General features: G+C 49.5%; 3 protein-coding genes, 1 long non-coding RNA gene and 1 other non-coding gene across 16 annotated transcripts in view; 3 read left to right on the plus strand and 2 right to left on the minus strand.

Annotated features, from left to right (window-relative positions):
• CBS (cystathionine beta-synthase) overlaps nucleotides 1-5,079 on the plus strand; it is a 22,376-nt gene extending 17,297 nt beyond the window's left edge. The window contains exons 14-16 of one of the 3 annotated variants that reach the window (XM_019803002.2): nucleotides 2,258-2,342; nucleotides 2,795-2,836; nucleotides 3,890-4,060. In XM_019803002.2, the coding sequence (XP_019658561.1) occupies nucleotides 2,258-2,342; nucleotides 2,795-2,836; nucleotides 3,890-4,032 (270 nt within the window). In that variant the 3' untranslated portion in view covers nucleotides 4,033-4,060. Of the gene's footprint in view, nucleotides 1-2,257; nucleotides 2,343-2,794; nucleotides 2,837-3,889; nucleotides 4,061-4,289 lie in introns of those variants that run through there. The other 2 variants (XM_011228960.3, XM_002922448.4) reach the window with 2 other exon arrangements.
• An 11,300-nt stretch (nucleotides 5,080-16,379) lies between these two features.
• Nucleotides 16,380-73,018, minus strand: PKNOX1 (PBX/knotted 1 homeobox 1). 9 transcript variants are annotated; one of them, XM_019803004.2, is made up of 11 exons: nucleotides 70,043-73,018; nucleotides 44,132-44,239; nucleotides 40,850-40,977; nucleotides 38,496-38,667; nucleotides 36,580-36,750; nucleotides 32,937-33,033; nucleotides 31,555-31,652; nucleotides 28,777-28,905; nucleotides 25,279-25,355; nucleotides 22,109-22,281; nucleotides 16,380-19,621 (listed from the first exon to the last, which is right to left on the minus strand). In XM_019803004.2, the coding sequence occupies exons 2-11, from the start codon at nucleotides 44,180-44,182 to the stop codon at nucleotides 19,410-19,412; spliced, it is 1,308 nt and encodes a 435-aa protein (XP_019658563.1). In that variant the 5' UTR covers nucleotides 44,183-44,239; nucleotides 70,043-73,018; the 3' UTR covers nucleotides 16,380-19,409. The 9 variants fall into 9 exon arrangements, with proteins under 9 accessions (XP_019658563.1, XP_034510956.1, XP_034510937.1 ...); XM_034655065.1 differs by having other exon boundaries at nucleotides 32,937-33,036; nucleotides 70,899-73,017; XM_034655046.1 differs by having other exon boundaries at nucleotides 32,937-33,036; nucleotides 70,043-73,017.
• Nucleotides 73,019-79,716: 6,698 nt separating this feature from the next.
• Nucleotides 79,717-79,789, plus strand: TRNAK-UUU. The gene has a single exon. It is a non-coding gene; the product is annotated as a tRNA-Lys (tRNA).
• Nucleotides 79,790-92,948: 13,159 nt separating this feature from the next.
• On the minus strand, nucleotides 92,949-104,902 carry NDUFV3 (NADH:ubiquinone oxidoreductase subunit V3). Of its 2 annotated transcripts, XM_011228968.3 has the most exons (4): nucleotides 104,746-104,902; nucleotides 103,222-103,342; nucleotides 95,413-96,540; nucleotides 92,949-93,180 (listed from the first exon to the last, which is right to left on the minus strand). In XM_011228968.3, exons 1-4 carry the CDS (start codon nucleotides 104,791-104,793, stop codon nucleotides 93,017-93,019), a joined length of 1,461 nt encoding a protein of 486 aa, XP_011227270.1. In that variant the 5' UTR covers nucleotides 104,794-104,902; the 3' UTR covers nucleotides 92,949-93,016. The 2 variants fall into 2 exon arrangements, with proteins under 2 accessions (XP_011227270.1, XP_002922486.1); XM_002922440.4 differs by lacking the exon at nucleotides 95,413-96,540.
• Nucleotides 104,903-104,988: 86 nt separating this feature from the next.
• The window catches only part of LOC117801132, a 1,585-nt gene continuing 1,249 nt past the window's right edge, over nucleotides 104,989-105,324 (plus strand). Inside the window, exon 1 of the long non-coding RNA XR_004623610.1 lies at nucleotides 104,989-105,297. This is a non-coding gene — a long non-coding RNA (uncharacterized LOC117801132). The remainder of the gene's footprint in view (nucleotides 105,298-105,324) is intronic.

A 105,324-nucleotide genomic window follows, 5' to 3' on the forward strand; every position in this document is an offset into this window, starting at 1 on the left:
GGCCCTTCCTGCTGCCCCACTGGGGCCTGGGCACCGGCAGTGAGCCACGGCGGCCTTACCACCTGGCTCCTCCTGACCCCTGTGGTCTTTTTGGCCACATCCAGCGTCTGACCCACCGAGCGCATTCGGGGGCAGCTGGTTTCCGTAGACCAGCGCCGCTGTGTGCGGTTCAGCGGTGTGGACCGACCCTTTCTGCCCAGCCCCGTGAGCATGTGTCTTCTCACGGGGAGATCGCCCCCGTTACCAGACTCCACTAGGAAGGGCGCCTGGTGATTTGGAAATCACCCTGGGGTTTGTCCAGCTCGCGTCTGAGGAGGAGACCCCTTGCTGCGCCCCTCCCAGGGGACTGACGGCCATGGAGGCCATGGGGACAGGACTCTCCGGGTCCATAAAAGACCTGTCACAGAAAGACAAATGCTGCATGATTCCACATATACGGGATATTTAAAACAGTTAAAATCATGAAGTCAAAGAATGAAGTAATGGTTGTAATGGTTGCCAGGGGCTAAGGGGACAGTAAACAGATGACCCGAGTGCTGTGGCTAACACCAAGTGACCCTTGGGCTGGGCCGCTGGCGTCCCGTCTGGGACACCCCTTCTGAGAACCTTGCAGCGTGACCAGGTGGTAGGAGGGTCCCACCGTTGGCGTCTCTGGCAGCGCAGGGGAGGGCTCCCTCCACTCTCCAGATTGTCACCTCACAGTGTCACCTCACTCTCCCTCTGGGCCATTTAAAACCGGAAAGATCTTTCAAAGGGAATTGTGGCCTCAGATGAGTTCGGCTTGTGGAGAGGTCACCTTCCATCTGCGCGAACATCATCTCCCGGGGAGGGGGAGGTGTCTGTCCGTGGAGTGCTGGGAACGAGGCCCCCGACAGCCAGGGAGGCCCAATCCATGGAACAGCCTCCTCAGACTGATTTCTAGAGGAACGCAGAGACGAAGACTGAGACCATTTAGGCCTTTCATTGATAGCAAACATCTTTCCTCTGGACCTGTGGTCACTGGACTTCGGGGTCCTAGGCGGTTGGGCTGAGGAACCCCATTTCAGGTCTTTCCTGAGGTGTGAGCTGGGTGTTGGCCATGGGGGGAGGGGAAGAGGGTCCGGGCAGCCCTTCCTGAGCGGGTGGGCCCACCTAGACCAGGGCACTGGGTCGACTGGTGGTGAACTGTGGAGTGAGTGGGGTGAGGGCCTGGAGACGGGGGCCACCATGGGCCGGCCTTGTTCCCTCCCAGTGAGGACCAGGGTCTCCATGTCACGGCTAGTCTTCCAATCCCCCCATCCTGATTTTCCTTCCTGGATCTTCTGTCCGTTCTATATTCCCTAAATTCTCTTTCCCATCTTGTCAGAAACATGCTTCCCATGAAGTTGCGTGTAGGCAAGTCACTCGGATTTACCTTTGAAGGGTGGACCCAAATGTCTTTTTTCTTTCTTCAAGTTCTCATCGTCTGTCTTGAGCAGACGGTGCAGCGTGAGTTCCCACATCCCCCCTTCTCCGCGTGGTGTCCTGTAAGTCTTGCACTGGTGTCAGTTTGCTGTGACGGATGACCGGTATGCCACTGTTAGTGAGTTGAGGGCTAGTTGAGGTGGGGGTTCCGCCTTTGTCTTCTGTGGCTCTACGGGTTGTGACAAGTGCGTCCATTCCAGCATCCCACAGAATAATACTGTGTGTAAACCCCCCCACTCCACCTATTTGTCCCTAATTTTTTTTTTAAGATTTTATTTATTCAACAGAGATAGAGACAGGCAGCGAGAGAGGGAACACAAGCAGGGGGAGTGGGAGAGGAAGAAGCAGGCTCATAGCGGAGGAGCCTGATGTGGGGCTCGATCCCAGAACGCCGGGATCACGCCCTGAGCCGAAGGCAGACGCTTAACCGCTGTGCCACCCAGCGCCCCTTGTCCCTGATTTTTTTTATTAGTTTTGCCTTTTCCAGAATGTCCAGACCAAGTTGGGATCAGACCGTGGGAAGCTCTTTTAACAGGCTCTTTCACGTAGCAATACAGAATGTCCTCTCTCTTCAGGGACTGATGGCTCATCATAGTGTCGTCTTACGTACATCGTGTTGCCCTCTGCATCCTGTGTTCCATTTCTGATTCAGCAACAGGCTGCGGGGATCCTTCTGGAGCGGTGCCCAGCCTTTCCTAGGCTTTGCTCCCTTCACTGGAGGGCCCGGCAGGCAGCGGCCGCGAGAGCAGGCTCGGGCCAGGTTGATGCCTGGCTACACTGCCCCCGTGGGTGCTGACCACCGCTTCTCTTCCAGATCCACCTGACAGACCCACTGGGCAAGCTCTCGCACATCCTGGAGATGGACCATTTCGCCCTGGTGGTCCACGAGCAGATCCAGTGTGAGTAGGGCCTGCTGCCGGCCAGGGCAGGCTGGGGCTGGGGCTGGGGAACGGGAGCCCTGGAGGGCGCTGGCTGCCAAGGCCCAGCCCCAGGTTCCGTGCGCCTTCCTGCTGCGAGCTGTGTGGGGCAGGGAGGCCCTTGTCCCTCGAAGGGCATCTGGGGAGTCGGTGGTGCTGACCTTCAGCCCCCACCAGCCTTGGACTGTGGATCCGAGGGACCCCTCTGTGTGCCCTACCTGGGTGCCCACCACCGGGGAGGCCACGGGGCTGTCAAACTGCCACGTACGCAGCCACTTTCAGGCCGGGGATGCCGGTCCAGTTCCGGTGAGGGTGAGGGCTGGGGAAGTGAGAATCGGGAGGGGCCTGGAGTCTGCCCACCCTCCTGACAGAGGGCTGGTCTCGGGGCCTGGGCTGCCCCGAGTCTAACCCCTCTACCGTCCTTGGCTCCACAGCGCGGGACCTGGCCTTGTCGGGCATGGTGGGGGGGCCTGCAGGTATGTACGCCCTGCCCCCCCGGGGATGGCTCTGCGGTCAGAATCGCAGCCTCCGAGGGCACGGGAGGGGGTCCAGGGTCCTGGACCCCCAAGCTTGAGTGGGAGGGTGCTTCCTCCTAGTCTCACATTTACTCGTATTTGTGCATCTACGAGAAAACAAGCATAGGAGTTCCAAGTTCAGGGTCCACAGGTGAAGTTTTCTTAGTCACACGTGATAGTACTTCCTGGTGGCAGAGCCAAATGGTCCTAACGGACCGTGTGGCCCTTACAGAGAGCTGGCACGCCTCGGCTCTGGCTGAGTGTCTCTCGCAGGATCTGCGGGGCAGGGTACAGAGACCACTGCAAGCCGCCCTCTCCTGCAGGGGTGTGCACAGAGGCAGCCCTGGACAGGCTTCTCCTAAGCTGTCCCTTTGCCTGCACGTCGTGCAGTGCGCGTGGCTCATCTCTTCTGGGTCCCCCTTCTTTTTTCCTGAGGTGCTCCGAGGAGGCCGGCTGGGTGCCTGGCCCCCCTGTGCCTTCCCCACCCCCGTCCCCTCCGTGATCTCTGCCCTCAAAGGCAGGAGGGACACCGGCCGTGGGAGTGGTGCTGGGGCAGGAGATGGGACCTGGGCCTTTCCCACCCGCTCCTTGGCTCTGCTGGCCCTCCGTGCATCAGCCCTCCGTGCGTCAGTGAAACCACAGCGTGTGTGGACGTAGGGAAGGAGACTCAGTCTCAGGAATTGGCTCGCGTGACTAGGTCGGCAGGTCCCAAAAGCCACAGGGTGAGCGGGCAGGCTCAAGCCCCAAGAAGAGCCGGTGTTTCAGACTGAGGCCAAGGACAGGAACAATGTTCTCTTACTCAGGGAGCGTCAGCCTTTTTGTTCTCTTCAGGCCTTTGGCTGATGACGCGCGGCTCGCCAGGCCAGGGAGGGCCGTCTGCTTTCCTCAGTGTACCCGGCCAAATACCTGGTCTCACCCAGACAGCCAGAATGTTTGACCAGATATCTGAGCACCCCGTGGCTTAGTGAAGCGGACACGTAAAATTAACCATCCCCAAACCCTCCCTGCCCACAGGCGGCACCGCACGGCCGCCACGAGAGAGGCACGGGCGTGAAGTCCGGCCAGCGCTGGGAGCTGGTGTCGCTGCCGGGTGTGGGCAGTGTCGGAACTTCACGCCGAAACTCGAGCGCTGGGCACCGAGGGGGACCCACAGATGAGGTAGTGAGACTGGGGCACGTGGCCCAGCAGGCCTGGCGTGGAGAAGCCAGGACCCGCCTCCCTGCCGCCCGCCCGGACGGCTCGCGTCAGGAGACGGCCTTCGTTGTGGGTCGGCTTGGGTGCTGCTGGTACTCTCGGCGGCTGCGGGCGGGGCCCGGGGAGCTCAGCCGCCAGCAGGGCCTGGGTGTGGGCAGCGCTGCCTCTGATCTGAGTCCGCGCGGAGGTACCTTGAACCCGCTGCCTTGTTCCTCCGCAGACGACAGCAACGGGAAGTCCAGTAAGAGGCAGACGGTGTTCGGGGTCGTCACTGCCATCGACTTGCTGAACTTCGTGGCTGCTCGCGAGCGGGAGCAGAAGACAAAGTCAGCACCTGCTGCGGCCACCGTACAGCTCTGACGGCCCCCACGCTACCTGCTGGCGTCCGTCCTCTCTTGCTTTTGTCAACACTGAGCACACAGACGTGATTTTCAGCTGCCTGACGCCGGGCTCTGCTCTGACATGAGAGGCAGCAAGGACAGGTGTAGGATGCTTAGCCCGGGGCCGGCAGGTGCTCATTTCCCCTTTATTAACACCTGGCTACCTAAATGAGTCTATTTATGGTTTACTAGAGATGTGTTTTTCTTTAACTTTCTTCTAAAATGTTTCAGCACGCAAATCTTATTAAATAGAACTCAGGTGGAGGAACCCACGCAATGACAGGAGCAGGGGTAAAAGCAGCAGCAGTTACCTTTTCTGGGGAAGAGTCCAGAGCGGGGAGCAGCAGAGCGGCGGCGGGGGAAGTGTGGGTCCATGTGATGCCCTCGCCCGGCAGCCACGTCTGCTTGGGCCTGGGTCGGTCAGAGCGACTGGGGTGTTCGGGGCTTTTTGATGGAGGTGAAATTCCCATAACCTTAAATCAACAGTTTAAAACTGTGATGTTCTCAGTATCCTGTAGCCAGGTCCCAGTGCACGTCGTCCCCTCCCCTTCCTCCTGGCAGCCGCCAGTCTGCTCTGTGTCTCCGGGGGACGATCTGTTTGGGAGCCATTGTATAAACGGAATCTTACAGTCTGGCCTTCTGAGTCTGGCTTATTTCACTCGGCATGATGCTTCCGGAGTTCATCCACACTGTAGCAAGGGTCGGTACTTCAAGACTCCTTTATGGCTGAATAACGTCCCGTTCTGCAGATGGACGTTGTGTTTATCCTCTCCATCCGCGACGGACGGACATGAGGAACTGTGCTACCATGAACCTTTATTTATGTACAGGTATTTGTCTGAAGATCTGTTTTGAATTCTTTTGGTTCTTTTTTTCTTTTTTTTTTTAAAGATTTTATTTATTTATTTGACAGCCAGCGAGAGAGGGAACACAAGCAGGGGGAGTGGGAGAGGAAGAAGCAGGTCCCAGCAGAGGAGCCCGATGTGGAGCTCGATCCCAGGACCCCAGGATCACGCCCTGAGCCGAAGGCAGATGCTTAACAACCGAGCCACCCAGGCGCCCCGAGAATTCTTTTGGTTCTATACCCGGGGCTGAAATGCTAGGTCATGTGGTACTTCCACATGTGATTTTTTTTTTTTTTTTTTTTGAGGAACCACCAAACTGCTCCACAGTGGCCGCACCGGCTGACACCCCCACCACCACGCACACAGATTCCAGTTTCTCCCCGTCCTTGTCCACATTTATTCTCTAGTTTTGGGGGTTTCCGTGTGTTTGCTTTATAACCATGATGGTGTGAGGTGGTGTCACTGTGGTTTGGATTTGCGTTTCCCTTATGACTAGTGATGCTGAGCATCTTTTCATGTGCTTTCTGGTCATCTGTGTATCTTCTTTGCAGAAATGCCTACCCAAGTTCTTTGCCCATTCTTAAACTGGGTTGTCTTTTGTCCAGTTGTAGGAGTTCTTCATATATTCTAGATACCAGACCCTTATCAGTTATGTGATTTGCAAATATTTCCTCCCCTTTGGGGTAACTTTTCCCTTTCTTGATAATGATTTTAGTGCACATTTTAAACTTTGATGAGGTTCAATTTATTTTTTTCTTTTGTTATACATTTGGTATTATATATACAAACCCATTACCAAATCCAAGGTCATGAAATTTTACACCTGCTTTCTTCTAAGACTTCTATAGTTTTAGCTGTTATATTTGGTTCATTAACCCATTTTGAGTTAATTTTGATACATGGTGTGAGGTAGGGATCCAGCCTAATTTTTTTGCATGTGGATGTCTATTTGTTAAAGGGAGCTTGTCCCCCATCGAATGGTCTTGGCACGCTTGGTGGAAATCAACTGTCCATAGATGGAAGTATTTATTTCTGGACTCTGAATTCTCATTGGTCAACAGATCTGTTCTTAGGCCAGTACCACGCTGTTTTGATGATTATAGCTTTGTAGTAAGTGTTGAAATCAGGAACTGTGAGCCCTCCAGCTTTTTTTAGTAGTAGCCCTCCATTTTTGGTAGTATTTTGGAAATCATGATGTATCTTGATGTATTTTTCTTCATGTTTCTTGTGCTCAGAATTCTTTGAGCTTCTTGAATTTCAATATTTGACTAGAAAACTTCCAGAAAAAAAATAAAAAGCTGGGAAACAAATCACCAGTGAAATAATTCAGGAACCTCCCTAGACCAAAAGACATGATTTTACAGGTTGAGAAGGTCCAGCCAGTACCCTGCACAATGAATGGGGAAAGACTCACACAGGGAACATCATTGTGAAATGTTAGATCACTACAGACAGGATCCAAAAGCAGCTTCCAGAGGTGGGTGGGGAAACCCAGTTCACCTAGAAAGTCTTGGGAATGAGAAAAGTGTCTGACTTGATCTCTAGCTTGTGGAAGCTAGGAGACAAGGGAGCAGAGCCTAACAACATCTGGAATTGGAAGGAATCTAGGCCAGGCCTGCCCTCAACAGCAAGGTGGGGATACAACGTTTCCACCCAGGCAGATCAGCCTCCTGGGCCCATAAAGCACTGGAGAGCTGCTCGGCCCAACAGGATCCTCAAGGGCACCCAGAGTGCTGGGGAAGGCAAGTGTCCTGCCGGAGGCCTGGTCAGCCACGGACTATAGCAGGACAAAGGGGTCCAGGGCATGCTCTGAGGGGGAGGGAACATCAGAGGCCTACAAACATCGGAGTCCCAAGCCTGCTAGAAAGTAGGGGTTGCTTTGTACCTAGGAAACATCCCAAAATGGCAATCTGAATAAAGGCTAGACTGTTGACCCTTGAACAGTGCAGGGGTTAGGGTGCTAACCCCTCTCCCCCTGCAGTAAAAAAATCTATAACTTTGTTCCTCAGAAACTTAACTGCTGGGGCGCCTGGGTGGCTCAGTCGGTGAAGCATCTGCCTTTGGCTCAGGTTGGGTCCTGGGATCGAACCCTGCATCGGGCTCCCTGCTCAGTGGGGAGTCTGCTTCCCTCTCTCCCTCAGCCTCCTTCCTCTTACACTCTCTCAAATAAAATCTTTAAAAAGAAACTAAACTGCTAATAGCCTAGCACTGACCCGAAGCCTTGCTGATAACAGTTAACACATACTTCGTATGTTACATTTGTACGGTATTCTTACAGTAAGCTAGAGAAAAGGTTATAAGAAAACATCAGGAAGAGAAAGTACACGTACAGACTAGACTATGGAGAAAAAGCCACAGCTGAGTGGATCCACGCCGTCCAAACCTGTTCGAGGGTCTGCTCTGTGAGGAATGCAGTCACCGTGCCTAACACAGCTAAGCTGGGAGGAACCCTTCATTAGAACCCTGCAGACAGTGCTGATCTAAGCCAACATCAGTAAACCATAGGGAGTGTCTGCACTGGCGGGAAGGGGCACGTGGGCAGGAGGGTCCCTGCCGACCTGCAGAAGGACGTTACTAGGTGACAGTAGGGTGAGCGGGTGTTTGGAACCACGCGTGCAAGGGGCGCGGCCTGCAGCTGGGGGGCCTGAAGCCGCTGTCTCTCGAGTGCACGGGGTGGGCCTGGGACCTGCCCGTGTTCATCGTAAGCCGCCTAGAACTCTGCCCTGGATCTGTGTATAGCAGTCATTAAAAAAACTTTTTACACGAAGCCAGTAAAAGCTAGTTTCTGGACAAAAAAAAGTATCTTGGGCACACATCCGAAACTCAGTAGTCCCTGTATTAGGCTTTTGTGAACCAGCGACCGGATGGAGAAGACAGTCCTGTCTGATGGCCCCCATCTGATGCTGTCATTACAAGGTTCCCGATGGGTCAGCCGGTTACCTTCCCACAACAATGCTCGTACTGAACCGTCTTGAACACTTTCATAGCCTGCTCCCCGGGTACCACGGAGTAGACCATAGGACAGTGATGTTCCATGTGGAGCTCAGAGCCTCCCCTCCCCTGGGCACCCCAGGCTGGGCCTGACCTCGGGGGTCTGCACCACAAGGCTGGTGGGCCCTCAACCTCGTCAGGAGCCAGCAGCCCCCTGTGGCCTGCTCCTCATTGCTCTGAGCCAGCCCAGCCCCTGCGAGGGCCAGAGACCTGGTGGGCAGTGCCTGTGGCTACGTGGGATTTGTCTTGGGGGAACTTCTGAGCTTCCCGGCTGGGCGGGGTTGCATGGGGCTCGGGAGCGGCCTCCAGCATGTCACTGGCTGTCCCCCACCATCCCCCTCAGACACTGCTTCTCCAGAGCAGCAGGCCTTCCACGGCAAGCCGCCTGTGGCTGGCACACTTCCCTCCCATGTCCGTGTGCTCTGCGCAGAGCAGCCCCGTGCCACCAGATGCAGCCTTCATGAACAGCAGTTCCTTGGTCATTAGCACCTTGACTCTAAGAGGGAGGCTCCTACCTGGTGTCCCGGGCCTGGGCTATGGCAGGAAGCCCCTTGCTTGCTCTGGACGCGGCCGGCAGTGGCTAGCACGGGGGGCTGCTCTGTCCACGGGCCTGAACTCCGGGGCGTGGCCACACCTGGCTGCCAGGGAAGCTGGGTATAGGGTCTTTAGTCAGTTGGCCATAGGCTTAGCTTAAAATGGCAATGGTGGGGGTGCCAGTCCTAAGGAAAAAGAAAAATCAAAGCTGGTTGGGGACACACCCTGCCCTTTCCTGAGGGTGCCCTTTTTAAGGGAACCCCACAAGTGACAGAGCTGGCTCAGGACACTAGTGTCCCAGAGGGCCAGCCGATGGAGCTCCTTGGGTCTGTGTTACCATCCCACATGGCTGGCGGACCTCCTCCTCCCGCCAAGTTGGGCTGAGGACCGTGGTCACTCCTGGCCATGCTCAGAAGGTGAGCATTCTTCTGGGTTGTCCTGGTGGGAGACAAAGCCCACCTTCCAAGCTGCAGACCGGGAAGCACCGATCACTCTCCCAACATCCTTTGCAACTAGGATCCGGGCACCAGACAAGCTTGGCGGATCAGACGTGCCACCCCACGCCACCAGGAAGCAGGACGTGGAGCCCCCTGCAGGATCTGGGGCATGAAGGACAGGCCCAAGGCATGAAGGACAGTGCTGCCACTTGCACGGGTGGGGGCCGCAGCAGGCTTCTGCCCCATTCCTGGTGGGACCAGCGGTGGCTCGGCAGCTGGCCTGAGCCCAGTCCTCCGGTGTCAGGACCACTCGAGTCCGGCCTTCCTGGCAGTTTCCTTTTTGCCAAAGGAGCCACAGACTGTGTCTCTTGCAGCAAGAAGCGCTAAGCGGGGCCGTGTCCTCCATGGCCACCGAGGACGGCTGTATCCTCAGTCCCTCCTCCATCCTCCGTCACAGCGGAGTGCACACTGGGTTCCAGAGGGAACGCGCTCTTCCTGGAGCCCAAACTGCAGGACGAGGAACCAGCTGTCCTCCATGAGGGTCTGACAAGTGCTGGAAAGACTCCTGCCCCCAAAGAGCTCTTCCTGGGCTTTGTCACCTTGGCTTAAGGTACTGTCAGTCACTCTTCACCCCTCAGGAGGCTGGCTGGCCAACCTGCCTCCTGTACCCAAAGACAAGCAAGATTCTTCTTTATCGGCCAGATTAGTGAGGGTCAGGAGCAGAAATCCCCACAGTGGGGAGTGCCGGCGGGTAGGTATCCCCCCCCACTCGACCCGGGCACGGGCCTCTGCTGGCTCCTGAGGGGAAATCCGCACAGCCTCTGGGGAGTGCAGCCTGACGGCACAGAGACGTGAACGGCCCATTCTTGCATCGCGCAGACATGGACTCAGCGTCCCTATACATCAGACACTGGTCCAGGCCCTGAATGACAAATGCCTCGACCGCAGGCCCTCCCTTCTGGTGGAGGAGCCCAACAAGAAATAAACAAGTGTGGTCTGTACACCTGGCAGCCTTGCAGAGGAAGGACAGCCTGACACACGCGACAAGGACGGACCTTAAGGACATCACGTGCCATGAAATAAACCAGCCACAGAAGGACAAACACCGTCAGATTCCACTTGCAGAGGCATCTCAAAGGGCCAGACCCACGAACACACGAAACGTAGAATGGGGAGGGGTCAGGAGAGGGGCTGAAGGAAGGGTGTGGGGACTGTGTTTGATGAGGACAGAACTTCAGTTTGAGAAGGCGGAAAGTTCTGGAGACGGACGGTGGGGATGGGCCGCACAACAGTGCGAAGGTACTTAATGCCACAGAACTGCACGCTTAAAACGTAGTTAAGACGGTGTACTTTATATTCTGTGTATTTTACTACAATGAAAAAAAAAGGAAAAACAGGGAGAGAGTTGGAGACCGGGGAGGCAAAGTGGCCACATTCCCCAAGCCTGGGAGGGCTGGTGCCCCCCGAAAGGTGACATCTGAGGCTGGAGAGTTGTGTGGGGCTGCCTGGCAGACGGCAGTAAGAGTCCTCCAGGCTGACAGCACGGCCAGCGCCCAGGCCCCGGGGCAGGAGTGTGCCTGTGACGTCATGGCAGGCCCGAGGGACCGGAAGGAGCAGGGGAGCACACTCAGAGCTGGCGCGGGGCTGCCCCTCTGCGAGGCCCCTGCAATCCTGGCGTGGCGCTCGCCCGCTAAAGGAGCACCCCTGCCTGGCTCCAGACTGCCCAGCCGGAGCAGCGTCCTCCCCAGAGGCTGGCCCTGGTCATTCGGGCCAGCTCGTCAGCTTGGAAGCCATGCGGGGCAATTCCCACCTGTGGACACGTGTGGCGTGAGTCCACAGCTTCCCAAGGGCTTGGCGACCCTCTCGGGATGCTGCTCTTACAGCAGAGGCCACAAAGTCCTGAGAACGGAGGAGTTTCCCAGGCCAGCAGGAGACGTCAGAGTGGCACTGCCCACTTCTCTTAATCCCTTCCTAGAGCAACCAGGAGCGGAGCAGAGAGCGCGGGAGGCGGGGCCTGTGGCCTGGGCAGGGGTGAGGCCCACAGACTGGCAGCCGGGCTGCAGCGGAGGCGGTGCGCGGGCCCGGGGCAGGCTCTGTGCAGGGGTGGCTCTGTCCAGCCTGGTTCCCACGGCGGGGCCCTGAACGCCGGCCTGCAAACGAAAGGCTAGCTCTGGCTGCTCAGTGGGCAGGGGAACCGCGTGCGCTCTGCCAGGGGAACGCTCGCCAGCGGCCTGATGAAGAGCAGCCCCGGCGCAGCCCCGGCGGGGTGCAGTGGGCAGGGCGTCTGCAGGCCGACTGCCCGGAAGCTCTGTAACATACAATGACACATTCATGCCGACTGCTTGTAACGTACGGACTCACATCAAAAGCTGCATTTGTTTTGAGCAGGTATTTGCTTCACTAAAAGTTTACAAAATCAAAGAAAGGCGAGGACCAATGAAACCCGTGTGTGGGCCCTGAGAAACTGTCAAAGGCCACGGAGGAAACAGGAGGGGACCAGGGGACACAGCAGATGGGAGGGGACGGGAGAGCACAGAGGAAGCGCTGCGGCCCGGGTCAGGGCCTCTCCGGCAGGTGCCAGGACGGCCGGACAGGCGGTACTGAAACCTCACCCAGGGTCCAGAGATGGGATTCACTCGATGAAAAAGTCCTAGAAGAGCAGGCGGGGCTGGAAATGCTGCTGTGACCGCAAGAGCCCGCCACGCCCAGAACACAAACATTCCCACACAGAGAATCAGGACCGCAGCGGCTTGAGAATGCTCAATGGGAAGCGAAGACCATGAAACCACCTCTCAAATTCTAAGTAAAAGAGCTTTCCAAGTCCCAGTTCTCCTTCCTGATTCCCATTTTTAACTTTTGGACCTCCACTGCAGAGAGCTCATGATGACCGCCCGGCCCTCCGCGAGCACCCTCCTTCCCTCCCAGGCCCCCACCCCGGGACGCGTGCTTTGGGCCAGATACGAGTCAGGTGCTTCGTGCGTATTTCTTCTTACCTAACAGAAGGGGGGCAGACATGGTGCTGCCTCTCCTCTCTTTCAACCTGTCTTGAAATCTTGTTCATCATTTCGCAGCTCTGCTTCCCCTTCCGATGGAGAAGCCACGAGAGCAGTACCCGACGATAAGGACAGTGGAGGACCGACACACCCTAGCTCTTCTCCAGCTCGGAGCTGCAGTGGCCAGGCCGCCAGATGACTGACCTCCAAAGCAGGACAAACCCTTCCAGGCAGGAGGAGACGCAGACCGGCTCCCCTTCAGTAGAGCACAGGAAGGGGAAAGAAGACAGCCGGCCGTCGGGGGGACAGCGTGCACTCGCACGGGGGCCGGTGAGGAGGCGAGGGGAGCAAGCTAGGGGGCTGGAGAGACCCCCTCAGGGATATGCAGGCATGGCCCCTGCCCACCACCCTGCCTGATGTGGGAAACAAAGGCAGGAGAAAAATTATTAAATTTCCTTACTACCTACAGCCCATTGACAAGTCCTCAAAACAGGCAGAGGGACCTTCCTCTAGGGACCCAACTGCTTCGATGTTAATACTTCGCTAAGGGCAAAAGGCAGTCTTAGCCCAACACCCCTCCCCTGCCCCCCCAGGATCCTGTAAGCCTACTTTAACGGACAAAAGTTCCTTTAGAAATTTCCTTTATCTCTAAACCCTCCAAGTGTATGGCCCACCAATGTACATCTGAAGGGTCTCACGACTCAGGTTCTATTAGATGGTAATAAATGACCTTTTCCCAACAACAGCTAGCCCCCTCAAGGTCCTGGAAACCTTGCTTCCAAAATTCCTTAGAGACTTGTGCTCTCCCTAACCCCTTCCTGACTTGCAAATATACAATGGGCCACTCCTCATGACCCGGGTGCAGCTCTTTCTGCCCACGGGTCCTGACCCCATGCTTTAATAAAACAACCTTTCTGCACCAAAGACATCTCAAGAATTCTTTCTTGGCCGTCGGCTTCAAACCCTAACGTCTTTCCAACATCACGACCATTTCCTCACATGAAGTAAGAGCCTTAATCCACGAGGGGAGGAACCACCTCACGCTGCCCCATAAAGACCACTACTTCTGGGGAGGCCCAGAGAATCATTTGGACCCAGGATGCAGCCCTGATCCCAGGCCCACCTCCTCTCACTCTGTAAGGCAGAGTTTGCTGGCAGAGGCATGAGCAGGCAGGACTGCTGAGAAGACTGACCCTGGAGCCACAGGACCTGCCCGCCACTGAGGCCAAATCAGGAGAGCCCCTGCCTCCACCTCCCAGCCTCACTGGGTCTTCTGCTGGGGGCGGGGCAGGAGCAGGGAGACCACCTCGGGGGCTCAGGAGTACGGGGCCGGCCGAATGCTGAAGGCAGGGCAGAAACACAGAACAACGGTCTGGCTGGAGGAATCCGACTGTGAAAAAGCAACAGCGAAACCTAAACCCAGCACGTCGGTTCAAAAGCCTCCCTCCCCCATGCTAGCGGCCTGTCGGAGGGGGTGTCCCCATCCTGGGCGCAAGGACTATCTATCTTGGTCTCTGCTGTTCTAGCAGAAAAATCCGGCACTCCATCACGAGTTACGAGGCACAAAGTTAAAAGCACCCCACCTTGTCAAAAGGGGCAAAGCAGTCCTCAGAACCAGACCCAAGAACACCGGCTTGCCGCAGTCACCTAGTTAGGGGCACCCGCCTCCAGCAGGTGCATCCCGCCACATGGGCTCCCGCGGTGCGGCCAGGGTCATCTCTGCAGAGGTCCACGCAGGGAGTGGCCACGCTTCCCTGGCCGGGATGGCAGGGCCAGAGCACGGCCCGCTTCCGTCTCTGGGAGTACCTGGAGCAACGTGAGGAGGACCCCGCGGCGGGGGTCCCAGCGGTGCTCTCGCCCCAGGACACAGGCTCCCGATCCCACGCAAGCTCAGAACCACCTTCCCCACTTCGGCCCGAGAGAGAAAGCGGTTTTAACGCACGGTGTGGGGATTATGGTGCGGCAAAGCTCATCTCCACGGGCTTGCTGGCCGTTCCGATTCGCCCGTCAGTGACTGCCCGTCCATATCCTCTGCCATTTGTCTCTGGATTTCCAGTCTTTTTTCTTTTTGATCCGCAGGACTCTTCCCTTAACCCTAACTCGTAACTCCTCATTGGAGGTGGACGTTACGACAGAAAAACACTCCTCTCAGCTTCTCGCCGTCCACAGTCCACAGCGTCCTGCACTGAGCGGACACTCCTCTCAGCTTCTTGCCGTCCACAGTCCACAGCGTCCTGCATTGAGGGGAAAAGCTTCCTTTGGCTCTGGCCAAATCCACTCGTGTTTTATCCTGTCATTTATGTGTTCGGGGTCTTAAAAGGTCTTCCACAAGGTAACAAAGAAAACCCCCCAGGGCATCATCTACTGATCCACCGTCACCAACCCATGACCCCGGGCGTCTGCCTCACCCCACTTCTCTGACTCTGCTAGAAACCACCGATGACCTCCGGGGTCCCAACCCAACGTCCTCCACACACGCCACTTCCTCTCCTAGAAACACGCCTTTCTCAGCTTCTCTGGCTCAACTCCACCGTTTTGCTCTAACCGAACTCTGGGCTTCAGATCTCCAGTCTACACTAACACGCAGTGTAGACGCTTATGGGCTTCACTCTTTCTGACAGGACTGCTGTGTTAATACTAATGAAAACAGGGTTAACAGAAAGCAACGTATTTTAAAATATACGTGGTTTTTTTCCACAAGACATTTTCTAAAAAAAATGCCTAAGCAACTGAAGCCATCAACATCCTTAAAAATGTTCCTTTTCAAACACTGCCATAAAAAAATTTCTCCTCTATATTAAAGCCATCACTGGCTTTTGCAGGCTGAAGTCTTGGGTTCATTTAAATAATGACATAAGAAATGGAAACATCTGTGCAAGATAATGCCTTCTAAATACTATTTGTATGTCAAATACTAAATTATTCAATTAAGCCACACAAAGTAGCCCTTTACAGACTGACCGTGGGAGAGCTGGGAGAGCCGCTGCTGGGAGGAGGCTGGACCTGGGCCCGGGCCCGGGTGCTGGGACAGTGGGCTGCTGGCAAGCTAGCCGCAGGCCCGCTTCTGAGACCAGCCTTCATCTCGTCGTCACGTGGGCTTAGAAGCTACAGCCCTGCAGCTTTGCAAATCTTAGTTTAAAAACCGTACAGAGATCTTAGGTCTTAGTGAAGACATGAGTCTCTTACTGTAAAAGGGCAAAACTCATTTGTGCTGCAAATTCCGTCTCACAGTGCTTCTAAGAGCGGCACAGGGGCCAAACGTAACATGCGTTACTTCTGACCTCTGCATGACGTAACAAAATGCAAAACATTAATCCAATAGGTCTCTTATTTTCAGGATTTGCTAGATCACTATTTTTCTCTCTAGATAGATGGGTAGAATTTGATGAGTTATAAATATTATTTTTGAGCTAGAATAAACCTTATAAACCAATTTCTTCCTTTTACGAACAAAGCACTTGAAGCCTAAAGGGGTCCAAGACTGGGCCGAGGTCTCACCTGGTTAGAACTGACCTGCAGGAGCTGGAGGGACGACAGGGGCTCCGTTTCCCATCCAGTCAAACAGAACGTTTCCTGAAACGCTGTCCTTCGAGCAGGCTATCCTCACTGCCCACAAGATTCACAATTTCACACGCACTTCTTAAAAACACTCGCGTCTGCTTACTTTGGCCTCTAAGCATAAACAGTTTGGGGGGAGTTAAAACACACTAGACTACAAAGAAAAAACTCTCTGAAACTATTTTCATGTAGCTCTTCAACGCGTCCAGGAGGACCTTGGGCGTCACTTTACAGCACGCACCGTGGAAGGCAGCACCTCGCTGATGAATCCTTTTCTCATTACTATCCAAATAATCAGGTTTATGATAAACCACAATAAAAAACAAACAAGAACTTTCCAATTTTTTTCCCGGAATACCAATGACTAACTGAAGTAAGTGATTTAAGGAAAGATTCCTGTAAATGCAAATGGACCTGAGCGTCCCAGTGCAGTACAACCCTAATTCCTAGAGTGCAGGGCTCACTACGAACACCACGTCACCAGCAAAACCTGTCAACAATTCGAGTGTTTTACTTAAAATGGAAAAGCAGCTTGCGGTGACATCAGCTTTAGAAAATAAAACATCCATAAAGCATGTTTCTATTTTTAATTTTTTTGCTTTGATAAATCAATCGCTTCACAAAAATCCCTTTTAAAGACAACAATCCAAGAAAACATATTGTTACAGTATTCACATTTTAAAGATTGTCAGTTCATAGACCAAACATAACTAAAACGAAGGCAGATTGCGGAGTTATTTCTGTCACTAACTGCCAGACACGGGCCTTTCCCCGCCGTCCGGGGACGTTCGAGTCTGCCTGACGCTCACTCCCCCAGGGAAGGACCAGACCGTCCGACGCCGGGCCCTGTGCGGTGTGGGTGCTGGCAGCGCGGCTCCCGCAGCCTGGCAGCGCCCACCTCACTCCGCACGCAGGGTAAATCCTACACCCCCCGTCTAGCTGCGCTCGGGACGCCGCACAGTGGCCATCGGTGCCGCTGGCCCGGGAAGCGGTGCAGCCCGTCGGCTACCTGCTCCACCAGCGGCACGGGAGGGACCTCATGCTTCACCTGGTCTCAGAACGGTCCGGAGCATCCTCCTTGTGGAAAGTCACGAGCAGCGGCGTACAAGCAGCTGTGCTTCCGGGGGCGTCTGAGGGGCCCAGGCCTCCGGACGCGCCTCTCTGAATGGCTCACCCTAGTGCTGAGAACCTAAGAACACCGGCCCCAGCCGGAGCGAGCACATGCTGTCACTGGGCACGGAAGGCCGAGTCTCAGGCCGGAGGGGGTGGGACCCTGCGCGCCCCCCTCTCTTCATGGATGCGGTCTGTGTAGCCCTCGACTAACAGGCTGCCGCTCGCTCGGTGAGCACGATCCCTGCGGTCCCTGCGATCCCTGGGCGGGGAGGGAAACAGTGACCAGCCCGGGTGCCCCCACTGGGAGAATGTCTGCACTCACCCAAGGAGCAGGGCGGCTGGGAGGGACTGGGGACCTGGGGATGGAGGAAGCCGGCTGGCTGGCCTCCCCAGGTCCTAGCTTCAAGAAGTCCAACAATGTCAGACTTTAGGTCAAGTTAAAATGATCTTTTAAACTTGGGTAGACTTACTAAAAATATTACAAATCGTTTATAAATAAGGAATGTAACTGCTGCTTAAAAATGTGATTCTCTCGCCAAGAGTTGATAGTCAAGTCTTTCTTCTAAAGCTCCTGAAATATTTTAAGAAAAATTTCCATGTATTTCTAACTGCCTTCTAAGTTATCTAGGAGATACTCTTCTGTGATTAACTTTAATCAATAAATTCTGGGGGGGATCAGTTGCAGAACTGAATGTGCCCCCGCACAAGATGTCCCTCGGCGTCCCCTTGGTCTGTGGCACCTACCAGTGCCGACCCCAAGAACGGACAACTTTCCCCAACGTGAAACTGTCCTTTAGAAACACAAACTGTGGCCGTCCCGTGTAGAGAGCTTACGAGACAAGGTGGCTTGTCTTCGCTCTGAGAAAGAGCCCCACTTGCACGTACGGGATAACACACAGAACCCAGTCTACTGTTTTGGTTTGCCTTGTCACCAGGAAGTGGAAGTCCACAGTTAGTCCAAATCTCGTGTGATCAAGTCAGAGGGGGAGGGCTCTGGAAATTCCAAAGCAACAACGGACGAGGAGAAAACACGGACACCAGGACCAAAGGCGGGAGAGTCTGCCGTCACGCCGTCACCCCAGTCACCCCAGTCACCCCAGTCCGGGTCACCGTGCCACTTCGGGGAGATGTTAATTACATAACAGAGCTGAGCGTGGGTTACGGGCCCTCACTCTGACCCAGTGGGGTAGAGGACACTTTATATTAGTTTACAATGAACATTCTATGCCTAACATGTGGCTGACGGAAACATCCTAAAACAACACACAGCTTGGGGCGCCTGGGTGGCTTAATGGTTAAGCATCTGCCTTCGGCTCAGGGCGTGATCCTGGAGTTCTGGGATTGAGCCCCACGTCAGGCTCCTCCGCTATGAGCCTGCTTCTTCCTCTCCCACTCCCCCTGCTTGTGTTCGCTCTCTTGCTGGCTGTCTCTCTCACTCTGTCAAATGAATAAATAAAATCTTTAAAATAAACAACAACACCACCACACAGCTAACTGGCAGAGTAACCATTTAACTGGAGTCAGATTTAAATCAGACAGAAATACGGGTGGTAAGAGTGTTAACCGAGGACTGGCCACCACTTCACCTGACTTACCTAGTCCTATTTAGTAACACCTTTAGCTCTATGCTCAGATCGAGTATACGATGCAATCTGAGCCTTTACATATAAACTGAAATTTGCAGGTATCAAAATTTCATTCAACAGTTGTTTCTTTCATAGCAGTAGATATAAATCACCACCCTGGGATGGCAGAGAACCATGGAATGCAGCTAACTTTGGGCAGGTTCACTAAATTTGGTCAGTTCAGAACATTCCAAATTGAAATAGTAAGCAAGTATTGTTTCTTCTCTAGAAATTTTATCCTCAATATAGTCGTAATCCAATTCATAACGAATTTATAAAAATAGCTTTTTTATCCAATAATTCCAGCAAGGTAAAAATAGGAGTTTCTTTTTATCTATAGCAAATGAAACAGGCTCACGGAATGTGCGAGAACCTAAGCGTATTCAGACCGCTGCAGGCCCAGCACGGAGTCACGCCCACTCTCTCGTTGTGCGGCGTCCGCCTCGCACTGGCGACTTATGATGCGGAACCTTCTTTCAAACCCATGGGCCACACAAACAAATCAGCCCACCGAGACCTGCTCCAACCACGGAACTAAATGAAAACTGCATAATTTTTTAGAAAATGGCAGCACTATTCCTTAATCTAATTAGGGGCTCACAGGGGTGTTTTCATTCATCACATTTTTAGCGTTAAACCTTTAAAGAATTTCCTTAAAAACCCACACACACACGCACACGCGCACTTGCAAGAAGTCGCCGCACCAGCAAAGACGCTCTGGAAGCGTACTATGAAATACAAAAGTGCACTCTTCTCTATCTACATAGAAAACACATTAGAAATAAAACTGTGTAAAATGTTTGCTGTGCAAACTATAAAAAGTCAGGCCAGCCCCCCCCCACGGTTCTGGGCCGAGACGGCCCCCTACTGCAGGGAGTCGCTGTTCTCCAGGACGAGGCCACTGATGTGGGTGGGGGCGAGCGTGGCCCCACTGTCCCCCGTGCTGTCCACAGACTCGTCCTCGCTCTGTTCTGCCATCATGACCTGTTGCACTGCCAGGGTGGCGCCATCCGAGGACAGAGACTGGAGGCTGTCCACGTTCATGCTCACGGGCGTGGTGATCGTCACAACAGCTCCTGTGGCAGAAGGTTAAAATCAGCACCCACGCGGGAGGACGCTTTGTTACTCAGCGGGGCACTGTTTGCTATGTGACCTCATGCTAAGACCCCCATGTATGTTTCTGGGATGTTCCACAGGGAGTAGGAAATGGCCTCTAGAATCAGCCTCAGCCCTCCCTTAGCGAATGCACTCTAAAAGCTCCTGGTCCACAGAAGGCCTCAGGGGTCGGGACTACAGAGAACACAGATGCACAGGGCAGAAAGCAGGTGCCGCAAGGAGAACAAAAGAGACCAGGAACCTCAGAGCACGCTGGTCCCCGTGCGCCTGCCAGCCTAACAGCCGAGGGACGGGAGCTCCACGAGCGCGAGGGGCTCTGCGGCTACCACACACACGCGGGGCCTGCTGCGTGGGTAAAGGCTGCACAAGTAGTGACGGGTGACGGCAGCAGACCGTGTCACAAGGCAGAATTTGGGAAACACTTCTCAAGAAATTCATTCCTTCACTCTGGTCGACGCACAGAGTATCATTTCACGTATGCAGCAGGAGCACAGACGGGAAACTGGTCATGAGAAGGGTTTCTTTCTTTCTTTTTTTTTTTTAAAGATTTTATTTATTTATTTGACAGAGAAAGAGGGACAGCCAGCGAGAGAGGGAACACAAGCAGGGGGAGTGGGAGAGGAAGAAGCAGGCTCCCAGCGGAGGACGGAGACTGATGCGGGGCTCGATCCCAGGACTCTGGGATCACGCCCTGAGCCGAAGGCAGAGGCTTAACGGCTGAGCCCCCCAGGCGCCCCATGAGGACAGTTTCTGGAGAAGATTAGGAGCCACGATGGAGGAAAAAATCACTTTTCACTGGATAGCTTTGTTTGAACTTCTTCCCCAATATACAGGTATTGTCTTTTCCAAGGAGGGAGGGAGGGGAAAAGGGAGAAAGAACTAATACCTTCGTAACTATTCTTGGATTAAAAGAGAAAATAAAAACTGAAAACATAAATTACTTAAATATAAATAGAAGACCACTGCCTATCAAAACCCCAGTGATGAAGCCCCAGCTTTAAATGCACATGCCACAACTCAGGAAACAAACTCAAACATGGTTTGCAGCCCACCATAGGGCCCCGTCCCAGCCCTCCGGCCAGCACAGCTGCGGAAAGCCCCCCGTGTACATTCGGGGGAGGACAGATCCGCACACACGTGCGGGAAACAAGCTCTGGGAGAGAACCACCTGAGAAGATTCGAGGACACTGTCCAGGCCTCTGAGAGCTGGCTGCATGGGGGTTGGGGGATCGGGGGCAATCTAAAGTCTTGCCTTGGTTTGAGCAGTCAGCCTAGGACTGAGCGCCCCTGGGGCACCAAACAAGGACCAATCACAAAAGCAAGGCACGAGAGGGTCAGACCGTCCCAAGTATCATCACTGCTAGAACAGAGCTCAGGAAGACCTGCCACAGCGCGAGGACACCAGTCCCCACCAAGGTCAAGTTCACGGTGCCTGGCGTCCAGCCCAAGATGACCAGGCACGCGCACAGGCAGGGAGACAGCCACAGGAAGGAGGAAACTCAGTCAGCGGATGCCAGCGCGGTACCAACAGATGTTAGAACAGCAGAGAAGGACATCAAAACAGCTCCTGTGACTGTGTTCTAGGACGGGGAGCCACGAAGGGTAGAAAGGCCTCTCCCAGAACTTCTGGGATGAGCACGACACCATCCACCCTGGAACGCACCCTCGGTAGGACCAGCGGCAGGTTAGCCACAGAAGAGCGTAGTGAAGCCCAAAGACAGACACAGAAACCATCAAAATGGCGGAAACAAGAAACAGGGTCCAAAACCCGGGAAAGCGCACCAGTAACAACAGGTGGGCCACTGGGGTCCCTGAGGGGTGGGGGAGGGGCGACAGAACATATACTTGAAGGAATAAGGGCCCCAAAGTTTCCTAACTTAGTAACAGTATACTGCTGAGGAAAAATAAGTACAAGAAAGTAGGACTGAGCTAATAACACCATTTATACACATTTAAGATTATATACACCCAAACGATCCAAACTTTGGAGAACTCCCGCCAACATAAAGGTGCTCAGTAAACACAGGAGATCAGGTGGCCTGTGCTGAGGGGAGAGAGGGACAGGTCAGAAGGGACTAGCAACAGCAGACCCAGGGCCGCAGGGGCTCATCGCAGTTCAAAAAAAAAAAAAAAAAGGCAAAATGCCAAGTGGTGAGGATGGGACAGCTCCTTCCTGCACACTTAAGTCCGAGGGAAAAGAAACACAGAAAGGGGAGAAAGGGGACAGCGCACACTGTGGACACTGGACCTCTGAGCCGCAGGCACTGTGTGCGACTGTCCCTGGGCTCTGCAGAAGATGCATTCCTCACGTGTCACACGCAAAACACCGCAGCCATGCACACACCCCAGAGCTCACGTCCACGCCAGGCGAGGCTGTCCCCTGCCCCCCAAACCTCGCCCCTGCGCACCTCCCCCACCCCCACCCCCCAGCACCTGTTGCAGCCCACCTTCCGACATGGCCAGCTCGCTGGGTGGTGGCTGTGCAGCTCCAGAGGCAATGGAGTCAGGCCAAAACCTCTGGACCGGTCTGTTCTGAGCAGTTTTCTTCTTAGTTTTTGGAGTTTCTGAACAGCTAGAATCCAACATGGGCTGCAGAATCCGTCTTCTGGCATTGATGAACCTGGGCATCAAGGGCGACACAGGGAAGCGGTCACCAGGCCGGCCCTCCTAGAGCCCTCCCGCTGAGCACGGCCCGGCCTGGGACCGCCCTGGGCACCTCTCCCCCTCACCCAGGGAGCAGTGACCCTGCACAACCCCGTGATCTCGTCCCTCCCAGACCTCGCGGTGTGGACGGTGCCTGATGCCACTCATGGTCACCTCCGTGCACGTGGCTCTGGGGCTGGGCTGTGGACCTCAACACTGCCCCAGGTGATGGGCTAGTTACAGAAGGGCCCCTGTCCTAAATCCCCCAGCTGTGCTGGTGCCACGACAGCGCCCCCGGGCAGCCCAGACAGGGACGGGCAGCCACGGTGGGGACCTGACCCTGCATGAGCAGAGCTGCGGGAGCATGCAGTCGTGGGAACGTGTTTCACTGGCTTTAAATCTGTGCACGGATAGCCACCTTCTTCGGCCAGCACCTTCCCGGCGCCCAGCCAGCGCCCTCGGACCTGGGAGGGCAGCGGAGCTCCGGCTCGCAACGTTGGCCCGCCAGAAGCCCCGGCTGCTCGGACCGCACACTCGGATGCGACACAGCGGCACCCGCCACGCTTCCTCCTCTGGGAGTACGGGCGAGGAGGGGTTCACCTCTCGCCGGAGCGGAGCCTGCTCACCCCCGGATGAGGGCGAGGAGCTGTGTTCGGGTGTAAGAGAAACACAAGCTCCGCGGGAGACTCGGGCTCTGGGCCGGTCCCGGCGGCGTGCCCCCACGCCCCGCGCTCCACACCCCCAGACGCAGAGCAGAACGGGGATGCTCTTGCTCCCAGGCCACTTAACACGAAACATCCTGACAGTCAGCCAGTTAGAGTGGGCCGCTCGTCGTCCCCACCGAGAGCGAGCCTGACGTTGGGCAGAGACGACTTAAATGAAGTTTAAAAAGTAAGATAAAATCCAAGCACATTCGGAAGCATCTACAATGGCAAGAGGGTGCGTTCTACGATGGAAACGAGGGGCCTGAAGCCACAGAGCTCCAGGCAGTGATCTGGCCCCTGAGCACAAGCAGGGCGGGCACTGGAAGTCACAGGGGAGCCCCGGCGGCCCCCCGCTCGGTGCCCACCCGGCCACTGCCTGGGGAGGGAAGCCCGCGGCTGCTTCTCAGCACCTGCCTCTTTAGCCGCCTCGTTCAAAGCTGGTGGGTGGCAGGGGCGCAAGCTAAAGGGGAGTCCGAGCTCAGGCCAGCACGAGTTTTGTAAATGTAAAAGGAAAGAAAGTCACAAAAAGTGAAAGTAGTTACAAATATGAAAAGATTTTAGAAATTTTATGCTAGTTATCCCAGTAAACTGTTACTAATGTAAAAATTAAAAGTTGATGTCAAACCTTCCAGATAGGACACTTCTGTTAATATAACAGAGCAGCAAGTTAGGGAGCTCGAGGAGTCGAGAGATGAAGAAAAGTAAGAAGGCTGACCAGCAACAAAAGCATCAGATTGTCCAAAGAAGTGACTCCAACATCCACCCCCAGTCAATCCATTGACCGTCCTTAGGACTAAACCCAGACAGGAGGCATCACCCAAGACACGGGAAGAAACGGGCGTACCAGGCCATGGCAAATGTCAGAGCAACAACGTAGGGGAAACCTTTGTTTTTGCTAATGCTATTTAGAAGATCTGATAGGAAATAATTCAAGGAGCATGGCCTATATTACTGACACCCAAACCTAAAACAAGGGCCCAAACTCAAGATAACAGAAATACTGAGTGCAACCCGCAGCATACCGCACATACAACCACACGTGTTGGGAGATTCTGTCATTTATACCGGAACTTACCTGACCCTCAAGTTTAAATTTTAACAGTTTTTTTTTTTAAGATTTTATTTATTCATGTGAGAGAGAGTAAGTGGTGAGTGAGAGAACACAGGCAGGGCAGGGGGTAGTGGACTCCCCGCTGACAGGGAGCCCGATGCGGGGCTCCATCCCAGGACCCCGGGATCATGACCTGAGCCAAAGGCAGACGCTTCACCGACTGAGCCCCCCAGGTGCTCCTAAATTTTAACCGTTAACAAGGTGGAATTTGTGCTTGTTTTTCTTTCATGGATGCCCATTTTATAAGCCGAAAGTGCTCCCCACGTCTGAGTAAGTACGCACAAAGGAGACAGAGGACTGACACGCAAAGTATAAGTACACCCCTAGACCTTAACGCCCTTCATCACGTGAACAGCTCTGATCTCAGGGGAACGAATGCACGTGGTCAGGGTCCAAGCGTCCACAGCAGTATGTGACACCAAAATTGGAACAGGATGTTTCACTCAACAAGTCAACACTGCCCCCAGGCATTTCCCTCTTAGGACCCCGAGTCCTGCTGCGGGGGCAGGACCACCACACGGACGGCTGGGGGGCTACTTCCCCCACTCAGACCTGAACAAGTGACACAAGGTTTCCAAAGGTGGGGGAGCCGCGGGGGGTCACCAGAGGTCAAGACTCCTCAGCGCCACCATGCACCACCCAGAGAAGCTCATCGACAAAAACGTCACGTTTCTGAGTGAATGTAGGGGCTCAGGGTAGTAGTAACACAACGGAGAAACACAATTGTTTTTGTGAGAGAGTGGGTGTGCAGGTGCAGGCGCTGTGGGGGGAGGGGCAGAGGGAGAGAGAAGATGCCAAGCCGACTCCACGCCCACTGAGGAGCCGGACACAGGGCTTGAGCTCATGGCCCCAAGGATCATGAGCTGCGCCAGAATCTGGAGTTGGGCGCTTAACGGACTGAGCCACCAGGCGCCCTGGGTAAACATTTCTAACCGGACAAGCAGGACGCAGACAAAAAGTCCAGAGTGAGGACTGAAAGTTTAAGTTGGAAGCGCGTGCTGATTTACTCCCAAATATTCTGCCACCAACTCCTGTGCTCTGATAACAGTGTCGCTAGTGAGAAGGACTCCGATATTTTCAACCAAATCCCACCACTCCTTAGCATACTTTCGAGGCTCTCATGCTGACGGGCACAACCTCAGGGGCAGGCGCGTCTTACCAGTTGTTGACTTGGAGTAGTGTCAAATTCGTCTGAGCAGCAATCTGTTTTTTCTCATCTTCTGTCGGGTAGGGATGCTAAAAATAAAAAGGAGGGTTGCCATGAACTTCAGTTTTTAAAAAGGAACTCAAGCTTATCTGGGACGAAGAAAAACATACAAATAATCATTAGGAAAAAATTGGTTAAGCAGCAATAGTGCTTTCTGCCAAAACCTCTTTAGTCTTACAATTTTTTTTTTAAGATTTTATTTATTTATTTGACAGAGAAAGAGACAACCAGCAAGAGAGGGAACACAAGCAGAGGGAGTGGGAGAGGAAGAAGCAGGCTCATAGTGGAGGAGCCTGATGTGGGGCTTGATCCCAGAACGCTGGGATCACACCCTGAGCCGAAAGCAGACACTTAACCGCTGTACCACCCAGGCGCCCCTACAATTTTTTTTAGACACGTCCCGAGCAGAAGGCAGACTGTCTGCGCCACTCAGGAGCGCAGCAGTAAGCCAGCAGTTAAAGTGCAGGCACGGGCACGCCGAGACAGGGTGCGAGGCCCACAGATGGCGCAAGCGGTGCCAGGCTGGCCGACAGCCGCTGCCCGCTCGGAGCTGCGCTCTGCGGGGCCTCTGCTATAACCTGCACTGCCACACACTGCAGACACGTGGTCGAGTTCTGACCCAGCAAGGCACAGCATGGGGGTCACGCTGCACGTCCGACAGTAAATCACTGGTCCTCACGATCACTTCGGAGATGGACGGCCGTCCGCTTCACCCTCCAGATGAGGCAGCCGAGGCCCTGAGTACACACACTCCCCAGCCTCCAGCTGGGTAACAAGGGGGATGCAGGGAAGGGGCTGGACATGCTGCCCCTAGCCTGACACATCAGGCGACATGCTTGTCAGCGGTGCTGTGAGAGCAAAGGGACACGGGGATGCACAGATGGCTTTTCAGGACCCGCCCTGTGCCAGGTCAGCATGCGCGGTCCGTGAAGAGCCGGGCCCAGGGCTGGGGTGGGAGTGCCTGCTACATTCCTCTTTCTTCCATGATGAAAACCACTTTAAAAAACAGAATTAAATTGGAAGTACATATCAAAATTGACAGAAGTACCAAAGGAAAACACTTCTATCAACAGTAATAAGCAATTTCTCCATGGCTGATTCCTGTCCACAGGTAGAAACCAGTAAAGCACCGGCTCTAAAACCGACGTGTGCCGAAGTCCCTTATTTTGGACTGCCCGGGACCCCAGAGAACACCGGGCGCCGGAGGTACTGCAAGTAACACCGGGCATGTGGGACAGTCGCTGCGGTGACCCCGGTGACCCCGGCGTCACGCCACACCGTCTCCCCACCGGTCTGTTCCCTCGGACAGACAGCAATCGCGGTGATGCCACCGCGTATGGCCTGTGATAGAGATTATAGAAATGCGAATACCGTCCCCGCCGTTTAAAAGCTCGTACAACAAAAGGGGGCAAGAAACCCAGGTGCACTAACCAGAAGAAAACCCCATCGTGTGGTCGTGACTGTTGTCCTCCCATGTTAGGAAGGCTGCAGGAGAAGACTGTGTTTCAAAGAAGCAAGGGCCAAAGGAGACAGAAAATGCCTCACAGGAAGAAAAAAAAAAGGAACATTTTACTTCAACCTAGGAGCAGAGCAGGGTTTATTGTTTTAGAAACTATGAAGACATTAGAGGACACTGCCCATCCGACACTTGTCCGTGCTCCTGCAGTGGGGACATGCACGTGGTGGCGCCGTCCCCAGGGACAGCGATGGGTGAGCCGTGCTGTCTCACTCGCCACCCCCTGCCTGGGTCTGCCGAGCACCCTGGCCCCCGTGTACGACGGGAACTAGCCATGTAACATCCTAGCAAATGGACGACCTGAAACCACATACCAAGTCTTCCCACCAGTAGAATGAACGTGGCTGAACCACTGTATTCATAACACCTTCCCTTCCAGGACAGCTTTCCAGATGCGGCCCCACGGCTCAGAGACAGCACTGCTCTTCCCTGACCCGTGTCGCTGTGTCCTGCACGCAGGGATGGCTCGGCAGAGCAGGAGAGAAGAGAAGCTGGGGGGGTCCCAGTGCTCCAGGAGGGCTGGACTGGGCTCCCTGAGGGCCTTCCCCCAGGAAAGGAGGAGGGGTCCTGTCCCCTCCCCAGAACTGCTCAGCGACATCACGTGCTGGTTCCAAGCCTGGAGTCAGCGGCTACCTTGGACTGCTTTCTCTGGGGGAAGGAGCCTGGCGCCAGTTAGAGAAAAGGGGGTGCTGGTCGGCAGTGAACAAGGGCTAAAGCCCAGAAGATGGGATGACGAAGACTGGCACCAGCTCCGGGCTCACAGTCAGGGTGAGGATGGAGACCGGTGCCAGGAGCACACATAGGCCTCGGGCCCAGGCAGCAGGCTTCCCCAAGGGTGGATGCAAAGAAAGGGCTCAAGGACGCCCCGCTGACAGCCATGGGGCACTGGAATGCAGGTGAGCAAGGCGGGCCGCGAAGGGAGCAGTCAGCAACCACAGACACGAGTGGGTGCCAGGGGCGTGGCGGCAAAGGGGCAGAGCCGGCTGGCAAGGCACAGCCGTCAGGAACAGCCAGTGGCCAGGGCTGCGGAGGGAGGAAAGCACCAGCTGCAAAGCTGGTTCCCGAGGCTGCTGGGTGGCTCCCCACTGGACCTCCTGACCTTCCGTCCCTCTGGATACAGAATGATCTCTGCGTCTGTGCCCGCACGTCCCTACACGCTCCTCCGTCCACCTGGACACGGCTGTATGCAGCCGGCACTGGCCACTTTCCTGTCTCTGTCTCGTCTCACACTCCTCTGCAAGCCAACCTGGTCATTCCTGACCCTGGCCACTAGACTGGGCTGTCCCCTGAAAGCTGCTCTGGGTCACATGCTTCCCCCAAGTTCATCAGCAGGAGGACTGAGGGTCTCTACTGGGTAATAAGCAAGTCTTGCCCAGGAAATGGACGAGCAAGTGTGTGCTTCCTGAGACGGGACATCTTCCCAGGGAAGGTGTGGCCCTGAGCCAGGTGAGCGATCAGGTGTGCAGGCACAATGTGCGGGGGCCGGCACTGTCTGCGGGGCCAAATGCCATCTCACGTTCAGCAAGCTCATGTGCTGACCCCTCTGTCCACAGCTCAATCTGCGACCTTACCACATCTTCCTCACAAATGCGGTATCTCAAACGTCACTGTTTCCCCAGGTTTGGCCCTCTTCTCACTGCCCACTTCTCGAACCTCACCTCACCCGGTCACGCTTCATGGCACGTAGATAATTAGCATGAGCGGGAAGTACTCCCCTGTCAGCAGCGGGGCCCTGGTGAAGGCCCCGAGGCAGAGACCTCCAGACTGTGGTCACCCTCCTCTGTCCCACGTTCCACCCTAACATTGACACACCCAACAAAACATCGACACTCAACACCAGGCCTACCCGTACAGACAGTACATTTTTTCCAGAAAGGAAGGCAGCAAGCAAGCGTCTCGGGCGCAGTTGACTGTGGGATCACTTGCGTTCTTACCCCTATGTGCTGAAAGAGCCAAGATCTCATCACATTGGTAGCGTGCTTCGGCAGAACGCCCCTTTTATTCTTAGAAGAGCCATCATCTTGATGCAAGATGCTTAGGTCTTGGTTTAACTGTAACTGAAGCTTTTAAACAATTGAAAAAACACCGTTAGCAAGCACAGAAAATTATGACATATGCAAATAGCTTACGACTTTGGGTGGAGAAAATACCCAAAGGACTTACGGATAAATGACATACTGACAGCAGAGGTGTGTGGCTTGGGCCCCACGGGCTCACCTGTGCGGGGGGCTCTGTCTGCATTCTCGCTATGGACACCGCTGTCATGCGGTCAGCGGCCCCTCGTCCGGCAGGTGAGAGAGGAGCCCAGGGGGCCTTGGGGCCACTGCCCTGCAGACCTGGGAGTCCCACGGCCCTCTCGCCCACCACTCGTTTTCATCTCACACCCTCAAGTCATAGACATGACAACACCCACTCTCTGAGCCTAGAAATTACAAGCGATGAGCAAGAATGGGCAGGAAGGCAGAAGGCCGCTAATGAGAGGCGGCCACATGGGCTGAACAGAGGGGAAAGATTCAGACGCACACACAGTGCAGACACAGGGCTCACAGAGCGAAGGAGCCGAGGTGACCGCCTCTGCCCAGATGGCTCAGGGGCCACCACAGACACGGCCTCCCTCACCCTGAGGACAGCACGGACACGTTCGGCCCACTCCCTTTCTACAGGAAAGGACGCGCATGGCACTTCGTATGTGAACGTCTTTCACGCAAGTGTAAGAAAGATTTGACGTCTACGAGGCCGGACCTCAGCCCCGCAGCCCAGCACGCCCAAGTGGACGGTGTCATCAGCGCTCACCACACGGGCCAGGAGGAAAACCAGCACGGCTCCCAGCGCCTTGGCGCAGACCCCCGGGGACTTCTGTGCTGTGCTGCATGCGTGAACTCAGAACTCATGTAGGAATTTGACTTTATAAGGGAAAGAACATCACCTCATGTATTCACAGACACAGTTTTAAGGATTTGGAACTTGATTTTGGAAAGGTCACTGTATTATCTGTATTTTGGCTTTATGTCATTTCGGATATATTCTTTGAAAGCCTCCACAACAACATTGAAACAGACAGAATTTATGACTTACAGGAAACATGAAGACACCAGCTGTATTTAAAATTTCTTAAAAGTCAAGATTATTATTAAGGGCATAGTGTTTTTTGAAATGTATTTCTTTGTTAAAGGACTGAAAGCAGGTGGTATAAGCACCCCCTCTCTGCTCGTGCGTGTGCACAGGAAAAGGAAGAGGAAATGAACTTTTAACACTAGCTGCAAAGCAGCAGGGCCGAACTCCTCTGCCTGATTTGTCCCAATTAACAGATGATGTTCTTCATGCAATTTCACATATGCTCACTGTTACTTTTTTTGTGCAGGGTTAAAACAAATGTGGGCTCAAAAATAGGTGAAGTGACAGCTGGCTGTGTGACTCGACCTCACAGATGCTACCAAGGGGCCTGAGTGCCAGCGGGGCTGTGTGAGGAAAACAAGCCAAGGACCTTTGCCTGGAGTGGCCCCAGGCCCCGCTGAGCTCCGGCCAGCCAGGCACCGGACAAGTGGGGGATTTAAAAGCCTGGGGAACTGGCTGGAAGTCTGTTTAAGAAGCAATGAGACCACCCACCCCAGACCCTCCCCACCATCCTCTGCAGATGACAATGCTGGTGGAGTCCGGCTCCTCCTCTACCCACTGCTGGGCCTGGTGAAGCCCCTTGTGCCCCGATGATGGGGCCCCCCGCCCCAGCTCCACTCTGTCCACGCAGCGAGAGGCAGTAAGCGCTGGATCGGCCGTGCCAGCCCGCGCCCCCCCAAGCTCTCTCGCCTCCGCTGTCTGCTGGAGGGAGACACACCATCTCCTGGGCTGGGCCTCCGAGCCGTCAGTGAGGTTGTGGGAAACCCATGCGGGCTAAAGGCCAAGAACCGATGTGAAGAATCTGTAGCCCTAACTGCGAGCTGGTAACAGAAACGACCTTCTGACATAAACCTCGCTGAATGTGGGAAACAAGGCTGTGCGCGCATCTGTGACTTACAGCGTCCGGCAGGCCACCAGGTCCACACAGGCACAGAGACAGCTGTGCGACCGCGGCACGGCACAGAACAGCACGTCCACCGGCTGCTTCTGCCGCCAAGCTGCCTCCTGCGCTCTTGGGGCTGGGGTTCCCCGGGAGGCGAGAGGCCGAGGGCAGAAGGAGCACACCAGCCTCGGGGCAGGGCCTCCACTAGGCACCTGGGAGCGGAGAAGGGGCAGCCCTTGCTCAGCTTTCCCATCAGGCTGTGGGAGGATGCTAAGGAAGGGCCTGGCCACCCGAGGACCCGCCTGAAGGAGCGCTCTGGCCCAGCGGGCGCACAGTGGAAGGGCCTCGCCATGGTCTGCGAGACCTGCCCGCAGGGTCTGCTGTGAACCTCCATGGGGGCAGGAAGAGCGCGTCCACACTGCCTCAAGTCTCCTGATCCAGAGACAATTACACAATCCAATGCCCAATCGGATGACAGTGGTTGCTAGGGGAAGGGGTCATGGATGATTTTTCTCCTGCTTCCTCAGACTCTCTCAACTTTGCAACTTTTTTACAAGGGAGATGAAGAGTAAACAAGAGACAAAACCCTGACACCGAAATTAACTGGAGGTAGCTCCAGGAAAGCCAGCTTGAGACAAACGATCTTCAGGCAGAGGGAACAGATCAAGCCTGCGTGACTCGCCCCCGAACCCTCCCACAGGAATGGCACACGCACCTGGGAGTTCTGGATCCTGATGGTGCCGGGCGACAACGCTTGTGTCACTACCTGGCCTTGGGGAGTGACCACTGTGACAGGCTGGTACACCGCGCCACCTCAAGAAGGAAGGAACCAGAACACCCTTCAGTCTCCACAATTTAAAACCATATTCTCGATAGACTCAACATACTTATGAAAGTAATAAAAGCTCTAGTCTGACGTGGTTTTTAAATCATTTCAAATGATCAATACTTCACTGGTTGACTTGTCACCATAAATTATTAAAACAACTTCCCTGGACAAGCAGTGTTCCAGCATCTACAGTGAGGCCTGGCTCTGTGCAGGGGAGGGGCACTGTGGGGGGCCATGGTACTGTAAGGGGTGTGCAGGCCACTCTGCAGGAGGTATGGCATTGTGCAGGGAGAAGGGGGTGCTTGTGGCAGAGCGGGGCAGTGTTGGGGGGCAGGGCAGTGTGCGAGGAGGGGGAGCAGGGCAGTGTGTGGCGGGCAGGGCAGGGCAGTGTGTGTGGGGGGCAGGGCAGTGTGTGGTGGGCAGGGCAGTGTATGGGGGGAGGGCAGTGTGTGGGGGGAGGGCAGTATGTGGCAGGCAGGGCAGAGCAGTGTGCGGGGAGCACAGCAGCATGCTGGGGGGCGGGCACGGTGGGGAGGGCACAGTGCAGGGCGGGTGGCAAGGTGTCCCACCACACAGGGCACAAGGGCTTACTTGGATTCTGCAATTCCCTCTTTTATCTGCCTCTGTTTCCTACTTTCCCCACATTCAGCAGTATTAAAGGATATGGCGACTGGTGTGAAATAATTTTTATCATAGTATATTTTGATCAAACATGCTTTCATCTTCCTGTGGAGGTTTCCCCTGACAACATCACATGAGGCTTTTCCATGTAAATTTCTCCCCTCCTCACGCGCCCCATTCCATTTTCATGACGATTTTATATTTGCGATGCTTGAGATGCACCAGGGAACCATAGAATCGGTACCCCTTCTGTGATGGTTTTTACTGTATAAGTAATACTAAGAATGAATTTTCATGTTTGTCAAATATTAATGATACAACCTAAGCTTTTCCAGGTGCTGCCAAGAGTATAATTAACAACTACGATATCTGCAAATCACAATTGTTTTTTACTATATATCGTCAACTCCTATAAAAACCTTTCTTCCCCAAATTTTTTGGTAGAGAAACACGATTGGCATAAAATATTTGTTACTGGGAATTAAAACTAAAAACAGGCATTCAATTCTAAGTGCTCTAGATTTCGCCACTCCTATTTCAGGAACTGGCATTAATTAGAAATTATATTAACGCATTTCTCTGTTCTAATATGAAGGACTTTCCCACAAAAGCTCAAGGAAAGCGCATCCTTTTTTCGGCCGGCATACCTGCCACTGTTGCCATGGTTACGTTCCCCTGCTGCAGCGCAGATGCTGGAACCACGATTCCTTGGGGGCTGAGAGTGCCTGAGATGGCACTCTGAATCTGCTGTAAGTCAGAAATACGCAGTGAGGGGTTATAGGAAAACAGAAAACCCATGCTTAAAACTTTAGAACAAGTGGCATAACGGTATCATTAATGAAGGAAAGGTGCTTGAGACAAAGAGATGTACTGAGATGGCAGCCTCCTGTAAGCAGCTCACGAATCTGCAAACCAAGAGACCTGAGACTGACCCAGTATCAGACAGGACCATCGGTACTGAGATACTGGTTTCAGTCCGGCTTCCAAAAGATTATCTTTCCTCTTGTCATCATATTAGTCATCATAAAAGAGGCGGGCCCCCTGGTGTCCATGCTTGTGGAGTGCTAGGTCTGGGCCTGGCCTGCAGCAGGCTCCACAGAAATGACGGCAAACACCCCATCAAGATTCCACCATCTGAAGTTGGGCCCAGACGGGCTCATCTATCCATCCACCATGATGGCTGGATTGGTGGCTGGCCAGGGAAGGAGGCTCTGCAGCTGGCATCCAGGCACCCAGGTATGGGGGCAGCTAAACAGCACCCATGGATATCGTCCATAGATGATTACTCTGCAGGCTGCCACAGCAATTTGAACGTATGTACAAAGCTCTGGGAGGGACATATAAAGTCTGCCACATTAACTCACTTAGAATAAAAATTAACTCATCCAAATCAGTAGCCCAAGCTCCCACCATCAAGACCCTACAAAAGAGGAACAAAAGGAAACCAAAGCAAAGAAGGGGGGGAACAATAAAGATCAAAGCGGAAATCAATGAAACTGAAAACAGAAAAACAGAGATAAATGAAGAAACAGCTGGTTCTTTGCAAAGATCAGTACATTGACAAACCTCTACAAGACTTAGGGAAGACAAAGAGAGATGACAAATTACCAATATCAGGAACGAGACTGAGAGCACTGCGGACCCTACGCATGTCAGCAGGCGGCCCACTCGGCACGTGTGCATCTGACGTCTGAGACAGAAGCTAGTGTGAAACGGGTCATCTGAACAGCCTTCAATATGAAGGACACCGAATTCATAATTTGAAAACTCAAAAAAGAAATCTCCAGGTCCAGCTAGTCTCACTGGAGATTTCTATCAAACACGTAAAGAATTAACACCAATTCTCCATAATCACTTCCAGAAAATAGGAATGGATGGTATACCCTTCATTTCATTTTATAAAGCTGTACTATCCTGGTACCAAACCTAGACAAAGACTGTAACAAAAAAGAAACTACAGACCAATAACCCTCGATACAGACACACAAAACACTTAACAACATATTGGCAAACAGAATTCAGGAACCTATATAAAAAGAATTATGTGCCATGACCAACTGGAGTTTATTCCAGGAATGCAAGGCTTGTTCAGTATTCGAAAAATCAAGTGATGTAATCTACTACCCTGTGAACAGAAGAAAGAAGAAAAATCACACGATCATATCAATTCATGCAGAGAAAGCATCTGACAAAATTCAACATAATAGAAACTCTCAGAAAAGCAGAAATAGAGAGGAACTTCCCCAACTTGATGAAAAGCATCTAGAAAAAAACCTGCCACTAAAATTATAATTAACAGCAAAAGGCAGAATGCTTTCCCCTAAGATTGGGAACAAGGCAGGATGTCCACTCTCACCAATCATGTTCAAGGTAGTACCAGATGTTCTAGCCAATGCAATAAGGTAAGACAAGGAAATAAAAAGCACACAGATCAAGAAGGAAGGAATAGAACTGCTCCTATGTGCAGCAGACATAACTGGATAGGCAGAACACCCTAAGGAATCTGTGAAAAGGACCCCCTAGAACCAAGAAATGAGTTCAGAAAGGCTGCAGGATGCAAGATAAACATACAAAATCAACTGTGCTTCTAAATACTAGCAGGGACACTGAAGTTAAAAATATAACACCACTTATAATTGCTAAAAAATTAATAAAAAGAAACACCTAGGTGTAATTCTAAAAACACATGTGTAGGACTTACATGACAAAACTACAAAACACCAATGAAAGAAATGACAGAACAGTAAGTAAATGGAGAGACATACCAAGACAAATGGAGACACGGTCTGTGGACTGGAAGAGCTAACAGAGTGAAGACATCAATTCTCCCCAGAATGATACACAGGCTTAATGCAATTCCCATCAAAATCTCAGTAACATTTTTTTGTTGATACAGACAAGGTTATTCCAAAACTTATATGGAAAGGAACTGGAATAACTAAAATAACTTTGAAAAAGAAGAATTAAGTGGGAGGAAAGAGTCTACCCAAATTTGAGACTAATTAAATAGCTATAGTAACAAGATTAGCTGGCGTAAATACACTGATCAGTGGAACAGAAGAGAGAACACAGACACAGACCATCATAGACACACTCGGCTGATTGCTGACAACGTCGTAAAAGCAATTCTAGGGAGGAATTTGAACGGGTGGTGCTGGAGCACTGGACGTCCAGAGGCAAAACAAAGAACCTCAACCTAAACCCTCACACTTTATAAAAAAGTTAACTCAAAATGGGTCAGGGATTTACATGTGAAATATAAAAACTTTCAGAAAAAAAATTAGAGAAACTCCTTGGGACCTAGGGCTGGGCAGAGTTCTTAGACTTAACACCAAAAGCACAACTCATGAAAGAAAAGTTGATAAATGGGACTTGATCAAAATTTAAAATGTTTACTATAAAAAAGACCCTGTTAAGAGGATGAAAAGATAAGCTACAGACTTGGGAGAAAATATTTACAAACCACATAGCCCATGAAAGACTAGTATCTAGAATACTCTCAAAGGCCAACAGTTTAAAAAAATCCAATCAGAAAATGGGCAAAAGATGCGAGCCAACATTCTACCAAAGAGGATGTACAGACGGCAAATGAGCTCATGAAAAGATGGTCAACACCGTTAACCGTCAAGGCAGTGCCAACTATGGCCACAGCGGCATGTCACCACATACCGTCAGAATGGCTCCAGTACAAGTGCTTCAACACGGATGAACCTTGAGGACATTATGCTCCTTCAACTAAGCCAAACACAAGACAGACACGGTATTGGACCCCTCACATGAGGTACCTAGACTGATCAAATTCCTAGAAAGTGGAATGATGGGAGCCAGAGATTGGGGAGGGAAGCACGGGGAGTTAGTATCTCATGGGGATAGCGTTTCAGTCTGAGAAGATGGAACGTTCCAGAGATGGATGGTGATGATTGTTGCACGACAGTGTGAATATGCTTCACGCCACCAAACTGTACACTTAAAAATGATTAGGACGGCACATTTTATGATATGTGTATTTTACCACAATTTTAAGAAATAATAAAAACTATATTTTAAAGAAAAAGGAAAGCAAGGAATGGTACTCCATCCTCCAGAAAGCTGGGATCCAGGGTCCGGTACACAGATCGAGGCCTCACCCCACTCACGGCATGAAGCCCAGAGGAACTATCCTTCTAGCTCAAGGATGGCCGTAAGACAGCCCAGGCACTCTGACAGGGCCATTGGTCTCAGGAATCAGTACCCGTCTCCCCTGCAGATGTGACCGTCACCGAGAAGCAGAGCAGGACCCAACACAGATACCTGGGACTGGACGGGGGAATACGGGCTTCCAGGTTCTCCGCTCAGAAGAGTCTCACTGTTCATTTTTGTTTTTAGACAAGCAATGTATCGACTGCAGAAATCTTTGCACAGTTCATTAACCTTTTCCAGCTCAAGGAGATGAATACGCAAAACCTGGATTGCTTTTACCATCTAGAAGCAGAGAAAATGAAGATCTTCAGACAAGAAAATAGCAGCATCATGGGAAATTGTAATCGTCAGCACATAATTACTCAGTTATTAGCCTGAACGCTGCAGAGCCGTGACCATCTGCACTGCCAGTGACGGAAGGGTGATGACATCAGAAACCGCGCAAACGACAAGTCATTGCAGCGCCGCGGACCTCTGGCATTTCAGCTGCATCTGGTGTGTGGGGACACAGACTGTCCCAGCGCTGCCCTCAGTGAGTCACAGCGCCAGGAGACAGCCCAGCCTCAACCCGGCCCCACCGCCAACCCGCTGCACAAAGCAAGGTACTTACCCCCCTTCTGCTCCTTTCTTTTCTCTAAATGGGGAGGAATCCATACCCACCTCATAGGGGGCTCTTCATTTTGATAAAACTCAGCTTACCAACTCTGCCCTTTATGGATTGTGCTTTTGGTGTCAAGCCTAACAACTCTTTCCCTAGCACTGGATTAGCCCTTTTAGGATTTTTCTAAAAGTTTTACAGTGACTTTATTCAGTCACTAAGTTTCAGAGTAACCTGCCCCACAGCAGTAGACAATGGTCTGTACTAATAAGGACCACTTGCCTGTGAACCCACAACCCCAAAGCTCGGCTCCTTCCCGTGACCGTGGTGGCAGTAATTCACACGTACTTGCGGAACGAACCAGCAGGCACAAAGGGAGTGGCCACACACCACGCTCTGCCAGGCCCTATGCTCGCACACCAGTCAGGACAGCCTGGGTCCCCTCTGGCTGTACCCACGGCCACACATTGGTGGCTGTGTGACAGAGATTCAAGAGGCGGAGAGAGCTTCTGATTCTCACCCCAAAAGGGTGGGCACTGTTGGTCCTGGTTCAAAGATGAGGAGGCTGACTCCAGGTCAGACGGTGCCCTAGTAAAATCCGTTAGGCACTAAGGGTTGAATGTATAATGAGAAACTAAAAACCAACAAAGATCTGGGACGTTTACTCAGGAAAAAAGTTTTCTAAAGACATTTTTCTGCTGATAAGGGCCCTAAGGTTTTGGGTGGGAGGTTAGCATGCTCTAAAGGAAGCCCAGGGAAGGAGTGTGCCCCCTGACACGGACTAACAGCGCTCCACCCGCACGGAGGGGTGCAGCAGTGCCATTAACTCTGACAAAGTCTGCATTTCTTTTAGCAAGCACAGAGAACGCTGGACCTTGGGGCGCCGGACCTGGGAGAAGGGTACCCCCACCAGGCGGAAAGGCCATGGGAAGCAGTGAGGAGTATGGGAGCCCTCTGATAAGCCTGCCCTGCTCTGTGTGCATGGGCCACCTCAAGTCTGCATACGGCCTTGTCACCCATCCCAACTTATCTGCCGGCCTCCAGACAGAGCATAAGGGCGTAGGTCCGTGATCAGGGAAAAGCCCAGAACTGGAGTGGGGCACAAGGCATGCTGCCTGTGAAGCACGGCACATACGCACACCGATCCCAAGGAACTTCCCAAATACTTAGGAGAGAACTGAGTCCCCAATCCCCTTGTGATGCAGGCGCAGAGGAGCTCCTCTGATCCCTACAGTAAAGGTCACTACAGAAAGCTGGAAGACATGGGGACATTCAGGTCACACACACAGGAAGTTATTTCATAAACTATAGGACTCTCCCCTTTAGCAGAACCACATTCTGAAGTTCTAATTAGAAATTTAAATTTTATTGAACAGATATTAAATTTGGAAAAAATAAAAAATAAGAATAAAACATTTATTTTACTTACCAAATTGTCAGTTTCTGGATCTTCACAAAAGAAGGGTTTTCCTTCCTTCTCTTGCTTCCTTACAAAATTTTCAATATCTACATCAAAACTGGCCGAAGTTGTGCCTTCTGAGCCCTGTGTAGATTGTTCACATTTTTCAAACAACAAAGCTAATAATGGAAATAGTGGATGCCTGGGGGAAAAATTTTTAAAATGTATGTCCTACATTTGCACAAGAATATTTTTGTACATATGTATGCATTTGTTTATATAACAGCTTTGAGATACAGTTCACACACTACAGCTGACCAACTTAAACTGTACAATGCAATGGTGTCTACTCTGTTCACAGTTCAAGCTTACAGCATTTTCATTGTCCCCCAAGGAAACCCTGCAGCCATCAGCAGTCACTGCCCATCCTCCCCCAAACCCCAGCCCCAGGCTACTACCACTCACTTCCTGCCAGAGTTCCAGACATCTAAATGGAATTATACGATACGTGCCCTTTGGCATCTAGCTCCTTTCACTTAGCATGGTGTTTTCCAGGCTCGTCAATGTTGTAACATGTATCACTACTTCGTCCCTTTTTGTGGCTGAATAATATTCCGTGGCATGGACAGACCAGTTTTAGAGTTTTAAAATTTACGTTTAGATCTATACTCCATTTTGAGTAAACTTTTTTTTTAAAGATTTTATTTATTTATTTGAGAGAGAGAGCACAAGCGGGAGGGAGAAGCAGGCTCCCTGCTGAGCAGGGAGCTTAATGTGGGACTCGATCCCAGGACCCTGGGATCATGACCTGAGCTGATGGCAGACACTTAACCAACTGAGCCACTCAGGCGCCCCTTGAGTGAACCTCGGTATAAAATGTGAGATTAGGTCAAGGATCTTCTTTCAGCATACGAACGTCTAATTCTTCCAACACCATCAGTTGGACGGTCTACCTCTACTCCACTGAATTGTTTGCACCTTTGTCAAAGATCAAACAAATCATGTTTTGTACATCTCCTTCCAGACCCTCCATCAGTGATTCTGATCCTACCCCTTGACCGCCGTCACCACACCCTCATTACTGCAACACCACAGTATGTCTCAAAATCCAACTCTATTCTTTCTCAACACTGTTTCAGCTGGTCTAGTTATTTTGCCTACCATACAAAATTTAGAATTAACATGTCTGTATGTACAAAAATATCCTGCTAAGGCTTTATTGGAATTATGCTAAATCTACAGGTCAATTTTAGGAGAAAGGACATCTTTACTAAGCCGAGTCTTCCAATCCATGAACATGGTATGTGTCACCATTTATTTAGGTTTTCTTTGATTGCTCAGCATTTTATAGTTTCTCAGCATAAAGTTTCTGCGTTTTGTTAGATTTATACCTAAATTTTTTGGAGCTCTTGCAAGTGGTATTGTCTTTTTTAATTTTCAGCTTCCAATTGTATATTACTCATATAGAAATGGGACTGGTTTCTGTGTGTTGCCCTTGTAATCTGTAACCTTATTAAACCCACTTACCCAGTTCCGGAAGTTTTCTGGCAGAGTCTTTGGGGTTTTGTATATAGACAATCATGCCATTTGTGTGCAAAGCTAGATTTATTTCTTCCTTTCTAATCTGGTTCGCCTTTCTTTTTCTTGCCTTACTGCACTGGCTAGGATTTCCATTACAGTGCTGAACAAGAGAAGTCAGAGTGGACATCTCTGCCTTATGCCCAGTCTTAGAGGAAAACAGCCTTTGGCCACGAAATACAATGAGAACCATAGATTTTTTTATGTTGCCCTTCATCAGGTGAGGAGTTTCCCTCCATTACCACTTTGCTGACAGCTTTTAACCATAATTAGCTGTGGATTTTTGTCAAATGCTTTTCTGTGTCACTTGGTATGATCATGTTGTGGGTCTCACTGGTTGATCTCTTGACTAACGAATCAGTTTGAGTTCTCGGGATAAACTCCACTTGGTCAGTGTATGTTATTCTTTTTATACGTTGCTGGATTTAATATTTTATGGATGATTTTTATGTTTAAGTTCATGGGGCACACTGGTGTGTACTTTTCTTTTTTATACTTTGTCTGGCTTTAGTATCAGAGTGATGTGTTGAGAAGCATTCCCACTTTCTTTATTGGATTCTCCAGTCAAACGACCTGGGCCTGAAGATTTCTTTTTGCAAGCTTGATTAAAATGTACATTTATATTCCAAAACTTTTTTTTTACGGTATTAGGAATAACATCTTAATTTGACAAACTTCTCACCCCCATGGTCATCACATCAAACCTTACTACACTGCCTAGCTAATAGCCTTAGCATTCCATTTAACAAGGTTCTCTATTCCTGCTATTCCTGTTAAAACCCACATGCATCACAAGTCATCGCTACCTATAAATGGCCTGCTTGTCTGCATCCATTGGCGTCTGGGACCCCACGGGTGGGGGGCTCACTCCTTCCACATCAGGTTCAGAGCAGTTGGGATCTTGCTCCGTTTTTAACTCTGTTACTACTTGCATCTGTGAAAGGAGGAGGAGAATTCGGGTTACTAAACACAAAATAAACTGCTACTAAGTACTCTATCTCAAACAGAAACAGAAATGCAACAGGAATGGTAAATTGCTAGACAATTGGATGACTGGCAGTACTTCATAAAAAATACTACCAACAAAACTCCTTTGAATTTAACACATTTTGAAAATGGCTAAAACAAAGGTCAAATTTCCAAATCATCTTGAAAACTATGAGGACCGGTATCTGTGAAATGCTCATGATTTTCAAAAACATACTACTGGGGAGGGGGGTGGGGGAATGCGATAGACTGGTGATGGGTAGTAAGGAGGGCACGTATTGCATGGTGCACTGGGTGTTATACGCAACTAATGAAGCATCGAACTTTACCTCGGAATCCGGGGATGTACTGTATGGTGACTAACATAATATAATAAAAAAAAAAATCATTAAAAAAAAAAAAACATACTACTGCACAGGGCGGAAGGGAAGCGGCCCATCATCGTACCACTGTGTCTTCCCGCTCTCGACCCTCTCACTAGTAACGCTACAGTAAGAGAAGTACACATGGATAGCTCAAACTCTAATCTTGTCAAAAAGACAACTCAGACCCTATATTCTAAATTCTCCCCAATCTACTCTTTTTTTTTTTTTTTTTTTTTTTAAAGATTTTATTTATTTATTTGACAGAGATAGAGACAGCCAGCGAGAGAGGGAACACAAGCAGGGGAAGTGGGAGAGGAAGAAGCAGGCTCACAGTGGAGGAGCCTGATGTGGGGCTCGATCCCATAACGCCGGGATCACGCCCTGAGCCGAAGGCAGACGCTTAACCGCTGTGCCACCCAGGCGCCCCTCCCCAATCTACTCTTAAATTTCAGGAATACATAAGCTATACAAATTGTGAGAAAAAAGTCACTGTGTTCAGAAGGCAAAGACCGGCTGTGTTTAAGGAAAATAGTATTAAACATAAGCCTTAAAGATATTATCAGTTAAATTATTTTAAACCAGCTATTTGGTTTGTAACCTAAGTGAAAAGTATTTAAATCCTTCAACATAAAGAATTCAGCTTACAGAAAGAAATCCCAAATTGCTGTAGGAACCTTGTAATTATCCATGAGCAGATCACCAGCTCCCTCAGCTTCTTCGGGACCAGGACCCCCCTGCCCCACCTCTCGCTGCCAGGACTCCATCCCTCAAGGAAGCAGCCCAGGGGGGCCCTTGGGGAAGGGGAGAACCTGTGTCCTGCCACGAACCCCACCCTGACAGCCAGGGGTGGTCGCAGGCCACGGGGGCCATGCTGCAGTGGAGGCCTCTCAATGGTCCTGATGGGCAGGGACCCCTCTGTGCCGCTGAGTTTAGCTGGGGCTGTGGGCCCAGGAGATGGCTTCTCTCTCTCTCTTAAAAAAACAAAACACTAAAGCAACTGACTAAAGCCTAATCAAACATAGCCTTTCTGGAGGGAAATCTGACAATATTATAAAAAAGCCTCAAAATATTTATTTCAGGTTTGGGTTTTTTTTTTTTTTTTAAATGATTGTGGAAAAAAGAGAAACTTAAATGTCCAACCTTAGAGGAACGGCCAAGTCAACTCGACATATCTATTCTGTAGGATAGTAAGTGTTCAAAATAACATTCACCAAGAGTTTTCCACGTCAAGGCAAAGTGCTTAGCTGTTAAAAGTGAGGCTCCTTCCCTCCCTGTGCCTGGCACTGCGTGGGACATGGGCACAGAGCTGCCGAGGAGGAGGAGACTCCTGACACGATCAGCCAGCAGAGCATCAGTACGACAGAGGAGAACAAGCACCAGTGGAGGGAGGAAGGACAGGAGGCAGGTGGCAAGCCCGGAGGGAGCAGGAAGCAGGCCAGGGAGTGTTCACAGGAAGCAATGGAAGCAGAGGCCTGCAGGCCCGGAGGCCCTGGCCAAGCTGCTGCTTGAGGCAAGAGCCAAGGGAAGAGCCAGGGCCACAGGGCAGGGATGCCCAGAAGCAGGGTGCAGAGGTGAGGACAAGGGCAATGCAAGGTCCTCAAGGCAGGGCTCAGCAGGCAGAGAGGGGGACAACACTAGCTTTGCATTTTAGAAAGGAAATCACTTGGAAATATCAAAGGACTTCAGGTGCAGAGAGCACCCCATGCCTCAATCCCCGGAAGAAGCTAAGACATGCAAACATTTCTAAAGAGCCAACAACAACAACAACAAGAACAAGCCAACAAAAACAAAGTCTGAGCAACAGGAACAAAACCAGGAATGCACAGAACTGACCGCCAAGGAAAGACACAACAGAAGAGGGCGGGAGCCTCAGGTCCCAGCCGCCACCTGGAACCTCACTGATGAAGGACTGCGACCTCATTTGAGTCCACCTGGCCTTGTAGTGATCCAGCTCACTAAACCCTTTAAGTAGAGAGAAAAAGAGCCTCTAGGCTTCCTTCTTTCACCTCCTGACTACAGGAAGCAGGAAGCAAAGACTGGAAGGTCTTGAATGAAATGAGCTCCAGGGCTCCAGAGTCAGAGGGGGACTAGCCCCCTTCTGAAGACACAGAGCATCCCAAGACCTCAGGTGTCCCAAGAGAGGCTGCCCAGGCCTTCGGCTGAGCTTCCCCACTCCCCGCCCTCCCCAGTTCCTTCACGGCACAGAACCCGAAACACCCAGACCTTCACTGCAGCTGCAAGGAAAACGAAGTCCAAGGACAGTGGGAGCGCAGGCAAGAGGCTGTCCAGGCACAGCCATGCAACAGGAGCGGGCAGCACAGCAATGATGCCACCCAGACCATCGGGACAGGCCCCTCCACCGCTCACGCCTGGGGACGGGAAACGCCATGGCTCCCGCTCAGGCCAGCAACCAGTCATCCAGCTTTCACCAACACCCAGCTTTTCTTTAAAAGCCACAATACTCATTTACCATGGACATTAAAAAGGTAAATTCCCAAATAAACTATGACTTAGGAGAGTCACAATTACTGGCAACTTGGTATCACTGGAAGAAACGGTTTGAATAATTCTGTAGCTAACCTTTCCGAGCACCAGCACATAAACAAGGCATCCTATACTTAAAATTGAACCCGCAGCCTCATGGAAACGAAATTATAAATATACAAAGCGGAGGCCGCGCTCTAGGACCCGATGCAGGGACTGTATTTGGAATGCGGAATAAAGCTCAGCGCTCACTTGTTGCCCATCTTGATAGCTGTCTATGCTTAATGTCTGTGTAGCCATCATGGTTAACGAGTTTTATAATAGAACATCACATCATCTTGAGTCAAAAGCAAATGGTGTCTGGGGAAACAAAAGCAGAAAAGCATCAGTTAATAATTGCAGACCATTTTTGGCCCCCCTTATTCCACAGCATCCATATACTTTTTTAACAATGTGTACTTTCACACGGAGAGGAAAGAACCACCCTAATATGTTAGAAGCCAACCCCTTCTGCTTGACCCCGCTCACTCAGTGGTCCCGAATTTAACGTGCTCAGGGCCGGGACTTGTTCTCACAGTTTTTACCCATCTGGACGCATTCCCTCTAGTAACTGTCTACACGTGCAGGACACCGTCCTGGGCCCGGGGCTGCGACAGTGAGTGGGCAAGGTTCTGCTCTCCAGGGGAGCCAGGCCACACAGGGGGGAGCATCAGGCAGCCCGTGCACAGACTGAGGGCAGGCTGTGGGGACAGAGCATGATCGAGTGGCTCCCCCAGCTGTGCAATGAGGCCGCCCTTCTGGGAAGGGGCCCTGACACAGAGACCCTGGCAACTATGAGGCCAGTCAGGGAGACTGGATCAAAGACAGGAATGACAAGGGCACTCTCCTAACATCTGCATGTAGGAGAAGATGGAAATAATGCTCATTTACTTGATGACAAGGCAAAGCTTCAAAGTAATATTAATTTGAGTGGGGGCTATGCCGAGCCCCCCAATGAACACCTGCAACGTGGCACAGGAAGCAGTCATGTCCTGGTGTGACAGTCCAGGCTGTACTGAGAAGGTCACAAGGTCAAGGGCAGTTATTCCACTTGTTTGTCATGGGCTTGACCGCTGAAGGTCACCAGGGAAGTGATGCTTTGGGAGACCGTGCTCAATGGGAGAAATCCAGTCCAAGACTGGCGAGCCAGGGAAGGAGTGAGAAGCCTGTCCCGAGTGCCCAGACCACTACCAGCAGCGGTGGCTGCAAAAGCCAGCCCAGCTCCTAAGGGCTTCAGCATCTTAACCCACTGGGCGCTCACACCCTCCCTGGGGCAGGTTCTCCTGGGGGCCACTCTGCCCTGAGGGGCCTGAGTAACAGGGCCAGGACCACAGAGCTGGCCAGAGGCAGAGCTGGCGAGGCTGTCCCGAGAGTCAAGAGCCTCCCACCTGCCCAGGAGGCCAGCATGAGGTGGGAGCTAACGCGACCTCATGAAAAGCCAAGGGGCAAAGGAGGTTACCCTCCTTCCTTCAGCAAATGCTCATGACTCAGGTGCCATCCTGTGCCCCGGGGGAGGATGGGCTCTGGCGCAGACAGCTACAAACCAGTCACCGCGCACACAGGGTGTCGGGGAGGTGGCAGGCACAAGCCGGTCACCTTGCACACGCGTAAGCGTCAGGAGGTGATGAGATGAGGACAAGCAGGCAGGGACAAAGAAGACCGAGGGAGGGCACTGAAAGTGCCTGCAGGAGACACTTGGGGGCAGAAGGACCAGGAGCCACAGCTGGTGTGGCAGACGGACAGCTGGTGTGGCTGGGCCGAGTGGGGAGGGGGAGGAGAAGGTAAGGAAGGAGCAGGCACAGGACCAGGTCCCACAGACTCTCACGGGCCATGGCCCCCTCCTGTCTTGGGGGGACAGGGAACCACGGGAGGGTCTGAGCAGAACCATGGGAGGGACGTGACAGGGGCACAAGGAGGTCAGGTGTGCGGCCACAGACAGGCAGGGGGCCGTGCGGGGTCCCCACCTGAGCAACTGGCAGAGCAGAGCTGCGTGTCCCGACACGGAACAGATGGGACAGAAGTAGGTTCTGTGGCCTGGGAGGAGAAAGCAAGAGTGGGGACATTTCAGGTTTGAGATGCTTCTCATACAAATTCCAAACAAATGAGACTGTGCCAGAAATGCAAACTCGGTGACCGTCGGGGCATGGCTGTGCAAGGAGGGGGCTGTCAGCGTCCTCCAAGAGATGGCCAAATCCCGGCCCCTCGTCCTCGCAAACCGGACCTTCTCTAGAAAGAGGGTCTTCACTCAGGTAATCACGTGAAGGGTCTTAAGACGAGATTATCCTGGATTGAGGGGAGGCCATAAATCCAGTGAGTGGGTTTAAGAGTGAAGAGAGAAAGATCTGAGGCATACAGAGGGAAACGCCATGTGCAGAGAGAAGCCAAGACTGGGGTGATGTTGTCACAAGCCAGGAGCGCCTGGGGCCACCAGGAGCTGAGGCAGGAAGGACCTTCCCCTAGAGCCTCCAGATTCCAGGCTGATTTCAGGTTCTGGCCACCACAGTTCCAAGAAAACTCGTTTCTGTTGTTTTCATCCATCCAGTCTGTGGGACTTTGCTCTGGCGGCCCCAGGACACTGAGACGGTATGTAGAGCCTCCAGCCTGGGGGAGGTCCCCCCAGCGAGAGGAGGTGGGCTGTGTAAGAGTCAGGAGGTTGGGAAATCTGGGAGGCCCAGTGCAGAACGGGGAGCGGCAGCCGCAGGACAAGAAGAGAACCACGTGGTGCTGCTGAAGCCAGCGGAGGAAGGGGATGGAGGAGGGGTGTTAGCCACGTCACCACAGCTGACCGTGGCCATGGGGACCCACAGGGGTGTGTCCCTGTGCTGGGGAGCAGAGGGCCCGACTGGAGTGGTCAGGACAGAAAGGCAGGACGTGGCCAGCCCAGGGATGGGAAGTAAACTCATGTGGAGTCATTACTCGAGTTGCCCTGTCCGCCCAGGGCACCCCCAATCCTGAGACAGTGGCCAACCTGTCAGTGAGCATCTCCCAATGGTCTTGACCTTGACCAAAAGCTGGCCCTCCTCCTAGCATCTTTTTTCCCCTCTCTCCCAGTGCAGGGACTCCAACCAGCACTCCCCCCAACCTCGATCACAGCAGGGGCTCATGTGAACCTCTGGTCTTACCCTCCTCCCCTCCACTGACCACCTTTCAGAAATGCAAATCTGGTGAAAACCCCTCTGCAGGTCAGGTCTGTGGATGGCAGCACCCTGGCCAGCCCTCTCCTACTGGGAGCTGTGCCAACAGTCAGAGGGCACCACGCTATTTCCTCCCCCCACCCGGCACTCCCCCAGCCTGGCAGTGCTGCTGGAACACTCTGGCCTTCTCTGGGCCTGGCCAGCTCATGAATACGCCTCATCATCCACATGGCCTTCCCCAGGGTCCTCCCAGTGGCTCCCCCGCACCTGGCATGTGGCTCTCCCTCGGGGCCTCACGTCCAGCCAGTGCTCAGGGCTGCGGTACCTCGTGGTTTCTCTCCACACTACACATTCTTTAAGGGCCAAGGACCCTGTCCTGCTGTGGCTCCGACGACCAGCTCCATCTCTGATCATGACGTACAGAGTTCCCCATCGACTGTGTGGTCTGGACGCCCGGCTCACCCCAGCTCTGCCTGTCCCGGCGCCCACATCAACTGGCTGCGCTTTCGGCCTTTCCTAAGCTCTACCACTGTCACTTTCGTGGCTGCTGGCATGAAAACTCCCGAGGCCAGGCTATGTCTGCGTCAACCCCGGCCTGCGGGGAGCAGGGCAGCCACCGGCTCACACGCTAGTGACGGCTGAACTAGAAGAGCAGAGGCTTTGTGGGAGGGTCCAAGGCCCCAGTCCCCGTATCCTCCGTCAGTCCAGGGGAAAGCCACCCTCTCTCAGTGAACGTCTGCACAACGGGCAGAGTGCAAAGTAACTCCCAGATTACACAGCTTCACTTTCCCGGCCATGGAGACCTCGGGAACGTGCATCTGTGCTGGGGGCTGCCTCCACGTGTTTTATTTAACCCCACACAAATGCAGCAGGGAGGTGCGAGCAACGCCTTCCAGAGCAGGCTAGCCAGACCCCGAGACTTGCCCAGAAAGTGATGGGGCCAACACAGGACCTGGCTCTGCATGACCGGGGGCTCATTTTCTCAGAGCTGCACAGTGGAAATGGAGGTTTCCCACCATCAGCCACCTGAAAGTCTGAGACTATTCAAAGCGGAAAAGAAAATATTGTATAAAAGAATAGCTAAACTGGGGCGCCTGGGTGGCTCAATCGTTAAGTGTCTGCCTTCGGCTCAGGGCATGATCCCAGGGTCCTAGGATCAAGCCCCACATCGGGTTCCCTGCTCATTGGGAAGCCTGCTTCTCCCTCTCCCACTCCCCCTGCTTGTGTTCCCTCTGTTGCTGGCTGTCTCTCTCTGTGTCAAATAAATAAATAAATAAAATCTTAAAAAAAAAATAGCTAAACTAAAAAAAGACACATCCCTCCCCCGGCCACGCTGGCAGTGCGAGCCAAGCCACGAGCTGCCTCTGTTAACTCCACTGATGTCCATCTTCCAGAATATGGCCAATGCCGAATCTGACTCTACGGTGGACAGTTCTAGATCAACGTCATGCCAGTCCAGAAATACCCATGTCAGAAGAACTCTGCATCTACTCATTTATTGATATCAGAACTTACACTGGCTTTCATGCAGGCAAGCTAACTCCAAACGGCAGCAACTGAAGAGAATGAGCAGGGCCCGGCATGAGCCCTGTCTGGAGGGTCCTCTCCTGGGTAAACTCTGCCACGTGCATAGGTGGCCATGTGGCCCTTGCTGCAGTGCCCACAGGGACTTGGGCATGGGAAGTGGCACCGATCCAGAGGCCCCGAGTCTCCTGCACTAACTCACTCTTCTAGAATAGATGTGATGTTCAACTACAAAGCAAAGCCCATAGGAGACGAGGCAGCACCGCGCCCACCCGTATCACTCCCCACACGCATCAGTAGCGCCCTGCGTTCAACTCTGAAACCATTCTTCGTCAACATGACAGGAAGAGGCTTCACTTCATTTAGGCACAAAGTCACAAATGCACCTGATGGGCCAGACACTCTTGGCAAGAACACCTACCAAGAGCTTCCTGCAACAATCCAGTGACTCAGATTTAAAAAGTATACATCCTTGGGTTTTTTGTTTGTTTAGTTAAAGGACAGAAATGCAGATTTTTAAGATTGGGAAAGATGTTTGAGTTTGAGAAGACACATAAATACATAGTGAATAAACACAGGGCTGTCAGCGCAGAGAAGGGAGCAACACATACAACAGGGAAGGGCTTGAATGAGCCCTGCTCTCCTGGAGCGGACATGGAGCTGCTGGTATGAACTCATGTGTTGAACACACACAGACATATGGAAATAGAGGCACACCTCACCTACACACACATACACGTGGGAAGCACGTGCACACACTTCCCAGCCCTGGCCACTGAGAGGGTTGAGAAGCAGGGACACCCAGCAGCAAGCAGCACTCGGTAACCAGATCTTGGTCAATAAATATCATTCCCCAATACAAAGAATCAGGGCTCCTTGGAGAAGTGGCTGATTTGATTCCAGGGCTGGAGCAGGAAAAGTACAAGATGAACCTGGAACCTGTGCTCAAAAACTGATGGGGGATATGTCAAAAGGACAGAAACCAGCTTGCAGAGACTCTCACGGGCCAGAAGTGGGACAATCGATCAACGAAGTAGGATCGTGATCGGGAGTAAAACAAGAATCCATTGAGTCCAGTGAGACGTCCAGGAACAAACCTAACCAAAGAGGCGAAAGACCTACACTCTGAAAACTATACGACACTCATGAAAGAAACTGAAGAGGACACAAAGACATGGAAAGGCATTCCATGCTCATGGATTGGAAGAACAAATATTGTTAAAATGTCTATGCTGCCTGAGGCGGCCTGGGGGACTCAGCCGGTGAAGCGTCTGCCTTGGGTTCAGGTCATGCTCCCGGGGTCCTGGGATCCAGCCCTGTTTCAGGCTCCCTGCTCGGCGGGGAGTCTGCTTCTCCCTCTGTCTCTGCCTGCTGCTCCCCCTGCTTGTGTGCTCTCCATGTCAAATAAATAAAATCTTAAAAAAAAAAAAAAAGTCCATACTACCCAAAGACATCTACACATTTAATGCAATCCCTATCAAATACCAACAGCATTTTTCACAGAACTAGAACAAACCAGCCTAAAATTTGTATGGAACCACAAAAGACCCCAAATTGCCAAAGTAATCTTGAAAAAGAAAACAAAGCTGGAGGCATCACAATTCCGGATTTCAAGCTCTGTTACAAAGTTATAATCATCAAGACAGTATGGCACCGGCACAAAAACAGATACATAGATCAATGGAGCAGAACAGAAAACCCAGAAATGAACACTCAACTCTATCTATGGTCAATTAATCTTCAAACAAGAAGGAAAAAACATCCCATGGAAAAAAGACAGCCTCTTCAACAAATGGCACTGGGAAAGCTGGATAGCTATATCCAAAAGAATGAAACTGGACCACTTTCCTACATCATACACAAAAATAAATTCAAAATGGGTTAAAGACCTAAATGTGAGACCTGAAACCATAAAAACCCTAGAAAAGAGCACAGGCAGTAATTTCTGTGACATCTGCCATAACAACATGTTTCTAGATATGTCTCCTGAGGCAAGGAAAACAAAAGCAAAAATAAACTATTGGGACTTCATCAAAATAAAAAGCTTCTTCACAGCAAAAGAAACAATCAACAAAACCAAAAGGCAACCTACGGAATAGGAGAAGATATTTGCAAATGGCATAGCTGAAAAAGGGTTATTATCTAAAACATTTAAAAAACTTATAAAACTCAACACCCAAAAACCAAACAATCCTATTAAAAAATGGGAAGACATGAATAGATGTTTCTCCAAAGACATCCAGATGCCAAAAGACACACTCATCATGAGGGAAATGCAGATCCAAACCATAAGGAGAGACCCCCTCACACCAGTCAGAATAGCTAAAATCAACAACACAGGAACAACAGGTGTCAGTGAGGATGCGGAGAAAAAGGAAGCCTTGTGCACTGCTGGTGGGAATGCAAACCGGTGCAGCCACTCTGGAAAACAGTAGGGAGGGTCCTCAAAAAGTTAAAAATAGAACTATCCCTACGATCCAGCAAATGCACCACTGGGTATTTACCCTAGAAATACAAAAACCCTAAATCAAGAGGAGTTAAGAGGGAGGACACATAGGGGACCCTAATTTCAACTGGTCCCTGGAATTCTGCTAGATAGTTACCAAATCATTCTGAACATCTGAAAAATCAACCGGATATCTGAGAAAAGAATTGCTGCAATTCTACAAATAGAAAAGCGACCACTTCTTGCAAGGCAGGAGGTGCAGAGACATGAATCCGAGGTGATATATCGGAAGACAAACTACAGGGGGAGGGGGCCTCTGTAAGCCAGCTATCGGAAAGTGTAATAAGCAGCAGAACGCAAAATCAGAACTTTTAGAAGTCTGCCTGAAAGGCACTCATGGGGCCAAGTGGAGTGGAATCCCAGGTAGGACAGCATGGTCTCAGGGTCCCCAGGGTCACAAAAAGAACGGGGGTGCCCAAGGGTGGCAGAGTTCCCAGGCATCAAAGCAGGAAGTCAACCACAATCAGCAAGCCCAGGCACCAGCTTCCTGCTCGGTGTTCCCATACACCGAGTACCGCTGCAGGGTTGGGTGACAGCATTCCGAGCAGGGACCCAGCAGGCAGCAGAACAGCGGTGAGACCTCCCCCCTCTGCCCCAGGAGGAGTGGCATGGGTGTGCGCCACAGGAGTCTGCAAAGTTTGGAGACCAAACGGGGTTGCGTGCCTGACATGAAAGCTCTTGGTCACAGGCTGGTTAAATACAGGCAGTCAGGAATGACTGACTGCTTTCCTGTGGGGGCTCCTGTAATGTGTGTGGGGGGGGTGCGAATTTCAGCTCTAGAGCTGGAGATTGGGGCACCGCCATTCTCATCCCCCACATGGTTCTGGAGCCACTTACACTGAGCCAGACCTCCTGTGAGCAGGTTGTACAACTCTGCCGGGGCAAAGGCACCTGAGAATCAGCACAACAGGCCCCTCTCCCAGAAGATCAGCAGGAACTTCAGGCTAAGACCGAGTTTACCGATCACACAGAACTGCAAAACTCCAGCTCCTGGGGAAATAGTGTATGGCATCCGTGGTTTTCTCTTACGACTCTTTAGTCTTCCAGTTTTATAATTTATTTCCTAATATTTTTTTATACTATCAATTCTTTTTTAAGTCTTTTTAATTTTCATTTTTACATTTACATTTCATATTTATTTTTCATTTCTGGCTTCCTTTCATTGTATTCAATTTTATTTTTGTATATATGTAAGTTTTTCTTTCCTATTTTGGGATCTCGTTTATTGTGATCAACTTCTTGTTTGATTCCTTTTTTTTTTTATGGGTTTCTGTTCTCTTCTGATTTGTTTAGCACATATTTTCCTGGTGTCATAGTTGCTATTTCTGCATTTTCTCTCTCTCTTTCACCTATTCTTTTCTGGACACAATGACAAGATGGAAGAACTCACCCCAAAAGAGAGAACAAGAGGCAGTACTCGCTGCCAAGGATTTAGTCAATATGGATATTGGTAAAATGTTGGAGCTAGAATTCAGAGTAACGATTATAAAGATACTAGCTGGGCTTGAAAAAAGCATGAAGACACAGAGAATCCCTTACTGAAGAATAAAAGAACTAAAATCTAATCAGTTCGAAATAAAAAAGGCTATTACTGAGATGCAACCAAAAATGGAGGCTCTGCTGGTCAGTGATACAGCAGACCAAATGATGGGGAGTAAGGGAGCTGAGAAAGAGAGAGAGAGACAACTACTGGATCATGAAGAAAGGATTCGAAAGATCAGCGATTCCATAAAGTGAAACAACAGAATAACTGGGGTCCCAGATGAAGAGAAAAGAGAGAGTAGGGCAGAAGGATTATTTGAACAAATTATAGCTGAGAACTTCCCTAATCTGGGGAAGGAAACAGGCATTCAAGTCCAGGAGGTACAAAGAAACACTCCCCTCAAAAATCTGTAAAAATAGGTCAACACCTCTACATATAATAGTGAAGCTTGCAAATTCAAGAGATAAAGAGAAAATCCCGAAAGCAGCTCAGGACAAGAGGTCCTTAACCTACATGGCTAGAAACATAAGGCTGACAGCATATCAGTCCACAGAGACCTGGCAGGACAGAAAGGACTGGCATGATATGTTCAGGGTGCTAAATGAGAAAAATATGCAGCCAAGAATACTTTACCCAGCTAGGATGACATTCAGAATAGAAGGAGAGATAGAGAGCTTCCAGGACACACAGAAACTAAAACAACTTGTGATCACTAAACTAGCTCTGCAAGAAATATTAAAGGGGATCCTCTGAGCAAAGAGAGCCCAAAAGTAACAAAGACCAGAAAGGAACAGAGACAACATACAGAAACAGAGACTTCACAGGTAACACTATGGCACTAAATTCATATCTTTCAATAATTACTCTGAATGTAAATGGGCTAAATGCCCCAATCAAAGGACACAGAATATCAGTTTGGATAAAAAAACCAAGACCCATAGATTCACTGTCTGCAAAGATGCCTCCGGATTGAAAGTGAGGGGTTGGGTGGTCCATATATACAATGGAATATTACTTATCTATCAGAAAGAACGAGTTCTCAACATTTGCTGCAACATGGACGTCACTGGAGGAGATAATGCTAAGTGAAATAAGTCAAGCAGAGAAAGACAATTATCATATGATTTCTCTCATCTATGGAACATAAGAACTAGGAAGATCGGTAGGGGAAGAAAGGGATAAAGAAAGGGGGGTAATCAGAAGAGGGAATGAAACATGAGAGACTGCAAAAACGTCGTTTTTTTTTTTTTCTCTCCTAGAGAACACCTCTTTGACCTAGGCCACAGCAACTTCTTCTTCTTATTTTTAATTTAAATTCAATTAATTAACATATAATGTATTATTTGTTTCCAGGATACAGGTCTGTGATTTGTCAGTCTTATATAATACCCAGTGCTCATTACAACACAAATCCCCCACAATGTCAATCACCCGGTTACCCCACCCCCAGCCCCTCCCCTCCAGCAACTTCTTGTTAGACAGGTCTCCAAAGGCAAGGGAAACAAAAGCAAAAATGAACTACTGGGATTTCATCCAGATAAAAAGCTTTTGCGCAGCAAAGGAAACATTCAACAAAATCAAAAGACAATTTACAGATTGGGAGAAGATATGTGCAAATGACATATTAGATAAAAGGCTAGTATCCAAAATCTATAAAGAACTAATCAAACTCAACACCCAAAAAACAAATAATCCAGTCAAGAATTGGGCAGAAGACATGAACCGACATTTCTCCAAAAAAGACATACAAATGGCCATCAGACACGTGAAAAAATGCGCCACATCACTCAGCATTAGGGAAATCTAAATCAAAACCACAATGAGATACCACCTTACACCAGTCAGAATGGCTAAAATTAACAAGTCAGGAAACAGATGTTGGGGAGGATGTGGAGAAAGGGGAGCCCTCCTGCACTGCTGGTGGGAATGCAAACTGGTGCAGCCACTCTGGAAAACAGTATGGAGCTTCCTCAAAAAGTTAAAAAAAAGCTACCCTGTGACCCAGCAATTACACTATCAGGTATTTACCCCAAAGGTACAAATGGAATGATCCGAAGGGGTACGTGCACCCCAATGTTCATAGCAGCAATGTCCGCAACAGCCAAACTGTGGAAAAGGCCCAGCTGTCCATCGACAGATGAATGGATAAAGAAGACGTAGTCCAGGTATGTACAATGGAATATTACTCAGCCGTCAAAAATGATGCAGCTAAAGTGGAGGGCATTATGCTAAGTGAAATAAGTCAGTCAGAGAAAGACAATTATCACATAATTTCACTAATATGTGGAATTTAAGAAACAAAACAGAGGAACATAGAGGAAGGGAGGGGAAAATAAAACAAGAAATCAGAGCGGGAAAGAAACCATAAGAGACTCTTAATCATAGGAAACAAACTGAGGGTTGCTGGAGGGGAGGGGTGGGGAGAAGGGGTAACTGGGGGATGGGCATTAAGCAGGGTACGTGATGTAATGAGCACTGGGTGTTATATTTTTTTTAAAAAACCCACAAATTCAAAGGGATACATGCACCCCTACATTTATAGCAGTGTTATCTACAGTAGCCACGATATGGGAGCAGCCCGAGTGTCCACTGACTGATGAAAGGATAAAGATGATGTGGGGTGTGTGTGTGTGTGTGTGTGTGTGTGTGTGTAATAGACTATTACTTAGCCATTTTAAAAAAGAATGAAATCTTGCCATTTGCAACAACATGGATGGAGATAGAGGGTATTACGCTAAGTGAAGTAAGTCAATCAGAAAAAGACAAATACTGTACGATTTCACTCATGTGGAATTTAAGAAACAAACAAAGAGAAAAAGAGAGGCAAGCCAAGAAAGAGACCCTTAACTATAGAGAACAAACCAATGGTCACTAGAGGGGAGGTGGGTAAAGGGGATGGGGAGCCAGGGGATGGGGATTAAGGAATGCAGTTATTGTGATGAGCACTGGGTGATTAAAATTAAAAAAAAAAAAAAGAACCGGTGAGTCCGTACTGATACACATACATACATGAATAAATAACTGGGGGAAAGGGAAAGGTCTAAATTATAGTAGAGTTCCAACCAATGTGTAGAGGCAGGTGCAATTAGATCTTCACTGGCAATGGGCACAGGCATCGCTGCTTCAGGCAAGAATCATCGCAGAGGCCCAGACCAGGCCTGACCAATAGGAAATGCACAGGGTCTCTGAGTACCCGCCACAAGACACTATTACTTGTAAGGAAAAAACAGTAGCTTTACAACAAAGAGACCTGGCAGAAAACATCCTAACCAAATGGTGAAAATTCACATAATCGATAATGAGACAAACCAATATCACAGCCCTCCAGAAAAGGGCAGATAAAACTTTCGAGAAATCCTGCCCAATCCTGAGGCTATACTCACAAACCAAGACTGAGGGGCAATCTACAAAGTAACTGACCAGCAAGCTTTCGAAGTGTCAACACAAGAGAAGCTGATGGACCTCTCCAGAACGGGAAATGACAGGTAAATATGTGTGAACTGGGTCCTGGGCCCCAAAAATGTTATTTCCTTTTTGCTTTAAAGCTCATTAAGTGAGACAACTGGCAAAATTTACATAAAGTCAGAGTGGAATACGGGGCACCTGGGTGGGGCGCCTGGGTGGCTCAGTCCTTAAGCGTCTGCCTTCAGCTCAGGGCGTGATCCCAGGGTTCTGGGATCGAGCCCGCATCAGGCCCCTCCGCTGGGAGCCTGCTTCTTCCTCTCCCACTCCCCCTGCTGGTGTTCCCTCTCGCTGGCTGTCTCTGTCAAATAGATAAATAAAATCTTAAAAAAAAAAAAAAAAAAGGGGAATAGAGGGTTTTATCAGTTACTTTCCTGATTTTGGTAACTGTGCTATAGTTAAGGCCTTGCTAAGTATCCTTGCTTCAAAACGGATACTGAAGTATTTAGTCTAAGAGGGGCCTCATGTCTGCAACTAAGTGTCTCAAGTCCACGTGCACACTTACGTGTATATGCATACGCACGCATGCGCACACACACAGTGAGACAGAGAGAGAGGGCATAAATTTGGTAAAATGTTAACACTGGGGAAGGTATATGGGAAGTCTTTGTACATTTTTGCAACTTTTCTGTAAGACTGAAATTCAAAGCAAGAAGTTTTTTGAAGTTTAACACGTGGAGGGTTATAAAAAAGATGAGAGTCTGTTCTGGGTTCAAAGAGAGTAAAGAAGGAATGACCAGGAGAGCACATTACAAGAGCTGCGGGGCAGCGTGGAGGTCTGGGGCTGCCACATGCAGCTGGCGGGAGCGGACGGGACAGACGGAGGATGCTGCCCACAGGGCAGGCCTGCTTACTTGGAAGAACACCTCTGTTGTGAGGAGCAAGGGCTGTGATGTTTCGGGGTACGGTCACAACATCTAGGACTTACTTTAAATGGTCAACAGGCACACACACACACAGCTAAACAAAATGGGGCCAGTCAACACCTGCTGAATGTAGGCGGTCGGGGATTTCCAATCTACTCAACCTTTTTGTCTCAAAATGTTCACAATAAATATTGCAGAAAAGTCAGAATTTTGTTTCAAAAATACATGGATTTGCAGTCCTTTTCTCTATCAAAATTGGTTAAAACCATAATGTCCGATACAACCATTCTAAATGGAAAATTTGACATTTGTGCCCAAAGCTTTGCAAACACGGGCTCCCTCTACAATAGAACACCATGCAAGGAATGTTTTAGAACAGCGGGCGGGCAGGGGCTAACTGCTCCGCTAACACAGGCTGTTGAGCAAAAACCGGCAGAGTAGGAAGGTGACCAACAGTCCTACAGGACAGGATGCCAAAGCGGCAGAGGGAGGTGCCAGCAGGTGGCGCCGTTGGCTCAAGAGGCTGAAGGGCCGCGGAGCCGCAGGGGAAGCGCCAGAGCCTGCAGGGGCCATCTGCAAACCTGCTGCCCCTAACTTGCAGAGCCCCTCTCCGAATTCCACTCCCCAACAGCAGCCTCCACCGCCTCCATGTGGGGACTTTGACTGCTACGTGCAAGCAGGCAGGCAAACAGCTCCCAGCAGCATTCACAGGGTTCACTCTGCCCGACTGCTTGGGCCCAGGAGGAGGCCTCCGTCAACCGGGTCAGGGGCAAGCCTTCCAGGCTGCCGCTGACCCAGGCCTGAGCCACAGTCTGAGCATCTAAGGGAAAACAAAAAAATTTTTTTTTTTTAATTTTATCCACTGATTTGAGAGAGAGAGAGAGAGAGCACAAGCAGAGGGAGCGGCAGGCAGAGGGCGAAGCAGGCTCCCCACCAAGCAGGGATCATGACCCGAACCAAAAGCAGACACTTCACCGACTGAGCCCCCAGGCGCCCCGCGGCTAAGAGAATTCTATCATTAACCGGGAATCAAACTGAAAGCATCCAACCCAAGGATGAGGGGTCAGCGGCTCATCTTTACCAAAAGCATCCAACCCAAGGATGAGGGGTCAGCGGGCTCATCTTTACCAAAAACTGTTTTGTTAGGCATTCTGTAAAAACCAAGGCTAACTTGAGATTTAAAAACAATCAATTAATCCCTATTTCTTCCCTCCATTACACAGAAAAATAAGTTTCGATTATGTTCAAACTCAAATGACAGTGCCTTAACTTCTCAAAATCACACGGAGCTCTAAAATCCAACTCGAAGAATTGTCAACCCAATTTACTTAAAATACCGTGGTGTTGAAGGGAAGGGTTGGACATAGTTTTTGTCTGTTTTATTTCTACAAATTTCATACAATAAAAAAACGACACATTATTTATAGAAGTTGGCACTTGGGTTCCCTTTCAAGACTTCTAGCCAGGCTGGGGCACCTGGATGGCTCAGTCGTTAAGCGTCTGCCTTCAGCTCAGGTCATGTTCCCATGTGGTCAAGCCCCACATCGGGCTCCTCTGCTGGGAGCCTGCTTCTTCCTCTCCCACTCCCTCTGCTTGTGTTCCCTCTCTCGCAGTGTCTCTCTCTGTCAAATAAATAAATAAAATCTTTTTTAAAAAAGGGGGGATGCCTGGGTGGCACAGCGGTTAAGCGTCTGCCTTCAGCTCAGGGCGTGATCCCGGCGTTCTGGGATCGAGCCCCACATCAGGCTCCTCTGCTGGGAGCCTGCTTCTTCCTCTCCCACTCCCCCTGCTTGTGTCCTCTCTTGCTGGCTGTCTCTATCTCTGTCAAATAAATAAATAAAATCTTAAAAAAAAAAAAAAAAAGAGTTCTAGCCAGGCTAATACAGATGAAGAAAACACAATTTTCTGATCTTCATGTACAGAAATAGTAAAACTCACCAGTAATTAAAGAAATACACATTTTAAAATAGTAATCTTTTCATCTAGCAATTACTAAATTTAAACAAAAGCCCCGCACTCTGCTGGCAGAGATGAGGTGAAACCTGGAGCACTAAAGGAGTCCTGGGCCTCAGGAACTGCTTAACTGGTCTGAAGAGCAAGTGACCACATATACAGTTCACCAGAAAAACTGTCACACTCTTCTCAAAATCAACCTAAGAACATAGTGTTACTGTTGTGACCTCAAAGGTGGATAAAAGTGCGAAATGTGGCCCAAATCCAATAGGCAGGCATTTTAACGTTTTTATGCATTCCTGTCCAGGCAGATGGGAAGAAATACAGTTTTTCATAAAAGAACAGTTATAGATGGACTAGTTGAATCCCAGTGAGTGGCGACGTCTTTCATGTGTGCTCAGAGCAGGTGGAGGAATCAGGGAAGGCCCCTGGGGCTGGGAAGCGGTGCATGTGGGGCGGAGGGCAGGCTGCAGCCCTAGCAGGGCAGGGCCTGCCCGTCTCTCATCATCCCAGCCACAACCCCTCAGCCAATGGGGGTCCCCCACAAGGGAACTCGTGCTTGTCTGAGCGCACTTTTTAATTTATTTTTAAAGATTTTATTTATTTATTTGACACAGAGAGAGAGAGCACAAGCAGGGAGAGCCGCAGGCAGAGGGAGAAGCAAGCTTCCTGCAGAGCAGGAGCCCGATGTGGGACTCAATCCCCGGACCCTGGGATCGTGACCTGAGCCGAAGGCAGACGCTTCAGTGACTGAGCCACCCAGGCGTCCCTGTTTGAGAGGATTTAATTATCGCCGTAGGGATGGCATTAAGCCCTGTGGAAGATTTATAGATTTTCAGATTTTTCTGTTAGACTTCAGAATAAACTATGTGTTTGGCCCTTAAGGCATTTGTACAGTATTTAAGACAATTCGGCAAATCAATCTTACACTTTAGCCTTGACTCTAATTTAAAACGTAACCGGGGCACCTGTATGGCTCAGTTGGTTCAGCGTCTGACTCTTGGTTTTGGCTCAGGTCATGATCTCAGGGTCCTGGGATCGAACCCCACACTGGGCTCCCTGCTCAGCGGGGAGTCTGCTTGAAGATTCTCTCCCTTTACTGCCCCCCATCTCTCCCTCTCAAATAAATAAATCTTTAAAACATAAATAAAATGTATAATTAAGCTTCTGATTTTAGACATGATTTTTTTTTTATTTTAGTGAAAATGTGTAAGAGAGAAATTTACAGAGACTGTAAACATTCTTCATCTATGCAAGTTTACTGATTGCTAGGCACTCTTTTAGGTACTGGGACTACAGCAGCGAGCAAAACCAAGTTCCTGACTCTGCAAAGCACACTTCCTGATAGGCTTGGAAAGAACTTGAGATTCATTACGTATGTAGTTTTAAATTATTAGATCTAATCGGAAAGGTTTTACTTGTTTGGTCAGATATTCCAGGTATTTAAAATGACAATTAAATCTAGAACACATAAGAATTAACCTAGGGGGGCACCTGGTGGCTGTCGGTTCAGCCTCCGACTCTTGGCTTCAGCGTAGGTCAGGATCTCAGGGTCGTGAGGTGGAGCCCCAAGTGGGACTCCATGCTCAGTGGGGAGTCTGCTTGAGATTCTCTCTCTCTCCCTCTGTCCCTCTCCCTGACTTGTGCTCTCTCTCCCTCTCTCTAAAATAAACAAATCTTTTTTTTTTAAGTATTAAAACTATGGTTTAGAATGTATAACGGAATTTAAGTTGTAAATGGGACTAATCATTAAAAATGATAGAGTCTGGGGTGCCTGGGTGGCTCAGTCAGTTAATGTCTGCCTTTGGCTTAGGTCATGATCCAGGGGTCTGGGATTGAGCCCCACGCTGGGCTCCCTGCTTGGCAGGGTGTGTGTTTCTCCCCCTCCCTCTGCTGTTCCTCCTGCTTGTTCTCTCTGTCAAATAAATAAATATCTTTTAAAAAAATAAAAATTGGGGGTGCCTCGGTGGCTTGGTCGTTAAGCATCTGCCTTTGGCTCAGGTCATGATCTCAGGGTCCTGGGATCGAGCCTCACATCAGGTTCCCTGCTCAGTGGGAAGCCTGCTTCTCCCTCTCCCACTCCCTCTGCTTGTGTTCCCTCTCTCTCTCCCTGTCAAATAAATAAATAAGTTTTTAAGATAAATAAATAAAAATTTTTTAAAAATGATATAGTCTGATCATCTTGAGTTGATCAAAGTTTACCTGAAAGTGAAGGTTAAAATTTACCAAGTTATACAGAGAATAATAAAATTTTAAAGTCCACATAAAAGCGTAAGAAAAGAACAGGCCCGTAACTTCGTAGCCTAAAAAAATGTTGACTTTAAATAATCTCAAATAATCTTTCCTGTGCTCAAAAGCCTCACTTCAAAGGGCATTAAAAACTCACAGCAAGAAAAGGTAGATGCTAACAACGTTTTCAGCCACCTTAATAGCAAATGGAAACAGAACGTGTATGTCACACACGGGAAGGGCAAAATCAAATACAGTCAGCCGTCATCAGTCATTAACAGGGTGGTTACAGCCAAGCGCGGCCTGGAAGGGCTCCCAGCAACTGCCCAGCGGGGAGGGAGGGCACACATCTGCTGTGCGTTCACTTAGCCCACAAGTATGTACTGTAGGTCCTCTCTGTGTTCTGAACGCTGGGGATGGGACAGCAAGCAACACAAGGTCCCTGCTGTCAAGACACAGCTTTATAACAAAAGGTACTTATGGATTAATCTAGGGAGAAGAGACAGCTCTCTCGTACCAGGTCACCCCATCTAAGAGCATGGGGCCCCCTCCCACAACCCCTAGGAAGTTCGATGGGCTCTGTGGCGGTCTAATGTGTACTCTTGGTTACATTTATTCCTAAATATCTAATGGTTTTCTCGCTACTGTCCAAAGTTCTCATTGCTCTCATACTTTCTGAAGACTGCTGCATAGAAATTCCCCCAGGTTGTGGAGACTAACTTCGTATCCGCCGACTTTGTTGGGCTGCCTCTTCTTCTGGCAGTTCATGGAGAGACTACACGTTGTTCTTGGCACATGTCATTATCTGTAAATCATGGGGCTGCAATCCCAATCAAGATACCTGTCGCTTCTGAGAAACTCAAGAGGCCTATTCTAAAACGCATATGGGAGAATAAAGGTCCATGAATAGCTAAATAACTCTTGAAAAGTTTAAGAAATACCAATTTCCAAAATATCCTACGAGGCCACGGTCACAACCAAATGTGGGTAATGGCACAAGAACAAATAAACAGGCCAATGGAACAGAAGAAATAAGACATTAGACTTTTCAGGGCTTGAAGAAGTACTAAAAATGCACAAAACTTTGCAATTTTGATGCTTTTACAAAAACCTCTGAACTCGATCAATTCCTGCAAAGTGCTGGTGAAACTGGGTTTTGGAGGTACTCTCCAAGCACACTGCACCCGTCAACCACGCGCCCTCTTGGTCAGCCATATGGGCACGGTGACCCTTGATGACCGGGCTGTTTAAGGCAGAAGCACCGACAAGATAAAATCTCTACAGATTTGGCAGAACACTGTCTCAAAGCTGTGTTACAGTCCTATTTATGTAGTCCTTGCTAACGCACAGACGCACGGAAAATTTGTTCTAAGAGGCTCACTTTTCGTTTTATATGAAGGGTAGAGAGGGGAAAATGAGAGAAGAAATATCACCTAAATGTCTCACTCTATATGTCAAGACCTATGTGAGGCACTTTAATTCACTGACTCCTCCCACTGAGATTTGCGGTCTTTGTCCCCTGCTCTTGAATCTGGGCTGATCTTAGTGACTCACTTGGAAAGAGAAGGCAGTGGAAATGATTTGAGGTAAGTCCTCCCCAAGACTTCAGTCCTCAGCCATCAAGCCACCGCCAGCCTGAGTCTTCCTAGCTCACTGTGGAGCAGAGATGGGCCGTTTCCACTGTAGCCCTTTCCAAATTCCTGACCCACGCAGCCACGAGCATAACAAAATGGTTGTTTTATGGGGTGGTCAGGTTCACACTAGTAGTTAACCAGAACACTCTGGTAGATAATTGGTAACAGGATCCTCAGAAGTTATATACCTTTGTGAGGTCAGTCTGTCTGGCTCTGAAGCCCTGCTGTGTCTTTGACACATTCTCTCTGAGAATACAGTAACCTTGTCTCTAACCTAACTGTACAGTTCACAGGGAAATCAGTACAGCATCCGGTAACCCGTACAACTTTGATGCCTCCATGTTAATTTCATGAACCCAATCTATGAATTACGGTGTCATTCAAAATGGGAAACAGTAAGCATGGATGAAGGCGGTGATCCATGGGCAAACAGGAATGACTTTCAATCACAGCAAGGATGTAACGCCTGACGCTGCCCACATGCGTGACTGCCCCGCAAACATTAACAAGAGTCAAAAGAAAATGACAGCCTGGTGCCTAGGAGAAGAGGCACCTCCCACAGTCAACGTTTAGAAGTCAGGCATCTCCAAAATATCGTAACACAAATTACTGAAAAGGAAAGAACTCCTTGCTCATGCCTCATCAACACCTATAAAAAATACACGATGTAGCAAACTTTTATTGATGGCATGTGAAGGATTCTTGATACTACTTGTAAGCATGTAAGGGTTAAAATGCTGGGTGACAAAGACTCTAACTGCAACTGTGAAGATTATTTTCCAGAATATCACTTTGGAGAAGAGTCATCTAGCTTTGATTCAACAAATCTATAAAAACAATCACCCTGCTGAAGAGGGGGTGAAGCAGCCCCCTCACATCTCCATTTCCTGACCTCCCAGCAATGCCTCCAGACCTTTCTCCCACGGCCACTCTTCCCAACCCCCACCCCACCCCGAAGTCCATCTTCCACACTGCAGCCCCAGTGATGGGCTTCCTTAAGGCTTTTTTCCCTGTGGTTATCATTTTTCAGAAAAATGTGGTTCCCCAGCATTCTCCAATAATGACCAGTGAGTCTATTTTTAGTACATTATGCTCTCATGGGTTTGAACATTTAAAAAAAAACAGCACAGTTTTATATAAATGCATATATTTTTTGGTGTTCCAAATTATCCCATGTTTGGCTAATGCAAGCCCCTGAGAGCCTTTAACACACCCTATTAATTCTCGATAGCTTGCTTTCAGATAAAAGCAAGTCACTCCATGCTCATCTTGTTCATTTTCTGCACGAAAATCTAACTCTGCCATCCATCCAAGGGGCTCTGATTCCTTTCAGTGGGAAATGATATGTAGAGACCACAGTCTAGGTGCCATGGGTGCTCACTGCTTCTGGTTGGTCACTGTTTCTAGGCTTTTTAGGGGACACAGGAAATGTTTTCTCATTAAAATTCTTTCAAAACAAGTTAACACTGATATCTACAATGCAAATTTGGGATTACAGGGTATTTACCTAACTACTTTGATTTCATGCTTGTGTATCTTTTCTTTACCCTGAAAACCTTGACCATGTAATGTAATGACATACAAATTTTTATTTAATGGTCACTACAATTTATACAAAGTTTGACCTGACACAATGGTTCCTAGTGTCTTTTTAAACAGATAAACAAATCTTTGACTACCTTCTCAAGTTCATCTAAAGTTGCTGGTCTGTACAGGTTTTCCACCTCCAAGGCCAATTCTGGTCATTTATGTCTTCCTCATAAACCATCCACAAGTCTTCAAATGTGTGGCCATCAAATTGTACGTGGTGTATTCCTATTTAAAAATCTTCATATGTGCAGTTACATCCCTTTTGTAAATATTGTGCTCTCATTTCTTCTTAATCAGATTTGCAAAAAGCAAAAATAGATTTCCCTCTATTTTCTTTGACTTATTTTCCCGGTTTCTTGAGTTGAAAGCTGAATGCATTTACTTCTCTTGTTCTCTAATGCATTTAGGTTATATATTTTCTTTCTCCTGAGAACTGTTTCTGCCTGATCCTATGATGGTGCTATGTAGCCCTCTGTCATTCACTTATACAGTCTGAAAATAGTTTTTGATCTCCTCTTTAATCTAAGAGATATAATAAAGGGGGTCTTAACATTTTCAGGGAGTTATTTCTTAGCTATCCTTTCACTCTTAGGTTCTAGCTAGCGCATTATGGTCTGAGAATCTGGCCTATAGGACTTACTTTTTGAAACTTGGGACTTTTCTTTGTGGCCTGTACGTGGCCAGTTTTGTTAAATGTTCCATGTAAATGAAGAGAATCTCTATTTTATGTTTGTTGGGTACAAATTCCTGTGCATATCTATGGCCACATTATTTAAATCCTTTATATAGGTGGCTCTCAACTGGAGGCAATTTGGCTCCCCAAGGACATTTGGCAATGTTCAGAAACATTTCTAGGGGCACCTGGGTGTCTCAGTTGTTAAACGTCTGCCTTCAGCTAAGGTCATGATCCCAGGATCCTGGGATCAAGTCCCACATCAGGCTCACTGCTCAGCGGGAAGCCTGCTTCTCCCTCTCCCACTGCTTGTGTTCCCTCTCCCGCTGTGTCTCTCTCTGTCAAATAAACAAAATCTTAAAAAACAAAACAAAACAAACATTTCTAGCTATCACAATTAGGGAGATGGGTACCTACTGGTATCTAGTGAGTAGAGACCAGGGGTGCTGTTCAGTAATCTTCAGTGCACAGGATGGCTCCCTGACAAAGAATGATCTGGCCCCAAATGTCAACAAGGTCAGGCTAAGAACTCCCCCGCCACATCCTTTCTTCTTTTTGGTCTCCTTGGTTTGCAGCTTGCAAAGAGTCACATTACAGTCCCCCCTTTTACATATAGAACTGTCAACTTCTATTTTGGAAAGTTTTACTGTTACATTAATTTACAATTATTAAACATACCTTTGAGTAATAGGACGTATTCCTCTAGTGCTCTGTAACTTGAGTCTAGTTGTGTCCAGCTTAATGTTACTAAACCTGCTTTCTTTTTGTTAGGACTGATAGCGATTCCCATCCCTTAGTTTCCTACTTCTTTATGTTCTAGATGTATCACCTATAAACAGCATTTAACTAGATTTCACTCTTTTCCTACATCTGGAGTTATTATCACCTGGGAGATTTAGACCGTTTTACATTAATTGTAGTTACCAATACATTTGGGCTTACTCATGCCATCTTTTTTTTTTTTTTTTAAGTTTTTATTTATTTATTCGACAGAGAGAGAGACAGCCAGTGAGAGAGGGAACACAAGCAGAGGGAGTGGGAGAGGGAGAAGCAGGCTCACAGCAGAAGAGCCTGATGTGGGGCTCGATCCCAGAAAGCCGGGATCACGCCCTGAGCCGAAGGCAGACGCCCAACCGCTGTGCCACCCAGGCGCCCCTTACTCATGCCATCTTATTATTAGTTGTTTGCTTTTAATATACCAAGTAAATCTCCTTGTTTTCTTCTCCTTTTCTAAGTTTTTATTTTTAAGTAATCTCTACACCCAGTGTAGGGCTCGAACTTACAACCCTGAGATCAAGAGTCAGATGTTCCACCCACTGAGCCAGCCAGGCGCCCTTCTTCTCTCTTCTTAACACCCTTTTGTTGAAATGAAGCTCTTCTTCACTCCATCTCCCTCTGGTACTTTGGGAATTCCACAGCCTACCTTCAGTCTTCCATTGCTTGCTCTCACACTAGCTGGAATCAACACTAACACCATCACCCCAATCCAGCTCTCTAACAGTCCTGCTGCAGCAACAAAGTGTACACTTATGTTCACTGTACTTCCACACTTGAATCTGTCCTCCTTAGCAGTAGGGACTGTGACATTTTGTCCTTATAGGTTCAGTGCTGGTTGTGCGTACACAAGTCTGGAAAGGCAAACACATCTAGGATCATTTTAGAACATTTTTTAACCCTTTAACATGAATTTCGGGGCATTTAAAGGTCAAACTTTATTATCTGTGGGTTTCTCTTAGCCAAAATGCTTCATTCCCAATGAACGCCATGTAACCTGTGTAAACTGTATGTACACGTAAACACATTTATATTCTATATGCTCACAATACAGTACTATGATGCCTCCTTTTAACGAGGAACCACATCAACATAGCAAAGCATATTACAATAACTATTTTGAACATCTGATTATTCTGCCTAGTCTAGACAGATTTCAGATAATTTTAATGGTACCCTATGAAGAATACAACTAAAAAGAGAAAATATTTAAATGCTTTATTTGCACTATAATCATCACTTCCATGTTTTCCACTCCATGCAAATTCAATTAATTATCCACTTGGAGGTCAATTCACATAATTTTTTTAAAAACAGGAAAATAGCATACTGATAGATTTTTAAAATTTAAAATAGTTACAGGTTACATTCTCGGGATATACTGGACTGACATTAAAACTGAAACAGAGAAACAAACATTTAAACAAACAATAGGTCAAGTGCACCCTCAGGCAAGTTAACTTCACATTATCCTGACACATCAAAACACCGAGGAGAAAACAGCAAGTCATAAAAGAGCTGAAGATTATTAGTCCCCCTTTTTATTCCTTTTACAAAAGAAATGTTGAAAGAGATTTGAAAACAAGCAAACAAAAAAGTGGGGTGGGGGCAGAAATTCTAGAAAGAAAAAAGAAGCTCTGACAAACTAAAGACCAGTGAGGGCACCCCAGCCCAGCCCCCCAGGAGCCCAGCTGGCCGCCCATCACCACCCCCCCCAACTTCTGAGCCTGGCCCGGGGGCCCACTGGCCCTCACACCCAGTGATCCTGAGCCAGGAGCCAGGCCAACACAGAGAGTGCCGCCCCCAGGAGGGGCCCCTGGCCAAGGAAACCTCCCTGCTTTCCCAGCAGCATCCGAGGTCGCAGATCGACTGCTTCTGGGCCAGGTGGTGGCACCCCTGAGAGAATTCGACCCCGTATACTGACTTCATCAGCGAAGCAAGGCTTCCCAGGGCTCAGAGGCCAACAAAAGAATCGAACAATTGAGCACGGAAGCAACAGGAACTAGTCACTAAAGCAGACTTTTTCTAGATTTGGCTTCCAGCATGCAGTCACACGGAGGCCTGGAGATTCTAATTCTGGGTTAGGAGCTATTTACACAGGCCGTGTTTTTACACCGATGATATCACAGACCAGTCCCGGCAGGGTGCAGTCCACCAAGGGAAACTATCCTACTTCTTCCCTTTTCTTATTCATATTTCCCAAACAGAGTTATGCAATATTATCCATTTAGATCCAGACTGACTTCCACATGTTTCAGTTGAAAACTGAGCGGAGGTCAGCAAACTTTTTCTGTAAAGGGCCAGACAGTAAACTTCAGGCTTTGAAGGCCACATACTGTCTTCATTACATATTCTTCTTTCCTTTTATGACCCTTTGAAATGTATAATGTATGGCCCCAGGGCCAAACAAGAACAGCCCGCAGCAGAGCCCTTGCCAACCCCTGGCCTAAAACATAGCTGTCCAAAGAGACAAGTGATACTTTAAAAACTGAACTGTACTATTTTTAACCCATCCAGAATTTGCTAACTCAGTTTTGGTGACATCAAGTCGTCCGCATTTTTCAGCGAATCTACACACGTGCCTGACGCAGGAGGAGCAGCCCCTCCCTCCCAGGCCGCCAGACTCCGCAAAGGGCTTCTTTCCCAGCGGGGCAGCTTCCCAGTTGTTCTCAAAAGCTGCTTTATTTAACCAATGAGCACGATCAATTCCACTGACAGAGAAATGCAAGAAATTCTAGGGGAATTTCAGGTTTGCTGTCTCTCGGAGAGCCGGTTACGCAGCCAGAACAGGACTGCCGACGACAGCAACAGTCGTGAGACACTGGCAAACCACATCTCTCCCTCTTTCTCTTTTTTTGTTTTGGTTACTAATATTCCCCAAAAACATTTAACCGAGGATCCTTTTTCAACTAAACCCGTTTATTAAAGCTGAGAAAGTTGTCAGGGAATCCAAGAAAACTGTCAAAATTCTATATTTAAAAAAAAAAAAGATTTCTTTTCCCAGATACCTCTCATGAAACTGTCACTACGGTTCAAGGAGTTTTCATTTTGAGTGTGGGAATCTTCGGTGCCTATGGCTCAGAAGCTCGAGCCACCTACCTGTCTGCTGCCTTCTGTCCCGGCTTCACACCCCCCACCCCTGGGAGATGTTCAGTCAACAACTCATATTGAGGAAAACATTCATCAAGAAATCACTTTATTTTTCAAACAAGGTTTGGGGAGGTGCCTCTTGAAGTTTAATATTCAAATAAAATCAGATACTAAATCCTGTTAAACTCTGTATTTAAATTTTTTAAAAAGGCATTTCCAAGCTAAAGGCCCACATGTCCATTAAGTGACAGCAAAATTCTAATAACAAAAGTGATTTAATGGTATTAGAACCTGTTTTAGTAAATTCTGAGCTGGATGATCTTAGTAGACTGCTGCTAGAATTTAAAATTACATCACACCCTTGCTTTTCAGACTGTGACTATCATTGGCATCATTAAAAACTGACACTCAAAACTTTCATGATGGACTTGTTATTAAGAGTTAAGGAATGTTTTAGGAAAATAAGAACCCCAACTCTTCGAAGCAAGGGCCTGTTCACACGGACAATTTCTTGCCAGGGCACTGTGTGTTCAGGGACTGAGCGCCACAGAAATGGACCCAGGAGCACCCTCCCTCCTACCTACATCCCCTGTGATCTGACCAGCACTAAGCTTGGTAAGCCAGAGAATGACGAACAAAACATAGGAAATATCAGAACCTAAATGCTCAAAAGACTCTGCAACATCAGACACGGCCATAAAGCAATACAGAAAAAAAAAATTACGTGGAGATCTTTGATACATTTTTTAAAGTGAGAAACATGTGCATTATATAAGTACATGGAAATATACATAATAACGCTGACTAAAAATACAATACAAAATAACTAATATGTAAATATGGATGCATATCCCATTAAACTCAGGTTCCACACAATACATTTTGGGAAATGCCGTTTTAGATCAGTTCTCAACCAGGGGTGACTTTTGTCCCCCAGGGAACATCTGGCAATATCTGAAGACATTTTTGGTTGTCACAACGGGAAGTGGGGGTCCCAGTGGCATCTGGTGGGTAGCGACCAGGAATGCTGCTGACATCCCACAAGGCACAGGGCAGCCTCCACAACACACAAGTATCTGGCCCCAAATGTCAACAGTCCCACAGCTGAAAACCCCTGCCCTAATTCCCCAAGTTTTTAATGCAAAAAAATATACACCTAGATAAAATATCTCAAACAACATAAAACAACATATATTGACAGCTTACCAAGCTTTCATGAAGCATTGTTTTTTAAAAAGTCTGATCAACACTGTTCTGGCTGGAACCTGCATCACAGTACCTCCCAATCCATAGTCCCTTCTGAGTGACCCGACCCTACCGGAGGCCCGGGTGAAAAAGGGTGGTTGTGTGGAAGGCAGGAGCCCGCCCCTCCCTAGGGCAGCACCTAGCCCAGGGGTCAGCGCCTGGGAGGTGCGTGGAGGGAAAGAGCTCAGTCACTCTCTCTGGGGTGCACGCTGGGAAACAGGAAGAGAATGAGGCGGCAGTTCTGGGCCCCAAGCTGCGGGGAAGAGAGAACACGCAATCAACAGGGTGCAGAGCAAGCAGCCAGCGGAGAGCAACAGTCCAGCTGAACCAGGAGGGCCCAGACTCCGGCCAGAGCTCAAAGGAGTTCTGTGGGCCCCAAAGCCCAGCACTAGTGGTCCCTGGGATCCCACTAGACTCCTACTTTCCCTATTCCTGTGTAACCTTCAGCCCCTGGACTGGAAGTTAGCCTGCTCCCGGCCACCTTGAGACCTGACAAAACCAGCTAATTATTCTGTACGTGTCAGTCACAGATGGCAGACGATAAAAGCGGTTCCAGGGAATGTGCCCCACAGCCCTAGCAGCCCATGGACGGCTGCATTCGGCTAGAGACTGCACAAAGGAACACATGCCTTTGGGTGGTGGAGGTCACCCCAAGCGGAAATGGTCTCCCCCAGACAGGAGCAGCAACCATCCACGCTGAGCGGCTTACCCAACCTGGAGAGGAGGCAGGACCTGGTCGCCGACCTGTCAGGATGACTGTGTCCTATCATTTAAAGGAAGACTCAACACAAGAAAATGAATCCAAAATTTTACTCACAAACTCCTGGTCTTGCAACCTGGTAGTTCAGTTGTTTTGAAGATTTTGAAAACACTAGAGCTTTTCCCCTAAGGAATCCTAGATAAAACTAAGAATCTGCTCCGTCCCCTCGCCGCCTCCTCTCTCTAACCCCGCCCCGCCCCCCAGGCTCCCTCAGAACCACAGCGCTTCCAAGCCACTGGTTTCAAACGACCTTGTCAGACAGCACGTTTGCTGTGGTATCACACAGCCTTCTGTGAATGAACTTTCCAGAAACAGTAACTAAAACAAGGGGCAGCTGGTGGTATGGCAGGTGTAACCTCATTGGACAGGCCCTGCAGCCGGCTCTTCAATGCTGATCCTAACCATTTCCAGACTGAACTCTTTCCACAATGTATTTCCACCGTCCACGACAAAACGGTAACTGACCTGGTTGTGGCGTAAGACGGGGCACTCCCCCACGTGGCTGCTGCAGCTCCCTCAGCCCCGACAATGACCCCAGACTGCTAAGCTGTGGGTTCCCTGTCTGCCCTGCTTTTATTCTCTCACCCCCTAGCCACCGGTTCGACCATCCGAGGAAGGAAAACAAGGGCAGATACATATGTCTACTAACGGATGGTGGAGAGTACCCGGACTTCTAACGCACAGGTTCTGACCTTGGTCTCCATGAAGCTGAATGAGAACACACACCACACCTTTACTTGCAATAACCTCCAGCTGAAACTTAGCACCCATTCAATCATGAAGACACGAAATCCCGGAGTTGCAGCACTACCTGTGACTTTCATCGAGAAACTACAGATACTTTCACAAAGCAATAGAGTTGCTACAGAAATCTCGAAACTGTCAGTTACGCTGGTCACAGCGCCAAAAGGAATCCCTAACCCCGAACCTGACCTGTTACTAAGTGAGCTCACAAAGGGCACATAAGCAGCATGAGCATCACCTTGGCTCAATATTTTGGTAGCTATATTTCAATATAATACATGGGCTCTCTCCTCCATCCTATTTTCTCAAAGTGAGGAGCTGAGGCCAGGTGAAGCACTAAAAGGTCCTGGGAGGCATAGGAGGTGGATTCAGGCTTTCTCCTAAACAGTTTCTAATAGTTTAACAATTTGCAACAAAAGTGAAAGTTACAGCTAGAATGTTGCTGTTCACACACAGTACCTTTCCTTCACACGAAGTACCTCTCTAAAGCTGTAATACACTGAGAACTGTAAATGTGTGTAAACCAGTGGACAAGAACCCAAGAAAACGTGTTTGCACTGGCGGTATCACTAACCACCCGACATGTAGACACTTAAATCCTCAGCACTGAAGGTCAATCTTTCAAATCCTGTTTCATCCACATATTTCACCAATTCTAATTCCCACTTTCAAATCTCTGACGTAGGGAAGCACCCGTCTACTTCTGCTCACACGTTCTACCTTCATGATCCACGTGTCCCTCTCCACGCTCAGTACAAGGAAACAAAAGGTAGATCTGAGTCAATCTGCCACCTTCCAAATCAACGTGCACACAAGTACATAGAGTGCATCACCGACAACCGCACTGGCAAACGTTTCCATTTCGCCTCGAATTCTCCCTTAGAATATTTCGAAGACACCATTCGAAGCATTATATAATGTATCAAATAAATGTATTATATAAACACATTAAGTATTTCCTTTTTCAGAATGTCAGAAAAAAAGTATAAACTCACGCCCAACTAAAGCTGAGGGTGTCATTCACCCTCAAGTGGGAAGTACTCACTTCCTAAGGAAAAAACAAACAACCCAGAAGCTTCTACAGAAAGCTAATTCTCACACTCCAAGTGCGCGTCCTGCCCTTCCACATGCCGACTACACCTGGGCTGGCTGCGAGCGTACGGGTGTCCAGACCGCCCTCCCCGAGCCCTGCTCGGGACCCCCGCCCCGGCAGGCCAGCCAGCACACAGCCCAGCCCAACTGGCCAAACCTCGGCACCACGGGCACAACAGGGCACTTCCACAGCCGCCCGGGACGAAGCAAAGCCGACTCAACTTTTCCTAATTCTTGTCAAGTGACTCACGATTTCTTCTGCAGGAATGTGAGATGCCAGCGAGCCCTGCCCCGCACCTCCAGGCATCTACTCCCCCTGCCCCGCACCTCCAGGCATCTACTCCCCCCACCCCACCCCGGCCGGTCCTTACAGGCCGCACATCTGCGCTAAACTAATTCCAGGAACGGGGGCACCCTGCCCTCCAGCGGGAGGGCAGCCGCTCCGGCTCCTCAGCCCCATCCGAGGTCCGCCTCCAGGGGGCCTCCCTCTTTCTTTCTTTCTTTCTTTCTTTCTTTCTTTCTTTCTTTCTTTGGCTGTCCAGCTTTCCCAATTGTATATTCTTGCCCCCTTTGTCATAAATTAATTAATCTTATATCCATGACCTTATTTCTGGGTTCTCTATTCTGTTCAACTGATCCATGTGTCTGTTTTTATGCCACTACCATACCATTTTGATTAGTATAACATTGTAATATAGTTTGAAATCAGGCAGGGTGACACCTTTGGATTTACTCTTTCTCATGATTGCCTTGGCTATGGTCCCATACAAAATTTAAGATTGCTTGTTCTCTTCTCTGAGCAATGTGATTGGGATTTGGACGGCGCCTGCATCTGGTGGGCATGAATCTGTATCTTGCTTTGGGCAATAGGGATACTTTAACAAGAGCCCAGAATGTCTTTCCATATCGTTCTGTCTTCTACAATTTCTTTTATCAATGACATAGTTTTCAGTGTAGATTTCCTTCCGTTCTAGGGCTGAATAATAGTTCGTTGTCTGGATATACGATATTTTGCTTATCCATTCATTTATCAATGGACACTTGGGTTATTTTCACCCCTTGACTCTTGTGAATATTGCTGCTATGAACATGGGAGTACAAAAAAATTTTTTTAAATTTGTTTTTAAAGGGCGTCTGGGTGGCTCGGTTGGTTAAGAATCTGCCTTAGGCTCAGGTCATGATCCCAGGGTCCTGGGACGAAGCCCTGCATTGGGCTGCCTGCTCAGTGGGGAGCCTGCTTCTCTCTCTCCCTCTGCCCCTCCCCCTGCTTATGCTCTCTGTCAAATAAATGAATAAAATCTCAAAAAATTGTTTTTAAGAGGGGCGCCTGGGTGGCACAGCGGTTAAGCGTCTGCCTTCAGCTCAGGGCGTGATCCCGGCGTTATGGGCTCCAGCCCCACGTCAGGCTCTTCCTCTATGAGCCTGCTTCTTCCTCTCCCACTCCCCCTGCTTGAGTTCCCTCTCTCGCTGGCTGTCTCTATCTCTGTCAAATAAAAAAAATAAAATAAAATAAAATCTTAAAAAAAAATTGTTTTTAAGAGCATAGCTATACAAATATCTGTTCCAGTTCGTGAGTCCCTGATTTCAATTATTTTGGGTATATACCCAGAAGTGGGATTGCTGGATCATATGGCAGTTCTATTTTTAGTTTTTTAAGGAACTGCCATCCTGTTTTTCACCGTGGATACACCATTTCCCATCAGCAGTGCGCGAGGGCTCCAATTTCTCCAAATCCTTGCCAACACTGGTTATTTTCTGTTTTTGTTTTTGTAGTAGCCATTCTAGTCGCTGTGAGATGATGTCAGTGATTTTTTGAGGACCACTTGGTTTGAGCTTCCCTAGCTCTCTCCCCCCTTCTACCTTCTGAAATACTCAAGAGGTTAAAGTTATAAGATAGGCATTTCCTAAATATGAAGAATTGGGAAATTTAGACTTACATCCCCAGGGCATTTGGAACAAGCCCCTTTACCCCGCCCTGAGCTCTCCCAGCCACAGGCTGCCCCGCCGCACTTCCCAGCTGGCTTTAGGCTCGAGATCACGTATGCCTTAGACAGTAAAACCAAGAAATCACTTTTAAAAGATTTTTATTCATTTACTTAAGATTTCATTAAGAAACCTATCCCATGTTATTCTCTGCTAATATAAATTGTGTATTTTATGAAAAATAATTCTAAAAAATAGTAAGAAGAGTAAAAATTTTTCACACTTCTGCAAGTCTCTTTAATGTGTAGCTTAAGAGAAGACGGCTGGATGTTCACATCTGCCTCTGTGTTCAGTCTGTCGCGATATATTGTTTTAGTTGATGCATCTCAAGACAATCTGGCCTCTCAGACAGGTAGCTGGAAGGTGGAGGAGTATTTATACAGATACTCCGCCAAAACCCACACATCGATGTTTCTGAAAGGTGCGTGGTGACATGGAGCCCGAAAGCACGTCAATGAACTCCCCGTGCTGTTAGCCCAAAATCCACTGGTCTCTCCGGCACTTCAGATGGACCTATCACCCACTCGCGACTTTGTCCCACGGCCACTCAGGCATTTGAAAACTATTAATCCACTGAGTTATACAGATGCCGCAAGTGTTGATACGTTTCATTAGACGGTATATAGAATCACCACGTGCCTCATCAGAAACGTCTTCAAGTACTGGGACGTGATCAAGTTAACGGGGACAAATACGAGTTTCTCAGAATTTTAATTTTTACTTGAAAGCTTGAATGTTATCATTTGGGAGCAAATACTGTCCACTGGTTTCCTTCAGGTGGCAAACTTACTTTGTTCATTTTTAAGAAAATGCCTGCCGAATCCCTAAGCCTAATAAGTAAAAGTTTGGCTGTCGCTTGTGCCTTCGAGTGACAGCGGCGTTCTGTGAAGCCACAGCTAGGGCCGCTCACACCCGACAAGCTTTCCCAGCCAGCCGTCCTGGGGCTTGGGGCTGCCGCAGAGGAAGCTGGTGTGCACTTCCCATTTCTTCATGCAGAATTTTAAGACTTGCATATTCAGTGGTTGAGCCTTAATAAAGGTAATGCTTAAATTCTGCTCCATCAGGACATCCTTAGAGAAACCGTCCTGTTTGGATGGCGAGGGGGTGTGGGTGTGGATGCGGAGCTGGGACAAGCAGCGACACTTGATGCCACCGCCCGGGTGTGCTGAGGAGCCTGTGGTTTCACCCACCGTTGTCCCTGTGCCACCACGGCCCCTGTCCCTGCGAAAGAGGCATGTAGCATCTCGGGGTCATTATGATCCTAGTTCTGACCACACAGACTCCCTGAATGGGTCCTGGGGAGCCCTCAAGGCCACAGAGCACACTTCAGAACCACGGGTTGGACTTTTTTTTTTTTTTAAGATTTAATTTATTTATTCGAGAGAGACAGAGAGAGCATGAGCAGGGGGAGGGGCAGAAGGAGAAGCAGGCTCCCCACTGAGTGAGGGGCTCCATGCGGGACTCGATCCCAGGACCCCGGGATCATGACTTGAGCCAAAATTAGACGCTTCACTGACTGAGCCACCCAGGCGCCCCAGCTGGTAGGACTTAAATGTCACCCAGAAGAGTGATGTTGTTTCAAGTGATTTCTAATTTGTTATTCAGCAGGATCTCTTCTCAGAGTTTTCTCTTCCTCATTGACTTTGCTCCCTTGCTTACTAATCTGTAATTGGGAGCCTGCGAGGCACAAGGTCCCGTGCTGGGTGTCACACGCTATGTGCAATCTCGCCTCCTTTTTATTCTAATTGGAGTTGAGTTGTTGTTTTGTTTTTAAGATTTTATTTATTTATCTGACAGAGAGAGAGCACAAGTAGGGGGAGAAGCAGGCAGAGGGAGAGGGAGAAGCAGGCTCCCCGCTGAGCAGGGAGCCTGATGCGGGACTCCATCCCAGCACCCTGAGATCACGACCTGAGCGGAAGGCAGACGCTTCACCGACTGAGCCACCTGGGCGCCCATGGCGTTGAGTTCTATGCACTCCTCCAGCGTCACACACAGCTCAAGTCAGAACTGTTCGAATACTGTCATACAGTGTCTGCTCCAGCAATTCTCCAAATGACTCGATTCTGTAATCTGATAGAAGCCGGCTCTTCAAAGAGATCATTTCTTGATGAAGTCAATGAACAGTCAAAACATAATAACCAACATTAGGATGGAGCAAGCCAGCGAGGGCACTCAGATTTCAAGGAATTCAAAAGGATTTTAAGTCATCCAGGGCATGTTCTCTTCTTCAGTGGAACTAAACTACCAATCAGTGGTAGAGAGATAACTAAAAATCCCCAAGTTTTTGGAAACATCACACAGTTGTGATGAACTACACGTAACATGAAGTTTGCTGTTTTGACCCCTTGTAGGCCTGCAGTGACCTTGAGCACGCACAGGTTGCCGACATCACTGCCTCCTCCTTCCCCAGAGCGCTTCCACCTGGCGGAGCGAGGCTCCGTGCCCCCCTCCCCCGCCCCCCGGTACTCCAGGTTCTCCTTTCTTTCTCTGGGAGTCCTCCAGGCGCCTCATACGAGTGGAATCATGCAGCCTGTGTCCTGTCGTGACTGGCTTATTTCACTTGGCATGGTGTCCTCAGGGTTCAGCCATGTTATGGCACGGGTCAGAATTTCCTTCCCTTTTAAGGCTGAACAATATTCTGTTGTATGTTTAAAAAGAGACAGAAAGCGAGAAAGCGAGAGAATTTCTTGACTAGCTCCATGATCCGTCAAAACCTAATAACCATCGCAGGGCAGAGCAGGCCATGGAGGAGGCCATGCTCGCAATCGAAGCAGGCTGGGGTCCCGCACATGTGGCCAGATGTGCACACGGCCCTCTGGAAGGGGGCCGCGGATGTGTGCAGAAGGGCGGAAGGAAGCACAACGAGCAGGAGCTGTGAAAGGACACGCGTGTGTGCAGCCGGCTCCGGGCACGGGCTTAGCCACTCTGGGCGGCAGTGCGGCTCCCTCAGCTTGGGAACCCGCGACGGTTAGTTTCACATGTCAGCTTGGCGGGACCATGCTGTCCCGATGTTTGGTCAAACACCAGTTTAGATGTGGCTGTGTGTGAAGGTTACTTTTAGATGTGACTAACAATTAAATCAGCAGAGCAGATTACCCTGCACAATGTGGGTGGGCCTCAGCCCATCAGTCAAAGGTCTGGAGAGCAAAGACATGTGCCCTCGGAGGAAGGAGTTCTACCAGCAGACAGCTTCGGCCTCGGACTGAGGCTGCAACATCATCTCTCTCTCAAGATTTTATGTTTGTTTGTTTGTTTGTTTGTTTGTTTGGGGTGGCAGGGAGAGGCAGAGGCAGAGATAGAGAATCTCAAGCACACTCCATGCTGAGCATGGAGCCCCATGTGGGGCTTGATCTCACGACGCTGAGATCATGACCTGAGCCAAAATCAAGAGCTGGATGCTCAGCTGCCAGCAGCACCCAGGCGCCCCGAGCTGGAACGTCACCTTTTACCAGAGTTTCTAGACTGCTGGCCCACCCTGCACGTTTCAGACTTGCCAGCACTTGCAATGGCATGAGCTGATTCCTTAAAACCCATCTATCTATCTCTATCTCCTATCTGTCTATCTATCTATCTATCTATCTATCTATCTATCTATCTATCTATCATCTATCTATCTATCTAAAATCTCCGTCTAGTCCGTTTTGTTTCTCAGGAGAGCTCTACCCAATACAGTACCCCTTTTCATTTCCATCTAGGCCTTTATGATGGCACATTGAGGCCATCAGGAGAGTAGGCAGGCACTGTGGACTGCCAAGGGTCCATGCTATGGGACGGTCCTGGAAGGCCTGTGTCCCGGTTAGCCACTCACCCACCCATGATTCTTCCGGGAGGGATTTATGCAGTTGAGGGTCAGAAAATGTGCCTTCCAATCCTGCCTCCTGCTTCCTGTCCACCCACAACGGGCAGTGTGAGGTTGCCCTCCTGCCCGTGCAAGCCCGCAGAGCTCAGGCACGGCTGCCTGGAAGAGAAGTGGGGGACACAGAGGTGGCAGCCTGGCTGCAGGCCCCTCTCCTGCCGCCCTGCCCACCCGTTGGCCACGCTGGCCCTTGCAGGGCTCCAGATCTGCGCAGCTCGTCTGGGGAGGCTGCGGCTGGGTGCCCAAGGGGTGAGGGAGGTGAAGCTGGCGCACTGCCCTCCTGTACTCGGGACAGCCCAAAGTTAGCACAAAAAGGCACATCACGCCAAAAAATTTTCCTTTTTCTTCTTGCCCCTCCTCCTTGGCTGTTTTCCTAATCTTGCTGAAATGAACATTTACCGTCTCTTGAGACATCAGAGGACAGAGCTGCTGTTTCCATAACAAATTTTCAATGAGAAAAAAGGAAAGAACAAAGCCTGGGCTGGACCTATGGGCTGGGTCTGACAGCACGCTTTCCATGGCAGCCGTGTGTCTGTCCGGCTTGCTGCCCGTCGGGCTAGACGGCCCTCTTCTTCGCTTGCCTCCACATTATTATGTATCTGCAATCACATGTACTTTTGTTAGGTGCAAATGGTACTCAGGATCCGTGGAGACATTCTGCTTCCAGAAAACAGAATGTGCCCACAGAGTTCTGGAGCCGGAGGGAAGCTCTCTGGGTCCTTTTATGAGAAGAAACCCGTCTAGACAAGTTCAAGGCACACTTAAGACGGGGTCCAGGTCCTCATCCCGGCTAGAGCTCATCACACTTAACTGTGTGTCCCCCTTTCCTACTTTTGTTCAGTACGAGCAAGGAACACATGCTCTTGCCTAATAAGGATCTTTAGAAGGTTTGTTTAACACCAGGATAGAATTATTTATAATTAGCCTAGCTTTTGCTAGTTTCAAGTAAAAGTTTGCGAAGTCTTTTAAAAAGTTATTTCTTGGGGCGCCTGGGTGGCACAGGGGTTAAGCGTCTGCCTTCGGCTCAGGGCGTGATCCCGGTGTTATGGGATCGAGCCCCACGTCAGGCTCTTCCGCTATGAGCCTGCTTCTTCCTCTCCCAATCCCCCTGCTTGTGGTCCCTCTTTCACTGGCTGTCTCTATCTCTGTCGAATAAATAAATAAAATCTTAAAAAAAAAAAAGCTATTTCTTACTGGGGCGCCTGGCTGGCTCAGTCAGAAGAGCGTGAGACTTTTGATCTCAGGGCCATGGGTTCGAGCCCCATGTTGGGGGTAGAGATTACTAAAAACAAACTAACAAAAGTTAAAAAAAGGTATTTCTTACTGACTTAGAGATCCCCCTGTAAGCCTGATTTACACCGTCTTATTCTCCCAAGGCTCAGAGGCTTGCTAACAAAGATAAGCTTCCACTCCTTACAACCATCAGCAATCCTGAATTACTAAGGCTGCTGTATACTCATGCTTGTTCTATGTTTAAAAAAAAAAAAAATTCGGGAGGCCTGGAGCTACAGAATAATTTTGCATACGTTTTCCTCCCCATCTTCAGAACATCCATATTGCCTTTCCTTATGACTGTCATTTCTCCAAGCAGTTCTGGATTCCGCTGTCGAAACCCGGCTGAGCACCTGCGTGCACTCCCCTCCTCCGTGGGGGCCACGGTCGGTGCGGACCAGCACACACCCAGGTCTTTGAGGGGTGCACCCGACATCGTGAGGAGCCATTCTTTTCAGGATGTTTCACACCAGATAATTCTCTTTATACTTCCACAGAAAGCTCCGGGGTTTGTAGGAGGGTTCTCTAATAACACATCTTTCAAGTAGGGACAAGTTTGTTAATCTTTACTAAGGTGCAAACCTTAACAACTCACATTTCAGGGTTCTGCCATTGCGTGCACCTCAGATGCACTCTTTTTTTTTTTTTAAGATTTTATTTATTTATTTGTCAGAGAGAGCACAAGCAGGGGGGAGTGGCAGGCAGAGGGAGAAGCAGGTTCCCCACGAAGTAGGGAGCCCAATGTGGGTATCGATCCTAGGACCCTGGGATCATGACCTGAGCCCCTGGCAGACCCTTAACTGACTGAGCCACCCAGGCAGCCCATCAGATGCACTTTCCACAACATCGACTTTGAGTTATGACAGGCACAGTTTCCTAAAAGTATCAGCTTCTCTCATTGGCTCACCAATTCCCCAAACTGGGTAAAACCACCCCATGTTGATCCGAGTCCGCTGGTGCAAATTAACCAGCTTCTCCGGCAGCATCTTTTCTTTCAGTTTGCTCATCTGCCTCTGGGAACCAGTGATTTATAAATAAAAATTTATTATTTATCATTCATGAGCCTGGAAATGTGACACATATGGAGCTCCAGAAATAAATTGTCAGCTACTGGGCAACATATTTTTGATATATTGCAAATGTATTTCCTACATCACCGATTTGCCCAGATGGGCTCCCAGTTTGTCATACTAAGATGAAATCCTCCGCATAGTTTTATCTTCGTGTTTCATAGCCGTTCTTCCCCTGGGTCCTAATCTATTTTCTGTCTCCTTGTCAACGATACCTCCAGGGGTGATACAATTATGTGAGGGCCACAGAGCAATAACTCAGAACGTATTTACGTGGCGTCCTTCTCCAAGACGCAAAGGTACTCTGAGGACAGTGCTGAACGAACGTTCCAGCATTCCTGCGCAGTAGACACAGGAGAGCATTATAGTTATTTATTTATTTTTACTTTTTAGTTTGGGAATTTTCACATGCCCAAAAGCAGAGAGAAAGTATAATGAACCTCTGCATACCCATCGTTCAGCTGTAAAATTATTAACGTTTCCCAAGTCTTATTCCATCTTTTTCCCGTTCTTCCCCCACCCTCTGCCTTAAGTAGCTCAGAATAAATCCCGGACACCAGGTTATTTCACTGCAGCAGGAGAGAGTGTTATCAATTCCATTTTATGGGGAAGGGGAGGCTCTGTGAAGTGAAGGACCTCACCCACAGCGTTACACCCGATCCATGGGGAAGACAGGCTCCAGGGGTCTCCCTCCATCCCAACACCCGGCTCCTCAGAACAGAAGCAAAGGGTCCCATGCAATGATCTGCTTAGTTACATACACAGCCTGTCACCAACTACACAATGTCAGCTGTGGCAAAGATATTCAAACAGATTAAGAACATAGATTTATCTCAGTCTATAAATATTTAAATAAGTTAAAAGAGTTCACTTCCTGAAGCTATCAGAGTCCCTTGAAAGAATTAATTACAAGCTAAATCCCCAAAGTTACATTTAGGCAGAAAGTCATTTAAAGATTCAAACATATGGAGTCATAAAGAATAAATGTGTGACCCTCTGGTCACCTGCAACTCTGAGTAGACCCTACTTGGTTTTGTTGCTGCATTGACAATGCCAGCATCCTTACCAGGAGAATTTACAGCACACACCATCTCCCCCGAAGACATCTCAGATGTCTGGGTTTTCTCCCAACCAGTTTTTGAGCTCTGGGTACCCCTGGGTGCCTGTCAGGGGAGCCAGACGTGTCCACATCCTCTGGCTTCCCCACAGGGCTGTGGCTTTCCCGTGGCCCCTCTGGTCCCTGGCTGAGCCGTTGGGAAGCCAGTGTTGTGTAACAGGAAGAATTTGCCAGGTCTCTGTCGCTGGTTCCTGGGAGGGGGCCTCTAAACTGTCAGACCATACCCGAGTTTATGCTGTGGAGGTGACCAACGGCTCAGGTCGCGAGCCCTTCATGCCAAGGAGACCAACACGGGCTAGAGGGTTGGGACTTTGAGCCAAGTGATATCAGGCGAAGTTTTGATCTTCAGGGAGGAGAGGGGGCTGGAGAGATCGAGCTCAATCACATGACCAGCGATCCCATGTGCCTGAGTAATAAACCCCTGACAAGAACTCCAGACACCCCACGCTCAGATGAGCTTCCCGGCTGGGAACTCAGGGATGCTCCGGGAGGACGGCGCGAAGCTCTGCATTCGAGGCCCTCCTGGACTTTATGGTGTCTTTTACAGTGAAACTAGAACTAAAACTAGAACTCCCGGAGTTCTGGGACGCGTTCTGGCAAATGGTTGAACTGGAGGGGGTGGTAGGAATTCTGGAATTTGTAGCCAGTTGGTCAGAAGCACGAGTGGCCTGGAACCCCCAAATTGCAGCTGGCGTCTGGAGTGAGGGCAGTTGGGGGGGGCTGTGGAGTCTGCACCAACCCTGGGAGCTGGTGTCAGACGCACACCTCCTGTCCCCGCAGGATCACCCCGAGCCGGTGCAGTGTGCACTGCAGGCTGGTCAGCGGTCAGGCATCCAGCCCCGGATCTCAGCACTGCATCGCAGGGGCCTGGCCGGAGCTGGAGGACGGATCCAGAGGGCTCAGAGTCAACAGCTGCCGCTTCATGTTTTCAAACAGGTGTATCAGACTCTATCATCGAACAACTCACACATCGTTAGAAGCTCCAGTACAGAAGAACATACATACAGATATAGAACTGAAAATACTCTCAGTGTCCCAGGAGGTGCTCACTCTCCCTTGGAAGAGGTGTCCCTCCCAGATTCTTTGAGGCACTCCAACAGTTTTAAGGAGGAAGGCTGGCCCTGGGTCCCCAGGGAAGACAGAGGTGCCCACAACTGCAGGTCTGTTCGCCTGCTGGGCTGCTCCCTGGGCTCCCTCCTTCCGGCTTCCAGGTGGGTTGGCCAATGGGAGGCTGGGCTAGAATTCAGAGGGTAGGAGGAAAGTAAGGTGCGTTCAGGCCCAGGTCCCCATGGGTGCGGTGTCCCTTGCCCCACTGCCACGCTTCCTGCATTCGTCTGCCTCCTTGGCTTCCGGGAACCGCTGCCTCCCTTTGCCCTCTCTGGATGGGCGTTAAGAAACTTGCGTTAAGAACTAACACCGCAGTATCCCTCGGCTGCAGCCCGGAGCCAGAGCCTGGATAGTGTTTTCAGAGCCCTCAGGTCAAGTGTGCTCTGTATCCCCCTGGCCCTGGTCAGCGCCCAGGAATGGGGAGGGGGTGGCAGAAAGCAGCCCGAGCCGGGTGAGAGGTGGCCGGGGCCCTTTGGGAGCGGGGGCCACCGGCCCAGCACTGAGGGTTGTCACGGAGACAGTTGCCTGGTGGAGGGGTTCTGGTCAGACCAGGTCCAGGTGAGAGGACAGGCCAGCAGAGGCCACTGCAGAGAGGAGGCAGGGGCCAAGTGCCCTTAGCGGGGCAGGCCATCCACAGCCAGACTCCGCGGGACTGGGGTGGTGAGGCCGCTTATCGCCGTGGGGAATGTATAGGTCCCGAGGTCTCTGAAGTTTGAGACATGTAAAATCAACATCCACATGCAGAAAAAACAGTGAACGCTGGAGAGGCGGATGGCCACATCTCGGCACCTCAGGTTGCCATGTGATGGCAAAGTTTCAGGGCAACATGGCACCTGCATCACTCCCACACCCCACAGCAGAGTTTCTCAAAGTTTCCAGGCCTTCTCAAAGTCTGGGCATCTGTCAAAATGCAGATTACTCATGCTGACAAGAATGAGCTTCACCTGATCCCCCAGAAAACAGCAACCTTGAGAACCCCCCACTTCTCCATGTGCCTTAGGTGAGACTCACTGTCCGGTCTTTCTCTCTGCTTCCATAGGCTCACAAAGATGCCCTATTATACACAGACTCTCCTATTCCCTGTCCTTTGTCTTATAAATGGCTAGCTGAGATTAGAGTTGTCCCGGCCAAACCAGCTAGACGCAGAGACAGGACATTCCCTGTTCAGCGGAATGACTGAGCCGCCCCTCACTGCACGGCAAGGACCCTGTGAGTTGCCCCACTTGTCACTAGTCCGGCCTTCCCTACAAAAGTCTGAGACGAGACCACCCGATCTTTGGTTTGGGCCCTGTTTGCTGCAGTGGCCTGCAGATCAATCTCCTTGTTTGTTTTATCCTGGCAGCACCTGCCCCGGGCCCAGGAATCAGCATTTCCACTAGCACCCTTGGGCGATTCCTACAGCACCAAGTTTGAGCAGCTGGGCCCCGGAGGCCCGTGTGCCCAGGGAATGCCGTGGGGGCCGAGCAGGGGGTTCTCAAACAGACGCAGGTGAAGGTGTGCGGGGTGCCGCCCCCTGGCAGTCAGCTCTCCCCACGGCCCTCTGTCCTGAGCCTGTGTTCGTGGGCCACTTTGATTTGCCCTGGGGGGAAGAGCAGACTTTGTAGATAGAAGCAGAATCAAGTAAATCACTGGAAAGAATTCTGAAGACAATAGATTTCTTTTCAAAAGCAGCTCGAAAACAGCCTTCTGAACATGCCCGGTCGATCTCCTGTCTTCACTGGCTCCTCCCCACTCAGCTCTTTATTGGTCTGTCATCAACACCCCTGCTGACAATGAATGATTTCCTCCCTGGGAATATCACAAGAACTGTAGTCGCTGCCAGAATCCTTTGGCAAGAAACTCCTCTCTGAGTCAGAGCCTAAGGCCATTAGTGAGCGGGGAACAGCTGCGGGTCTGCACATCTGCGAGTCATTTGAAAATTTTATGAATAATAAAAACTATCCGTTACACAGACTTATACATTATATATTAACCTGATACCTCTATGATTACACTACCAACAGTCTTCTTTGGCGTATGCATTTTTTTCTAATGACACTCTAACTCCAATAATAAATTTGAATCTCTAAAACGTTGCTCTCCAGTAACACCACATAAAATGTCCTACTCTGCATTGTCAGCTCTTTAAGAACAATGATAATAAATACAACATTCGCCGAAAAGACAAGAGAGAAATGAAAACCCCCAGAATTCTAAGAGCATGGAAAGAGAATTACAGTTTTAGGTTAAATAACCAAAAGACTGAAAAAAAAATACGGAGAACATCAAAAGATGCTGAAAAATAAGACTTAAAAACACTTCAAGCATCATGAGCTCTGTGAGCTGTGCCCCCTGAGTACAGATGACCTTAGTTTGCAACCCTGTGTCTGGTGATAGCAGCAGGATGCTTTAGAGGACCCAGGGGCACAGCGAGAGGGGATGAAGGGGGAACTGAAAGGCAGGAGAAAGACAAGTGACTGCTGTAAGAATCATGCAGGCCAAGGCAGGGGCTCCTCCCGCAGAAGCATCTCGCTGAGGGCAGCGTGCAAAGGTCCAGCCGCATCCCACCGCAGCTGGAGCCTCTTCTTGGGGCCCTTCCTGCGTGCAGGTCTCAGATAGGGTCTGGGTCTGTTTTCAGGATTGCCTTTTCCCCCTTTTTCTTTTCATAAACTCTGTGGTTAACATTTTCGCGCTCAGAAAACAGCTTTTGGTGGCACGAAGCTTTGCCTATTTCCATGCATGAAACCTACATTCTTAATTTTGTACCAGAACATCCTTTCTCTTCTGATTTCTCCCTTATTCCAGCAGCAGTGACTTGCCATATGTTCCAAAGAAGATGGTGTTTTATTTTGGCTTCCCCTGGCTGGCTCGGAGCTGAGGAAGGTATATTTTAAGCCCCACACTTAAAAATAAAAAACTTGGCAAGGCTTCCGATGAACTAAAAACATCAAGAGATACTTATAACCCGGGCTCTGATTAGTTTGGATTTGTGAGATTTCAAAACCAGTGCTTAAAAGAAAGAAAGGCTAGTGGGTGCCAATGTGGAGATTGGTCCTGCCCCCGGGGCAGGGCTGGAGTCCTCAGCCACTTGGCGCTCCTGCCAGTGGGGTCCAGGTGGCAGTCAGGCCTGGACCGCTGAGGGCAGTGCAGGGAAGCGTCCCTCCTCTCTTCCCACCTTTGCCCCTTTCACGTGTTTGCAAGCTGCTGGATGCCTGTTTGAGACGTTAGACTGGCATGGCTGCCCCTGGCTATGTTCTGTCTCTGGATTTGTCCCACTGGCTGCATCCCTGCTATGCTGGGGATCCAGCAGGTGGGGGCAACAGGAGAGACATTTCATCCTCTTTGGATAAGACGAGCTGCTTCTTCATGGAGCCCAACAGCCTGCCTTCTGGGACGTCCGTCCCACCGTCTTCACCTCCACCCGCGGTGGCCGAGGAAGGCGGTTCGTTGCCAACATTCCCGTTTCATTCCCACCGTGACTTAGGTTCATACTTGATTTGCAAGCTCCCAACCCTGGATGAACGAGAGGGATCAGTAACATGCTGCAGGCAGGTAATTCGGAGGGAATGAGTTTGTGTCCCTCATCTTCCAGCGCTCTGCCCGCACAGCGGATGCTCTGGAGGGCCCACCCCTCTCCCCCCAGCAGCCTACTCTCTATGGGAGGCAGGCTGACTTTTCAACCCATCTAGCAGCCAGCCTGGCTGCGCCGGCCCCGAGACATACACGTTGCCAGGGCACCACGTACAGGAGCAGCTCACAATGCTGGAGGAAGCCCCCATAATCAGGGCCCCATGACCCCACGGTGGAGTGATCTCCCCTGGTCTCACACACGTATTTCTGTCGAGAATAATGTGTGGTGTTACACACAGATGTTTCGGGCTGTGTCAGGGTGCCGTGCATCCGGGGTCGTGGGCTTGAGAATGGCGCTCAGAGGGCTGGTGGTTCCTGCGCCTCCCATTGGTGGTGGGGGGGAGTGCCCAGACAGCAGAGCAGACACGCGAGAACCCTCACGGCACTGTCTATCGGTCACCGAGCTCGAGCAGCATCCAATATCGGCAAAAAGCGTGGGAACGCCAGCCCTGGGGCACCTTCTGCAAATTTTGCTGCGAGGAAGCATGAGGCGAGTGTGCTCTGTTGCATCTATCCTGTGATTCTGGGGAGACGGGGCAAAGTCCGCACTGACTTCTGACACATCATGGTAACACCCTCAAGTACGAGGCACAGAACTGGAGACGATGGAATGTTTTGTGGGTTCTCCAGACTTGTGGGGGGCACACAGGCCTTCATTTCTGCCAACCGAGAATTGAATGCCGTAAATCCATATTCACTTATGTGGGGCAGTCTTGCCTGCTGTCACTTATCAACCGCACCCAGGTTAGATGTAGTTCAATGTCACGGGGGAGTGCTGTGGCTTTCAGCGTGAAGATGCCCTTGGCCGTCGCTAAGGCACACGTATGAGCGAGAGGGACACTTACTCCTGCCCAGTGGGGGCGCTCCCGTGGGGCCAGAGAGACAAGCGTCAGGCCCCTCCCTGGGGTGTGCTGAGGGTCCAGCCTGGGCTTCCCATAGTCAGCTGGTGTCACATTTGCAAAAGGAAGACATCTGGATCCCAATCACTGCAGACCGCCTCCTCTCTCCCCTCCAGTGTGGTCAGTCCCATTTGCCCCAGCCTGGGGTTAAAGTGGCTGGGGCATGTTGGGACCTGTCTGCCCAGGGGGTACACTTAGTCTGGGCTTAGTGGGGTGCATTTAGGAGTGCACACTGACCCCCCCCCCCAGGCGGCTAAGCTGCTGTCTGGTGTGGGAATTGCTTCCATACTCCTGGTTCCCACCAAGCGGACTCGCGAGGCGCTCCGATGTGAAGGTGGTGACCAGAGGGGATTCCGTGGTACGAACACATATATGATTGCGAGCACGGCTATGACCATGTCACGTGACCAGGAATGCGCAGCATGGCGATGAACGTGTGGTGTGGCCACGAGCGAGATGGGGCCGTGTCCTGAGATGCTGGGCACCAAGAGTACCTGGCGGGAGGTGGTGGGGTGGTGCAGGTTTTGAAGCACACGGAACAAAAGCTACTCAGTGGAAAATCCTTTTAATCACAAAAAGTCATTTCAGAGGACTCAGTTCCCATCCATACCTAGACAAACGGAATTCTCTGTCGAGAATGAACTCCGTAATGGAGCAGATGCAGTTAAACACGGGCCTTCCTTTTTCTTTTTTGATGGGACCATGTGAAATAAAGTGTATCAGCATTCCTGTGTTTGAGGCAGCACTACAAACAGCAAAGACGTCTGTGTGTGGTCACACGTTTACGAATCGAATCTACCAACACCAAATTTTAATCAGCAATGCTGGAAGAAAGATGGCATCATCTTTATATCTAGCAAACCAGTGCTATGAAATTGTCATGTGAAGAAGCAATCAAAAGTACGCCGCCCAGGGGCACCCGGGCGGCTCCGTCGGTTAAGCATCTGACTCTTGATTTTGGCTCAGGTTGTGATCTCAGGGTCATGGGATCAAGCCCCACATCAGGCTCCACGCTCAGCTCGGAATCTGCTTGAGTTTCTCTCTCTCCATCTGCCCTTCCCCCCATCTTGTGTGCATGCTCTCTCTCAAATAAATAAATCTCAAAAAAAAAAGTATACAGCCCAAAGCTATTTTTTGTTCCTGTGAGAGGCAGCGTGTGCACGTGTGTGCGTGTACGGGGCAGCAGAGGGAGAGAGAATCTGAGGCAGGACCACACTCAGCAGTGCTGAGCCCAACATGGGGCTCGATCTCACGACCCTGACATCTTGACCTGAGCCCAAATCAAGAGTCAGACGCTTAACTGAGCCACCCAGGCATCCCCCCAAAGTTATTTTTTAATCAGCTGCCTGACATATAGAGGTATGTCAAGTGGTTAATTAAAATGTTATTTTTCTGGATTTTGTGAGGTTTATACCACCTTTTAAAATTGGTAAGCTATTTTTCCTCATCCTATGTAATAGTCACTGTCACACTTGACTTTGAATTCCTAAGTCTGTATTATATTTATTAAAAAGAGCCTCCAAATTCTACAAGCTTCAGGCCCCACAAAACCTGCATCCACCCTCGATAATTGGTCTATACTTTCTCTCTTTTTTTTTCTTGCTGTTAATTTTCATTGAACTCTTTCCAGCCTTAAGTAATATGCATCCATAGATGTAGGAACTGACCGGAAAAAAATAGTTCCAATACATTTCACTAAGAAATGCATGTCCAATAAAATTTACTTTTTAAGTTTAGTAATGTTCATTAAAATTGGAATTCACTTATAAATAGGTTGATAAAATTTGTAAACAAAAGCTTTAAGAAAAATTAGGTTTTTATTAAGATTGAATTTTTGTGTCTCCCCCCAATTTCTATGCTGATGTCCTAACCCCCAATGTGCTGGTGTTTGGAGGTGGGGCCTTTGGGAGGAAGCTAGGGTTAGATGAGGTTCTGAGGGTGAGGCCCTCAAGATAGGGTTAGGGTCGCATTAAGAGAGACTCCAGAGAGCTTGCTGGCACCCACTCCCTGCGGTGTGAGGACACAGGAAGAAGGTGGCCATCTGCAAGCCAGGAACAGGGACCTTCTCTGCTGTGCCTGCCAGTACCTTGATCTCCGACATCCAGAGCTGAGAGACGACACACTTCTGTTGTTGAAGCCCCCCGGGTCGTGGTGTTTTGTTATGGCGGCCGAGCTACCTAACACAGAGCCCAAACTTCATGAATCAGCCCCCATCCTTGCTGTGTGTCCCCTCTCAAACCGCGGCCTCCAGCAGGGTCCTCGTCCGGGCCTTGGCATATACCCATCCCAACACCTTGAAGACCACCCTGGGGGCTTCCCGGTCACCTGTCAACATCTGGGGTAGACATCTTGTCCCACAGAGCTTTCTCTGATCAACACCCAGCTTCTTCTCTTCCCCAGACATTCCCTGTGCTATTAGACTCCACACATCACCTCATGGCTTTCCATATGCCTCCTTCCCGAGGCCGGAACTTGGGAGAGGTCGTCCATCTTCACCGTTTTTGAACCCATGGCCCAGACCCAGGCTTAGCATGTGGTGGGCATTTAGACCAGTGTTGGTCGCGGGCCCACGAGAGTGATATTGCTCTGGAAGGAATCCCACGTTAGCAGTTAATTCTTACACCCTAGTCTGTGTTTCAAATCCTTTTTAGAATACAGATAGGTGGAGGGAAAAGGGAAGACGGTCACGGACAGGCGGCGGTAGAAGCTGGGTGCTGAGCACCTGAGACACACTGATCTGAGTGTCTAGCCTGCCCTTGCATTAGTTGGCCTCTGGCAGCCCCTGAATACTGCGGCCCCTCGGGAAACCCTGCTCTCTGCCATTGCGAAAGACCCACAGCTGAGACTGGGTTTCACATTTTTGAAAGGGTTGTTAAAACAAAAGACCGCACAACAGAGACTGCATGGGGCAAACCCCTAAATATTCCCTCTGTGCCTTCACACAAAGCCTGCCGGCTCCGCTTTACGGGACCACACGGCGTTGCATTGTCTGCACGTCCTGCATCAGGCCTTCGGGTGCAGTGAACTCTGTGGTGTCGGTGAGCTCACTTTACGGACGTCTGGCTGCTTCCCACGTGTAAGGTATGGGGCCGCTCCAGATGGTGCTGGGTGGCGAGTTGTGAGCTGAGGAGCACTTCCCTGGGTTTTGGATGCTAGTTGAGAGACAGGCAGAACACCAACCATTCAAACACAAAGCACGTGCTTGGAAGCAGAATCAGAAAAGCCACACAATAATCTGCTGGTTTGCAGTTATTAACCAGCTGCCAGTCAACGTTAGGACAAGAATTCATAATCAGCGAGGGCTGGACTTCTGCTTTATGTACAATCCCCTCCAGGCCAAGGGTGTTCATTGTAAAAGGCGTAAGAGAACAAATGTCCAGAAAGATGCCAGAGTTCAGGTGACAGGGAAAATATAAAAGCAAATAGAATAATTACCTTATTTAACTCAAACCTATTAAGCTGGTTTAAAAGCCTTGTGGCGGGGCCCCTGGGTGGCTTGGTCAGTTGAGCGACCAACTGTTGGTTTCAGCTCAGGTCATGGGATCGAGCTCCCCCCCTTTCTGGTCCCATCAGGCTCCACGCTCAGCAGGAGTCTGCTTGAGAGTCTCTCCCTCTGCCCCTCCCCTGCTCACTCTTTCTCTCTCAAATAAAGAAAATCTTAAAAAATAATAAAAAATAAAAAATTAAAACCTTGTGGAAATGGAAGCAATACAAATGTTTGTGAATCACATGTGATTCATCAGACTGGTTTCTGGAAATCCATCTTAAGGAAACAATACAAAACACGACATGAGTTACAGTCACACAGATGTTTCTGGCAACGCTAAGAGAGCATGGGGACTAACATGGGTCCAAAAACTGCGCTCCGCGGGCAACCGTCATGCTGCCAGCAGCCGCATCACAGTGGGTCTTACTAAACACAGCCATGGCCAGCATCGCTTGCGTTGGCTTCCAAGGCTTTTTGGAGGAAAGGGAGCCAACTCCCAGAGACTGCAAAATAACCAGGGAAAAACTCATGCAAATGAAAATATACTCCTACTCATTGTTCGGTTGAGAGTTGCAGCCCGGGGCAGGAGCCGCCAGGGGAAACGCCCCGTGGCTCTGCACTCCACCTTCCCACCCCCCACCCCACACAAGTCCCGTGGCCAGTTTGCGAAAACACCCAGCAGGGTAGCAAACTCTGTTACAGGGCACTGTCCATCCGCAGCCCGGACCACTGGGCAGGCGTGGGACATGTTAGTAATGGCAGGGAGGGGGTCAGCACAGTGGATTCTCGGTATTTCCCATTTCCTTTTTGGGGGGGTAATGTGGTTTTAGTTATTTTATAATTAAAAAAATGTGATGAGAATCTTGCCAAGGTGCTAAGCTCTCAGAAGTAATAAGACGTGAGGCAGATGATCACAATACCAGTTTTCAATTTCGGTGTTCTTACTTGCAGGATTACAGAAACACGAAACACAATTACAAATACACCGCACTGTCTGCTGCAAACTGACTTGAGGCCAAGGACCGGAATGCAAACGAAGTGAGATAACGCCCAGTTCGGGCACACAAACAACGGTCGCATGAGGACAAAGTGAACCATGAAAATGACACAGATTGGGGGGGGGCTTCCCCTTCAGGCGGAGCTGTGCAGCCCTCACAAACGGGCCCATCTTCCATGTCAGCTCTTGCGGTTGGGAGTAACCTCACCTCGACCTGTAACTTCTCCGAGGAGATGGTCATTTCGTCCCCACAGGGCACGAGCGCAGAGACCCGCCCAACACACGACGGAGGTGTTCATATCACTTGCACCTCCGTGGGAGTAGCGTGGGAGTAGCGTTATCGTGAGCGCTGGAAGGGTACTCAGCCAACCCAGAAGCCCTTCGTGGCTCACCCAGCTCAGAGGCTGCCTGGCCATCTGCGAGCAGAGCTGCTCTGCGGGACCCTACGGAACTTTTCACCTCTCCCCAAACCCACTGCTGAGACCTTCCCTGAGTTTACACCTAATACTCAATTCAGGTGAACAAAAGGATTCTGTTCCTTCTCTAATAATGAAGTGCTATAATTTAACGTTTAATTCCTTTGCAGTAAAGTTAGTAAAACTCCTGTTTTTGCTTTATTAAGAACTAGTTCTACCAAATTAGAAGTTATTATTACATTTGTCAACACCTAGCTGGTGAAGCCCACTAACGTTAACCTGATTGGGGACTTGACATGGTGGGATCACGACGATGGAAAATGCAAACAGGTCGGAGGTTATGGATCATGGGAGAAAAATCCCTTGTGTACAGATGTTTCTAAATGCATGCTGATTAACAGAGAAGCGCAACTAATTCTCCGTTCACTGTAAAAGGGACACCAATTACACGCGTCAGGCCTCATGACTGGAGTGGACTTTATTTCTGCAGCCAGACCCCAGAAGGTTTACTCTCTCAAGGGAGTGCTCAGTGGCGAGGTGACTCCCGTCCTGAAGACGGCTGAGGCATCCTGAACTTGGACAGGTCCAGGTTGAGGTCTAAGAAGGTGTACGGGGTGTACTCATGGTGCTGGAGGTTTCTGTACGTGCTGTTATCGAACGGCTCGGCCACGCCGGCAGCTTGCACGGGCTCTGTGGGGGGAAAGCAAGGAGGCCTGTGAGAACACGGACAGGAAGTGCCTCCACGGAGCTCAGCTCAGACACCCGTGCACCCAGCATTCCTCACACACCCTACCTGAAATAAACTGATTAGAAAAGAAAAGCCCGTGAAAGCAACAGGACTTCAGAAGCAAAATAAAGGAATCAGCTGAAAATGTATTCTAAAACACATAGCCTTAACAACGGGAGCACTGGGATGGTTGTTACGACGTGTCTTAACACCTTACTTCATAAACTCCTAGGTCCTGTATTTTGCAGAACTGTGAAAATGCCTACAGATTTGGAGGGACTTTCAGGCCACTTAAAGATGCAGGAAAAAAACCCAGATCTATTAGAAATCTGTCTTAAAAAATAGAAACAAACCATTTACAAAAAAAAATTTTCAAAAGCAGAAGCTTAAGTGGGCCTACTAAGTCTCCTAATACAAGAAAATTAGACCGTGCTTTAATAACAACAACAAACTTACGGGGAAATGGAAATGAGGTATATAGTTTCCAACTTTTTCTGAAAAAGTTGTTGGTATACTTTAGATTCAGACTAAAATACACAAACTAGATTTTATTTCCTTGCACGGAAAAGAATGTTTGGTAATCATACAACTAAGAGTGTGTGGCTGAAGCAAAAGAAAGGCAGCTCTCCCCCCGGGCCAGACAGTGAGGGCTCGCGGTGCGGCTTGCGGGGGTGGCGGGTGGAGGGCCGGGGGCCGGGCCTAATGATCCTAACTCCTGCTCCTGGGGCTCTCTCTACTTCTATTTGGGGTGCACGGAAAAGAACCTAACTAGTTTCCCTATTTGAATTCATATCAAAAGCTTTGTTTTCACGTATTCAGTTGTATGAAACAAAAACGATGTTTTACTCAGAGCGGACATCTTTCCAATCTCAAGGAGCGGAGACTCCTGATGTGGCGCAGGGACATCTTCAGAGCAGATACAGGGATGGTGTCACCTGAAGGGAAATGTGGGTTCAGGAAATTCGAACGCAAGTCAATCCCGCCAGAGGCCAAGGGGCCAGGCGGCGGGAGCAGGAAGACTGCTCAGGGACACCTGCAAGTAGGCTGTGCTCCGGGGCGGTGGCGGCCTTAGCCTCCGAAGGGTGTAAGGAATGCGGGGAAAAAGAACAAGTCCATGAAAAATTAGAAGCAAATTGTTTTCAAAATGGTTTGCAATGTGAAAGAAAACCCTGTCATCACCCTAAAGGTTTGGGTGTTCCTCTCCAATTTACAGCAGAATGACTGAAGCAGTTAGATCAGGAAATGCGGTTCCATGTCTTGACCAGTCTGGCAAGCACCGGCACTTCACTTATTAATGGAAGAGGGAGAGAACAGAGGGAAGAAAACACATAAATTCTGTCTACATAACGCAACCAATAACAACAATGACCACATAACGGACATCAGGCAATGGGAGGCTTTAGGAAGACCATAGAGCAAACAGGAAGGGGCCAGGTTAGTTAGTAATGCCTTTTACAGACACCCTGCGGAGCCAGGGAACCAGGAGCCCTCCCCACTGCCTCGCGTGACCCACCGACAGCACACGCCCTCTATAAACATCAGTGCACCGCCAGACGGTAGCATAAAAGGAATACAATACTAAACATTTATGACAGCAAAATAACCCTTCCTAAAAATTCAGTACAGAGAAACAAAGCAGCCCACTGTTTTCTGGGTAAATCAGAGAAGGAAACGTCATCTAGTGGAAAGATGAAAGCTGCTCTGGGCTGCCCCGGCGTCACTTACTGCTCTAATTCCTAACCCGTGGACTGCCCTGCAGGCCTAAGGAATGTAAAGGCACCGCTCTGTGTAGCGCCCTGAAGACCCTCCCAGCAGCGCGAGCCGGGCCCATGCGAGTCACCCAGGACCCCTTCCGCTGAGAAGAGGCTCTGCAAGTTGATGAAGGGGACCCGTGGACCGCCTCCAAAGTTAAGGGAGAGGGCGTTAAACTGCGGGGGTTGGGGGGTGGGAAATGGTCCAGGCTGCAGGACAGCGGGGAGCGCCCGGCGCACACGCTTCCACCGCAGAGGAAAGGAAAGCACCCCAGGGGTCGTGCTAAGCGTGCACAGTCCGCTCTCATCTGAGACCGTGGGGCGGGCCAACTCCTACCACAGGGGCTGACTAACGGGGACACTTCCTCACACCGCGTGGGCCTTCGGCAGCCCGCCCCCCGCACAGGAAAGGAGGTTCTCGGGAGAGCACAAGTCAAGGTATACCCTGTGTGTCGTCCTGCTCTTCCGGGCGAGGCGCCGGCTCTCCAGCCATCTCGTCCTTTCCCTCAAGCTCCAGGCCTGCGGTCTTTTCCTCGAAAATGCCTTCCGTAGGAACAGGAACTGGTTTCAGATGTTGTACTGGTACCTGGTCTTCCAAACTCTCCTCTTCAGCCTTCAGGATCCCTCCAGTTACCTGCTTTCCCGAACTTTCCTTGTCGACGGGGGGAAACGCCACCTCCCCATCACGTTCCAATACTTGGTTTTCCAAACGCCTTTCTCCAGTCTCGCCAGGTGCCTGCAGGCCTCCTGCTGTTCTGGTTCCTTCTGACAGCTGCACGGGCGCAGGGCTGCCAGCTGGCTGTGTAGACAATCCTGACTTTGTATGGTCAGGTAAGACTTTTTTAACTTCAAGTGGCTTTTGACTTTCTCTATCTTTTTCACTTGATCTAAATATTTTCTCCATTTGTTTTTCCTTTATGTTTTGCTTCATAAACGCTTTCTCTGCTTGTAACTCGGGCGTTGTGGTTTTTGGTTTAGCGTCTTTTTTGTGCTCTAACAGCTTCCCAGTGGGCCCTTTCTTCTTTGCCTGACGGGGCCTCTCTGGAGGGCTGAGGTCTGGCTGTCCCTGCTGGGACCGGGTCTTCTCTTTGGCTGATGCTGCAATTTTGGGGGCTCTGTTTTCAAGGGACTGGGAGGCCTGCGGTTTTGGAAGTCCTCCGTTGCCCCTGCTCGTCATCTGAGTATCAACCTTGGAGCTGCTGCCCTCCTCGTCAGACTCTGAGTCGGAGGAGTCAGACGAAGAGGACGATGAGTCGGAGGAGGCAGATGAAGAGGACGATGAATCATCTGTCCCTCCCCTGCTCTCCTGAAGAGCTTTTGAATTCGAACCCTGTTTTCTGAATGGAGGCAGAACTTTTTGAGGAAACTCTACCAAAGTCTTTCTTGACAAAAACTCTGGAACCCCTTCATCTGTGAATAGCATGCTATCATCGGGACTGGGGCGAGGGCTAGCTACCATCCTGCCCTGATTCACAACTGATGGGCAAGAACTGGGTGAAGACAAGTTTTTAGACAATTCAGCTGCTGTTGGGGTGGCTAGTAGCTTGCCCCTCTCCTTTGGTTCCACTACATCTAGGAAATGGCATAAAGAGGAATATTATTTTCAGTATTTTGTACAACAACCTAAATTCATCAGTAAGTCACAGACATTTCATTACTAACAACTCGTTCTTATAATATCTTCAATGTAATCATCCTAAGGAATGTTCCACGGGAACGCACTCTTAGGTCAAAGCCAAGCCACATGACAGAGAACAGTAAGAAATGTGTATGTTTTTCTTTGCAGCTGAGAAATTTAAAAACAGGGATTTTTACCAACAGAAGTAACAAACTTGTCTACACTTTTCACAATGATAGCTTCTTTGATGATGATTTTTAAACGATTTCATCCAAATTTCAAATAGCTAAACTATAAAGATATTTCCAAATTACTGCAGGTTTTAGGAATGTGTAACTTCTTAAATCTTTAAAAAAACTGATGTTTCTCAAATATTAAGAAAGTCAGCCACACCGGATGAGCCTGAACTTTCTGAACAAAACAGCAGAGCAGAACAGGGACAAGAGCCTGGTTTGCATTTGGGTGTGCGCATGCATGCGTGTGAGCGGTGGGGGGGTCACAGGGTGGGGAGAACGTCGTTCAAATGAACGTGCCCCATGGGGAAGAGAAGTCCTTCAAAATCACAAGTCATCTGGGGACTTCTTCAGCCAGAGAAAAGTATTACACGACCAAAAAAGTCTAAAATAACTCGATGTGTACATCATTGGAAACAACAGGTTTTAAAACGGAAAAATAAAAAAAAAAAGCGCTAATGTAAAACCCTTGCATTTTGTAGAGTCAATCATTAAAAAAGTAAAATTGCATAGTACATTGATTAGAACCAACTTCATTCAATTTTCTCAGGTGCTAAATCTTTTCTAACCATATAGATCTGAAGAAAAATATGACAAGTTTTTCTAAGTTTTCTACTTTCCAAGTCTAAAGCAAAACTTAAAAATACATTACAGATGAGCAAAGTCCAAATTCAGAGTCTTTATTTTCAAGTGTGGGAGTCTATTTTATACTGAAGAGATCTCAATCCTACTTCTCCCAAGTGGGAAAAAATGTATTCCTAACTTTACTGTCTTACCAGTATCCACAATGGGTTCTCACTGTTTCTGAGCTCAGGGACCTACATGTGACAGAATGACAGGAAATGATCACAGAAAACGGGTGAATAACCACAAATCAGAAATGGGGCCACAGAGAGGAAAACGGGCAGTGTGAAAGGGCATGACGGCACAGCCCAAGCATAGGGTGACTGTTCACACCTACCTACCACCTCTCCCTTCCCCACCTCCCCTCCCCCACCTCCCCTTCCCCCAGCACCACCTCCTCCATGGCCGGTCTGATACTATGGCAACGTTCCAGCCCAGAATCTGCACTCTGAATGCCAAGCAGGTGCTGATGGCAGCGAACTCTCAGAACTCACACAGAGCTCCAGGATCACATTAAGCATAAAAATGAGGCAAAGGAGTGTATATGCACTTGAACTCTCTTTCTCTCTCTAAACTGTACCTGAATCAACTCAGAAACTTCTAGTGGCCCCCACACCCTGCTAGCCTGCTCACCTGTATCATTCAACCATGTTTACGTGGAGCCTGAATTTTCCAAGTATGGAAAATTAAGTTAAACTAAGGCAAATCTTAGATAGGCCGCTTTGAATAGAAAAATTACAATGCCTGAATCTTCCAAAATATGTTATGGAGATTTAAAAAATTGCAAATAAGTTATCAAAATTACATTATAGGTTGGTTTATCACTGACTGAAAATGGAAAGAAAATTTCAAATGGGATCAACAGTGATATCATTTAGAAATTCTGTTTGAAAACGAAATTTCTATTATATGAAATAAGAATGTTTTAAGGTTTCTTTTATTCATGCTAAATTATTGGAAGAATTCCACAGATAGGCTAATAGACTATAGTAATGCATTTTGCTTTTTAAAAAAATATATTTTATTTATTTGAGAGAGAGAGAGAGAGCAAGAGATCATGAACTGGGGGAGGGGGGCAGAGAGGGAGAAGCAGACTTCCCGCTGAGCGGGGAGCCTGATGCGGGGCACGATCCCAGGACCCCGAGATCATGACCTGAACCAAACGCAGATGCTTCACCGACTGAGCCACCCAGGCACACCTGCATTTTGCTTTTTATTTTATTTTTTTTATTTTATTATTTTTTTTTAAAGAGTTTTTATTTATCTGACAGAGATAGAGACAGCCAGCGAGAGAGGGAACACAAGCAGGGGGAGTGGGAGAGGAAGAAGCAGGCTCACAGCGGAGGAGCCCGATGTGGAGCTCGATCCCAGAACGCCAGGATCACGCCCTGAGCCGAAGGCAGATGCTTAATGACTGAGCCACCCAGGCGCCCCTGCATTTTGCTTTTTAATGAAGCCGATTTCTGACCCACTGCAGCACAGGCCCAGTATCCTCTTGTGACTCAGAAGGAAGTTGCCACAATGATCCGGAGCTGCCACTAGTAACTGCTGTTCCAGAGTCTGCACTCAACCCTACAGGCAGAATGATGTCACCCGAAAAACAGCCCGCTCATGTAGAGGAACAACGCCTCTCACTTTATGACCCTACTGGTTTGTTTTCATCAAGTCTCTTACTTCTGTCTAGAGGCAGGATGCCCATATACTCTGTGTTTTAGTTTGATGCTGACCTTGAAAAACATGAAAGCACAGCGCTACATAAATAAGTCTAGCTGTGGAGGCATGTCTCACAGCACAAGCTGGGGACTTTTGTGGACTGTTTCTACTCTGTCAGAGCCATATAAATGACCTACGCATGATAAAGGCCTAAAACTCTAGTAACAGCACCAAAAGAAGTCCTACTACTTCTCTATCTCCTCTCAAAACAGAACTTAGATTTCCTGAATCTCTGTTCTGCTCAGTTGAAAAGTGAGGGCATGACCTTCCAGTTTTTAGTGGTCTCCCTATCAAAGCTTTTTTTATTTTTTTTAAAGATTTTATTTTTAAGTAATCTCTACACCTAACATGGGGCTTGAACTTACAACCCCAAGATCAAGAGTCATGTGCTCCACCGATTGAGCCAGCCGGCACCCCTAGTGGTTTCCCTATTGAAGGCAAAAATAACTCTTGGTGTTTGAAATGGATTAGCCACCTTAGAATTCTCCCGTATCTTGTCACTGGGTCACAAAACTAATCTTGGAAACGAAGCACACTCAAAAACACACATCTCAACCACATGAAAGAATATAGAGCCGAAGGCAGATGCTTAATGACTGAGCCACCCAGGCGCCCCTGCATTTTGCTTTTTAATGAAGCCGATTTCTGACCCACTGCAGCACAGGCCCAGTATCCTCTTGTGACTCAGAAGGAAGTTGCCACAATGATCTGGAGCTGCCACTAGTAACTGCTGTTCCAGAGTCTGCACTCAACCCTACAGGCAGAATGATGTCACCCGAAAAACAGCCCGCTCATGTAGAGGAACAACGCCTCTCACTTTATGACCCTACTGGTTTGTTTTCATCAAGTCTCTTACTTCTGTCTAGAGGCAGGATGCCCATATACTCTGTGTTTTAGTTTGATGCTGACCTTGAAAAACATGAAAGCACAGCGCTACATAAATAAGTCTAGCCGTGGAGGCATGTCTCACAGCACAAGCTGGGGACTTTTGTGGACTGTTTCTACTCTGTCAGAGCCATATAAATGACCTACGCATGATAAAGGCCTAAAACTCTAGTAACAGCACCAAAAGAAGTCCTACTGCTTCTCTATCTCCTCTCAAAACAGAACTTAGATTTCCTGAATCTCTGTTCTGCTCAGTTGAAAAGTGAGGGCGTGACCTTCCAGTTTTTAGTGGTCTCCCTATCAAAGCTTTTTTTATTTTTTTTAAAGATTTTATTTTTAAGTAATCTCTACACCTAACATGGGGCTTGAACTTACAACCCCAAGATCAAGAGTCATGTGCTCCACCGATTGAGCCAGCCGGCACCCCTAGTGGTTTCCCTATTGAAGGCAAAAATAACTCTTGGTGTTTGAAATGGATTAGCCACCTTAGAATTCTCCCGTATCTTGTCACTGGGTCACAAAACTAATCTTGGAAACGAAGCACACTCAAAAACACACATCTCAACCACATGAAAGAATATAGTTACTTAGATTTTATATGCTAATTAAAACCTTTTTTTACATGTACAAGACTATAAAGTTTTTTTTTTTTTTCATGAATACATGAGAATCGAGATTTTTTTTCAGAGGCAAGTCAGCACAGTGATTAAAAATACAGACGGTGGGGCCTTACTGCCTGGTTCATGTCTGACTCTGCTACTGACGTATATGTGACCTCGGGCAGCTCACGGGATCTCTTCCCTCCCCCACTTTCTCATCCATATTGCAGGGATACTATAGTACCTACACACGGGGTGTGAGGACCAGAGAGAGACTACACGGAGCGCTTGCAACAGTGTCTGGCACTGCTGGTTGGGATTAAATAAAACAAATCCCTATTTTCAGAGATTCCTCACTTTTCAAACTGAAATAAGGACTTGAAATGGATAATTAACTTTGGCTTCCTGACAGATTCTTTAAAAAGCGACACAGGAGTTATTCAGTCAATGATTTAATATTGACTGTGGCAAAACTCAGCCTAGTGCCTGGATTCAAAGGAACATCAAAGCCAGGAGCCAGGCAGTTCTGTGGGAGGGGGACCTACAAGGACTGATACATGGACTCTGATACCTGCGCTGGTGGCCTCCCTCAGGAAGGAAGCATGTGCTACCAGAAGCTGGAGCTCCAGAGGGATGAGGCAGAAGGCATTCTGTAACCCTGGGGTCCTGCCTCTGAGGCAGACTCTTTGACTAGAGACGTGACCCCAAGGGTGAGTGCTTAGGGCCCAGTCTGCATGGGCCCAGGCAACTTCTGTTAGAGCTTCCAAAGCCACCGTGAGTGGACAGGGGGTGAAGCTGGCAATGTGCCACCAGCAGGCAAAAAACATTTGTGCATCTGACACTCAACCCGTCTTACAAGTACTGATACTTTAGGCAGAAAGGGAGACCTGCACACGTCAATTCAGAAGCAGTCTTTCCTTTTCTTCACACACGGACTAAAATTATTTTTAAATTATGGGACAGAAATGTAATGTGCATTAGAGACAGCGTGGTTCTGCATCCTGTCTTCACACCCGGAAGCACTCTATGATGGACACAGCACGCGTGTGCATCTCGGGCTGGCCCCGCTCGGGCAGGGAGGCGCTGTGTCCAGGGGCGGAAACGACACAGGCCCAAGCCTAACTCCCAGCTCAGTGCTCCTTTCTCGTACTGTACCCAAAACTGTCCCATGACCCAGCACCTTATTCCACTCTCATTACTCATTAGTTCAGTATCATAAACCTAGGACGTGGGAGTGCAGATACAAGACTAAAATTCACCAAAGGCAACAATAACATTAGTAATGAGATGCAACTAGTCATCAGTAAACATTGAAAGAATGTAAAAAATGTGCCAGGCATAATGCAGAATTGAACTGACATTCTGGCTGTAAACGTTTTTTTAGGAGTGATCATGGTACTGTGGTTTTGTCAAAAAGAAAAAAAAAAAGAACACTGGATTTAAAACTGGACTGAGTTAAACAGAATTCTCCTGAGCTGAATTCAGGCCTCCAGGCAATGAGCTGCCTCAGGAAGGGGTGTTTCTTCTGCCTACATCGACAGGGCATGAAAGGCAGTTGGGGGGCTAGCACACTCAACAATGGGCCAATATTTTAAACGCTACCAGTGGCTTTGTGTGCACATCAAGGAGGGACAAAACCAAAAATATCTAAACACTTTGAAATATTCAAATTGAGGAAATGGTAAATGATGAAAAAAAGACAAACTTGAATTATCATTCTAAACCACATATAAAGGTTTGCAGAGACTATAACACACATTTTTCACTTTTCTATTTTTTTAAGATTTTAAGTAATCTCTACACCCAAAGTGGGGCTCAAACTCACAAACTGGAGATTGAGAGTCGCACACTCTACTGACTGAGCCAGCCAGGTGCTCCTGTAATCAGTTATTAGTAATGAACAGGGAGTAGAAAATAAAATGCCCATAATAGATGTATGTACAATATACTGTGGCATTTTCTATTTTCCTTCCATGAGGATATGCTACATTGGTATTCGGGAGGAAAAAATAAGTAAAAACCAGCAATAACAGTCAAAATGACTATGGAAAGAGCTGGACACAGATCACACATCAAGCTTCATCAAAGTAAGTTGTAACGGAAAACGGTGCTTGCCCTTAACTCCCTGTCCACTGTCATAAAAGGATGCCTGAAACCCTGGACCATGGCCAACCAAAGCCTGGGGAGCCACATCTGAGTTTCAGAGACACCGAGAAAAGCCACCAACTGGGGGAAGAAAAGCAAGGTGGGGTTCAGAGCTACCATGGGAGGTGGGATCTGTACTTGGGCCACCTAAATTCCCCAGCCTTTGCACTCTGCATCCCCTTGCTGTGTGTTAGAGTATGGCACTTAGAAAATACAGGCAGGACTGGTTCAGGGCTAAATAGTGAGTCAAAGACTATTACATGACTGATGTGTTTGGTCTAAAATCCATCACAGATCTTATGTCTGATTATAATCTGGAAACTGCTGGAATGAAAAATCAAGTTATGTAGTTAGTAAAACTTTTCATGCTTGGAAAGCAGACTTATTTATTTACTTTGCATTCTCTTTCCCTTATGACTGCCATTAAAAATCTTACTTTTTGGTGGACTTTGCCTCTTGGAATTCGGTGGCAGTCCCTTTTCACTCTTCCCTGATTCTGCAGAGAGAGAAACCGTGGAAGCAAGTCCTCGAAACACTCGTGCTTCTAGAAGCATAGCCTGACAGAAGAATTAACAAATAGACATTTTAGCGTAAGACCATTTAGAAGCTGTTGCAACATAGAAATATATGTGTTAGGGGCGCCTGGGTGGCACGGCGGTTAAGCGTCTGCCTTCAGCTCAGGGCATGATCCCGGCGTTATGGATCGAGCCCCATATCAGGCTCCTCTGCTGTGAGCCTGCTTCTTCCTCTCCCACTCCCCCTGCTTGTGTTTCCCTCTCTCGCTGGCTGTCTCTATCTCTGTCGCATAAATAAAATAAAATTAAAAAAAAAAGAAATATATGTGTTATTACTAAGCATTCATATGGTATATTTCTCATAGTTATTACAATTTCCATAACATAGGTGTATTACAGAAATTTTGGAAAATACAAAAAAAAGCTGCAAGAAAAAAAGACACAGGACAGTCACCATTAACTATGAAACTCCAAGAAAAGTCAAAACAGAGCTTCTCCTGTGCACACTTTTTTGTAGTCCCCAATTACCTATTAACCTACAAAATACTCTGATTCTTTCTGTAACGTGTTTTCCTATACTTGAACGCTAAGTAGAAGAAATACTATCTGGATGTTAATAATGATACAGATGAGTAACAACTGCTTTCGAACTGCTTACATCATTAAGTGGCAAACATAAGCCGGTAATTCAGTCAGCATGATGCACTAACAGCTGTTACGTGCTGAGCACTTTTCTAGAAGCTGGATAGAGAACAGAGGTGCTTCTCCTAAATATGTGAAGGTAAAAACGTGTTTTCTATGTTTATGACTGCAAGTACATGTCCATGTGTACACATGAAAGGTGAAACAATCTTTTGGAACCAGGTATTTCAAGGACTAAATGCTGGACTCTCAAACAGATCTCCCCCATCTATACTCTACCTTGCAATGAATAGTTAAGTGCTTTTGCAATAAAAACCTTTTAAAAGTTTAAATACAGTGAAGGGGCCTTACATTTTTTCTATACGGAAAAAGAAAGCCCTTCTTCCTTCCTCTTTTCACAGATGGGGTAACGTAAGCTGGCTTCCCAGTGCTTGCCCGGCAAGTTACCAGGTGAACCAGGTACCTGAAAGTTCCCTCCTCTCCTCTCCTGACTAAACAAGAGGTCAAGACGCTGTCCTTAAGGGTTCTGACACCTGGGAGCCCTCGCACCTGCCCGTGGCTCCGGCCCCGCACGCCTGGGGCTCCTCGAGTGATCGGGGTCCGCCAAGGGGCTGTGGCGGGCTCAGTGCCCGCTCGCCGGCCCCCCAGGCCCGCCCAACGGCCACTTGCTCCGGCCCGGCGCCCTCTCCTGCACCCGGGAGGCGGGTCAACGGCCCACAGGACGGCCGGAGATGGCCGTCAGGGCCGTGCCCCTCGTCCCGGCCCTACACGAGCTCCCCGCCGCCGGCCCGGCTCCCCTTTACCTTCAGCGCCCCGGACCGTCCTTGCCGCAGCAGTAGAGAGGCCGCCATGACAGTGACACCGGGGAGGGCCGGACGAAAGCCCGACCGGCCGGAGGTCGCACCCGAAACGACGCCACAGCTGCGCGCTCACCACCGGCCTAGGGCCCGCCCCCTGAGCCGAGGGCACCAATCACAGGCAGGTACGGGGGCGGGGCAGAGCGCGGCTGAGTCCTGGGGCCTGCGAGAGCATTCCAGCCGCCTCCCGGCTCCCGCCCGGCGCCTCAGGCCACGCCCCCAAGGGGAGCTGCCAATCACCGGTGGGGCTGTCTTGCCCGTGCTGTCTCGCCCGAGCAATCTCCGGGCTGGCTGCGCGCGAGAAGGTCGCAGCGGTCTTGCCACCGGTGTCATTGTCCCTGCAGGGCGGGGGCGACGTCTGCCCGTGTCTCTTTTCAGACCGTGCCCAGGGCACCTCTGGCCCTAACCCAGCGTCGTCTGTTCGGCGGCCCCGCGGCACTTTAGGTCCCGGCCTCAGCGCGCGCCCGGCCTCCCTCGACCGCCACGAGGCGGCGTCAGGTCGGACCCGGTCCTGCGATGCGCACG

Source organism: Ailuropoda melanoleuca, chromosome 1, assembly GCF_002007445.2.
Source record: "Ailuropoda melanoleuca isolate Jingjing chromosome 1, ASM200744v2, whole genome shotgun sequence".
Classification (NCBI taxonomy): Eukaryota; Metazoa; Chordata; class Mammalia; order Carnivora; family Ursidae; genus Ailuropoda; species Ailuropoda melanoleuca.

Excerpts from the sequence above, each read along its gene's own strand:
- NDUFV3 (XM_011228968.3), bottom strand. The coding sequence starts at position 104,793 with ATGGCGGCCTCTCTACTGCTGCGGCAAGGACGGTCCGGGGCGCTGAAG. Across the intron at positions 103,343-104,745 it reads GACGGTCCGGGGCGCTGAAG|GCTATGCTTCTAGAAGCACG; the intron begins GTAAAGGGGAGC and ends TTCTTCTGTCAG. Across the intron at positions 93,181-95,412 it reads AGAGCAGGACGACACACAGG|AGCCCGTGCAAGCTGCCGGC; the intron begins GTATACCTTGAC and ends TTCCCCCCACAG.
- PKNOX1 (XM_034655065.1), bottom strand. The coding sequence starts at position 44,182 with ATGATGGCTACACAGACATTAAGCATAGACAGCTATCAAGATGGGCAA. Across the intron at positions 33,037-36,579 it reads ATTCCCCCGTCCAGTCCCAG|CAGATTCAGAGTGCCATCTC; the intron begins GTATCTGTGTTG and ends TCTGACTTACAG. Across the intron at positions 22,282-25,278 it reads CTACTCCAAGTCAACAACTG|GTTCATCAATGCCAGAAGAC; the intron begins GTAAGACGCGCC and ends CTTGATGCCCAG.